Source organism: Momordica charantia, assembly GCF_013281855.1.
Source record: "Momordica charantia cultivar OHB3-1 chromosome 7 unlocalized genomic scaffold, Mcharantia_2.0 BLBB01000007.1, whole genome shotgun sequence".
In the NCBI taxonomy this organism is placed as follows: domain Eukaryota; kingdom Viridiplantae; phylum Streptophyta; class Magnoliopsida; order Cucurbitales; family Cucurbitaceae; genus Momordica; species Momordica charantia.
The window spans coordinates 8709292-8853470 of NW_028275165.1; the positions used below are offsets into that span (position 1 = coordinate 8709292).

The following is a 144179-nucleotide window of genomic DNA, read 5'->3' on the forward strand; positions in this document are numbered from 1 at the left end:
AAAAACCGACACCGACTGACTCATCTCATAAACTGACCGACCGACGTCGATTCGGTCAGTTTTAGTCGGTCGAATCGGTTTTTTGGCTTGGTTTGATCACTCCTAGATTAAAGGCATGAAACAAACAGGAACATTAATAGAATAATCAAATGAATTCAATGAAGAAAATCAAACAATCAATCCATAAACGTCAATGACTACATAAATCCCTAAGACAAGGGAGTTTAGCTACTCATGTTCATGATTAAACTAGCAAAATAAAGAAAAGAGATAGAAAGTGAATCTGTCGTGTTGATTGATCGTCCTCGACTCAATCTCCACTGTTGTTGAATTCATTGCATTGCATTGTCTAAATCCAATAAACTAAACATCCAAGGTTATTATCATGTAACCAGGATAGTATATATACTGGGTATATATTTGATATACTATCGATATACAAGTGGATAATGTCTCGAGAATAACCTAAAGGGTCTATAGTATATAGATAAGGCTGGGTACCTTATCCTGGTAACACTATGGATATGGCCCACTTTGTAAATGTTACATACGACCCGATCCAAGTCGTTTGTGTGGAGACATACGAGTGGGGGTATCATATACAATGAGTTTGTATAAGACCGAACCGCGAAATAGTCGATCGTTAGATGTAACGTCATTGACTAACTGATTGCTATTTCATATGATGACCAGACAACTCATTTTCAATCCTGAGTGAGTTATGGACTCCTGCCCGTGAGGGCTCGTCCTTTGATCTTTATGGGTGAGAGTAGCCCGAGTTGCAGACTCAATATTCCTACCATTTTGGGGACGAGACCGAGTGGGGAACTAGGAACATAACTTCACGAGATGGAATTCACTCCTCCCGACTCTTGGGGAGTAGATGAGTGTTCTATTAAATGCTGCCTCTAGGACTTGAACAAGGGGCCTCACCATCTCACTGGCCCGAGAGGGACTTTCGATTATTGGTTGAACCATAACCGGGTTGTTCATTAGAGGAGCAGTGGTATTTAAGGGGTAAGATGTAACTCAGGGGTAAAATGGTAATTTGACCTAACTTGAGTTACGAGCACTCGTGAATGATTGACTTGCCATTAATGGTCTTATATCCGTGGACACGAAAACATTCTGTAGTGAGAAGAGTGCAGTTGCGGGTCTTTAGTGGAGTGACCCGTAGTTAACGAATGTTGATTAACTCGATTAATGAGTTTAACCGATTAATCTCGTATCGTTGGAGCTTCTGATCTGTAAGTCCATTAGGTCCCCTTGCTAGCTCACATCGGGTAAAACGAGGATCAAGTTTTTTGAAAAAATTTGAAATTTTCAAATTGCTCAAGAGATTATATATGTATGTTGATACATTATAATATATATAGTTAATTCTAATTAAAACTATATATTATAAGAGAAATTATTTGAATGAGATTCAAATAAAATTATTATGAATATGATTCATATTAAAACTATAGGTTAAAAATAATGTACATAAGATGTGCATTACAACTATAGATTGTACGAGAGAAATGCTTTTAGAATATGATTCTATTTTGATAATAAATAATTGAGTGTTAATTATTAATTTAGTTTATATATATATATATATATATTAAACACTCCCTTGCAATTTTGCAGGGGAGTGGGGAAGTTTAATGACGTGGGGTAACACCCCACGTCATGTTGGTTAGTTTTGTGTTGCAGAAGGGCTCTGCAAGGAGAAAAAAAAAACAGAACTAGAAAACTCCCAGGATTCTCTCAAGTGCTTGCTCTCAATTCCGTTTTTCCAAATCAAATCTCCCACAAGTGAGATCGTCGTTCCCAAAGGATAGTGGGAAGATTAGTGGTGGTGTTCGTTGGTGATTCTTTGAAGAACGATTTTTCAAAGGTAAAGGAAAAATTTCCCCCGTATTTTTCCTCTTTTCCATTTGTTGGTTTTGTTCCTCAAAATTCAAGAACAAGGTCCCTTTTTCCGCTGCGGGATTTACGTCCTTTCATCAACGTTGTACCCTAAATGCTAACAATAAACGGATTCTAGCATTGTAATGTCGAGACGCTATGGCTGGCGTTGAGATGCTACGACGTGAAGCATAAACTATCTCACTTTTCATCGTAGCGTTGAAACGCTCTAATGTAGCGTCTCAACGCTTCCCTTACTGGTCGATTATCTGGGCTTCTTCTTAGAGTGTTAAGACGCTTTGGTAGCATTCCCTTCGGGTCTTCTAGACCTAACTTATGTAGTGAGACTTTCTCAACTTGCTCAGGTATGATTTTTCATTATATTTGATCAATTTGATGTCCCGATTCTTCATGATATTTTATTTCTACAAAATAACAATTATGCGCGTAAATTTATCATAAAGAAACGGAAACTAACAATTAATTTCATTATAATTATTATAAAATATTGTAACGCCCCAGGTCTAGGATTCGGAATCTGGATTCGGCACCTCCTTGCCTCAGTATTCCCCTGAGATACTTCCTAGTAAAGCAACTAGGAGGTCACTCAACTCAAGATTGCTCCAAGTCAAACACGCTTAACTTTGGAGTTTTTACGATTGAGCTACTGAAAAGGAAGATGCACCTTGTTATTATAGGTAGTGACTATCAATTCTTTTAAGAGGTTACCCAACCCAAGATTGTTCAAAGTCAAGCACGCTTAACTTTGGAGTTCTTACGATTAAGCCACCGAAAAGTAAGGTGCACCTTGTTGTTATAGGTAGTGACTAGGAAGCATGTGAGTGAGGACAAAACATGCTGGAAGGACACGTGTTGGGCTGTAGGGATAGTCTACGCTCTTCTAAAGTAGCTCAGAAGTCAGAACTTGACGGTGAAGGGATAGGATCCCACGGCGGAAGCGCGTGAACGTGTGTGCTTCGATCTTGTTTTAGAATTACAACGAAAAAAAGACATAAGCATGAATAAAAAAAGGTTGGTGAAACATCTTTGAAGACACCTCTTCAAATTAGACACCAACGCCACCAAAAAGTCTTCATCACTATCCTCTTGATCTTAAGAACTCGGTTTGTGGGAACCGTCTTATAATTGAAAGGGAAATCGAGAGATCTAGAGAGAGATTTTCTCGTTGGAGTTTCGGGAACTCAACAACCGAGGATCGGGGACCCAAAAAGAAGGAGAGAACCTTCTTTTTTATAAGGGAGGAAGAGTAGTGGGGAAGTCTCACCACTTTCCCACTTCCCACCATGGGAGGTTTTCCTCCCATTTCTTTCCTTTTTTTTTCTCTTTTTTTTCTTTTATTTTAATTAAAATAATAATTAATTACAACAAAGAATTATTAATTAAATTAAATTAAATCTAATTTAATTTAATCAAATTAATATATCACATTAATTTAATTAAATCATATTTAATTAAATTAAACTTAAATTAATCAACCATATTAGAATCAAATTCTAATATCCATCTCTCTCATATTTTTATATTATAATGTATCAACATACATTATACTAATTGTATCTCATACAATTAACCTTAATTTCCTTTAAAGAATTTGAACAATTCAAATTCTTTTCCAGACTAAATGTTCTTAACTATCCTTTACGAGCTAGCAAGGGGACCTAATGAACCTACAGATCGTGAGCTCTAACGATACGAGATTAATTGATTAAACTCATTAACCATATTAATCAACATTCGTTAACTGTCGGTCAATCCACTAAAGACCCACAACTGCACTCTTCTCACTGTAGAATATTATGCGTCCATGGATTTTGATCATTAATGACAAGTCAATAGTTCACGCGTATTCGTAACCACAACTGGGTCAAATTACCGTTTTACCCATGTGTTACATCTTGGACCTTAAGTACCGCTGATCCTGTAATGAACAACCTGGTTATGGTTCGACCATTAACCGGAACTCCCTCTCGGTCCAGTGAGAGGGTGGGGCCCCTTGTTCAAGTCTTGGAGTCAGCACTTAAGAGAACACTCGTCTACTTACCCTAAAATCGGTAAGGAGTGAATTCCATCTTGTGTAGTTATGTTTCCAGCTCCTCATTCGGTCTCGTCCCCAAAATGGTAGGAATATTGAGTCTGCGACTCGTGCCACTCTCACCCATACAAATCAAAGAACGAGCCCTAATAGGCAGGAGTCCATAACTCACTCAGGATTAGATTGAGTTACCTGGTCATCCTCTTGAAATATTAATCTATTAGCTAACAGTGTTACAGCTAAAGATTAATTATTTCGCGGTCCGGTCTTATACAAACTCATTGTATGGGATACCCCTACTCGCATGTCTTCACACGAACGACCTGGATCAAGTCATTTGTAACTATTAGAAAGTGGGTCGTATCCATAGTGTTATCAGGATAAGGTACCACATAGTGTTATCAGGATAAGGTACCACACCTTATTCATATACTATAGACCCTTTAGGTTACTACTGGAACATTATCCACCTGTATATCGAATATATACTCTGTATATCAAATATATACTGTATATTTGTTATATATTGTTCTAGTTACATGACACAACCTCGGATGTTAGTTTATTGCATTTGGGTTAATGCAATTCTAAGAGAATTATCAATAACAACTTTATTGAATGAATATTTGTTTTATGTTTACGAACCACGATTTTAGGGCATAAAAACCAACAGACGGTGGTGCAGCCAGGTTATAGGGGATGCAGGAGAATGTTGGGGCAAAGAGGTTTCGAATCTAGATTTCGGATCCTGGGCCTGAGGCGTTACAGATTGTATCAAAGTGGGACCTATCTCAATAGGATGTGGTTCAGGGACGAACCAAGGCAGAAGCTGGTGGGCATGTGACGTCCGACTAGAGAGGAGGGGTACATGAATGAACTGATACCACATCCGAATGAAAGAGATCCTGAGACCATGAAATAATGGTTAAGAAAAATGCTTAAAAGAATTGATGGTCACTACCTATACAACAAGGTGCACCTTCCTTTTCGGTAACTTAATCGTAAGAACTTTAAAGTTAAGCGTGCTTGACTTGGAGTTTTACTAGGAAGAATGCCGACTCTTTCGTCTATTTAAAGACTTGTAATCACCTTGTTATGGCAGATTCATTCATATTGAAATCAAGAACTTTTGTTCTTGAACACATTTGGTGTTGTCTCTTTCAAATCTTGTTATAGGTTTGATGTTAAACCGATTCATTGGATTAGTCCTGATCAAGCTAATTCCATTCGGCAGGTTAGCTATTTTTGCGTGAGGAAACTTGGCACGTATCACCTCCTCTTCTTAGTGTTTGTTTTCTTCCGTTTCCGTTACCGTTAGCCACCGCCGGACTTCTTACAAGACACCCACAACAACTGCCCACAGCCACCATCACCACCTGTTTCGACGCCCATTTAGTCATTCGAAGGTTAGATTTTAATATTCCAGCATTTTGCTCCTGATTTCATTTTTTGTTTCAATTATTTGTTTATTTGATGTTTATTTCGACGTTTGGTTAAATTGTAGCACACATTTATATCAGTTTTAGTCATTTGGGGGATGATTTCCGAGGTGTTTTGTGAGTGATTTTGGGGTATTTATCATATTATAATTAGAGGAATTGTCACTGTCGTTTTAAAAACTAGTTTCCACAAATGGGTTGATTAATCTATGTTCAACTACCGTGATTATCGAGCCATACATGTTGGCTTGTTTAATGATATTCTAGTATATAATTTCATTGATATATATACGCATATATATCCAATTTGCTAATTTGAATCTTGATTTTGGTGAATCGATTCTTCATACTGCACTCAACATTTATAGTTTATAGTCGGATATAGTTTATATTTCCATATAAGTGTATATTATAATGGTTGCTATTGGGATATAGTCGTATATAGTTTATCATTGTCATTTTCTTTTCGATGATGCAGGAAATGTATTGAAATTGAGCCAACAAATGAAATGAAATGAAGTAAAATCCGACGACCAATTCCGACGAATATTAGTGAGATGGAAAAAATATTTTGTAATAAAATGAATTATTTAGTAGAATATTTTAAGGAGTAAATTAGGGGATTAAGGGAATAATTGATTTGGGGCCCACAATAATTTAATGATTGGAACATTAAATTTAGAAAATTAAATAAAAATAATTTGTAATAAATATAAATATCGTAAATGAGGGCGAAATTGGTATTTAGGAAAAATTTAAAATCAAGAAATCTAAAACGGTAAAATATATAAACATTGGACATTTGTGAAAATAAGTTTCCAAAATATCCGTCCAAGAAATTAATGATTTTGGGCTTAATTCTTGGACTTGTGCCTCATTTGGGCCGTAGACTAAATTCCCTGTAGTAAATTTCGACTTATGCAGAAATTAGGGTTTTTGACCCAATTTTATTATGCATTCAGATTTTTTACCCATTCTTAAAAAAATCTTATTTGTGACCCCTTCTTTTTTTTTTTATCTATTTTCATTTTTTGCTCTTGTAAATTACTAAAATATCCTCCCACCCAACTCTCCCCTTAAACCTAAAAATTCTAACTTCTTCAAATTGACAACCTAACATATAATCCACAAAAAATAAAAAAATAAAAAAAATCTCCCACCAATCTCTCCCCGTAGGCCTAAAAAATCTAACTTCTTCAAATTGACAACCAACATAGAATCCACAAAAAAATCTTCTTATAACTAAACCAATCGCAACATAATCCACCAAATGATTACGCACCCTAACCCAAAAAAGACGCGTGAATTTTTCGATTGAAAAAAAGAAGTTGAGGAGGTTATCATCGTAGAAGAATAATACGCAATTTTCAGTAGGGAGTAAGAAGAATACATTTTTAGATAGAAAATCTCCAACTTAAAAAAAAATCGAAATTGCACAAGTCTTGGCCCAGGATAGCACAATCCCGAACCAGGATTATGCAAATCCGAACCGAGATTGCATAATCCCAAATCGAGATGGACTGGGATTATGCAAACCCGGACCGAGATTGCATAATCTCAGACCGGGATGGACCGAGATTATGTAAACTCGGACCGGGATTGCATAATCCCAGATCGGGATGGACCCGGATGGAATATTTATTCTATCCTGGTCCGGGATTATGCAACCTCGATCTGGGTTTCCATAATTCTAGTCCGGGATTGTGCTATCCTAGGTTCGAGATTAATGCAATTTTGAGGGGTTTTTTTTAATCACCATAAAATCATGAGCCTCTTTTTAAATTAAATCCTGAACATTCATGCATCCTTGACCCAAAATTTAAGGAATATTGACCTTTTTTTATAATTAAATCGGATTCATGCAGTCTTGGACCAAGATTATGCAAATTCAGTTTTCAGTTTCTTGCTTATTTATTATTGTTGTTATTATTTTGGTAGAAAATTATCATGGTAAAAAACTTCTTGTTTCTACGAATCCAAATTGATTCTCTAAATTGAAATGGTGTGAGTTTTAAGGTGAGAGATTGAGGGAGAAAACCAAGATTTTCGAGGATTGTGGAGAATTTTGCTTTTTTTTTAAAAAAAAAAGGGATTTTTTTAGTAATTTTACAAGGACAAGGAGTGAAAATGAGTCAAAACTAAGTTATTGAGGAGATAAATGTTTTTAGAAAATGGGTCAAAGATCCAAATAGAATTATGAGAGGGTCAAAATTCCGAATTTCCCAATGCAGATTTGATCCTATGTCCACTATTAATTCACTACCATGGTCTTAGATTAATTTAAGCTTTGAGCCAAATTACCATTCATTGGGTTTGAGCTTATTTGATTCTAGACACTATTTTCATATGACTCAATTTGATCAAGCTAGCTTGTGTGGTTAAACAAGCATAACAAGCATAAATAAGACACGTGGCAATTCATGATTGGTCGAAATTGGTTGAAATTTACCAATGGTTTTGAACGAGGATTTTCAATCTCTTTATTATCTTGTTTCAGAAATTAATAATAATGTTAGTGAAAGAATGATAATAAGGTACAAACATGCTCAAATATAGTACGTAAATAAATACAAGCATAAATTTACCAATTACTATATTACCAGGGAGTAAATGAATTTATTCATTTTTCTTTTTGTTCTCTTTAAAGGTTGACTATTTAAATAGAATAATTAATGTCAAAAATAATTTTAAGGCACCCATACCTTCTAGGTTAGACTTTTAAATCATCACCCACATTTTGTTGTACTAAAAAAAATGGGGAAAACTTGAGTAATGACCGCACTCTCTAATAAAAAATGGCCATAAGTTTTATACAGGTCAATAATGACCCATACTTCTTTTTAAAAAATTATGGAATGAGTCAATTTTCGTATTTACCTCCTAACCACATCCACCTACCCTTGTTTTATGGAGACTGATAGTTTTATGGAGACTGTCAAAATATCAATTGTCTATTTTAGCCTCCCACATTACACAACTCACACGTTTCAAACTCAAAACTAAATCTCTAAAATCTCCACCTTACTAAATTACAAAATAAAATTAATTAATTCCTTACACTTACGATTCTTCCATGTTTCTTCTCCTCTTTTCTTACTTTTTAAGATTTGTAATTTGGTTCCACCGAGGTTGGATTGTAGTTATCTATGGAAAATTGATATCTCGAGACATGCAAACGCATGATCACAAGCTCAATCGAGACTCTGTAATGGGGAAAAGATACTCATGCTAGACGCGCATCACAAACTTTATGCTTTGGAGAGGATAGACCTGACATGGTATGATTATTTTGTCTAGCTCGCAATATAAGTACCTCTATATTTCAAAAACCATAAAATTTCATTTTTCGATTTTCAGTCCATTTTTTTATATTAAATCTTAATATTTTAACACTAAATTACATCTATTTTTATTTTTATTTGATTTTTTCACTGCAACTTAAATTATTATTTTATGGTTTATTATGATATTTGTAGCAACGTCATCGTGACGCGGAGCGGCTGACGTCATCCCTTAAAGGGTCTCTTCGAGATAAGGGTTTGGAGTCGGTCACCTATTTTAAAATACTTGGTCTGCGAAAAACATATTGTTGGTTCGGGAGTCGACTGAACGTAGGGAAGGTGTTAGCACCCTACGACACCCGTTCGAAAACGGTACCACATTTTGTCAAAAATTATCCTATTATATTATTTGGTCCAAAAGAAAATATTTTTCTATTTTTATTTAAATGTACCACGTTATATTAATTCACACTTTGTTATAAAATATGAATTAATAGGTATGAGTGGCACAAAGGCTATTAGAAAAATTTTATCACCTCGAGAATATTGGAAAGTTCCAATTCCCGTCATTGGAGTTTTTGAAATAGTTATTTAGTAAAAAAAATAATAAATAAAAAATAATTTTTATTTGAAGGCACCATTGAGACCAAAGCAAGCATTAGCACTCAAAATTCTTACCACTATGCCAATATTCGTAGACTTTAATTTTCTTTTTAAACACCATAACTTTATTTTTAAACTTTGTTTCTAAACGAAATTTTTTATTTAAAATAATTATTTAGTAAAAACAATGATAAAAATAAAATAAAATAATTTTATTTTGGGACAAGCAAAGACTGGAACTTAAGTTATGCAAATTAAAACCCAAACATCTTTTACAAAAACAAAACTTTTAATGTATTTTTTAAAACTAAAAAAACTTACAAATTTTGTTGAATTAAAATGAAAAAAAAAGACAACTCTGTATTTATTTCAAAATTAAAGAGATCCTTCCCAAGAAAAACTTTATTTCTTAATTAAAAAAAAAGTTTTCTTTAAAACATATTTTATTTGTTGAGATTCTTTCCAAAAAAAAAATAATTAACAAACTTGTTTAAAAAGATTTTATTCGTTTATTTAAAAACTTATCTTTTTATTTTATTTGAAACATTCATTTTAAAATTAAAAAAATAGATTTGAAAATTTCCAAGACCTTAATTAATCAAAATTGCACTTTAAAAAACAAATAAAAAAAACAAAACTCTTCTTTATCTAATTTAAAATAAACTTTTATTTATTTTGCAATAAAAAAAAATAAGAAGGGAAACTCATTTGATTTTTAAAACAAAATTATTTCTAAAATCTTTTATTTTCTTTTAAAAATATATTTCAAACATATTTTAAACGGGATTTTTTCTTATATTTAAAACAAATCTTTTTTAAAAAAACATTTTTTTTTTTAAAAAAGGAAGTATCCTGCAGTATACTTAAAAAAACACACCTTTTTTTTAAGGAAGTATCCGGCTATAGTTTTTCCACCGGAACGTGAAGTTAGTCGATACTTCTTGGAGTTTTGCTAGGTTGTGGAGGTCACTGAGGCTTCACGTGGGTTGATCATGTGTGCTCGCAGATCTTGTAGAGTTGCCCTTGGGATGGGTCGTTGGAGTTTATTGTAGACAGAGAAAGATGGATTGGTGAGAGGTAAAAGATGAAGAAGAAGGTGATCCTTTTTAAGAGGGAGGAATAAAACTGTTCTTAAAAATCATTCATTTAAATAAAAATACTAATTTATAAAATAAAAGTAAAAAAATCAAATCAAATCCAATTCTTTAAAAAAAAAAATTGTTAAATTTAATTTAATTTAAACTTTACATTAAAACTTATAATGAAGTAAATTATGTTATTTTAAACTAAAACAATTAAGGGTAAAATACATTTTTAGTCCATGAGTTTGAGTATAGGTTTCAATTCGGTCATTGAATTTCAAAAAGTGACAGTTTAATCCCCGACCTTTAGAAAATAGTTCTAAATGGTCCCTGGGGTTAAACTTCCGTTAGTGAGAATGCTGACGTGTGGGTGACACTACAAGAAAATTAAGTATTTTCAAAGGCCAAAACCTTTGAAAAAGTATCAAATAAACCTTTGATAAATCCTTTTTCGAAAGTTCACTCAACCTTCAAAATGTGTCGAAATAGGTCCCGTCGAAAAAGCTTTTTCAAAAGATTTGTTAAGCTTCAAAAATTCGTATTTTTCTAACGTTCAATTAACCTTCAAAAATTCATATTTTCCAAAAGTAATAAGCCTTTGATAATTCTTAAATTAGTTGTCAATAATTAGTTAGTTTCAATTACTTTTTTTCGAAGGTTTTTATTATTTTCTAAGGATCATAATCTTATCTTCAACCATTTTTAAATCTTCAAAAAAAGTTCTTTATTGACATTTGTAAATCCTTCGAAAAAAATCAAATAGAATGATACCGTTTGAAATTAATATTAATTTAATATTATTTGTTTGAAAAAATTAAATTACTTTTCCTAGTTAAAATTTATAATTTCAAAACTATATTCAACATAAGCAAAATATTACTTACTATAACTAATAGTTACTGCAAAAACAATCAACAAGTAGTCACGGTATTTCTAAAACTAATTCAAATAATACAAATACTTCAAATACCTAAAACAAACAAATTTTCTAACCCCTACATTAGGATTTCTTTCGCATCATCTCAGCCATCATTGCTTGAAATCGATGCTCAAAACGATTTTCTAATTCAATAAATTGATCTTTGAGTCCTTGTACCTCAATTTTTCTTTGAGTCCTTGTACCTCAATTTTTCTTTGCCGTTCAGATTCTTAAAGACGTTGTTCTGACTCGTTAAGGCGTCGCTCAAGATCACGGACTTTGGAAGATGATCCAAACAACTCAGAAGGAGTAACACTGGCTCCATAACCTCGAACACGCCCATGTTTCTCTGGTCCAAAGACTTGCACAAAAATCTCGTCGTTGTTCATGTCAAGTGTACCATCAATCACTTGAGAGGCATATGATTTGAGTTCCGACTAAAGACATAAATAAAAAGTTTAAAGACAAAAAAAGATATTTTCTAGTAATATGAAAGTAATATCGAGTAAAAATTGCAAAACAAATATCAAATAAGATCATCTCTATTGCTCAAGAAATATCAAATTGCAACAAATTTTAAATTCTAAATTCAGTTAACATCTCTTTTCTATATAAAATTTTAGATTCTTGAGCAAAAATGTATTATTTCTTCGTTAGCTCCACACTTCTAAAAAGAAAAAACAACGAATATATAATTTAGACACCGCCAAAACCAATCTTGTGTAAGGAGGAGTGATGCAAACAATTGTCAAAACTTAAATTGCACCACGTTATGCAAATTCTGTGATTCCTATTTGAGAAACTCATATTCCAACAAATAGCTTAGCAGCAAATCCCGAAGAAAAACCAAAAGAAATGGAGAGATTTCAATTTGGTTTTAAACATTTAAGAGATATAAAGACAGAAATCATTTTAACGAAATATAAATCCATATAGTGTACTTACCAATTTCTCTTGTGTAGTTTCATTCACCGTCGTTCCATCATTTCTTAAGTGAGTTATCTCCCAAATTCTTATGCGACTAGGTTCATTATTAGTATCACGAACCTATTTAAATGAAAAATATATATTAGATGATTGGACTAGATTAAAAGAAGTTTATGTGATTGTTCATTTACCTCTTTCTCAACCCTTTGTTGTATACTCTGTGAACCGCATGTGTGATATACATTCAATTTAGAACGGTTCACTTTGTTCCTTTCACACATCTCCTACATTTCAAAAATAGAAAATGAGAATGATTACCATTTAAAGAGATAAACATATTCTTGCTATAGGTACTGGAAGACAAGTTTTAGAATATAACCTGATATTCAGTTGACTTCCACAAGTTTGCAAGATATTCTGCATCTTCTTTTGTAATTTCTGGTGGAATATTAGCCAAAGCTTCTGCAACTGTATCATATTTGTACAACCATTTTTTCTTCAAGCTATCTCTCCAATTATTATAAGATCGATTAAGTTGACGTAAAACAGAAGCCTCGTGACCTTCAACTTTAAATCGCTCCTACATGTCAAAAAACAATAGCAATTAAAGCCAGTAATAAGTAAATAAAATAACTATTAAGTTTTTATATCACATACTAATGCAAGCTCAAATAGTTTTCTTTTTGTTGCTATGTCAATATCTTTCCAACTTTTCACTTGTAGAGGTGTAAAGTTGACTTGTCGAGCTAAAATAGTGCATTGGCTTTTGAAAATATCAGCATTATCTCCAACAGGTCTTTTGTTCCTCCATGATACTTCAAATCTAATCCCATGAGGTAATTTAACTAGTTTAAGATTGCATGTGGGACCACGCACTTTTCTTGGTCCTACAAAAGAAGATTCTGAAATAAAAAGAAAAAAGAAAGGGTGAGCTAGAAACAAATCAAATAAAATTAAGTTAACTAAAAAAAAATATTACCTCCATTAAGAGTCCTTTCATAACTAGTAGTTCATCCAATTTCTTCTGTAAACGATGACGAAGCTTCTAGACCAACTTGTGTTTTAGATTTTGTTGAAGATATAGTTGTAGTCGCCCATACAGTACTATTCTCATGACTATTTATACTATTTCTATCTTGAAATTTGAACTTTGCTCTATGAGATGAGAAGTTTTTCATCTTTTTCCCTATCATATATTGCACTTAAGAGTAGAAATTGCACTTTCAACCTGCAAATTATAACTTTCTCAAGTACAGATAATTCTACAATTCAGTCTCTAACAAATAAGCAATACATAATATTCAATTCAAATAATTTTCTAAACATATTAATAAAGTCATATAATTGGGCAGTCGCTTAGAAAAATCATTAATACAAGGTTCATAATACCAAATAACAAGAAGTAATTCAAAAAGAAATGACCATCACCAAACAATTATCAACATTAAATTCCTTCATCACCATCTTCTTCTGGACAATCTGCATCTTTGATTACAGAGATCTTGTAATAATCTCTTGGATCAACCTTCAACACAAAATACCAAGTTGGATTTCTTCTATCTTCAAGGTAAACAACTTGTTCAGATTGACATGCCAATACAAATGGCTCATTTGTAGCAAATGTGTAGGTCATATTCACACTAGTCAGTCCATGATCATCAACTCTAATTCCTTTACCACGACTATTGATATCCCACCATTTACATTTAAACAAAACAACATTATTTCCTCCCATATACTGCAATTCAATAATTTCATGCAGCACACCAAAGTACTCTCGATTGTCAGTTCCTCTCACTACTACTCCACTATTTTGTGTTTTTCTTAAATCATCAACATCCTTTATACGAAACCTAAAACCATTAACAATATATCATTTGTAGTATATTACTTCTTGTGATGGACCTCGAGCTAAATCTAATAGTATAATTAATTACTTCATGACAATCATCGGCCTTCCGTTTCTGGAAATATTTCTACTAAAATGCACATCGATTTTATCAATCAACCAAAAACAAACTCCAGATCTCCATTCGCTCGTATCAATTTAAGCACAATACTAATAATAAACTAAGTTCCGTACACGAGGAAGAGAGAATTAAAGTATTCAACGAACCTGTTGAATCAAATTCCACAAAGCAATATTGTCCAATCCGAGAACGAGCGAGTTGGGCGAGAGCTTAAACCTCTAGTTCTCAGTCCACTTTATTCCTTTCACGCATCTCCTACATTTCAAAAATAGAAAATGAGAATGATTACCATTAAAAGAGATAAACATATTCTTGTTACATGCACATCGATTTTACAACAATCAATCAATAATCATACAAGTCCTCAACAACATTAGAATGTCTTTTTACATTCAAACTAACATCATATTATCCCAAACCAAAACACACAAACTCGCATTAGAATCAAGAATCATCTCAACCATAACCCATATTATAATCATCAATAGATAACAAAGTTATATAAAAGAAAACAAACATACAGTAAATAATCTCCCCAAGTAAGAGCTTACCAAGGGTGCTGATACTCCTAAGATCTATTTTTCAATATCCTGAAACAACAAAGATAGTTTTCAAGAGTTCATAACCAATCAAAAGAATTTAAATCAAATTAAAGGGTGTTTAGGCGAGCCAATTACCAACTGACCTTTACCAATATTTGTTGGAACCACAAATTAAGGATCACTAACACATGGGTTCTAGTTGGGTTGATGCCGGAATGGTTTGACGCCACATATCTGATGTTAAAATGGGGCAGGCAGAAGTAACTCCCCCCACTCTACAACTTTTTTTTGTATCAAAATACTGTCTTCAAATGAAATACCAAAATAGTCCCATTGTGTAGATATAAAAACTACACTGCCAACTAGATATCACCACAAAATCTACCAATCCGAAAGAAGAATTAGAATCTCTAGAGATTAACCCAAAAACTTGCCTTTCATTTGACACTTTCTCATGAGATGATAAGTATGAAAGACCAATTAACATAATGATATTTTACATAGAATGCAATGAAGTTGGCAATTGATATCCAATAAGAAATCGGCATGATAAGATTAAAAGTTAAGAGAAAGTTGATAGCAAAATGAGAAAATTCGGATTTGGAATATTTACATGCCTCTAATCAAACATGATATTAGTCATCACTCCTAAATAGATTCATATCAAAGTTGATATGAGTTCCAACAAAGTGTTTCGCCCCAAAAGTTATAGAAGTATTTTTAGTTCTGGGTTGTCTGATATACAAATGGAATGGAATCAATTCCATAAAACAAAGAAGTAAAGCACACATAGTTAAAAGGAAGGAAAATAAAGAGAGAATAAAAACCCAAATATTTATTGTTTTATATATTTATGTAACTGACACTCTACGTCTATCATCATGACTCTCAATTGCATGAAATATTCGAATATATCAAATTAAGCGAAACCTGTATCATTAGTAAGGAAATTGACAATGTTCTTCTAAGCAAATCACAATTTAAAACGAAGGAGATAGAATATTAGGAGTAGCTGGAACTGGACGTTGTTGATTTCGAATAGAGATATATAATTAGTCCTGGAAGAAAGTGATGGTAAATAGCAATAGACCTGTGTGTTCAAGTAAGCAGTGAAATCAAAGAACGGAAGCCAGAGAATCGGGTCGCCGCTGAGATTGTGTCTAAATTGTAGGTCGCCACTGTTGCTTGAAGAAATGGACGTTGCCGTCGATTGAAGCCGTGGAGCTCGCAGTCGAAGTCCTCCTTTGTTGCGTCACCGTCGTAACTCACTCGTCCCTCTGCCTATTTCACGTGATCGACAATGGAGGTGGAAGAGGCAAAAGGTTTAGGGTGAAAGATAAATTAGGTTAAAATTGAAGTTTAGGCCACTTTTAATGTTGGCCCAAATGCTGATTTACAATGTCGGGCAAGGCCGACATTGAAACTTAATTTTTCTTTTCATTAGTTTTTCAAAGGTTTTTTCAAAATCTTCAATAAAAAATAATATATATTTTTTTAATGCTTCACATATTTGTTGACAAATGTGTTGTTTTTCTGAAGTTTTCAATAACCTTCGATAAAAGATAACACAATTTTCAAAAGTTTATGAAATTTGTATCTTTTTCGAAGGTTTTTTATAACCTTTGAGGAAAAATACATAATTTTTAAAGATTTTCTAAAAACCTTCGATAAAATATCATATATTTTTCAAAGGTTTAAAGTATTTGTTGATAAATGTATTATTTTTCAAAGGTTTTCAATAACCTTTGATAAAATACTGAATAATTTTTTAAAGTCTTCAAAATACCTTCAATAAAAGATTAGCTTTTTCGAAGGATTTTAGTAACATTCAATAAAAAATGTATAAATTTTCTAGGCTTTTCAAAACACCTTCGATAAAAGATCATCTTTTTCGACGGTCTTTTATAACCTTTGATAAAAATGTATAATTTTCGAAGATTTTCTAAAAACCTTCGATAAAATATCATATATTTTTCAAAGGTTTAAAATATTTGTTGATAAATATATTGTTTTTCAAAGGTTTTTAATTACCTTTATAAAATAGTTAATAGTCTCCGAAGGTCTTTAAAAAAACCTTCGATAAAGGTTAATCTTTTTCGAAGGTTTTTAATAACCTTTGAAAAAAATGTGTTTTCTATCAACCTTCGATAAAATATCATATATTTTTCAAAGGCTTAAAGTATTTGTTGATAAATATACTGTTTTTCAAAGGTGTTCAATAACCTTCAATAAAAGATGGTCGAAACAGCATCATCTTCTTGTAGTGTGAGTTGAATATTTGTTAATTTAATATAATTTTTAACACTTTCTCTCATTTATCTCTTCTCTCTCTCTTCTCTCCTCCTTCTCCCGTTCTCTCCCCCCTCTTTCTACAAAATCTATCCAAGTTCAGACTTGATAAATTGGAAGCAAAAATCATTGTAATTTAGGTGTGGTTTCGTGAACTTGTGCTTCCAAGGAGTTTTGGATTTTTGCGTCGAGATTGCAAGCTTCATACTGCTTGATTCAGAGAGCGTCGAATAAGGCGATGAAGTTTGAGAAGTTTTCGTCCATGAAGAATATGGAGATTTCACAACTTCTAGATCGAAATTGTAAACTCTCCCGCTACCGCTTATACATGAAGAAGATATTATTATTTCAATTTCGATAGTGAGAAAAAAAAATCTCAATAATTCAGAGAAAATTCAAACCAGAGGATTTTCTCTCTGACCCCACGAATATTAGAGGATTCTCGACCTTCCACTTAAGCAAAGGATCCCATGAAAGTGGAAAATATTTGAGGAAAAAAAACTTAGTTACCCAATAAAGAAAACAAAGACGGGATCTGAGTTTCTTAAAAATCAGTGGAGAGAGAAAATAGTTAAGAAAAAGAGAGATACAAGGGAAAAATCAGTTGGGTGTACTTTGATAATGGGTCCGCTTCTCGAGTCTAAATTGTTTATAGAGTATAAAGTTTTAATTGAATGCAATTTGCAATCACTGTAATTTGAAGGGCAAGGAAGAAGAGAGATATAACAGTTTGTTTGAAAAAAAAATAAAGTTTAAATTTCATTTTCTGTCTTTCCATTATCAAATATGTGTTTTTTATACTAGTGGAGGCGAAAGAAAAATTTGAGATTTTTGCTTCCAATTTATGAAAGTCTGAACTCTATCTTGATGGATTTTGTAGGTGGAGGACGAGAGAGCAGGAGGAAAGAAGAGAAGAGATAAATGAGAGAAAGTGTTAAAAATAATATTAAATTAACAAATATCCAACTCACCTGCGACACGTCAGCATTCCGTTAATGTCACTAACGGAAGTTTAACCCCAAGGACCATTTAGAACTATTTTCTAAAGGTCGGGGACTAAACTGTCACTTTTTGAAACTTGAGGATCAAATTGAAACCTATACTCAAACTCAGGGACTAAAAATGTATTTTACCTAACAATTAAAATACAACTTAATAAAGTAATAATAAAAAAATAAAAATAAAAAGATAAATAACAACAACAAAAAAAGCCGAACCAAATATGGTGTCTACAATATTTTTCCTAAATTTAGAAGTTAAAAAAAATGTAATCCTTCATATTTTTCCTAAATCTACCATTTCAAATAATTAAATTGGCTAGTTTTTAAAATAATTAATCTCGTTAGAACTAATAATTTTCCTAAAATCAAGCTATTTTTGTGTCAAGGGAATATTTGTAAATGGAGAATTATAAGTTGGTTAGAGAATTTCCTAAAATCCAGATGTTTTTGTACAAGGGTATATCAGTCATAAAAAAAATGTAGAATTATAAAATACTTTTGGCCATTTGGTTTAAGGGGCATATTTGTCCTAAATAAAGTTGAAAATTAAATCATAATGGAAAGTTAGCCACTATCACAATATCAAATATTTTTTGCCATTTTTCAAAACACATTATTTCTTATGGTCATTCCTCTTGTTACCCCTGAATGAATGTTTGTTTCGTAGGAATCCAAGATTCCCGTGAGACGGACATTTGGATTCCCACGTTTATTTTGCGGTAATGTAAGATACTCGGGTATCTCGGGATGCCCGGGTATCCTAGGATACCCATACAGAAGGCATCCGAGTCGATTTGGATGCCCTTTTGAAACATGGATTTCCATGATTCCTATGTCTAGGACATCCTATTTTTACATTTTTGCCCCTTCATTATTTTTCATATATTTTCCTTGATCAAATTTCTTTAGTTTTATTTGTAATTTTATAATTTAAATAAATTAATGTACTATTTTTTTTTTACCAAAATAATAAAAAACTTCATTAAACGAAATCACATGCCACAGGGGTAACAAAAGCTGTCAAATAACCAGCCATTAAAACAGAGAGCCACGCCGGAAACGAGCTCATCCACAACAGATAGTCTCGAAGAAGATGCCTCCTTTGCTAGACCATCAACAACACCATTGAATTTTCGATTCACATGACTGAACCTCAGCCGCCTGAAATCTCTCATCAAATATGAGATTTCTAAGTTCCAAACCTCAACTTCAGATCTATATCTCATCCTTCCTTGAAGGAGATGAATTGCCTCCGGACAGTCCGATTCAACCATCATATCACAGAAATTGAGTCTCTTTGCCAGCTTTAACCCTTCTCGAATCGCCAGTAACTCTGAATACAAACGGGGATATTCTGTCTCAAAACAATGAGTCATCGCGGCAATAAAAATTGAAGAGCCCTGGCGATGGTTACACCAATTCCTGTACAACCAGACCCCAAACGATAGGATACATCACAATTTATCACTCAAGGTAATTGAAGATGCCTCCATGCCTGACCGAGATGCTGGAGTCCCCAGATGATCGCATCTTTTGGTTACTGCGCATTCCTAAATCTCTCAAGGTAATTGCAAATCCACTCAGCCTTCGCTTGCACATCAGACACTTGTCTCCGTTTATGATGTTGTTTCTGTCATTCCATAGTGCCCACATGACCACAACTGCTACCTCTCATTGTTCAATCTCAAACTCTTCTATCTCCGACTCCCAACGGCTGAGCAAATCAGTGTCGGCCCTAATCTTCCTGTCCAACGAGGCCACACACGCCTGCCAGATTTGATGCCCTCTACTGTAATCCAGTAATGCATGAACCTTCGTCTCCGCCTTCTTTGAGTACACTGGACATAAAGGTACAACATCCATGCCCCTCTGAATTAGATTAGCTTTTGTTAGGATACAATTCTAAAAGGCTTTGCATAGAAATAGCCTTATTTTCGGGGGAATTTTCAACTGCCATAATCTCTTCCAAACTTTGCTTTGTCTGTTATCACTGGGAGAGGCGCCACAGAATGATAGGTTCATATATAACTTATACCCACTTTTCACACTATAGTTTCCCTCTTTATCATAGTGCCAAATCCAAACATCTTGCATGTTTACCTTACTGAGAGGAATTTTCATAATCACCTCAACATCTTCAAGGCACATATTAGATCCGAGTTTTGCTGCATCCCACTCACCGCTTCTAGTAATAAAATCAGCAACAAGAGCACCACGATTAGAAATAGAAGGAGACATGGTTCTGAAAGTAGATTCTCTAGGAATCCACTTATCTTCAAAAACTTTTATCGAGCACCCATCACCCATCCGCTTCCTCAACCCTTCCTTTAAGAGTTCACGCCCACAGAGAAGGCTTCTCCAGAAGAATGACCCCTTGCTATCCTGAATAGCCTTTAACAAGTTTGAAAGGGGTAAATACCTGCTAGCCAGCACTCTTGACACTAGCAAATTGGGATTACACAAAACCCTCCGAGCTTGTTTAGCCAACAAAGCTTTATTGAACCCCTCCAAATCCCGAAAATTAACGCCTCCACGTTCCTTTGGCAGACACATCTTCTCCCACCGCATCCAATGGATCTTCCTACTCACGTCATTTGATCTCCACCAGAAACGGGCAAAATAGGAAGTAATTTCCAAACAGAAGCTTTTTGGCAGCTTGAAAACACTCATGGTATATGTGGGAACTGCCTGACCTACACTTTTAATAAGAGTTTCTTTACCTGCCATTGAGAATAATTGACGCTTCCAACCTTGCAGCGCCTTCCAAACATTCTCTTTAATGAAGCGGAAATCGTTGGAATTCTTCCTATACACCACTGAAGGTAACCCCAGATATGTCTCAACGACTCCACACACCTAACCTTCAATATGGACTGAAGGTACTTCCTACGATCAGAGATTATGTTTGGGGAAAAACAAACCATGGATTTCTCCAGGTTAACACACTGTCTAGAAGCCTTCTCATACACCTGTAAGATCTTCGATAAGAAAAAACACTCCACCGGATCAGCCCTAATGAATAAAAGGATGTCCTATGAGAGATTCTAGGACACTTTTCTGCAATAGCCACACCCATATTCTGACCTTTCGTGGAGGCCCCCTACAACAAGCTAGATAAACCTTGAGCGCAAATAATAAAGAGGTAGGGAGAGATAGGACCACCTTGCCTCAAACCTCTGCTAGAGATAATCAAACCTCGAGCTTCCCAGTTCAGAACAACAGAAAATTGCACGGTCGAAATACAATGCATAATGAGCTCCACAAAATCTTTGTCAAAACCGAGCCTGAGCATTATCTGTTTGAGAAAGCATCATTCCAATCGATCTTAGGCTTTGCTCATGCCTAATTTCAAAGCCGCAACCCTTTCTCTACCATTTTTGATAAATTAATGTATTATTGATTAATAAGCAATTAAGTATATTTATGTATTACATATAAAATAAACTTCAATTAAATTATATAATATCTTCATTTACTTTTAATATTTGGAATGAATTATTATAAATAATAACTATTATATCCTAAATACATCATTTTAAACAACATTTTTTTTAACAATAAGCCTACCTTTGATATTATTCTTCTTGAAAGAATATAATTTGATAATATAATAAATAAATTTCACCAAATATAATATTAATTATATAATTTTATTTTTTAAAAAATATTAAAGTTGAAAATGAAATTTATATTCAATATTAATTACTTTTTAAAAAAAGTCTTATGTTAATATGAATTCCACTAACATACAAACATTAATACATATACACAATTAATATTAAAAAAACCTAAAATATTAAATCAATTTTAAGAAAATCTATTATATAAATGCAAATTATATTAGAGTGATGTATAAATTATATAAATATTCGTAAGGGCATTTTTTGAACATTATATAAATTTAGAACATTCCCATGGATAAATCCTGCAAAACAAACGTGGTTATCCAGATATCCCCAAACATATAAATTTTCCTACGAAATAAACCTGATCATCTGAAGATGTTGGACATCTATAATTCCGAACATCAGAAATTCCAAGCATTTAAAGATGTCGGACATCTAAATTCCAAAAAAAACAAACGGCCCCTACAAGAAAAGGAAAAAGACTAATTAGTGGTCCAACTTGAACATAATTTTGTCGTTAACTATGTTTACATTGACAACTAATTAGTTAAAAGGGGCAACTACAAGAATGACCAAAATTAATAACACGTTTTAAAAAATGGCCAAACATATCAGATATTGCAATTATGACTAAGTGATTGTTTTTTAATATTGTCTAAATTTTTTAGACAAATATACCATTGTAACCAATTATGTATATATGCATAATCATAAGGATTTAAAATTTTTAACGAATAGCAAAAACAACGGATCTTAATTTTAGGGAATCAAGTCTATCAAATCAAATAATTAACTTAAATCTAATTTAAAATTGATAATCAGAATTTGAAAGCTGATTTAAGAAAAAAATTATTAAAAATGTGTTGAGGTAGATTTTGAAATTTATCCACCTTCGAAAGTAAAATTCTAAAATAAAAGGGTAATAAGATTATTACTAGGTAAATTGTAAAATTTACTTCCCACCTCTGTCTTGAGTTAGAGAAGTTAGAGTTTTAGGAGTCTCCACCTTCTCCCCGCCGTTTGGTCTCACACAACTTCACGCGCCCCACAACTACCATCTTCCTCCGTCTGGTGCCCTTTCTGCCGCCCTCATTAGCCCTCTTGTCGATGATCGCTTGTTGCCGCCCCATTTAGATCGGTCGTTCCACCGCTCACCTTCACGCCGCCATCCACAAACCAAAACTACTGCCGCCCCACCGTCCCTATTCGTCCAGACACACTCTCGCTGCTACCCTCCCACTACAGTTCCGCCGCACCATGTACCAGATCTGCCTGATCCACCCCGCCCCAAACCAGATCCATCGTCCCGTCGCCTGACCAGATCTACCCGATGTCGATACGATACAATCCGTCCGCCGCCCCAGACCAGATGCACTCGTTGCCGCTCCGATCTATTTCCGATCCGCCACTTAGCTACCATCTTCCAGCAAAGGAATGTAAGACTCTTTATTTCGATGTTGTGTACAAAAATTACTTTAAAAATATATTTTTGGTCTTCCTGTATTTTAAGGGTATTTTAAAAAAATACAAGTGGGGGATCGACATGAGTGTTTTGTTTATAACTAAATCTGAGGAGTATATTTACAACTCCAATAGACTTACTATATTTATTATAGCTTAAAATCTAAATAGAATGTGTAGATATGGAAAAAGTTAGAGGAGGAACATATTGACGATCAAGTGAAAGATTAAAAGCTACTAGTAACAAGGTGTGTTTAAGGGAATCGTGCAAAATCACCTAAGTGAAGAAGAGGTATATAGATGCAGTAGTTTATATATTTCTGGTTTGTTTTTTAAAAAATCCCAATATAAATGTATTATCTTTATATACAGATAGAATCATCAAGCACCCAAGGAGAGGTTGCAATAAATACTTGAGAATGTGACGATATTCATGGAAGGAAAAGTAAGAAATTGAAGGACACCAGCAATAAGAGGGGCGACGGAGACTTAGTCGGAGGTGAGACAAAACAGACTAAAGTTGAGGAAGAACGTGTTGTTAGTGAGGTAATTATTAGTGTATACATGTATTGACATTCTACTTATGATATTTGAGTTGTATAGGTGTATATATATATTGACTTTCGTATTTTGATAATTCTTGAATTGGTATAGACATGTATTGACCTTTTAACTTTGATAATTGAGTTGCATAGTGATATATATGTGTATTGAATTCTAATTTTGATTTTTTTTAATTGGTATATATTTATTGACCTTTTAATTTTAAGGAGAGGGAACTTAGAAGAAGAAGATACAATATATAACAATGATAGAACGATGAGATGGGAGACAAATCGTTGTACAATCCCTTGAATGTAGGAAAAGCAATTTGAACTCAAAACAAAGTTTGTTAAGTGGTTGAATATAAGAAAAACCAAAAAACATGGAAATGAGTTGTATTGAAAACCACCCTATTTTGTAAAACTCTTAAAATACCTTTTAGTCATTTGTGCAAAATTTAAAACTAATGGCCATTTTTTAAGATGGATGGCAAAATTTAGCCACCCACCTAAACTATCCTGGTTAAAATTATTAAAAAAAGATAAACAAGCCCAAAATATTTCCAATTTTAAATTGTATAATCAAAATTATTAATACCTACCAGCCGATTTCATTACCCACGTAATGTCTATTAACATTATAGAAACTTCAAAATAATTAAGGCTTCATTGGATAATCGCTTTTATCTTTTGTTTTTTATTTTTGAAATTTTAATTTAAACACAATTCTACCTATGTGTTTATTTGCCTGTTTTATCCATTTTTATTATATATTTTTTTTAGCAATTTATTTTCAAATAAGTATAGATTTTCATTTAATGTGTTTGCTTTCGGTTTCACCCAAAAGGTCTCATACCAATGGAGATAATTGTCCTCCATTATATACCATGGATCACCCATTTCCCTAACCAATGTTGGACTTTGTTTGCACTCTTTACAAACCCAACAATCCTCCCTTCGAACAAAGTGCCACTTGTATCTTGCCTTGAATAGTCATGCACTCTACTCCTGGTTGGGAATGGGAGCCCCCCCTTTTATCCAACGTTTAGATAGAGCACTTGCTACACGGACCACACTACCTTGTGGGAACACCTACGGCCACCCCAATCACTCTTGTTCAACCCCGAGGATTCCTCCCCCACACAGCTAGGTTTCCATGGCTTTGATACTACTTGTTAAGGACAACGGTACCCTTCGTACCAGAGTACCTCCACAATAGTATGATATTGTCCACTTTGGGCATGGCCCGCACGACTTTGCTTTTGGTTTCACCCAAAAGGCCTCATATCAATGGAGATAATTGTCCTCCATTATATACCATGGATCACCATTTTCCCTAACCAATGTGGAACTTTGTTTGCACTCTTTACAAACCCAACAATCTTTTCGATGGCTTTTCATCTTTCCGGTGATATTAATTCACTATTCCGAGAACAATCTTTAAATTTGCTTACGACTCATCCCTTTTCCAATGACATATTTATATTTTCCAGCGACTCATTAATATTTTCGACATATTAATTACTTTCCGATGATATTGATTCACTATTCCGAGAACCCTTTAAATTTGCTTACGACTCATCCCTTTTCCAATGGCATATTTAATTTTCCAACGACTCATTAATATTTTCGACATATTAATTAGGTTATATATATATATATATACTGTATTGTAAAATGGTTATATAATATATACCTCTTTAAATGTCAGATAGGTAGTACTTCTTTCCAACGAATAATTATCTTTTCCAACTAACATTATATAATATATACCTTTTAATATGATAAACATATACTCATCCAATACCTTTTATTGCTATATACTAAAATATTAGGTTATACAATATATACCATGAAGTACATGAGCATATACCCAAAATATACTACTTCATATCAGTAACTTTATATCATTCATAACACACTATAAGCTCTCCACCAAACTGTTGGGTGTGTTGTCCTAAACTCGTAGTTTGTATTTTGTAAAAACAAATATCTATTTAATAAAGTTTTATTCAATAAATTTGTTGTTGAATCATAGCTCTGCATTGTCCAAAATCCAATAAACTAAACATCCAAGGTTATTTTTGTTGTACTCGGGACAGTATATATACTGGGTATATATATTTGATATACCCCTGATATATGAATGGATAATATCCCGTGAATAACCTAAAGGGTCTATAGTATATGGATGAGGCTGGGTACCTTATCCTGGCAACACTATGGATACGGCTCACTCTGTAAAGGTTACAGACGACTCGATCCAAGTCGTTCGTGTGGAGACATGCGAGTGGGGGTATCCTGTACAATGAGTTTGTATAAGACCGGACCGCGAAATAGGCAATCTTTAGGTGTAACACCGTTAACTAATAGATTGCTATTTCTTAGGATGACCAGGCAACTCATTCTCAATCCTGAGTGAGTTATGGACTCCTGCCCATGAAGGCTCGTCCTTTGATCTGTATAGGTGAGAGTGGCCCGAGTCGCCGACTCAATATTCCTACCATTTTGGGGACGAGACCGAGTGGGGAGCTGGGAACATAACTTCACAAGATGAAATTCACTCCTCCCGACTTTAGAGGAGTAGATGAGTGTTCCCTTAAATGCTGACTCCGGGACTTGAACAAGGGGCCCCACCCTCTCATCGGCTTAGAGGGACTTCCGGTTATTGGTTGGACCATAACCGGGTTGTTCATTAGAGGAACAGTGGTGTTTAAGGAGTAAGATGTAACTCAGGGGTAAAACGGTAATTTGACCCAACTTGAGTAACGAACACTCGTGAAAGATTGACTCGTCATTAATGGTCGTATATCCATGGACACGAAAACATTCTGCAGTGAGAAGAGTGCAACTGCGGGTCTTTAGTGGAATGACCCGTAGTTAACGAATCTAGATTAACTCGGTCAATGAGTTTGATCGATTAATCTTGCATCGTTGGAGCTTCGGATCTGTAGGTCCATTAGGTCCCCTTGCTAGCTCATAACGGGTAAAACGAGGATCAAATTTTTTGGAAGAATTTGAATTGTTCAAATTACTTAAGGGATTATATGTATATTGATACATTATAATATATAGTTAATTGTAAATTAAAACTATATATTATGAGAGATATTATTTGAATGAGATTCAAATAAAATTAATATGAATGAGATTCATATTAAAACTATATGTTAAAAATAATGTGCATAAGATGTACATTAAAACTATAGGTTATACGAGAGAAATGTTTTAGAATATGATTCTAATTTTATAATAAATAATTAAGTGTTAATTATTTATGTATATATATATTTATTAATTATTAATTGGATTAATAATTAATTATATTAATTAATTTGATTAATTAATTTTACATATATATTAATTATTATATATATATTATATATTATATATATTAATATTAATATTAATATTATTATTATTATTATTAATATTAAACTCCCCTGAAAAATTGCAGGGGAGTGGGAGGTTTTGTGACGTGGGGAGTTACCCCACGTCACCCTTCTTCTTCTTCAAGAGTTGGGGAATGAAAAAAGAGAAGGTTACATAACAGAAAAAACTCCCAGAATTGCTCTCAAAACTCTCTCAACCTCTCCCTCTCTTCCATCAAGGTGCTACCACAAGCACGATCCCGAGACCCAAGAGGATAGCGAGGAAGATCCGGTGGTGGTGTTCGAGGGGAATTCACTGAAAAAACGATCTTCAAAGGTTTGAATTTCCTCTGTATTTTCCCTCTGTAAAATTCGATTTTGTATCCTGAAAATCAGCAACGAAAGTCCGCTTCCGCTCCGGGATTAACGTCCCTTCACAAACAATACTATTGAAGCAGCATATATCCAAAATATACTAACTTCATATAAAACAATACCAATGTATTAGTGAACGGTGTTACATCTAAAGATTGACTCTTTCGCTATCCGATCTTATACAAACTCATTGTTTAGGATACCCCAACTCGCATGTCTCCACACGAATGACCTGGATCGGGTCGTTTGTAACATTTACAAAGTGAGCTGTATCTGTAGTGCTACCAGGATAAGGTACCCAAACTTATCCATATACTATAAACCCTTTAGGTTATTTTCGGGACATTATCCACATGTATATCGAAGGTATATCAAATATATACTCAGTATATATACTTTCTCGGTCACATGATAATAACCTTGGATGTTTAGTTTATTGGATTTGGACAATGTAAGGTTGTAAATTCAAAAACAATTTGATTGAATAAGAAAACAAAACTTTATTGAATATAAATTTATTTTTACATAATTACAAACTATGAGTTTAGGGCAACAAACCCAACATTTTGCAGCGTCACTGTGGCCTCACTTTTTTTACTATTATTATTATTATTTTAACTTGGACTGAATTTAAATTTCTCTTTAAGTTGTCTACATACCCTTTCAAAGAAAGAGATCAAGTCATAACGTAGTTCAGATGCAATAAATTTTTTTTATTTTGGGCCCCGTTCACCTTTTTAACTCATGCGGGCTAGGAGTAACGTGCAGTTTAGACTCGTACGATAAAAAGTGTTATATTTCAAATGCTCTCATTTTCATCACAACTTCCATCACATCCTCTATTTTTAGGATTAATTGAGATAAAGAACTTTTGCTTTACTTTTAAGAAACCTTCTGTATTTATGAGAATGGAGAATTTTCTCTTCATAGAGGAAGTAACAATGCTCTGAATTTTCTTGTCATCAGTCACATCACCAAATGATTTCTCCTCAACGGTCTTCATCATTCTTTCATATTGATCGATTGTCGCGTCTGAACGATCAAAAATAGATTTTGAAGATTTAGTTTTCTTTTACGTGGAGATACTTAGCCTTTGAAAGACTGATCAAGGCCGAGTGGAGATGGAAGTAAAACGTTGATTTCTTCTTTTTTGTTGTGGTCCTACTCATCATTTGAAAGACCGAAGGTCAAGTAGTTGAAGGCTTGATGCGATTGAAGACAGAATTCCTCTTCTCAGTTACTTTGGAGTCGTCAACTTCTTCCACATTTATGTAATGTGAACTTGCAAGATTTTCTTTCTCCTTTTGTACAAGGAAAAAATTTGTCGGAAAAAACTCTTTTAAGGTCACCGATATCTGGGTCGAGACGAGTCTTTATTGTCTTTCTCCTTTGGTTTAGGCTTCTTTAAATTTTTCTTTCCTTCATGTCCATGCTTTCTTTCTCCTCTGGAAAAACTTTGTTTTTATTTCTTCCAATGAGTCACAATAACCTAGTCTTCCTCTCCATAATTGATGGATGTTACATCTTTAAAGACATTTCTTAGAGTCTTATGTGGAGAGTGAATAAACATAGACTTCAAAGTTCCAAATTCGATCAAGCTTATCTCTTTATTATAAAATAAACTTTGACGTGTTTGGCTGCTTATATTTGTTGTTACTGCAACGTGATTTGATTGAGCTATTTCATTGAAATTCAGCTCAATCTTTCTTTCTCGAGCTAAATTTAGGATATGCTCTTTTAGGACAAAACACTTCTCCACAGGATCACTGATAACTCGGTGATACTTGCAATATTTGGGATCATCGACTTTACCCATTTCTTCCAGCTGTATACACTCTTGAAGTACAAGCAATTGTGTTTCCAGTAGTTGTTCCAACAGATAAGGGATGTCGAATCATGAAAATGATAGACTTTTTCTTACCTTTCTTTCAAGCTTAGCCGTCCTTTCTCATTTCCTTGTTGCTTCTCAATTCTCTTTTCTTTTATTTTTGAAGACAACTTGGGAGAGATTGTGTTTATACCAAAAGATTATCTGAAGCTTTCTTGACACTTTTGCTTTCTTTCTCTAAGTTCGGTACTAAAAAATTCTTACTTCCTTGACTAGCAATGCTTAGCTCCATATCACGAGCACAAGTTGCTAGCTCTTTAAAAGTGCGAGGTTTTATACCTTGAAGAATGTAAAGAAGTCCCCAATGCATACCTTGAGTGCATAATTCGACATCGGAAAGTTCAGTATGACTATCTTTGTAATCAAGACTTAGAGCTCTCCATCGGTTGATATACTCGACAACCGATTCACCTTTGCTTTGTTTGCAGTTGGTGAGCTCCATGATGTTGACAGTTCGCCTCATACTATAGAAGCGATTTAGGAACTCTCCTTCAAGTTGTTTCCAACTCTCGATCGTTTCAGGCTCTAGATCAGTATACCAGTCAAAGGTGTTTCCCTTCAATGTCCGAACAAACTGCTTGACCAATTGATTGCCTCTCGTATCGGCATTCTTCTAACAAGTTTCAATGAAGTGAGCAATATGTTGTTTGGGATTGCCTTTCCCGTCAAAATGTTGGAACTTAAGTGGCTGATATCCAATGGGAATTCTCAAGTTGTCAATTCTCTTGGAATATGGTTTTGAATGCAAGAGAGTATTTTGAGAAGGTCTACCGTATGGAGCCGTGATTGAGTTTGTTATAATGTCTTGGAGTTATTGAACAAAGAGTGAAGCGATCGAAGTGGAATGTTGCGAGTGATTTTTTTGAGTGATGGTCTTTCCTTTGTTGTTATCTTTGACAATTAGGGTCTGACTTGACTCAGCATCATCAACATCTTGACTCTCAATCATGTTATTCATAGAGGCGATTTGAGAATCTTTTTCTTCAATTGTCGTCGTCAAATTTATGATTTTTCTTAATATTTCTGCCATTTTTTCATCCATAGTGCTTGCATCAGTCATCATAATAGAGACTGTGTTAGAATTAGGATCAAATAAGAGGTTATGATTAACAAGAAACTCATGTTCAATAGATATTTCTTGCAGCATCATTACTTTGTTCGCGACAATAGGAGGAGTTTAATGTTCCATAGTTGGAATTCATCAGAGCAACCGTAGGTGATATGACCCATATAAAGGTTACTCATGTTAGAAGTTGTTGTAGAAGCTCTTTTAAATTCTATTGATTTTAGTTAAAAACTTTTTAAGTCTTGAGAAAGAGATGAAAGGTATAGATTATCCCACTTGGCGTCCTAATTTATTCACACGAGATTTCCGGAGAAATTATATTTCGTGGAGTTGAACTTTTATGTTGTATGTGTTGTATAGTAGATTCAATCTCTAGTCTTTATCCTATGATTAATTCTTTCTCTGAAATTTGATGGGAAAATTGAGGTGTTTATTCTTGAATTTAGATCAAAATTCTATGTTCTTCGAAAATCTTCAAGTCTTTAAAGTCTTCATGTTGGTCTTCGAATCTTCAATTCTTCAAAAAGTTTTCAATTTGGTGTAAATTCTCTCAATTTTGAAATTCTCAACCTTTGAAAATGGAGAAGACCCCCTCTATTTATAAAGGTTTGGGCTTAGTGGATTTTAGGGCTTGAGTGATTTTTGACTCGACCCATGGATTTGGGCTAAGGTGATTTGGACTCAGTCCAATTCTTTAAATGGAATTAAACTTATTTAAATATCAATCCATCTAGTCTTATCGTAATTTGGATTTTGGGTCAAAATACAATGTAATGGATTTGCGAACTAAATTGATTCCGGGCCCAATTCTCATATGAACAAATTAAACCAATTAAATTCAATCAAGGGGTCCAATGAAAGACATGTGACATTATTTCAAATCGTTAATTTGTCTTTAGTTTTGAATCTAGGATTAATTATAATTAATCCCTAAATAAAATATACAGTAGTTACATGACCGTTTATGATTCACCCAAAATTTATGGAAATATACTAATAACAGACAATATAAAATTGTTTGATTTGAGTTTTGACGATATCGACCGGTAGAAGCAGTAAACGACAGTGATAGCAAAAGAGCCAGCGATGGCCGAGACTAAAGTCGGTCCTCCTTGCTTCACAAGCAATTTCGCCAACCCAAAATCTCTGCAGCATAATATCTATGGCAGTAGTGAAGAATCACAAAAAAAAAAAAAAAAAAAAAAAAAGCTAACTAAAAACATAGAGCTTCTTCACCTATGGCGGCGGTGAAGAATCATTGGGAAGTACCTACAAATTGAATAGTTGTCGGCAGTGGTGAATATTGGCCGGAAATAGACAGATTCTTCGACCTTCTCGCTGGAAAATGCCAATAATAGCCGTAAATAAACCGATTCCTCGAGCTCCTCGTCGGCGAAGGTGCAAAATCGTCGAAAATAGACCGCTTCCTCTATTTTCACGTCGACGAAGCTGAATAAACGCTGAAAATAGACAGATTCCTCGACCTACTCGAACAATGGTGATTTCGCAAAATAGAATTGGGTAATTATTAAGCAAGAAATCGAAGGATCTTTTGTTTGACGATGGGTCGTTTTTCAATGGATGGAAACCAAGATCTGCGTTAGATTTTTGCATGCTATTTGAATGAGTTTTTTTATTTGTTTATAAAAAAAATATAGGAAAAAATACATTTTTATCTCGAATTTAGTGTTTGGTCCCTGTGGTTTCAAAACAAACACTTCTAGTTTCTTCTCTTTCGAGAATCCCCTTCTAGATCTGAACGAGGAACGAGTCCTCATTCAACTGGAATGCAGCCTTATTAGGATTGCTTTATATATTTGCATCACCCCCACTCCCTCCTTCTATCTTCCCCACTCCCCCCCACTCCCCGTTCTCCCTTCTCTCTCTACCTTCATCACCAAACCCCAAAACTCTCCCTCTCTCTCTTTAATTCGTGTGTTTGTTGCTAGACTTCTTGGATTCTAAATTTTAGTTGTTTTAAGATTTTAACCTTTAAATTCTAAAATTAGGAAAATTTTACAGAAAATTTTACAGAGATTACAGGGTTTTAGATGCAAAATTTTCAGATTTAACCGAACTCATCCACACATTCCTCACTTCAATATTTTCAAAATCTCTGCATTTGGGTTTATCATGTTTATGTGGCAGTTGTTGTCTAGGTTTTGGTTATGAACGAGTCCTCCTGTCTACAATTAACAGTCAAAGAGGGTGAACGACCGAAACGTTTTCTCAAACCCAAAGGACTAAAAGTTGAAACCAAACCAAATTGGCACTAACCTGAAACCTCTTATTTTGCCGCCTTATAATATATGCATAAGTAATTTAGTAATTTAAATATAGACTTTTACAACAAACCAATTATTTACACAATTGCAAATTTTATAGATTTTGGTATGTAATTAAAACGTAAGAAAAGTTCTTTTTTCAAAGAATAGAGACACAGGATATTTGGAAATGGAGGGGACATTCACAGAATGAAGATACTTGTAGAGAAAACAGAATCATTCTCCAAATATGCAATTTTTTCGGATCAAATTGTTCATAATTTTTTTTAAAGTTCTTCAACATTAATTTACCTTAATATATTAAAAATTTTTAATTAAAAAATATGTTAGAACTTAGGGATAGAAAGTTGATATAATTAAGGGTAAAATACATTTTTAGTCCTCAGTTTTAAAATAGGTTTCAGTTTGGTTAAAAATAGTTTTAAAATGAGAGTCCAATTTCCGTTAGTTACACTAACGGAATGTTGACATGGCATGGTAAATTATGTATTTATTATTTTAAAACTATATGATAATTTTTTTCTTTTTTATCTCATTTTTTATTTTTTATTTTTCTATTTTTATCTCATTTTCTCTCTCTTCCTCTTCTGTCCCCTCTCTCTTCTCTCTCCTTTTTCCAACGGTGACCCTTCTTTACCCCTCTCTTCCTCTCTCTCTTCCCTCTACGGCAGTGGTGGTGGTTGCAATGACGGCACGACGGTCTATTCGAGGTGGACAGGAAGACCCTCGGCGGCAATGTGCCATGGTGAGAGTGCAGTTGGAGTGTGAACTACCTGTCGGTGAGATCAATGGGCGTGTTCCAAGATCTGGAGTTTCACATCCGCAATGCCAACATTACGAATGTTAATGATTCTATACTTCGAGATCTTCTGATCGAACTGTTGGAGGAATGACCACAGAGAAAACTGTCTTTTCTAGATTGAAGTAGCGGAAAAACAAAAATCAACCCACTTTGATTTACTATTATCTTCTCACCCCACAATAAACAAGGTTTCTCCCCAAATAGAGGGAGAGGGGGAAAGAAAAAGGAAGAGAGGGAGAGAAAGAGAGGGGAAAGAAACGATCACCTTCTGGAAAATAAGAGGGAAGGGAGGGGGAAAGAAGAGGAAGAGAAAGAAAAATGAGATAAAAATAGAAAAGAATTATCCTATAATTTTAAAATAATAAATATATAATTTACCTTGTCATATCAACATTCCGTTAGTTAATTTAAGGAAAATTGGGGTTTTTGACCCCACCAATAGTTCAAATTGGATAAATGAACCCCTTTTGAAAAAACCTAATTTTTGACCCCACCTCTACTTAATTTTGAACCCACCTTTAGTGAAAAGACAAATATACCCTTATTTATGATACATTAACTTCCCCATTAACTTCCACCCAACCATTTCACCAAACTTTTAACCTCATATTTTACTTATGTTTTGAGTTTGAAACAATCCAAAATTTTCACACCATCCAAACTCTTCACAGATCACGTTTTTTAAAATTCAGGAAAGAAACATTGCGACATGTTTGATCATTATACCTACACTATCTAAAATCGTTGTCCCCACATTTTCACATTTGAAGAGTTAGAGGTACGTTAACATAAAAATTTCTGAAATGATTTGAAATATTTTCCATTCATACATTTTCACTTGGCTTCTTGGAAAAAGAAAAAAAATGCAGTCGGTATCCCGGACCAAGTATTGTTCCGAGATTGAAGCTTCGAGATCCGGGGTTGAATGTTCAATCCCGGATTGAAAGATGGTTCGGGGTTGAATGTTCAATCTCGGACAAATCATGTTCAATCCCGGACCAATCTCGAAGCACTGTGGTTTGGGATATGTCTCGGACCAAGACTGGTCCGGGACGGTCCGGGATAACATGTATTTTGTTATTTTTTTACCACTTTTTTTGGACGATATTCTTATCTCACTTGATTTTATCTATTTGCAGGATGCCTCGTGTTTTCATAACATTTGGTGGAGAATGGAACGATAGTGAAAAAGATTACGTTGGTGGTCGCACGAGAGGATTGACAGTGGATAGTACAACCACGTACAGAGAATTTCTAGGTCACGTGTATAGATTGAGTAATATAAACCCCCTTCAGTTCGATATTATAATTAGACGCGTATATCATTTTAAAACTAAAGTTTGTATAATGGAGATAACTGATGACGATGACCTGAATTTTTTTTTAACTCGTGAAGATGTTTCTGAATTGCCTATATAAATATCTACTACGCCAAAGCAGGTACATGAGAATGAAACGTACATGCCTTCTTTCCCATATCATGTAGGCCAAAACGTATCCTCGAGTTGTATGCTCACAGCTTGTATTCCCCAATTCCAAAGACCCACAGATTCGATACATTCATTTCCTTCCTCATCATCGAACCCTTCTTCTTCCCAACAACCACACCCCTTTTACGGGCATTTAGGTCATGATATAGCAGATTTAACACCATTGGAATCAGATGTTGTTCCATGTAACCTAGGAGATGACAGGGTATGTGATTGGAATGTGTCGGGATTATGGAATGATAATCAAGATGAAAGTGATGAATCATATGACCTGTTGGGAGAGTCAGAAGAAGGAGACTATGAAGCAGAATTTGTGAATGATGACTATGACGATGCACTTGATGAAGAGTCTGAGCCCGATGTGGAACAGGTACATGCTGAGATTCGTAGGGATGAAGCAGCGGTCCAACAAATGGGGTGTGATGGTCTCACTGGACAGCCTAATGATGAGAAGTTGCAACTCATAGTACAGTCTTCTGGAACAAATAATGTTAAGGAGGGCGAAGTATTTGATACGAAGAAGAAGTTGAGTTTGAGAATGCATTTAGTTGCAATGCGGCTGAATTTTCAGTTTAAAGTAAAAAAGTCGACACCGGAACTATATATACTACGCTGTGTTGATACTAGTTGCACCTGGAGACTTCGAGCTACAAAGCTGAGGGACTGCAATCTGTTCAAGATAAAAAAATACTATAGCATCCATACATGCAACGGTGGAGTTTTGAAACAGGATCATAGGCAAGCCAAGAGTTGGGTGGTCGGACATCTTGTCCAAGCGAAGTTTACAGACGTCTCCCGCACGTATAGACCGAAAGACATAATACAAGACATGAGGAAGGAGTATGGTGTGAATTTAAGTTATGACAAAGCTTGGCGGTCCAGTGAAGAAGCACTTCGACTTATTAGAGGGGATCCAGCATCGTCATACGGTCTACTACCAGCTTATGGTGAAGCATTAAAAATCATGAACCCAGGTATTATTTTCGAATTGGAACTCAAAGATGGAAAATATTTCAAATATGTCTTCATGGCTTTGGGTCAATCGATTAGAGGGTTTCTGGCTTGTATTCGACTAGTGTTGGTTGTCGACGGGGCCCACCTAAAAGGGAAGTTTAGAGGTATTATTAACAGCTTCTGGTGCGGATGCGAATAACCAGATTTACCCTGTTGCATTTGCTATTGTCGACGGTGAGACGGTAGCATCATGAGTATGGTTTATGACTCAATTAAAAGGTGCGCTCGGCGTAGTGAACAATTTGGTTTTCGTTTCCGATAGACATCACACCATTTGTAAGGCAATTGTTGATTTCAACTCTAAGACATGTAGTTGTCGGGAGTTTGATTATTTTAAAATTCCATGCTCTCATGCTATTGCCGGGGCGATGATGCGAAACATAAATCCGTACACTCTGTGTGATGAGGCATACACGACGAACTCCTGGGTAATGGCTTATGCAGAACCAATATTTCCAATTGGCCACGTCTCAACGTGGAACAGTTCTCAAGATTTTGTCGATACACCGGTAGAAGCACCAGATGTGGTTCCTAGAGTTGGCAGGAGGCGGACAGTTAGGTTTCCTTCCACGGGCGAGGTGCGCCAAACACGTAAGTGCGGTCGGTGTGGTACATTGGGGCACAATTGCAAAACATGTAATGAACCCCTTAACACAGCGTGAATGTATGATGTATTGGTAACTTGTTTTTTCATAAATTTATATGGTAACTTGTATCCCAAGCAACCAACCATGCATGCATGCATTGATAACCCTATGTGTTATATTATTATTATCATTATTAATTGGGAGATTGTATTTGAATGTGTCATTCATGTATGATGCTAGAATAATGAACCATGACATAGAAACAATATCGAAAATGCATACTATTCAAAAAATGGGACAACGCGCCCACATCTGTACAGCGTACTGACGCCTAAAATATACAATATTATCTTGGGTTAAAGTGTCCATATTTGACCCGGTGGCATCGTACTCGAAATACCGAACACAGAAAATCCTGCAATCAATCGTGCTGCTCTACTGTGGTACGCGAACCCGACGCACCCTCCACGGCACCACTGGCAAGTCGGGGCGAACTGAAAATATCCCGCCATGATGCAGCAGCGCAGGTAGGATTGTACACATGGGCTTCAACTCCTTCTCAAGTTCATCAAGTGGAGTGACCGTTTGGAGTGAATCCCATACGGTTATGTCGCCCTGTACAAGGTCGATGCCGAGCATCACCCAATGGTTCCCGCCTACGTTCATGGGGGTGTACACGATGTCTGCATCACTCTAGGGCACGTTGTGGTCCGACTGCCTACCATGGACATATCGCCAGATTGTATTCTCCTCGCGCCAGGGGTAGTTGATCCTAGTGGACAATACACCAGGCTTCATGGCCGCATATGGATCGTTTGTCCGATTCAGCAGAGTCTATATAGCAGTTAAAAAGTAATTCATTAGTTAAAGAATTGTTCAAAACAGCATTTATTAGTTCGAACCGGAAGAAGTAAAAAGTAATTACCGAAAAAAGTACGTCGCCTATCGCAAACTTCTTGCGACATAGATGGAGACACTTCTCCAACTTTTTCGCTGTAAACAGGACGAGACCATCAAGTACCTGTTACATTTAACCAATCCACATTGATGTAATCAAACATATTGACGAATATAGTACTACGAATATAGTAACATGTACTTACTTCGTCCTTCAATTCAACACTAGGGTCCAATAGATCGCGATACCATTCCTTCTTTTGGAAACCAGTTGCAGTGGACCGCAATCTCCTGTCCGTCTTCGGGTCATCCATCCATCTCTGGAACTTATCGTCCAACTGCGGCAGAATGGGACATACTAGGTCGTATCTATCCACGATGATCCCACGCTGACCGGTTGGTGTGTATATATCCTTAAGCTTCCACGAGTAATGCCTCTTGCGTAGCCCACGCCCAGTTGGGGCCTGCTGAAGGTCATATTCGTCCGGGTCAAGGTAAGGTTCAACCTAAAACACAATACACACGTGAGTTCGTGTAATGACAGCTGACAGCTAATATGTATATGTAATGACAGTCTACCTTAATGACTGCGTCTGGTGCCCAGTCCTTATAGGGACGCCTAACGCGTCGGCTGACGGGTCGCGTATCTGATGCAACGTCCGGCTCTTGCATTCCAACAGTGGCATCCTAATATACAACCAATGTTAATCATATTGGTATATGGAAGCACAAACGTATAATAGCGTTATAGAAATAGGACTTACCTGAAACAAACCGACAGGACGATCGGGGTAAGCAGTCGATGCATTGTCCCGCTCCGTTGTCGTACCCTGGTCTTCAACCATAAACATCGGATCGTCGTCCATATTCTTCGGATCCTCGTCCATACTCTTCGGATTATCGTCCATGGTCTGATACTCGTCAGTCTTAGGGACCTCTTCCGGCCTCCGGTCCTCGTCCATACTCTTCGGACCTCGTGTTGGGCCTCATCAGGCCTTTGATCCGATGAATCATCATCATCGGGCCCACCCCCACGTCCAAAATATTTGGTCGGATCAGGGAATTTACCCTACACGAAAAGTACGGACCAATGAGCGTTATCTCGGACCCAACTAATCATAATTAATAACTAAACATACCTAATGTTATATACATATAAAATGCGTACCTTCGACATTTTCTTAAGGTATCTCTGGATACCTTTCAGGGCGACCCCGAAGCCAGTCAGTGTGGCCTCGAAGCCAGTCAGTGTGGCCTCGATAGCACCAACTCGGTCATCGAGCCTCTTCAACCGTCTACTGATCTTATTTTTTAATTTTTTCCGTTTCGACCTCTTCTGTAGGGCTTCGCTATCATTTCCACTAGGTCCAGCATCGTCTAATGCAAGACCCTGTAATGCATCATCGTCCAATGTCTCGGCCTCTTCTATCGGATCCTCTATGATGTTCTTTCCTTTGTCCTTCACCCTTCTTTCCTCAGTACCCCTTTCCAAATCTGCAGGCGAGTTACGTACTGCAGTCGGGGCAGGTACAACAGCCGGGTCAGGTACTGCAGGCGGGTCAGGTACAGCCGGCGGGGCAGGTATAGCGCGGGCTTCCGGTGGACGCATGATACGGACCATGTGTTCTGCCTCAGCATTCGTCGAAACCAAGTATTCCTTAACCTTGGACTGCAAAAAACTTATGATTAGACCCAAATGAAAAAATAAATTTGAATCGCACGGGGTCAAGATAATTACTTACCATCGTGTTATCGAACATGTCTCTCTGTAGAGTAAGAAACCCACGAGAATAAGTGCACGACCACCTAAGGAGTCGAGGAATGGAGTCGTCGCTCAGCCTCGTGGCTACGCGCAGACTCAACGTCGATATCGTCTCGTAAGCCCATACCTAGAATCCAGTGAAGTCAAATCAATAATGCATTTAAATAATATATACGATTATATAGTTGACTTAAAGCTCGCTAACCTGAAATGCGTACGGAAACCCGTAGAGACTATAAGTCTCTTGGTGTGTGGGGTCATTTCTGGCCTTCTGTTGGTACGCCGGTAGTTTATCCTTCAGGGCATTCTTCAGGCTCCAAAGTGTTCTTTCGAAAATCAACGAACTCCAGTCGTGATTGCCGAACAGCTCCCACCTATCCACAACCCCTAAAAGGGTCGTATCTATAAACTGCTTCCTCTCCTTCCCCATCATGGCAAGCTCGACGAAGTAAACTATGCCAACCTTGATAGCATCGTCATCATCGTCGAAAACTGCCTCCATAAAAATCTTCTCTAACTCAATACACTTAACCCTGACACTATCCTTAAAGTAACGTGCTCGAAGTCGTCGGCCAGGAATATCGTTATCTACCCTAATCATCCTATGACTGAGGCCGGTGATTAGGTCAAACTCCCGCTTACCAAAGGAGACCCTTTTCCCAAACAGGTCGAAACTAATGATGTCCTACCTAGGCTCTTCAACCTCTCTCAATAATAGATGATGTATTAATGGACCGTTAAAAACTACGTCCATGTCCAAAACAGAACCGAAACACGTTTGCCTAAACATGTCTAACTGGGTTGGGGTTAACCTACCCTTCAGCCTAGAACTGGTTTTATCTACATGGGCAAGGTTGGTCAACGTGGCCGGAAACCAGTCATCACGGTTTAAAATTAGTCTCAAATCCATTATATGTCCTATACAAAGGTAAAAAAAAAATAGATAAAGACTAATGCAAGGAAATTAAAAACAACGTTCAGTGCAGACCAACTTAAAAAAAAATTTCGAAGTGTTTGCATTCTGCCTTCCATCCCAGACCTTATCCCGGACCATTTCGCCTCCGGGATGAAAGGCAGAAAATGAAACCATATTCTCTGCCTTTCATCCCGGAACGAAACGGTCCGGGATGAGGTCTGGGATGGAAGGCAGAATGCATTAGGCATGGAAAGCCTTCCATCCCAGACCTTATCCCGGACCATTTCGCCTTCGGGATGAAAGGCAGAAAATGATTTTATGCCTTTCATCCCGGAGGCGAAATGGTCCGGGATAAGGTCTGGGATGGAAGGCTTATGCAGCCACTTCGAATTCGATCCCGGATTCAATCCCGTACTCTATCCCGGACCAAAATCATCCGGGATTGAATCAGAGATTGATTTTTTCCCCAAATTTCTCAGTCCTGCAAGCAAAACATGAAAATGACCCTAGATCTACATGGCTGCTTCAGATAGCGCCGATAATGATATCAGAACAACAAACGTTTCTAAAAATTTTGTTATAATCTACCCGACCACTAACCTTGCGATCGATGACTTCGTAGGGCGAAACAATGGAAGAGAAACGTCCGAGATAACTTCGTAAGGTCCGGGATGGATGAATCGTCCAACGTCCGAGATAACGTTAAATCCGGGATGAGTTTTAGGGTTTTAGGACAAATGAAACGTTCGAGAAAGGGTGAAAATTTTCGTTGGGCCAGGAAACGTCCGAGATGGGGTTTAGGATTTTACTATGTTGTATCATAAATAATGGTATATTTGTCTTTTCACTAAAGTGGGTTCAAAATTAAGTAGAGGTGGGATCAAAAATTAGATTTTTTCAAAAGGGGTTCATTTATCCAATTTGAACTATTAGTGCGGTCAAAAACCCCAATTTCCCTTAATTTAACTCCAGGAATCTTTTAAAAACTATTTCTCAAGGATTAATATAGTAACCAAACTGTCACTTTTTGAAACACAGGAACCAAATAAAAACCTACCTTAAAACTCAAAGACTAAAAGTATATTTTACCAAGTATATTTTACCTAATTAAATAGTTATTTCGTTGGAGTTAAACTAATGTTGTGTCAGCTTTTTATTCACAAAGTTTAATTAGTTTTTAGAAAATAATCTAATTGAGAGTTTTTGAAACCATTAAGAAAATTTAAGCATCTTAAAAGAGACCAAATTGAGTTTTATTTCTTTTCTCTTTGTGGAAAAGACAACTTTGATTCCGAACAAATAAGAACAAAGGACCAAACCGTATTCTTAAAACGTCGAGGATCAAAGGACTATTTGGTATAATTCAATTCTTCAAAGCATAATATGCAGTGATCTAAACCATAAGATTAATGATTCAAAATAGAAAATATCTCACAAATCTATAAACGCAAAGATAAATTAAACTTCAGCAATTTACCAATATCAATACTCTTAATCCTTAATCCTTAATCAAGTATTGGATGAATTTACGTCGCAAGGAAAACAAAGCAAAACATTGACAACCATGTCCGTAAAAACTTGGGAAAGAACAAAAAAAAACCAAACAAAACTCATCTTCTTCCCTCCAATCATCCTTAACGATTGGCCTTTGCAACTCTCTCAATCTCATCCTTTTTCTTGATGGCATAACTGCAAGAACAGACAAAAAAAGAACTCAGTGCCATGCTGTTCAAGGATGGATGAGACATCATCAGTTCAGTAAGAGAGATAATATTTACCTATTTGAAGAGCCCTTTGCAGCATTGATGAGTTCGTCAGCCAAACATTCTGCTATCGTCTTGATGTTTCTAAAGGCAGCCTCACGAGCACCGGTTGTGAGAAGGTATATTGCCTGGTTTACACGTCGCAGCGGGGATATATCCACAGCTTGACGCCTAACGACACCAGCTGAACCAATTCGAGTAGCATCTTCTCGGGGTCCACTGCCAAATTGTAACGGGCATGATTAACCAATCATGGTATAACGTGAATAGAACACTTCATAGATGGAACTCAGTGGATCATATAAATTATACCTGTTAACAACAGCATCGACGATAACTTGAATTGGATTAAGATCAGTTAGTAGATGAATAATCTCCATTGCATGCTTGATGATCCTCACAGCCATTAGTTTCTTCCCGTTGTTCCTACCATGCATCATAAGCGAGTTTGTAAGTCTCTCCACAATTGGGCATTGGGCCTTCCTGAAACGCTTCACAGAGTAACGACCTGCAGTGTGTGGAACATAAGTTGCATGCTTGGCAGGTGCAACTCCAACATAATCCACCAGAGAGATGTCGTTAACCTGAATCATCACACAAGGGACAGTAAGAAAATGTACTTGGTATTACAAGCCAAGTTTAAGCCAAATAGTACAGACCAACCACCATTCTACCACACAAAATTAGCAAATACAAATTATTAAAAAAAGAAAAAGAAAAGAAAAGCTTCTCACTGTGACACTATCTGATCATAACTCGCAAGTAAAATGAAAAGTGTAGACAATGGATTCAAACCCTTAATTGTTTTCTCCCATTACAAGAAACAAAACATCAACACTAAAAAAAGAGGGGGAATCAGAAACAAATACCAAAATAAAAAGACATATCTTATCATTCCCATCAAGGGACACTACAAAAGTTTGAACTGCAAAACTCAGGCATTTAGGGCCAGTTTTGTAACTTTCCTGTTTCTTGTTTTTACTTCTTCGTTTCTAACAAAGAAAAAATTAATTAGAGGACCCTAACATCCACAAGTATGATAAAAATATTTTTTATTATGTTTTAGAACCAATTGAAAATGGGAATAAGAAAGAAGAAACTTGTTTGGATGGTTTCCAAAATTTCTATGCAATTTTGATAATGTTTAAAAAAAAAAAAGAAACAAGAAACATAATTAGTTTAAAATAATTGAAAAGGAGAAACGGAAAGGTTACCATAATGATTATGATTAATCACACAAACAAGTTGCAAAGTCTTACAAAGTACAAGGTTGGATGACTAAAACTTGGAGGAACAATTTGAATCTCGGTACAGGAAGAAATATGCCAAATGACACACTATATAACAAGCCTACCATACTGAATGAACATTGAAATCCAAAAACGAAGCTATGATGGGAAGACCACGGAACAAACATCAGAGAAAAGCCCAATAATTGAAAAGCAGAATAGCATCAGAAGTTGCATAGAAATCAACATGGCATCCAAACAAAGCAGTTAAAAAAACAAAATGTAACCTGGACATCATCAAAGGTCCAGCGGTTGAAAAGCTTCACATCGTGGTGAGATTCGGTGAGTTCCTGAGCCGCTTCGACCGCAACTTCCATGTCTGAAACAATCACAACTCAGATGCAAGTACTATAGAGAGAAGATAACAACAACAAAAGTAGTCGTAAAAATAAGGTGTAATCTCATGTGGAACTGAACTGATTCCTTCTGAAACAAACAAGTACCTCGTCTGACGGCGGCGACCGGTGACCGGCGACGGGCGACGGCGAGAAAGATGGAATTAGACTGTGAGAGTGAGAGAGAGAGAGGGACGAGCGGCGGCAAAGACTGAAACCCTAAGTTCTAAACTACTAAAACATAATATATATATATGTATGTATATTTATGTATTTGGTTTAGTTCAGTCCGGTTCGGTCTGATTTGAACCGGTTTTATTTTAATTAATCTGTTCTTAAAATCTTAGCCCAACCCAGACCGCACAGTTACCTAACTAACTCAACTTAATGGAAAATTTTGAATATTGGGATTAGTACACAACTAGCCTTATTCAAATTAGCTTAACTTTTTAACCATTTATATCATTGTCTAAATATTGATACACGTGGAATTCATTAGGAAAATTGTCTGTAGGTCCTTTCTAATATATTTTAAATAAAGATAAAAAAATCAAATCAAATATGGAATAAATTTAGAATTTGGAGGATTACCTTATTTTTGTTTTGAATCATGCAGCCATGTTTCATGAAATTCATATATTTCTTTTCAAATCCTTGAAATCTTTAAAATCTCTAATTTGAAAATCAAAATCTCCCAAACATCACCACACCCACATAGAAGACTACAGTTTTTCATAAAAAAATTTTTTCTAAATCATAAAAATTGTGTTAGGGAGTTGATTGGATTTTGAATATATGACACAATATAGATTATATAAAACCTACTATTTGAATCTATGCCACCAAAAGCTATATATTATATAACCTAAAATATCATACCACTAAGAACTACTTTTGAAGTAGTATATGTTTATCATACCATTACGAGATAAAAATATATTATATAATGGTAGTTGGAATATATTCTTTTAACATAAAAGTATATAACAATAAAAAATATATATATATAGTAGAAGAGTATATGTTTATTTTGATTTCAATTTTTAGAAGTTTTTAAAAATTAGTAATTTTCCTCTATATTTTTGGCACTTCTCCCACCACCCAACACATCTTAAGGGCTTTTTTTTGGAAGGTAGATACCTGACATTTTTAGATGCTTGGAATCTCATATGCCCTAAATTTTAGATGTTCGGAATTTCAGATAGTCACGTTTGGTTTGTAAGAAAATTTATAAGAATATCTGGGAATATTTTGATAGCAATGTTTGTTTTGCAGGATTTATTCGTGGGAATATTGTAAAAATTTATGTAACGTTTCAAAAATGTCTTTACCGGTCGTCATATAATTTATATGTTAAATTTAATATTATTTGAATTCATATAAACATTTTTACTTTTATTAATTTAATATTATATTTTTTTGGTCAATAGTTTGTGTTTGGTGACTATTGGAAGAGTAAAATAAACGAAAGATTGCACGCTAGATTTGAATTGAAAATAAATTAAGATATTATACCATCGACTAATATTTATTTTATATCTAAAGAGTCATTGGTCGAGATCGAAGAAGGAAGCATCAGATGGATTAGTTCAAGTGGGAGCTCGTGGTTGTATCTTTTACATGAGACAAAACCACTTATGATTGCGTAGTCTTAGGATAATCATATATAGAAACTTGGTTGGTGCCAAGAAGAAAGTAGAGGTTGTCGATGGAGTAGGGATTGAGTTTTGGTGGGTGCCAAGAGGATGTTGATTAGTTGAAAGTTGTTGGTGCAGTCAAAACTGAGTTAATGAGAGACACTGTTATTGCAGTGGGAGACAGAATAGGTGTTTTGTCTCCAAGTAGGAGATTATTGGAAAATAGTGGAGCCAAAACCCAAGATAATGTAGCATGATTGTTCGGCTAAGCAAACAAATAAGACCCAACTCTAATTTTTCCTTCTTCATTAAGTTTGGAGTTAATCTCTAGTTTTTTTAGAAATTTATTTTCACAGATGCTTAAAGTTTTCCAATTTTACATATTTAGATTTCTGCAGGTAGGATTTTATTATAATATTGATTTTACCCTTATTTATTGCATTTATATTTATTATTGTTAATTTTTTTTGAAATCTAAAAGATTTAAATCCATAAATTGTAAACATAATCCTTTAATTATTGTTGGCCTCGTACCAATTTTTTCCATAATCCCTTAATTCACTAATTCATATATTAATTACAAAAAGATTATCATGATCAAATTCAAAATTAATTAATATGTAGATTTATCCATGATTTCAAATTGAAAATATACCAACAATTTTCTGCAAGTTTCATTACCCACGATTTTCTGCACGTTTCATTTCTTCCCACGATCTTCCAACATCAATTTCTTCCCACTGTTTTTTGCATGGAGTAGATATTCTTCTGTTCAACATCAATTTCTTTCCACGATTTAATGCTGCATTGCACTAATACTAAGGTTAAGTATGTTTGTTGCTCACGATTTACTACTACTCACGGTTTGCTGCTGCTCACAATTTTAAGAATATGGTTGTTGCTTTAATTTTTTTGGTGAGAAGAAGATTCTTCCACATGCTTTCTTTTGGTTGGTGATCGTAGAATATAGAAGCATTGCTTTAGTTTTTTTTGTGAGAAGTTTATGGCTGCTGATCTATGTATTTAATTTTTTTTAGTGATAAATCCTTTAACAGAAGATAAGTAACGAGAAGCATGAATTGATTGACGTCAATATTGAAAGGAGAAGAAAATACAATTTATCTATACATCAAAAGAAACACACACACACACACATATATATATAATATATATATATTTCTTATTATGCATTCAATTATGTTCATGTTTTTTCGTTATTCCATTTTTATGTTTACGTTTTATATAAGTTATAACATATATGTTACTTGTACTTTTGAAATCAACTATTATTAGCGATGTAATTAACATTATGTATGTACGTCTTTAAAAAGTATGATAACTTGCATATCATGTATTACTATAGAATTTTAACAATTAATTATTAATATATATATTTTAGGATATAACATATACACCGTGAGGATTTTTGAAATCAAATATTATTATGGATACGATGAATATAATATATATACCTATTAATCCTGTTTTATAACTTTCATACTATGTATTATTCGAACTTATAGAGAATAATTTGTTATAAATGTCAATGATTTGTATTTTTATAAATATTATGTAAATAAATGTACTTTTATAAATGTCATGTAGGTAGCACTTCTATGCCCGTGCGCAAGCTTCATAGTGGATTTTGGAACGACAAAGATAATTACGTGGAATATTAGATATAATATACACCCTATTAACTACAAATTTGGTACTTAATTATAGATATAAAATACATCCGGATATGATATTTAAATATTAAAGCCTCAATCTCATATAAACTTATACAGTGTTACATCAAATTACAATTAACAAACAAAGCTCAAAAAACCTATTCTATCAAGTTAGACACCCTAACATATGCTTAATTATTATGAATTACTCCTTATAACATTAACCAAGCGAATGCAATCAAATATAATTACAAGATAAACCTATATGATAAATATAAAATATATCCTACTATTGAGTTCCTATAATTACCCAATTGGTATTTAGTTGTAGATATATATTATATCCGCATATATACAAGAATTCACACCTAAATTTTGCACCACTCAAATCATATTTGAATCTTTGACAATATGAACTAAGGAAAAATCGAAGTGCAGTCTACAGAGTGTATTTCTTCACCTAAATTTTGCACCACACAAACAAAAGACTCTAATACTTCTTCATCTAAAGGTAGCAATTTTAAACTAGTTAAACTAGATATGAACTATATCCGCATATAAAAAAAAACAAATGTGTTTGGGGAAGAGAATACACTGGACACATGGAGGACCCCTATTGGTACTCCAAGATGACTCATGAGTCTTGCCCAGCTCGGACCGCCGAGATCACCACCACTAGCGTTGACAGATGCTAAGTATGAGGGCCGAGGTGAACCTGGTCGAGGTCCGACCTATCGGGAAGCTCGGTAGGGGCCGATGTGAGCTACTGTCAGCGGCGTGATTATCGGGTGTAACCGTCGGTCCCGAGATTATCGAGTGTAACCGACGGTCCCGAGATTACCGGGTGTAACCGTCGCGAGATTAGCGGGACTACCACCCATAAGTAGAGGACCTCACTCCACGATCAGGTACGATGATTTCTGACCTCGAACTAAACTGGGAATCCGACCTATACTGACTTGATCGTCGAAGTGCTCACCTTTTTTGCAGGTCCGCCCAAGTATTCAGATCGGTCCGGAGGCCGAGTTCGAGCTGCAATCTGAAATACACTGTTGTGCATATCCTTGCATAAACATTTGGCGCCGTCTGTGGGGACGACAATCTAAGTCATCCCAATCCTTTTAAACCAATACGCGAGCGAAAATGGTTCAACCAGCAAACTCGACCAATATGGCAGATCGAAGGACTCTAGCTGCCAGCGATGCCCACCAGAGGGAGGTCGGAGCAGCAGTGGTAGAGGGGCAAGGTCACGACGGCCTAGCAACAGAACCCCTCCGCAGGTCGGCACGAATCACCGCGCCTGTCCTACCACCTGCGCACCCAAGGACATCCAAGGCCACTCGTGGCCGAGGTGGGACCTCCAAGAGGGGCGCCCAGGGTCCAGCCCCGGCTCCACCAAGTGAGAACTTTGACGCACTCCAGAGAGAAATGGAGGCAATGCGCACACAAATGCGGTCCATGGAGGAAATGTATAACGAGATGATACTAGCTGCAGGCGTAGGGTCCCGATCTGAAAATCGAATGACGCGCATTGACATACGCGAGCAAAGGGGTTCCCACCTCGGCCCAGTTGAGGAGGAACATCCCGAAGACAACGAGAGCGAGGGACACACTCGCCAGAGAGGAGACCTCCGTGAACACCTCAACAGAAAGAGAGGCTCATCTCTCCGAAAAGGACAGTCACCATCCCGCTCACACAGGAGCTCCAACCAGCAGGCTGAATCCTCTCGCAACCCAGTAACTCCTGCAGGAGTGATTACAAGGGAGGAGTTCGACCAGCTGAGGGGCCAGCTCGACGCTCAGGTGGAGGCCTTAAAGGCCAAATGTGAGCAGAAAGAAGGTCCACTGAACGATGGCGACTTGGGAGAATCGCCCTTCACCTCGGACGTTTTGGAAGCACCGATCCCTCCGAAGTTCAAAGCTCCTACCGTGAAACCTTATGATGGGTCGAAAGACCCCAAGGATTATGTTGAGTTCTTTGAAGGCCTCATGGATTTCCAAGCGGCATCAGACGCAATCAAATGCCGCGCCTTTCAGATCGCGCTTACTGGCAGCGCGCGATTGTGGTATCAGAGACTGCCAGCCAGGTCGATCTCGACCTACTCTCAGCTGAGAAGGGAGTTCCTCGCCCAGTTCTTTTCTCGGCATTATGACAAAAAGACAGCGACCCATCTCGCCACCATCAGACAGAAGGAGGGTGAGACGCTGCGAGAATATGTCACCAGATTCCAGGAGGAGCAGTTGAAGGTCGCACACTGCTCCGATGACTCGGCCATGTGCTATTTTCTCACCGGTCTAGCCGACGAGGCCCTCACCGTGAAACTTGGAGAGGAGGCCCCGGCCACCTTCGCCGAGGTGCTTCAGAAGGCGAAGAAAGTCATCGATGGACATGAGCTCCTCCGAACCAAAACCGGCCGACCAGAACGAAAGATCGACCGGGGCAGAAGTGGAAAAGATATAGAAAAGACAGATCCCAAGTCCAAGGACAAGGGATCCTTTTCCAGCGGCCGAGCTGAGTATCGGAGGGCGGAGAACGGACCTACCAGAAGCCGACCTTACGAGTGCTTCACCCCGACCACGATTCCAATTTCCGAGATCCTAACGAACGTCGAGGAGTCTGGAATGGAAAAACTGCTCAAACGTCCTGAGAAGCTTCGGGGAGCCCCGGAGAGGCGCAGCAAGGACAAGTATTGCCGCTTCCATCGGGAGCACGGCCATAACACGTCGGACTTCTAGGAGTTGAAGCGCCAAATTGAGGATCTAATTCAAGATGGCTACTTCAAGAAATTTGTGGGAAAGCCCAGGACCAGCTCGGCAGAGAAAAAGGAAGAGCGGAAGCGTTCGAGGACGCCGCCCCGGCGCACTGACCGACCTGCGGTCATCAATACCATTTTCGGAGGGCCAAGCGGGGGTCAGTCCGGACATAAAAGAAAGGAGCTAGCTCGTGCAGCCAGGCGCGAGGTGTGCATCATCAGGGAGCCGAGGCCGACCTGCCCCATCACCTTCGGCAGTACAAACTTAGAGGAGGTCCACCTGCCCCACAATGACGCACTTGTGATCGCTCCCTTGATTGATCATGTGGTGGTCAGGAGGGTGCTGGTAGATGGAGGCGCATCTGCTAACATCCTGTCCTTACCGACCTACCTCGCCCTGGGATGGACGAGGTCGCAATTGAAGAAAAGCCTGACACCGCTGGTTGGGTTCTCTGGAGAATCGGTCATCCCAGAGGGTTGCATCGACTTGCCGGTCACGCTTGGGCAGGACTAAACTCGGGTCACCCAAATGGCCGAGTTCGTGGTGATTGACGGTAGATCGGCCTATAACGCCATCTTTGGGAGACCCATCATCCACTCATTTCGGGCCATTCCCTCGACACTTCATCAAGTTTTGAAGTATTCCACCCCCAATGGCGTGGGCACGGTCTGAGGAGAACAGACCGCTTCAAGGGAGTGCTATGCCTCCGCACTCAAAGGCTCATCGGTCTGCGCCCTTGAAACTCTCCCCAGTAGGGATGGGACGCTCGAGTTCAAGGCCGACCTGCCGAGGAGGGAGTTTGCCGCACCCACTGAGGAGCTCGAGCTTGTTCCTCTGCTTAGTCCCGAGAAGCAAGTAAGCATAGGAACTAAGCTGGGGGCCACCAACAGAGAGGAGCTAATCCACTTCCTCAGATCCAACTCGGTTGTCTTTGCGTGGCCCCATGAGGACATGCCAGGCATTGACCCGAAAATTATGACGCATCGCCTCAGCATAGATCCATCATTTCGACCTGTAAAGCAAAAAAGAAGACCTATAAACAAGGAGCGGAGTGATGTAATTGTTGAAGAAGTTAGCAAACTTTTGAAAGCTGAATACATAAGAGAAATTTCGTATCCCGAATGGCTCTCCAATGTTGTATTAGTTAAAAAATCTAACGGAAAGTGGAGAATGTGCGTAGATTTTACGAGCTTAAATAAGGCATGCCCGAAAGATTACTTCCCACTGTCGAGGATTGATCAGCTCATGGACGCCACAGCCGGGCACAAACTGCTCACCTTCATGGACGCCTACTCTGGGTACAACCAAATCAAGATGCATGTCCCACATCAAGGTCATACCGCATTCATAACAGACCAAGGTCTGTACTGTTACAAGGTCATGCCCTTCGGGTTAAAGAACGCAGGAGCGACCTACCAGAGAATGGTGAACAAAATGTTCGCCAAGCAGATCGGCCGGAATATGGAAATGTATGTGGACGACATGCTTGTCAAGAGCAAGCAGTCTAAGTCGCATCTCTCCAATCTGACCGAAGCCTTCGAGGTTCTGAGGACATATCAAATGAAGCTCAACCCAGCTAAATGTGCCTTTGGAGTCTCTTCGGGAAAATTCCTTTGCTTCATGGTGAACAACCGGGGAATCGAGGCCAACCCCGAAAAGATTAAAGTCGTGCTCGAGATGGAGGCACCTAAGACGCTGAAGTAGCTTCAGTGCCTCAATGGCAGGATTGCGGCCCTGAATCGGTTTGTTTCAAGATCGACAGATAAGTGCCTTCCTTTCTTCACAGTCCTACGGAGGAAAGGGCCGTTTGAATGGACAGCGGAGTGCGAGCAAGCATTTCAGCAGTTGAAAAGCTACCTCTGTTCGGCACCTTTGCTCGCCAAACCCATGCCAGGGGACAAGCTCCAATTGTACTTAGCAGTGTCTGACAGCACCGTCAGCTCGGCCCTAATCAAGCAAGAGGAAGCGCGGCAAAACCCGGTCTACTACACAAGCAAGGCTATGACCGAAGCCGAGACCAGATACCCTCAAATGGAAAAGTTGGCTCTTGCTTTAGTCACCTCGGCCCGACGGCTTAGACCATACTTCCAAGCCCATACTGTGGTGGTGCTCACTAACTTGCCCCTAAAAAACATCTTCCATAAGCCAGAAGCTTCTGGACGCCTGATGAAGTGGGCAATGAAGCTAAGTGAGTACGACATCCAGTTCGAACCCAGAACTGCGTTGAAAGGACAAGCAGCGGCAGATTTCATAGCCGAGCTCACACCACCTTTCGAGCTGAGCGAGTCCGACCTACCGTGGACAATCTATGTCGACGGATCCTCCAATGAGAAGGGGTGCGGGGTCGGGGTCCTCTTGCTCGGACCAGGAGGCGAGCGATTCGAGTATGCCTTGCGGTTCGGCTTCCGGACTTCTAACAACGAGGCTGAGTATGAAGCATTTATTGCCGGCCTGCGAATCGCTAGAGCATTGGGGGCCTCTTGTGTTAAGGTCTTCAGCGACTCCCAGCTGGTTGTGAGCCAGATCAAGGAAGAGTACCAAGCCAAAGACTCCCGAATGGAGAAGTATTTGGGCAAGGTCAGATCGTACCTCGCCCAGTTTCGAACTTACGAAGTAAGCCGGGTTCCCCGAGCAGAAAATTCTAATGCTGACGCCTTGGCCAAGTTAGCATCGGCGTACGAGACCGACCTGGCCAGGTCGGTCCCCGTCGAGATCTTAGATAATCCCTCGATCTCAGAGCCAGATCTGATGGAGATCGGCGCTCCAGAGTCCTCATGGATGGACCCGATTGCGGACTTCATTAGGGGCAACTCACCACAAGACCCCAAGGAGCGCAGAAAGTTGGCAAGGCGAGCAGCTCGGTTCGTGGTCCGAGGTGGAGCATTGTACCGACGCGGCTTTTCCCTGCCTCTATTGAGATGCCTAACCCCTGAAGAGGGCCTGTACGTCCTCAGAGAAATCCATGAAGGAGCGTGCGGCAATCACTCAGGCGCCCGGTCGCTGTCAGCCAAAGTGATCCGACAAGGATACTATTGGCCGACCCTCAGCCAGGACGCCAAGAAGTTCGTTAGAACTTGCGACAATTGCCAACGCTACGGAACCATAATCCACCAACCTCCCGAGCTGCTCACCCTCATCTCGGCCTAGTGGCCATTCGCGCAGTGGGGGGTAGATATCATTGGTCCTTTCCCTTTGGGCAAGGGCCAGACCAAGTTCGCTGTGGTTGCTGTGGATTACTTCACAAAGTGGGCCGAGGCCGAGGCGCTCTCCCACATAACGGAATCCAGAGTCACGTCCTTCGTATGGACAAATATCATATGTCGCTTTGGTATACCGCAGGCCATTGTGACAGACAATGGGAAGCAGTTTGACAATGCCAAGTTCAAAGACTTTTGCAGCAAGCTTGGCATAAATCACCTTAGCTCGTCCCACGCACATTCGCAAGCAAATGGGCAGGTGGAGGTAGTCAACAAGATCATCAAGCGAGGCATCAAACTTAGACTGGACTCTAAGAAAGGCAGGTGGGCCGAGGAGCTACCAGAGGTTCTATGGTCGTACCGGACCACCCAAAGAGAATCGACGGGTGAGACCTCGTTCTCCCTGGCCTTCGGCTCCGAAGCTGTAGTCCCGGTTGAGATCGGCATGCCATCTGACAGAGTAGAGCATTACGAGCCTACGGCAAATGAGGAAGAGCTGCTCCTCAACCTCGACTTGTTGGAAGAAAGAAGAGAAATGGCCCAGCTACGCCTGGCGGAATATCAGGGCAGAATGGCCAGACATTACAACGTCCGCGTTCGACCTCGGACCTTTCAGGTCGGACATCTGGTCTTAAGGAGGGTCCAAACCCATGTGGGTGCCCTTGATCCGACCTGGGAGGGCCCGTTTGAGATCAAGTGCATAGTCCGACCTGGGACGTACGTATTGGCCGATCTGAAAGGAGACGTCCTCGCGCACCCGTGGAACGCGGAGCACCTGAAGCGTTATTATCCTTGAAATGCCAAAAGGATTTTCAATGGATCTGCAAAAACTGTTTCAAAAGAATTATGATCGGAATAAATGTGATGTTTTAATTTCATGATTCCGAGTTCGACCAGAAATTAAATGGGGGCCACGGACTCCCACGCGATCACTTTCCAGCAGTCGGTTAAAATTCAATCCTCCAAAACCTAAGGGTACGAGGTGCGATGCCAAAACCACTGATGAACTTAAAATTCAAACCTTCAGGGTAAAGGGAAGATGTGAAAAGTTCAAAATGATCAAGCCTCTGAACCTGAGGGTACGATGTACGATATGAAGAACAGCTACGGACTTAGGATTTTAGCCTTTTAACGTTTTTAAGTTAAGGGTGCGATGTTAAAAAATCCAGAGTTGGTGCAATGCATTGAATTCTAGACAGAGATTCAAATTCAAACTTTCAAATTATTTTAAGGCGCGACCTCAAAAGTAAGAGGTGCGAGGTGACATTGGCTGCAGTTCAAAGAAAAAGCAAAGAAATGAAAGATGTTGCCAACAACAAAGTAAAAACAAATGGGAGCTTCTTTATTGAATGGAGAGCAGAGCCAAGGCTTATAGACCTTGCAGCTCTGCCCTGACACTTACAAACAAAAAACAAAAGAGAAGAGAAGAAAGACAGCGAAAAGCCTCTTGAAGGGTGGTCGCCTAAGAGCCTGCTTGAGGAGCGCCCTCTTGAGTGGTGCCGACCTGATCCTCTTCGAGGTCGGAGTAGTCAGAGTCCAGATCTCTGACGTACTTATCCACCAACGCTTGGGGGCCAGGGGTGCCGCTAGGCCCAGACGCCCACTGCTCAGCATACCTCTTCTTCAGACCACCGAGATCGATCTGAAGGTCAGGCATGTCGGAAGCAATGTCCTTCATGAGAAACTTGAAGCCCGCGTCAGAGAAGTCTTTGGCAAATCCATCGAAGTCAGGATGTTGCCTAAACGATTCCTCCAATAGAGCTTCATTGCTGAGACGCTCCTTCACCGTCTCCAGCTCGGCAGTCGCATGCTTCAGCTCCTCCTCCTTCGCTTCAAGCGCCTGGAGCATGTCGTCCTTCTCCTTGAGGAGTTGGAACTTCTCCTTCTCCAAGCCCTTGGTGATAGCATGGGCAGCTCGGAGCTGGGCCTTGCGTTTGTCTTCTTCCTTCTTCAGCAGCTCGGCCTTGGTCTCCACCTCGGCCTTCAAAATTTCCACCTCAGAGTGAGCCTTCAGCAGCTCATCCTTCATGGTGGAGGAAGCAGCCTCCAAGGCAGCAGAGAACTCCTCTTTCTCCCTCGCTGCCAGAACTTCCCTCCCATCCAGCTCGGCCTTCACGGCCAGAGCCGATTGAATGGAAGCAACGAACGCCTGAGAAAAGGTACAAATAAGAAGTTAGACCGAGCTACCTATTAGGTAAATTGAGCAAAAACACCAATCTTACCTCAGCGGCGTAGTCAATGGTCCTCTGCAGAACGGACCCTGGGTCACTTACAAATTTGGACGCCTTCCTTAGGCAGCGGTCCAAACTTGCGGCCGAGATGCGGGACACCTGGTCCCTCACCCCAGAACTTGACGGCTCAACTCTGAACCGTGTCGTCACATCGGACGTCCCGCCCATCCTGGCCTCATGATCGTCCACCCGATCTGCGAAGCTCGCAGGCAAGGCCCCACGAGCTCCGACCTCCAAGGGGGAGGTGGTCTTCTTCTTCTTCCTCCTTCGCTTCAGAGGGACTTCCTCCCTCACCTCCTCGCCCAAGGGCGAGACGTCCACTGCCTCGGTCTGATCCCTGGGGCGCTTCTCCCTCGAAGGACCCCCAGAAGACTCCAGCTCAATCACTGGGGCTGGATCTTCCGAGGCTGGCCCTACCACAGTAGGGGTGACAGGTTTCGAACTCTGGGCGGCCTCAAGAGCATGGGCTCGGCCCTTGGACTTGCGCTTCACGTTGCTTGCAAATCCGCAAACCATGGCTGCAAAATAAAAACAGGGGTCAACACAAGGTTAGAGGAAAAAGGGGGGAAGCAAGCTCGGCATACCAAGTTCGGAGTTCGGCCTTGAGGATTCAATGGGACGAACTGCGGGGTTGTAATCTAGCAGCCCGGACTCAAGCAGCAGCTTGTCGGTCACCAAGGTTCCGACCTTCCTACCCCTCGGAAAACGCTCCTTGTAATATTTCAGCGTGTCGAAGGAGGCTTGCGTAAGCTCGGGGACTGGTCGGATTGAAACTACACAAAGACAAAATTTGAGTCAGACCTGAATAACAAGAAATAAAGTTATCACAAGAAGTAAGGACTACTCCGTACCTAGGTTCCCAAACCTAGTGGGAACGTCAAAGAAGGAACGACCTGACTCGTCCTTTGCAAGCCATTCCCCAGAAGCGTAGAACCACTTCCTCACCCATCCCTTGATGGAGGTCGGCCCCTTAACTATACCGCCTGCGCCTTTTCTTGCGCACATATAGAACCGACCAGGCTTCTTAGCTATCCTTTTCGCTTCGAAGCACGCGAGGAGCTGGTCTACATCTAACAGCTCGGCCTCTTCACTATCCCGAGCTCGTAGCCAAAAAAGGATGGCCAAAGCGAAAATGACACCCCACCCATTGGGGGCCACTTGAGCCGGAGCCAGCCCAGTTCGGAAAAGAAACTCTTGGACGAAAGGGTGAAGGGGAAGTCTGAGGCCGTACTCAAACATTTTGAAGTAGAGAGTGACCCATCCCTCTGGAGGATTGTCAACTCTCTCCCCCTCCTCCGGAATCCTAAGGAGGATGTTCTCAGGGATAGCGAACCCCCTACGAAGGGATCCGAGGTAGTGCTCAGGTATCCTAGAAGGGTATTCCAAACCCTGACCCGAGGTGGAGGCATCACTATCCTCCCCGTCATCGGAGAACCTAAAGTTTTCTATCTCCTCGAGCTCGGACTCTAACCTACGAGCTAAATCCTCATCGGATCCTAAGTTGCTGCTAAAAGAAGACGACATGGCAACTACGTTCGAAAGAGAAAGTGAGGGAAAAGACCGACCTACCAAGGGTTCGAGCTACCTTCAGATCAAACTCCAAGAATTCAGGGAACGTAAGGTATGACCTGAAGGATTGGGGGTATTTATAGCTCGTCGGAAAAATTTCCCCACCGTACACGTGTAATCAACGAGCGGCTAGGATCCTCCCTAAGATCCGAAGCGTCGGAATATTTGAATATTCCGACGATAAATCTACTGCAACGGTTATATTTTCCCACGAATAGGAAGTCACCACGCGTCCAAAGCAAGTCGAATGAACTTCTCTGCCAGGTCGAGATCGGACCAGACAGAGAGGGGGCCAATGTTTGGGGAAGAGAATACCCTAGACACGTGGAGTACCCCTATTGGAGCTCCAAGATGACTCATGAGTCATGCCCAGCTCGGACCGCCGAGATCACCACCACTAGCGTTGACAGATGCTAAGTATGAGGGCCGAGGTCCGACCTACCGGGAAGCTCGGTAGGGGCCGATGTGAGCTACTGTCAGCGGCGTGATTATCGGGTGTAACCGTCGGTCCCGAGATTACCGGGTGTAACCGACGGTCCCGAGATTACCGGGTGTAACCGTCGCGAGATTAGCGGGACTACCACCAATAAGTAGAGGACCTCACTCCACGATCAGGTACGATGATTTCTGACCTCGAACTAAACTGGGAATCCGACCTATACTGACTTGATCGTCGGAGTGCTCACCTTTTTGTGCAGGTCCGCCCAAGTATTCAGATCGGTCCGGAGGCCGAGTTTGAGCTGCAATCTGAAATACACTGTTGTGCATATCCTTGCATAAACAAAATGAATGGGTGACATTTTAAAGTGTGTTTTGAAAGGGTTAAACAGTAGAAAAAAATCAAGGGAAAAAAAATATTGTTCAAGATAACAAACAAAATCAGAAATCGATTTATGAGTATGGAAAATATACCATTGTGAAATCAACTGTTATTTATGAACAGGGTAACCGAAATCGAAGACTAACAAACCTCCACTTCGACGGGCGGCCGACGAAGAGAACGAAGTCACCGGTCTTCTATGAACTGCTATGGACTGCACGGTCTGTTGCGGGATAGATGAAGTTAACGGCCGACAACAAGAACAGAGAAGCTTCACGCGACGGCCTGCTACGGACTGCTATTGGCGAGTGAATAGAGTAAACGATCGAAAAAAACGGTGTTTGGGGAAGGAGGAGAAACCGGCGGAAGAAAGAGAAACGAAAGGATGTTTTTTTTAAACTTCCAGCAGAGAAGAAGAAAAGATTTTTGGGGATTTGGGTATGATTACTTGGGTATTTTTATTTATGAAAAGTGTAAATGAGCATAAAATAAGGGATTTAAAATCTAACCTATCAAATAAACCGTTTTGAATTTCAGAAAATTATTATTATTTAGTTGTAAATAAAAAATGATATAAAAGTAAATTCTTGATGGGTACCATCTTAAAGGGGATTATCTTATGACAAACATGTAAATTTTGTACATTGAATCCTTTTATGTAATTAATCTCTAAATAGGCTATCCATGTACCAATCCCTTAAGTTTGTCTTATTATATATATATATATATATATATATATATATATATATATGAGCTTTGTCGTGAGATTAAAAGAGAGGCAGAAGAAAAACAAAAAGGTGGCGATGGTACTTGGCAGAGAAGAGAAGAAAAGAAGAACTTGGTCTATAGAGGGTCGACGACAGTCCGTTCTTGTGATTCTTGTGATGATTTTCATTCTATATTCTTAAGTAAATATTGTTGTAGTGCATAGAAGCTAGGTGGTCATTGTTGTGGCATTTAAAGAGAGCTTTGTAGAGCGTTTTGTAAGACCTATTATATTTATCCCATAATCAAAGTAGAACCCGCATGTAGCGGAAAACTGGACGTAGCCCACAGTTGAGTTAACAAGTATAAATCTTTTGTGTCGTTTCTGTGTTTTTTTTATTCCTTATTGCATAGTTTACTAGGATTCACTATACTTTGTTTAATTACTGATATATCTACACGATTTCAATGTCAATAACCATTGATATACTTGATATGAATATTGATATGTCAATAACCATATCTACATCATTCCCAAGCAAAACTCATTAATGGAGATTGATATCTTGAAACTATTTCTTAGGTTGTTAACTTCCCAATTCTCAAAATCATTATCCTCGTTCTTGGAATCACTTTTTACTCAAAATATCAGAATAGACAAGGATTAAGCTTGAAGAACAAGACGTAATAGATTTGAGAAGAAATTAAAATTTTAGATATGAATAAAAGACAGTCAAAATAAGGAAATGTTTGTGCAACTATACAAGTACCAATTCATGAAACAGTAAATCATAAGAGCCCAATGTTATTCCATTTCCTTCAAAGATTATATCTGATTGAGGACCTTGAAGGCATTCACAATTTTTTTCATTTTCTATTTCTTTTTTCACAACTCTTTTTTTTAGTTTTTTGTTTCCTCCAAATGACTTACTATAATTGGTTTATGATTCTTGCTAAACTCTCAACTAACAAGAATGATAAGAGTATATCACATTAAATTATTATTGAAAAAATCTCAAAACATGTAATTTTCTTTTTTATCGAAAATATTTTCAAAGAAAACATTTTTTGTTTTTTTTAACCAATGATATGATATGATTAATGTAGGGATGAATGAATGTATGACTTTAACTTTTTCTTTTTATAAAAATAGCTCAATTTCCACATACTCACATTATTTTTTAAACAAGTACTTGGTTAAATCATGGATGAATAAAACTTCATTGCCGTTTTAACATTAGCCAACTATGAGTCGTTCGCTATCTTTTAATCTTAGCAATCTCAAATATGACTTTAAAGAAGAAATATACTTTATTGATAATGCAAAGCAATAGGTCAACATTGATTTTCATAATCTTGTACACTCATGATTCTAGTGCTTCAAGTGTGGATCATCTTCCTTTGAAAACCTAAGCCACTTTGCCTTCATTAGAACTTGCACTTTATGCTTCAGTGAAGTACAGTTCTCAGTTGAATGACCTATAGCTCCTGCATGGTAATCACAACGAACATGCGGGTCGTACCACTTGGATAAGGTGGTTGTAATAACTATACGGGTATTGGAGCTAATAGATTACCTTGAAATAATTGGGATAACAACTCGGTATAGGATATTGTGATTGGATGAAAGCTCTCTCGCTTTAGTTGTCTCCAATTACTATGATTGTCTGGTAATGTTGGAGATCTTAATTATGGGTCATACTGTAGAGCCAATGAGTTTATGGATACTGTAGAAGGATTGTATATCGCAGATCTTTGTTGGTGTCTCCACTTGCGCTTCAAGATTACTGTTCGGACTTTATTTTTCCTTTAGTAGAGCTTCTATTCGTTTCAGGATGTGACTATTTATTAATTAAATGCACTGGTAGTTGTTCTGTTGCTTTTCCCCATCTTTGAGCATATTCTTTCCTTGTTGTTTCTTTTCCTATTCTTTGCTGAGCATGGGTCATACCTATGTCATGCTTGTATTAATTTAGAAATGAAATTTTCCCAGTTTCTTCAGCATTTCCATTGGTAACATTTTATTTTTCTTTACCTTTTAAATTATTTGAGTAATTGGCCTTTGATGTTTGTCCATCTTGGATGTAAATTTAGCCTGACAAGTTGTAGGAACTCGTTGGTCTTTCTTAGAAAGTTGAGAATCATGTGATAAATTATGTTGGGAGAAGCCCTCTATTGGTTGACAAAGAGATAGGTCCACCCTAGGTGATGAATTATTATGAGGTTCGACTAAATTGTTAGGTTAGGAAATGTCCCAAAGTGTAACAATATTCTTTGAGACATTAAAAATTTCTATGACTTGCCCCTGAATCTTATCTATGTCTTGTCTCATCTTCTTTAGCTCTACATTCTGTACCTCAATGACCTGTTCTTGAATCTCGTCTCTTATTTTTTTTGTTCAGCAATTCATGACCTGTTCGTGGATTTCGTCTATAATTTTCTTTAGCTCAGCATTAAATTCTTCCATGTTATACTACTTTATGTACCCTGTATATAAAGAATAGTAAATATGTGGTTCTTGAGCTATTTTTTCTAAGAGTTCGTGTTAATTATGATGTAATCGAGAATGCACATATTTTGATTTTTTTAAGATAGAAATTGATATGCATGAGACGATGTGATGCAAATGTTGGATCACAAATTAGGGGAACTTTAAATGATTATGTGAAACAATGCCTACGAAAATATTGCTTCTTTTTTTAAAAAAAATATATATACTTATACATATGAAATGATGCACGAGAACGATAATTTTTTTAGTTTATGACATAGACATGTAAAATGATGCACACAAAAAGATAGATATTTTTTCTAATTTATGCTATGGACATGCATAATGATGCATGAGAAAGATAGTTTTTTTTTTTTTTTGTTAATTATGTTATGGACTTGTAAAATGATGCATGGGAAGAATAGTTTTTCTTTTTTTAAAATTTATTTACTTTGAGGAGGAAAAAAAATTATCTAAATATGCTACAAATTGTCCCACGATAAATTAGTACATTCTAAATGCATGCAAATGTAATGGTAGACTCTAATTCACCCTAAGAGAGACAAAACGTGAATATTTACATAAAATTAAACTCTATGGTTATAGAGCCGAACTCCTAAGTTTTTGATAGAAGTGGATAAATTTGAAAGTTTTTTGGTGCCTACAATAGGGACATTTATAACCCCTTTGAAAGGCAACACTTCTATCCAAAACTTAAACAAATAGCTAGGAAGAAATAAGGTAAATGATTTTTCATTCTTTTTTTATTTTAAAAAAAATAGTGGTTCATTTAAAGCCTTACGATTAAAACTCGAAATCAACCATAAATTTTTCGGTACCACATTTTATCCTATTATTTTATTTGGTCCAAGAAAGAAATATTTTTGTGTTTTGACACACTTTTGTTATAAGATATGAATTAATAGGTATGAGTGGCACAAAAGCCATTAGAAAAATTTTATCACTTCGAAAATATTGGAAGGTTCCAATTTCCGTCATTACTTGTGACATGAAAATGTACTCAAACCTCTTACCAATGTGCCAACACCTTAGAATACAAACTTTATTTTGTTTTTAAACAACAAAACTTCATTTTTAAGCTTTGTTTAAAAAAAAACTTTATCTTAAACGAAATCCTTTACTTAAAAAGAAAATAATAATAAAAACTTTTTTTTATTTATTTTGAAATTCGTTTTATTTCTTTAGTTATTTAAAAAAAATCTCTTATTCATTTTTTTAACTTATTTAACAAATCTTTTATTTTAAAACAATTTTTTTTATTTTGAATTAGAAAAGTTTAAAACTTTAAACAAATCTATCATTTTAAAATTCATATGGATTTACTAATAAAAGAAAATTCTTTTTGTTTTAAAACTTATTTATCAAAATCTTTTATATTTTCAAAAAAAACTTATTTAAATTTAATTTAAATGATTTCAATTATCTTTTAAATAAACTTGTTTCTCATTAAAAACACTTTCTTTTGAGCATTTTCACTAACAATATCAAGGTTGGAGTACAACCATCATTATTGACAACTAAAACAAAGACACTTCTTCCAGAAAATATGAGATGGCCATCTTTCTGCAAACTAGTGTATTTACCAGGTTCCTCCTCATTTTCACGAGATGTGACGCACTCATCTAATATCTTTATAAAAAACGTTGTTTCCAAGGAAAAGAAAATCATTTTTTATGAAAACAAAAATAATATGTTTCAAATTAAAACATGTTTTCCAAAACTAATTTTCCAAAAAAAAAAAATGTTTTTCCAAAACGTATTTTTTCTTTACTCACTTAAAGCACCCTACCGGGAGGGAGGTAGCCAGAGTACCACTGCTGCATAGAGGAGACTGCATCGCCAGCGGATCCGTTACTGCAGTGGAGGAGGTACAACGCTGCCGGAGTCCGTTGCATCGGAAGCTCGCCGACCGTTTAGAACATCGCCGGAATTTGGGTCTTGCCGCCGCCCGAGTTCGTGAGGAAGCCAAGGAGAGAAGGCGGTGGTGGTGAGATAAGAAAGGAGAAGAGATAGAAGTGGTGGTTATGGAGGAAAAAAGTGAGATTTTGAGAGAGAAAGAAGAAAATGTGTGGTTATGAAAGAAGAACGGTGGGTTCTTAGAGAGGGAAAGAAAAATAAAATAAAATGGTGGAAATATATAGGGTTTTAGAGAGAAAGAAGAAGAAAAGAAAATGGTGGAAAAATGTGGGTTTTAGAGTGAGAAATAAAAAGAAAAGGTGAGGGATTCATGGTGGGTTATGAGAGGGAGGTGATTTCTTTTAGAGGAAAAAAAAAAACCAAAACACTCTCTTTACTTTCTACTCTTTGTACTGCTGATGAAACCTCTTTAAATATGAGAAAGTGGTAACGGTAGCATAGAATAGTCAAATAAATAAAAAAGAAAAAGAGGGAGAAGAAAGCCACGCGTTGGATTTTGAAGAAGGAAAAACGAGAAAACAGAATTAATATTCTTTATTTAAAAAACAAATCATTTATTTAAAACAAAATTACTTTTCAAGATCAAATCTTTTTATTTCTTTTATTTTAATAATAAATCAAATTCTTTTAAAATAAAATTTATTTTTTAATTTAATTAATACTTTATCTTAAAACTAATAATAAAGTAAACTTATGATATTTTAAACCAAAACAACTAAAATACAACTTAATAAAGTAATAATAAATAAATATATAAATAAATAGATAAATAACAAAAAATAAATCGGATCAAATACGATTTCTACAAATATCCTAATTATGAAGCTAAGGAAGATGTTTGACAACGAAAGGAAAACCTTGAATGTTTTAAGTATAAAGAATGCGACAACACTTAACATGGAAAAGTTAGATTTGTGGCTTTGTTTTCTTCTTGGTTTGCAGCTTTTGACAGCGGTGAGTGGTGTATGTAGTGAAACTTAACCAAAGAGAAACGGAAAAGCTAAAGGAAAAAAGTTACATAGCATGAACAAACTCATCAACTCATACAAAAAATAAGATTAATAAACATATCAAATTTCTTAAATTTAGATGCTCATTATCAGTTGTTGGAGGTGGACTGCCGGAGGTCGATCTATCTCCGATCAAAAGAAAACACCCCAAGCTAACAGGTTGGATGGCAACCCTTGAGCTACAAAAGTAAACTACGACACCGATCTCTTAGGGGTGTTCGATCCAGTCACCAGGTACGACCACCTTACTTGGTAGGTCACCTAACTCTGAAACAATGAACTAAGATTGATGAGACGTAAAACAACCCATTAGTCCACTATAAATACACCTACATTTCGCCCAATTAGATTGAGAATCTGTCTAAAGCTAATATGTCCAAGCTCGGATTCCAAACTAATTTGAGCGTCATAGTGTCTTACCTGTTTTTGCAGGTACCTAAGAGAAGCTCGCTCCGAACAGTTCGTGTCGACTTAACAAGTCACTCCATAGAACTTAGGTAGATTTTGGCATCAACGACAATGTAGTTTTGTAGTGAGAAATTCATAGAAAAATAGAAATAGAGGTGAAGTTGCATGCAACAAAAATGGAGAAAGAAAGAATTGTTTACATGTCACGGATGTTTTGTTTTCGTCTTTTTTTGTTTGTTGTTTTTTTTTTTAAGTTGGATGATAAAATTTAGTAACAATAGTAGAAGGTTAAATTGAAGTAAAAAAAAATAGAGAAAACAATTTAAATTTTAACTCAAACAACTTACAAATTTACGAGTGTATAGGCCAAATTGGTGAGGGGACAATCATCTAGAGTTTAAAAGTCTTGAATCCCTTGATCCTAAACTACGATAAACACTAATTTAAAATTTAGGTAGATAACGGATTCGTTTGGTAACGTTCCTGTTTTTCAAGTCTCTGTTTCTTTATTTTTTATAAAGAAAAATGAATTATATGTTCCCAACATCCATGAATTCAAGTATGATCAAACAATATTTTTATTTATTATTTTGGAACAAATGAGAAATGAGAATAAGAAAAAAGAAACTTGTTTTGGTTATTTCCAAAATTTATATATAATTTTGAAAATGTTCCTAAAAAATGAGAAACAAGAAGCATAGTTAGTTGCAAAATGTTTCGATGTCTTAAGAAAATTGGAAACGAGAAACAAGAAATAAGAACGTTACTAAACATGCCCAAAGTAGCTTATTCATGTGTCCTAGTAAAAAGCAATAGCTCACCCCTCGCTGTGTTGAAATTTATGGATTTGCTTCAGTAGAGTCGGTCATTCTTTTTTATATATCTTGGTTGATTCTTGTACTTTTCTTGGAACTGAGTATTTGTCGTTAGACTCACAGCTCTGATACCATACCAATGTGGAAAAATAAAGATTGATGTTGTAAAGTACTGTTTTTAAAATTATAAATGTAGTAGTTGAAGATTAATACCATATTAGGATCCATTATGGAAGAGAAGACAACTCAAATGACTCCTTCCCACTTTTGCCTTTTAACTCCTCATTCCCACACTTGCCCTAACTCTTCCTTCCTAAAATCAAATAAAATTTGATTCAATTAAGTCTCAAGCCCATGAAGCCTCGTGCGCCTCAAGCTTTCCGCGTCCCTCTTCGGCGTACACAATCTTTGGCATCCCTCTTCCCACTCTTGCTTATCCAACAAGGGTATTCATCAATCGATTTTGAATGTTGTTTAAATAAATGAGGTTTAAATAATTGACCGTTTGTTAGGAACCTCTAATATTCAAGGGATTTTGTTGGACACAACCTGTTTTTAGGACACCTTGTAGATATGGTCAGTTGGGGAGATTATATTGAAAATATAGTTTAGATTAAATAATAAATAATAAAAATATTGTTAAAATTAGATTGTACGGTAGTTTAATTTGCAAAAAAAAAAATTTAAATAAATTTGCAATCTAAAATCTCATCTTAAATTTCAAATTTCAATAAATTTAAACACAGACCTCAATTATGATGTTTCAATAAATATCATTAGTACCTGGAACTTGTCTATTCCGATGTTTTTTAGCTCAATGTAACCATTTTATTGTTAAATATCTAAAATTTATTGTAAAAAAATCAAGAACATCCAATTAGATTCCCGTAGAACTAATTGATACTTATGTGGTACTGGTTGATACTCATTAGGAACTAATTAATTTTAACAATATTAGGAATACGCATTCGTATTTGTTGGTTCTACAGGACGAATTGTTTTTGAGGCTTGATTCAATGGTTGAATCTTGTGGAGTTTTCTTTTTTCGTTAATAATATAATTTTCTAAGAACTGGGTTTGCTGCAATAGGAAGATTCTTTCGAGTAATGTTTCAGTAACTCATGACTAATTCTCATATATCAAGAATTAAAATGCAACTTCTTAGAATGTAATAATCGTGGCATATTAGTCATGAATGTTGATGGACAAAGGATAACCCAGTCAAAATGGCCATCTACTCTATAGAATCTTATATCTACCCCGTCGTATCAACGTCTCTGGCTTATTTTGTGACATAACCTCTAGTAGCCATATATTGACACATCCATCGTATCTCTCCTTAGGTAAATATTAATATATGTTTTCTTGATTGCTAATATGCATTTTTTATTTTGTTGGTTTTGGTTACCTTTTTGTCATATTTTATGCATTGATCTTTGTTCCGATTTAGTGATAAAGAAAGATTATGTGATGCAAAATATGACTATTTTCTGCATATAGTTTTCAATCTATTTTCGGCGTCTGAACTTTCACTACCCCCGTAGATGGTGTTATATACGAGGTCAGTATCTACAACTATGTCGTAGTCGCTGCACCTGACATCTGCCAACAGGGATATGACCCACGCCACGTCCCTATCTACTAACAGCCTCATAATTATCGACTTCCCAGTACCATATCTGAAAAGTGAAAGACGTGTAATTTTTTTTCTACTAACAGCCTCATAATTATCGACTTGCCAGTACCATATCTGAAAAGTGAAAGACGTGTAATTTTTTTTCCTTCTAGAAAATGAAGATCTCTAGAGATACATTCACAGAGTTGTTGTAGGGTGAAATCGAATGGAATTGAAATGTGCCCGCTAATTAATCCTTGATAATTGTTGTGCTCCTCCCAACTAAAATCGTGGCTAACAATGATCGCATAATGTTCCCCCCTTGATTGATTTAATTCTTGAAAAAATGTAAAAATAAAATGGGTGGGGATTAATGATACGTTGTGTAAGAATGTTAAAGAAACACTGTATTTAAGGTTGTTGATGATAGTGGAATGTTCAAACCAATTAGTTAGGTTTGTTTAAAAAAATTAAACACATTTTAAACTTGTTTTAATCATATATGTAAAGGTGGTTTCAATATTACCTATGATATAGGTAGATTTTGTGGTTTAAATTTTGTGGAAAGATTTTAGGAATTATGTAGATTTTGTAGTTAAGGTGGTTTCAATATTAACTTTGCTAGAGGAGAGATTTAAGGGAATGTAGGAGGCATAAAACGTGGATGGGTAAAATGGAGAAAGACTGCAAGGGCAATATAGGCATGAAATGTGTAGAGGGATAAATAAAGAATTATACACCTCCCCTAAAATCTAGAAAACCAAAGCTATGTCATGTAATTTAAAAAAACTTTGACCTAACGATAACCTGAGTAGCCATTCCTAAAGATTTCCCTTTTTAAGAGGAGAGATAATAGCCCATTCACCTCTAAAATATTATTAAAGAACTCCATAAAATCCAATCAGCAAATTAACTTCCACATCATCCTACTGTTAGTCAATTAACAGTTGAAGGACAATTTAAAGCATTTTCTCAAACTTCTGGATTGCCCTATAATATCTGCATAGATAGGCTAAAATTTGACTTCTCATTAGTAAAGAATAATTTTGTCTTATCACCATTAAATATTGACAACTCATTATTTTTTAAATTAAATCTTGGAAAAAATACACTTTTGGTCCCCAAGGTTTGGAATAGTTGTCTATTTAGTCCCTACAGTTTCAAAATGAACATTTTTATTTGGTTCCTCAAGTTTCAAATAGATGCTTTTAGTCCTTGAAATTTAATAAATTGTTCTTAAAGTTGACTAATGTTAAAATGAGGTGGCACTTAAATCGCTACCGGATAAAATATATTAATTTAGTAATATATTTTTGGATGATTCCACTCTCCCCTTTCTTTTATCTTTTTATCTTTTTTTCCAAATTATCTTCCCCTTCACCTTCTCATTGTCGTTGTGAGCGCCGCGAACGACGGCCGTGAACTACCAGCACTTCTAAGCAGTTCGCGATGGTCAGAATCTGGTAGCAAAAGGAATGGGAGCCTAGCCAAGTGTCTATGCAGCTAAGCAGGATCGTCTTGGTGCACCGAGGCACCGCTATTAGCCATACCATACAAATTAGGGCACACAGCAGCGCCGCCAAAATCACCACGAAGTCCGATTCAAAGGCCACGACCTCAGGTTGGAGGCGCCAATGCCTGAGACGTATTCGCAGCCAGAGCTTTGATATAGCGAGTGCAGAAATTACAGAGAAGAAGAAGCGAAGATAGTGAGAAGAGGAGAGGAGAAGGTTACGAAAAGGGAATGGACGATTTGGAGTATTAGAAAGAGGAATTAGAGAGAGTTACAGTAGCAAAAAATGGGAGTTTTCATGGAATAGTTCATAATCAGAGTGGCAGATCTTGGTTTGACTGGGTTGTTTTATCGTCTGTGTGTAGTGGGGGAGGATGGGATTGGAGTTTTCACTGTTTCTCACTCTCACACTTTTGTTAGGTGTAAAGAATCAGAAAATGGCGGGGTGGCGAGTTCACCGGAGAAGGAGAGGAAGAAGAATGTGAAAAAGGTGACAAAATATTAATATATTTTGTCCAATCAGCAATTTAAGTACCACCTCATTTCATTAGTCAGAACAACTGAAACAGGACAAAAAAATGTTCATTGTGAAGTTGGACTAAATCGACCAAAAATATATTTTTTCCTTAAATCTTTGAAATGGTGGGTAAGGACAACTAAATATAGGCTTTTACAGTAGACTAGTTATTGACACAATTACAAATTTTATAGATTTCGGTCATTTATGTAAATCAAAGGAGAAATGTTTTTTGTTTTCTTGTGTTTTTGGTTTTTGTTTTTTAGAGAATAGAGACATGGGATGTTTGGAAATGGAGAGGACATTCAGAGAATGAAGATATTTGTAGAGAAAAAAATAATCAGTCTCCAAATATGCAACTCGTTCATAATTTTTTCAAGTTTTTTCACAAGTTACCTCAATGTATTAAAAAATTTTAATTGCAAAATATGTTAGAACTTGGGGATAGAAAGTTGATGTAGTAATTAAATTAATGTTGTGTCAGCTTTTTATTAACAAAGTTTAACCAAAACAACCTAATTGAGAGTTTTTAAAACCATTAAGAAAATTTAGGATATGTTTAGTTGGAAACTTAGATTATGTTCGACTTTTTTATGTTCTCAGTATTTTCAGATTCATAATTTAAAATTTTTAAGATGTAAAATTACATTAAAAAATACAAACTTTGATAATATATTACTTCATATTAAATATGAATTCATTTTATGTTTGTTAAAATTAAAACATGTAAAATAGAATGTATTCTAAATTAATGAAAGGACAACTTTCATTCCAAACATATAAGAAGAACAAAGGACCATACCGGATTCTTAAAATGTTCGAGGATCAAAGGACTATTTGGTATAATTAAATTCTTCAAAGAGAGTACAATATTCAGTGTTCTAAAACATAAGATTAAGGATTCAAAATAGAAAATACCACACAAGTCTATAAACGCAAATAAACTTCAGCAATTTACTCAAAATTGAATATAAACTAATATCAATATCAATGCTCTTAATTCTTAATCCTTAATCAAGTATTGGATGAAAGTTTCGTCGCTAGGAAAACGAAGCAAAACATTGACGACAACCATGTCTGTAAAACTTGGGAAAGAGCAAAAAAAAAAAAAACATAACTCATCTTTTTCCCTCCAATTATCCTTAACGATTGGCCTTTGCAACTCTCTCAATCTCATCTTTTTTCTTGATGGCATAACTGCAAGAACAGACAAAAAAAGAACTCACTGATATGCTGTTCAAGGATGGATGAGAGATCATCAGTTCAGTAAGTGATATAATATTTACCTATTTGAAGAGCCCTTTGCAGCATTGATTAGTTCATCAGCCAAACATTCTGCAATCGTCTTGATGTTTCTGAAGGCAGCCTCACGAGCGCCGGTTGTGAGAAGATATATTGCCTGGTTTACTCGTCGCAGCGGGGATATATCTACAGCTTGACGCCTGACGACACCAGCTGAACCAATTCTAGTAGCATCTTCTCGGGGTCCACTGCCAAATTGTAACGAGCATGATTAACCAACCATGGTATAACGTAAATAGAACATTTCATTGATTGAACTCAGTGGATCATATAAGTATACCTGTTAACAACAGCATCGATGATAACTTGAATTGGATTAAGATCAGTTAGTAGATGAATAATCTCCATTGCATGCTTGATGATCCTCACAGCCATTAATTTCTTCCCGTTGTTCCTACCGTGCATCATAAGCGAGTTTGTAAGTCTCTCCACAATTGGGCATTGGGCCTTCCTGAAACGCTTCACAGAGTAACGACCTGCAGTGTGTGGAACATAAGTTGCATGCTTGGCAGGTGCAACTCCAACATAATCCACCAGAGAGATGTCGTTAACCTGAATCGTCACACACAAGGCGTAAAAAAATGTACATGGTATTACAAGCCAAGTTTAAGCCAAATAGTACAAACCAACCACCATTGTACCACACAAAATTAGCAAATACAAATTATTAAAAAAAGAAAAAGAAAAGAAAAGCTTCTCACTGTGACACTATCTGATCATAACTCGCAAGTAAAATGAAAAGTGTAGACAATGGATTCAAACCCTTAATTGTTTTCTCCCATTACAAGAAACAAAACATCAACACTAAAAAAAGAGGGGGAAACATAAACAAATACCAAAAAAAAGACATATCTTATTGTTCCCATCAAGGGACAGTACAAAAGTTTGAACTGCAAAACTCAGGCATTTAGAGCCAGTTTGGTGACGTTACTGTTTCTTGTTTTTACTTCTTCATTTTTAATAAAGAAAAAATGAATTGGAGGACCCTAACATCCATGATTCAAATATGATAAAAATATCTTTTTATTTATGTTTTAGAGTAAGAAAAAAACTTATTTTGATTGTCTCCATACAATTTTGATAATGTCCCAAAAAAAAATGGAGAAACAAGAAACATAGTTGATTGCAAAAATTGAAAACGAGAAACAAGAAACGGGAACATTACCAAACGAACCCATAATAATTAATCACACAAACAAGTTGCAAAGTCTTACAAAGTACAAGGTAGGATGACTAAAACTTGGAGGAACGATTTGAATCTCAGTACAAACAATTAGCAAGTAATTCACCAAAGAAATATGTCAATGGACACACTATATAACAAGCCTACCATACTGAATGAACATTGAAATCCAAAAACGAAGCTATGATGGGAAGAACACGGAACAAACATCAGAGAAAAGCCCAATAATTGAAAAGCAGAATAGCATCAGAAATTGCATAGAAATCAACATGGCATCCAAACAAAGCAGTTAAAAGAACAAAATGTAACCTGGACATCATCAAAGGTCCAGCGGTTGAAAAGCTTCACATCGTGGTGAGACTCGGTGAGTTCCTGAGCCGCTTCGACCGCAACTTCCATGTCTGAAACAATCACAACTCAGATGCAAGAACTACAGAGAGAAGAGAACAACAACAAAAGTAGTCGTAAAAATAAGGTGTAATCTCGTGTGGAATTGAGTTGATTTCTTCTGAAACAAACAAGTACCTCGTGTGACTGAATGAGGCGAAGAAAGAGAGCTGACGGCGGCGACCGGCGACCGGTGACCGATGACCGGTGACGGGTGACGGGCGACGGCGAGAAAGATGGAATTGGACTATGAGATTGAGAGAGAGGGATGAGCGGCGGCAAAGACTGAAACCCTAAGTTCTAAAATACCAAAACATAATATATATATATTTATATATTTATATATTTGGTTTAGTTCAGTCCGGTTCGGTTCTGATTTGAACCGATTTTTTTGGAATTAATCTGTTCTTCAAATTGTAGCGTAACCCAGACGCACACTTACCTCACCAATTCAATTCAATGAGAAACTCTTAACAATATGCCTTGGCAGATCCAGAATTTTATGACATGCAACTTGGGTTTATATATATATATATAGTTTATATAAATTACAAGTTTATCTATTAATTTTAAAATATTAAATAAATTTATGTTTAATACGTTTCTAAATTTTAAAATGTGCAAAATAGGTTTATGAACTTTAATTTTATGTTTATTGGATAATTTCTAATAGAATATAGATAAATTAAACAAATATTGAAAATTCAAACTCCTATTATATATTAAATTGAAAGTTTGAAGATCTAAATGACATTTTTTAAAGTTCCGGAATCTATAAGACAATTTTTAAAGATTTAAATTATCTATTTAAAAATATGACCAACAATTAAAATTCATAAGATATACATGTCTAAATTATTTTTTTCAATGAAAATAAAAAATTATATAAAATTATAATTTATATGAAAAAATAGTTTTATAAAAAACTTTGTACGACTTGTATAGACTACACAAATTTTAATTAAAAATTATAAAAATAATAACAATCAAATCTATAAATTTTAATGATTTATAGTGAAGAAAAAAATATATCATGTACAATAAATTATTTTTTCAATTTTAAAGATTGACATATTTATATGAAAAAAATATTTCAATTTTTTCTATAAAAATAGTGTAGAATAATAAACTCTATTATTTTTTCAAATTTAGAATATTTACATAAAGAAAATTTCCAACTTTAGGAGTTAGGACTGGATTAAATAGGAATCGCGAATTTTATTATTTTTCCTTTTTAAAAAACTGGAATACTTATATAAATAAACTAAAATAAAAATGAATTATTAAAATTAATGGAAGCTACGTGTCACAATCGCACCTTTTCAAAGCAGCTCGAGCGATTGTGCGGCACTTGCTCTAGCTTAAACGAGCAAGTCAGCCGGGAAAAACTGTAAGTTGCGGACAATCTCGGTCGTGGGTCTAACCTCCACTCACGTTTTAAGAGAAAATTGGTTTTAGAAAACATGAGAGAGAAAAGCAGTTGAAAACATCTTTAAAACAAGCATTGTAGACATTGGATGCAAGAAAGCTTTGATTGCAAGAAAGTATACAACACTTGGTCGGGGGGAGGTTTGATGACTACTTGGCCCCCCCTAAGGTACATTATAAGGCATTTTTGGTGTGGCAGGTGTAGACGTCCTAAGTGGCGAGGAGTCACTCGGTGGCCTACAGGGCCCGTGTGAACTCCGATTGGCTTGAAATTTGGCGTGCTTACATATCTTACTAATACACACCTAGTTCCAAAGCCGCTCGGCCAACTTCCACCTACAACCCCAAAAACCCGATACAAGAAAATTACACTAGAAAGCTTTAAAGACATGAAAGGAAAGCGAGTGGTGAGGATGGTTTGGACATGCGGCCATGGGTAACACACCCTGGACAAGCATGCCCACAACATTCTCCCCCACTTAAACGGTTGACGTCCCTGTCAACTGCTGCAGCTTGAAGTCCTCGATCTTCGTCTTCCAGGCTTCAAGGTCTTCTTCTCGTTCCCAACTGGTCTCTGCATCAGGTAGGTCCTTCCATTTGACGAGGAATTCTCGAACTGTTCGAACGAGTCTCCCCACCTTTCTGGTTCTCTCTGCAAGGATCTCTTCTGCTTCTTTGTCTTCCTTCCATTTGAAGTCGATGGCAGGCCGCACAACAGCATTACGTTTGTCATCCTCGAGGTCGGGGTGGTAAGGTTTTAAATTGCTCACATGGATCACCGGGTGAATCTTCATCCAAGCTGGTAACACCACCTTATACGAGACACTCCCCACCTTCTTAACGACTTCCACGGGTCCCTCGTACTTTCTCACGAGTCTCTGGTCTTTGCGTCCTCGGAAACGAATCTGTTCTGGCCTCAGCTTGATAAGAACTTTGTCGCCTACTCGAAATTCGAGAGGGCGTTTCTTGCGGTCGGCCCATTTCTTCATATGCTTGGAAGCTTTCTCCAAATATGCTCGAGCAATTTCTGTCCTCAGCTTCCATTCCTTTGTGAAGTTGTGGGCTTTAGGACTTTTCCCCGCATACGGGTGGTCAAGAATATGTGGCATAGACGGCTGTCTTCCGCACACAATCTCAAAGGGGCTCTTTCCTGTTGAAGAACTTGTCTGGCCGTTAAAACAGAATTGAGCCACATCTAACAGCTGGACCCAGTTCTTTTGTCTGGCATCGATGAAGTGACGCAGGTATTCCTCAAGCATGCTGTTGAATCTCTCTGTCTGACCATCAGTCTGTGGGTGATAACTCGAGGAAATGTTCAAGCTTGAACCTAGAATAGAAAAAAGTTCCGTCCAGAAGGTTCCTGTAAATCGGCCATCCCTGTCGCTAACGATGCTCGTCGGAACTCCCCATAGCTTTACTATATGTTTAAAGAACAGCTGCGCCGTCAGCTCGGCGGAACACGTCTTGGGAGTCGGAATGAAAGTTGCATATTTGGAAAATCGATCAATAACGACAAGAATGGCTTCATGTTCTCCTACCTTGGGCAAGTGAGAGATGAAGTCGAGCGACACACTCTCCCATGGTCTCGTAGGAGTTGGTAGGGGTTCAAGCAACCCTGCTATTTTAGTCCTTCATACCTTATCTTGCTGACAGATAAGACAGGTCTTCGTGTATTGCATCACATCTTCCCGCATATTTGGCCAAAAGTACCCCTTTTTCAGCAAGGCGCAAGTCCGTTACCACCCCGGGTGACCAGCCCATAGAGTATCGTGACACTCATGTAGGAGTTTCTTTCTCAGGTCTCCCTTTCTTGGCACGTACAGTCTGTTTCCTCTTGTAAATAATAGGTCCCCTTCAACCCAGAACTGGCGGGTCTTCCCGGTCTTAGCCAGCTCGACCACAGATTGGGTGGAGGGGTCTTTTGAAGATACTCTCTAATGAGGTCACGGATCGACCCGTCCACTTTGCTGGCGTGAATGTGGGCTAACATGCATAGGGCCGCATGTTCTCCTTTACGGCTAAGAGCGTCGGCAGCTTGGTTGGACTTTCCTACCTTGTGTTCGAACTTAAAATCAAACTCGGCTAACAATTCCTGCCACCTGGCCTGTTTGGATGTTAGCTTAGGCTGATTGAAGAAGTGGCAGATTGCACTGTTGTCCGTCTTTACCACAAAATATGAGCCCAACAAGTACTGCCTCCAAGACCTGAGGCAGTGAACGACTGCTAGCATTTCTTTCTCTGATACGGTATAACGTCGTTCCGCATTATTCAGCTTGCGACTTTCGTAAGCGATCGGGTGACCGTCTTGGAGAAGGACACCACCTAAAGCGTAGTCTGAAGCGTCTGTTTCTACTTCAAACGGCTTCGTCACGTGGGCTAGCCCAAGTACTGGGCCTTTCATCATGGCCGCCTTTAGATCTTCGAAGGCGTCCTGACTTTCCTTCGACCACATCCAGGTCATTCCTTTCTTCAGTAACTCTGTCATTGGGGTGGCTCTCCTTGAGAATCCTTCGATAAATCGTCGGTAGTAGTTGGCCAACCCTAAGAAGGAGCGCAACTCGGTCACAGAGGTAGGGACTCTCCATTCTTGGATCGCCTTTACCTTATCTGTGTCCATACCGATCTGCCCTTGTTCGATCACGTGGCCAAGGAACGTGATCCGCTTTTGTGCGAACACACACTTTTCCTTCTTTACGTATAGCTGATTCTGCCTTAGTTTGTCGAAGACCAACCTGAGATGGATCTGGTGTTCTTTCAGCGTCGGACTGTATACCACTATATCGTCTAGATAGACTACCACAAACTGGTCGAGATATTCGTGAAAGACCTGATTCATCATAGTACAGAACGTGGCAGGGGCATTCGTTAATCCAAAATGCATCACGAGGAATTCAAAAGCCCCATACCTCGTCACACAAGTAGTTTTAGGCTCGTCACCCTCTGCAATACGCACTTGGTAGTAGCCCGACCTGAGATCCAATTTCGTGAAGTATTTAGCTCCGTGTAATTGATCAAACAGGTCGGTTATGATTGAGAGGGGATACTTGTTGTGAACCGTGACTTTGTTGAGGGCTCTATAGTCAATGCACAGACGCAACGTCCCATCCTTCTTTTTTTGAAACAGCACAGGGGCTCCGAAGGGAGCTTTAGCTGGGCGGATGAACCCAGCGTTTAACAACTCATCTAGCTGCTTTCGGAGTTCGGCTAACTCTGGTGGAGCCATCCGGTAAGCATTCTTTGCTGGAGGTTTAGTTCCTGGAATGAGCTCGATTTCGTGGTCAATCCCTCGTCGAGGAGGTAAGGTCTTCGGTAAACTATCTGGCATTATGTCAACATACTCTCTCATGACAACTTGAATTTCAGGTGGGACATCTCTTGTCTCCACCGGCTGTTCGACCATCGAAATGGCCATAAAGGTAGGTTCCTCCCGGTTGAGGCCCTTCTTCAACTGTAACGCGGATATCATCCTTATGCCACCAGGTTGTTTGATGCTAGCTGTGACCACAGTGGGATTATTACTAGTGACAATCATACACTTGGCCAGGGGCATCGGTATGACTTTATGTTCGATGAGGAACTCCATCCCCAGTACAACGTCGAAGTCGTCCATGCGAACTACTACGAAATCGACACTGCCTGTCCACGTCCCTAATTTCAGCGTCACTCTTTTAGAAACTCCCACAATGGGTAGAGCTTCGGAGTTGACGGCCTTCATCTTACCCGTATCCTTCTCAATAGTCAATTTCAGTCGGCAGGCTTCCTGTTCTGATATGAAGTTGTGGGTTGCACCCGAATCCACCATGGTGCTCTTTGCAGGGTTACAATTGATCGTAGCATCTACGAACATAAGCCCCTTTTCAGACGTTCCTTTGGGTCCATTGACCCTCTTTTGAATGGCAGATAGGAATTTTAACGCCCCCATTCTAGGTGTTTCTTCGTCTTCTTCCTTCTCACAATCCGTTCCAACTTCAGGTTCATTGCACGACTGAACGGATGCTTGAAGGGCAGTAAGGGCAGCTCGGTGTGGGCATTCAGCTACCCGGTGGGGACCTTTGCACAAGAAGCATGATATCGGCCTTTGAACGTTTTGACTTTGTGGATAGGGTCCTCGGGAAGGACCAGGATTCGGGCCTTGAGGTCTCTTGTCAGCTCCCCCACTCTTTGGGGTAAAGGGTTTGAACGTCTTGTTTCCCCCAGTGGGGTTTGTAGCATTCTTTTTTGGGTGGGATGGTTCACTGCTATAGTCTAGCAATCTTTCGGCAGAGGCCATGGCGGTGGCAAGGTCTTGTACCCTTTGTTCATAAAGCTTGGTTCGGGCCCACGATTTCAATCCTTCGATAAAGACGAACACCTTGTCTTTCTCTGACATGTCGCGAATATCCAGCATCACGGCAGAGAATTGTTTCACGTAGTCCCGGATTGTTCCAGTGTGTCGGAGTTCACGTAGCTTCCTTCTAGCCATGAACTCGACATTGTCGGGGAAGAACTGACCCCTCAATTCTTTCTTTAGATCATCCCAGCTATTGATCGTGCATCGACCATTCTGAATGTCGTTGACTTTAGATCTCCACCACAACTTTGCATCATCAGTAAGATGCATGGTGGCCAAAGTCACTTTCATCTCTTCTGACGTTGTCCCCGTAGCCTTGAAGTATTGTTCTACGTCGAACAGGAAGTTCTCGAGATCTTTTGCGTCTCTATTGCCATTGAATGGTTTGGGCTCTGGGACCTTCAACTTGTTGAACCCCATGTTCGCTTGGTTGGGAGCCTAATTTCCCACGACTCGCATGGTTAGGTTCAATCTAGTGCTTATTTCAGTCATCTCAGCTCGAAGGGTGTCGATGGTTACTTTGAGGTCTTCTGTCATTTCGTTAAACAATTGCATCATTGCCGAATGCGAGTTGTTTAACTCTCCCATACGTACTTCTATCTGTGTGTTTGGGTTCGTGGAACTATCTCCACGTTCAAAGCTACCAGGACGCATAGCTTTGCTTTCTAGGGTCTCAACCCTCATGGCTATATCTTGTATCGGCAACCCGTCTACACGGGCATTCACTGCGTCTATTTCTCCAAACTTCTCGGAGAATTCATCAACTCGCGCCTCCAGCAGACGGAGGGAGTCTGAGACTTCTCTTAGGTAGAGAAGTTGTTCTTCTATCTCCACCAGTCGGTCGACGTGCGACTTGCTCAGTTGTTTTGTCGCCGCCATGGTTCCGGACTTTTTCGGGTCGAGGAGCTAACCTGGCTCTGATACCACTTGTCACAATCGCACCTTTTCAAAGCAGCTCGAGCGATTGTGCGACACTTGCTCTAGCTTAAACGAGCAAGTCAGCCGGGAAAAACTGTAAGTTGCGGACAATCTCGGTCGTGGGTCTAGCCTCCGCTCACGTTTTAAGAGAAAATTGGTTTTAGAAAACGTGAGAGAGAAAAGCAGTTGAAAACATCTTTAAAACAAGCATTGTAGACATTGGATGCAAGAAAGCTTTGATTGCAAGAAAGTATACAACACTTGGTCGGGGGGAGGTTTGATGACTACTTGGTCCCCCCTAAGGTACATTATAAGGCATTTTTGGTGTGGCAGGTGTAGACGTCTTAAGTGGCGAGGAGTCACTCGGTGGCCTACAGGGCCCGTGTGAACTCCGATTGGCTTGAAATTTGGCGTGCTTACATATCTTACTAATACACACCTAGTTCCAAAGCCGCTCGGCCAACTTCCACCTACAACCCCAAAAACCCGATACAAGAAAATTACACTAGAAAGCTTTAAAGACATGAAAGGAAAGCGAGTGGTGAGGATGGTTTGGACATGCGGCCATGGGTAACACACCCTGGACAAGCATGCCCACAACACTACGCAAACAGGGGCTCAAAACTTGGATTTTCAAAAAAAAAAAAAGGGCTCAAAGCTTCGAACTCGGGCTGCGCCACCATAACACATAAAAATTATTAATAATTTATACACAATTTAATATATATTATTAGTTCTGGCGCTCTGGAAGTATATGAGCTTAAGACGAGAGAAGTAAAGAGTGGCTTGAGAGAGAATGACGTACTTTGAAACGTTAGAGGCCCTTTCTATTTATAGCTTTTGGTTGCAGTATGAACGGGTCCTTGAAAAGTCAAGGGAGGCAGTCAAAGTCAACTTCCACACTATATTCCGCTCTATAATGGGACCAATGTATGTGAAAAAATGGTAAGTGAGTCCTCCATGACTGAAATCCGTACTATGGTGAGGCCTAAAGTGGTACCATATTGATGGTGGCTCAATATGGTGGTGTCTATAGATGGGTTGGCGACCCAATGGGCCGCACAAAAATCAGGACCCACATCCTTGAGATGGTGGGCCGCACATGACCTCCCCCAACCTCTTATTGTGCGGCAGGGGAGCTGATGCTGCACAATGCGCAACATTGAGCCACGCAATAAATGGCCAGTGCACTTGGCTTTGTGCGCTGTCATTGAGTAATGTTTTGGCCCAACCTTCCTTTATTTTTCTATGCTTTAGTCGGCTCAATTTGATACCTAATATCTATATTTTCATGTTCGTAATGAAAAGAGGAATTTAAGAGGGTGGCTAAATTTTGGGACCCACTTTAAAAAATAGCCATTAGTTTTAAAATTTACACAAATGGCTAAAGGGTATTTTAGGAATTTTACAAAATATGGTGATTTTCCAACAATATCCTTTTCCATATTTTTTTTGGGTTTTTCTTATTTAAGTTATTTATTTTAATTATTTTATTTTGAATTTCAGTTAATTTAAATGATTTGTCATTGTTCTATTGTCTCTCATCTCATCCTTCTGCCATTGTTCTACTGTATCTTCTTCTAAGCTCCCTCTACTTAACTTATTTGAGCGCATATCATTATCAAATTAAGTTTCTAAATATTCTTTCGACGTCGATTTATTTATCTTCTCTTCATCTATAGGCTCACCATTCATCCTTTCATTCCATTCATCAAACTTTATATCATCATTTTTAAACATTTGATGAATTATTAAAAATCGAATGTCAATAAATGTATATACCAATTGAAGAATTATTAAACTAAGAAGGCAATATATTATGCAACTCAATTATCAAAATTAGAAGGTCGATAAATGCATATACCAATGGAAAAATTATTAAATTTATAAATACATGTATATATCACTATGCGACTGAATTACTAAAATTAGAAGGTCCATGTAAATACCAGTGATGTCAATACATGTATATATCACAATGCAACTCAATTATCAAAACTAAGAGGTCAGCATATGTATATATCAAAATTTAATTCAATTATAAAAATTAGGAGGTCAATGCATGTATATACTAAATGTACTAATTGTACTAATTGAAAGAATATCAAAATTATGAGGTCAATAAATGTATATACTAATTGAAGAAATATCAAAATTAGAAAGTCACCAATAACATGTATATATATACTATATAAAGTAGTTGGATTTAAGTAGATATACTTCTCAAATTTGATTTTAAACGATACATTTATGTGATTGGTCAGCCATTCTTCTCCCATTAGACTTGTAAATTCTTTGCTATTTTTACTTCTCTCTTCCAGTTCTCTCCCTAGACTTTCTTTTACAGGGGTGGGGCACTGAATGAATGAAATGAGTGGAGATCTTCCTCCCCCTTGTTAATTACCAAGAACTTCGTTGCCACTAGTGGCGAAGAAAAAAATCCTCCCTAAATTACAACAAAACAAAAAACAAATTTTATTTTTAAATTCTCCCTAAATTATGGGGAGACAAATAACAAGCTTTTAAACCTTTACTTTCTTCGTTTTCCATTGTTCAAAGTCCTAAATTACGGGAAGACAAAGAACAAAATACTGCTGGACTTACCTCCTTCGAAAAGCTGTTGAAGAGGCAGCTGGACGACAGTGGACTGCCGGTCGACGTGGGGTAGATCTCGTTGTGACGACACGCGGAATGTTGGGCGGCAGAGCGTGGACCAAAATTGGGTGACGAGTCATACACTGATGACCTGAGTGCTGAATGGAACGAGGAGAAACTGACCTGAAATGGGTCGAAACTTATCGGTATCGGACGGAAGTAACTGACTGGAATATGATTGATCGACTGCGTGAGTGGGATGGTGGAGGACTGTAGGTGGAGATGAAAGTTGGAGGAGGGATGGAGATGTGGGGCAAAAAGGAGAGATTGCTACAATACAAATCCTAAATCCAACTTCTTCAAACAAAAGGTTAGGATTCATAATTTTTCCTAGAAATATTCATATTTACCCTTCTTATTTAAGAATTTTAGATTTTAAATCTATAAATTTCAAAATCTACCTTAACAATTTTTTTTATAATTTTTAAATATATTTTCAAAATCTCCTTTCAAAATATAGAGTATCAATGTTGAGTGGTTTAAATTTGATTTGTCAGATTGTTTTATTATATACAGTTGATTCCCTACTATTAAGATTTGTTGATTTTGTTATTCGTTCTATCAAATAAATCCTTAAAATTAAGCATGTATACCTAATTTGTTACAGAGGTATATTGGTCTAAAATATTTATTCATGATTTAAAAAAATTGTGAGTTAGCTATTTATGCAATATCTTATATGTTTGGCTATTTTTAAAACGCGTTATTTATTTTAGCCATTCCTATAGTTGCCCCTAATGAAAAATGGCCAAAAGTCTCGTATACTTAAAATTGAAAAAAATAAAATCAAAATGAAAGCCAATTGATTTAATTAAAAACGATTTTAAGAAATAGACGGTTTTAGTTTAGTAGGTGAAAGTTAAGTAGGTTGTAGGTGTCAAGATTTTAACTGGATTAGTTATTTTGGGTAAAGTTTGGCACTAAAACAAAATAATAGAAAATTAATTAACTCAAACAAAATAATATTCGAAAGTTTTAAACAAAATTTGAAGTAATTTTTATAAGCTTAATATTTAAAAACGAGAAACAAAAAATCAAATAGATATCGAACATAGCATAAATTTTTAGTTTTTAAATCTTGGCTTATATTTTGATAACGTTTTTTTTAGTATAAACAAAACCAATGAACACATAGTAGAAATAATGTTTATATGTTTTTTTTTCTTCAAAAACATGAAACTAAAAAACAGAATGGACTTTACATGGAGTGACGAACACGATCGAGGCAAAATTGGATGGATCGTTCGAGATTGGAAAGGTGCTCTAATCAATACTGGTTGCCGAGTAGTTGACAAGAAGTAGCCAATCAAGTTAACTTTTTTTTTTAAAGAAATAGTTGTATTAAATTAAGCCACAAGGGCTATTTTGAAGGGAAATCACTCTTTACAACATCCAAAATGTTGGGTGTGTTGCCCTAAATTCGTAGTTTGTATTTATGTTAAAATCAAATGTATATTCAATGAAGTTTTATTCAATAAATTTGTTGTTGAATTCATAGCATTGCATTGTCCAAAATCCAATAAACTAAACATCCAAGGTTATTTTAATGTAACCAGGAAAGTATATATATTGGGTATATATTTGATATACTAGGTATATATTTGATATACCCCTGATATACGAGTGGATAATGTCCCGTGAATAACCTAAATGGTTTATAGTATATGGATAAGGCTGGGTACCTTATCCTGACAACACTATGGATACGACCCACTTGTAAATATTACAGACGACTCGATCCAGGTCGTTCGTGTGGAGACATGCGAGTGGAGGTATCTTATACAATGAGTTTGTATAAGACCGGACTGCGAAATAGACAATCTTTAGATGTAACGTCGTTGACTAACAGATTGTTATTTCATAGGATGACCAAACAACTCATTCTCAATCCTGAGTGAGTTATGGACTCCTGCTCGTGAGGGCTTGTCCTTTAATCTGTATGGGTGAGAGTGGCCTGAGTTGCCGACTCAATACTTCTACCATTTTGGGGACGAGACCGAGTGGGGAGCTGGGAACATAACTTCACAAGATGAAATTCACTCCTCCCCGACGTTAGGGGAGTAGATGAGTGTTCTTTTAAATGCTGACTCCGGGACTTGAACAAGGGGCCCCACCCTCTTATTGGCCCTTGAGGGACTTCCGGTTATTGGTTGGACCATAACCGAGTTGTTCATTAGAGGAGTAGTGGTATTAAAGGAGTAAGATGTAACTGAAGGGTAAAATGGTAATTTGACCCAACTTGAGTTACGAGCACTCGTGAAGGATTGACTTGTCATTAATGATCTTATATCCATGGACATGAAAACATTCTGCAGTGAGAAGAGTGCAACTGCGGGTCTTTAGTGGAGTGACCCGTAGTTAACGAATGTTGATTACCTCGGTCAATGAGTTTGACCGATTAATCTCGCATCGTTGGAGCTTCTAATCTGTAGGTCCATTAGGTCCCCTTGCTAGCTCATAACGGGTAAAACGAGGATCAAGTTTTTGGAAGAATTTGAACTGTTCAAATTGCTCAAGGGAATATATGTATATTGATACATTATGATATATAGTTAATTCTAAATTAAAAGTATATATTATGAGAGAAATTATTTGAATGAGATTCAAATAAAATTAATATGAATAAGATTCATATTAAAACTATAGGTTAAAAATAATGTGCATAAGATGTACATTAGAACTATAGGTTATACGAGAGAAATGCTATACAATATGATTCTATTTATGTGATAACATAAATAATTAAGTGTTAATTATTTGATATATATATATATATATATTAATTAGATTAATAATTAATTAACATTTATTAATTAATATGATTAAATAATTAATTAATTAATTATATATTAATTATATATATATATATATAATAATAATAATAATAATAATAATAATATTATTATTATTATTATTATTATTATTATTATTATTAATATTAACACTCCCCTGCTTAATTGTAGGGGAGTGGGGGCAGTTATGACGAAGAACTCCCCCACGTCATAGGTGGTTATTTGCAGAATTGTTCTGCATTTAGAAACGACGAAGAACTCCCAGTAATTCTCTCGATCAAACTTAATCTCTCTCAATTCTCCCAATTATTCCAAACGAATTGCTCCCACAAGCCCGATCTCGGTACTCAGAGGATAGCACGGAAGACCATTTGGTGTTGTTCTGGAGATTGAATCATTGAAGAAAAGTTCTTCAAAGGTAAGGGAAAAATTATTCCCCTGTATTTTCATCTTTGCACATTTGTTTTGCTTTCTAAAAAAATCATGAACGAAGATCCGCTTCCGCTCCGAGATTCACATCCTATCACAAAAGCCATTGAGGGAAATTTGTTTGCCAAACACACATGGCTACAGGAGAAAAAGCCTTTAATTTGCCAACATATGAGCATATTTACTGCAACTACGAGGGACATGGGAGAAGGAGACAAACTCAAAAGATAAGGCAAGAGCTTCCACCTCCATCAATCAGTTCAGTTCATCACCTAAAGTTTGCAATGCTCCCTAGATCAAACGAATAGCCACAAGAGAGTTAGATTCAACTGTTGGGAGAACTAAAACCCAAAACTTAAAAGCTTTTATAGATCGAGTTCTCATTTTAATTCAAGAGAATTAATACCAAATAAGCGAAAGCGTACCTTGATCCATAATTAAACGTTGTTGAGTGGTAGGGGATCTTCCAAGTCTAAACGAATCACAAATAAACCTGCTGAATTTCAACAATACCAAGAAAAAGGCATTTTCACTTTTCTCTCTTTGAAGGGATGAGAGAATAACAGACGTGATCTTTCTAACTTGGGGACCATAACCCCTCTGTAACCGACCAAATAATTACTAGTCGTTACAAGGTTTAAATATTTCCAATTTAACCCCTCAACAATTTGGAAATTATTTTGTGGTATCTATACATTTTAACCATGATCGTTTTATAATTACTCAATTGAACCAGAACTTACACATAATTATATCACTTCTCCTAGTATAATTAAATAGCAAAACACATTAAATTAAAATATGTGTGGCACCATATTGTTGAAAATTCCAACAATCTCCCACTGGACCACATATGTAACCTAACAAATGCGTTTGACTTTATGCGCTTCAAATTTTCTATCGTAAAAAGGAGTAAATTTAAACAAGCTACATTATTAAGGATCAAAGAGGCATTCGTTGCAATAAAACACAACTAAACCCATCATTGGTCACAAATACAAATATAACTAAATGACATAGATCAAACCATTGATGTATAGCATGGAAATTACATGAAATGTGATCTATACATGTCTATTTCCAACTGGTTCTTTCTTACTTAAGCGATATCAAAATCTTTAACCTAATGAGGCAAAGTATAATGAACTTAATTTGCATATTTATGATCAGAATCCAAAATACATAATACGTATGTCCAAATCAATCTTAGAGCAATACAATCTCCTACTGAAACATAATTTTTTCATATCCAATAACACCCATATGAGCCACATGCTCATGAAAGATGAAAGACTTTGGGTGGTAATGTTTTTGCAAGCATATCTGCTGTTATGGAGCATGTCCCAATGTGCTCTGTAGATTTGTGTCTACTATGCACTCTTTCCTTCACAATTAGAAATTTATGAATTCCTAATGTTAATCAAATATAGCTTATTTACCGTCACATCAAGTAGTCTTTCAACACCCTCTAAAATTTGCAGCCATGTGACAAAAAAACTTGTAGCTAGATTCCATAATTGGATAATGTTAAATATAGCTTGAGGTGGATCTACCACTATTTTGGCATCCAACAAATAAGAGTCAGAATAGCCAATGATCTCAAACTGATCTGATCTCTTATATGTGAGCATATAATCTTTGTTCTTAACAAATACCTTACTACCTCATTTGACTGCTTACCAAAATTATCTATATATGGGTTACTTAAGTATCTGCATAACATCTCAATCAAACAGGTACATATACTTGAGCTTACATTAGATTCCTTATTGTCGATGAATAAGTAACCTTTCTCCATTTTCTCAACTCCAATATTGTTTTGGGCATTAATTGAGACTAAATTTGCTTTCTTAGTGACAAGGATGTCAATAAATTATTTTAATCTCCTTTATACTTACTCCCACTGAACTTGCGATACGCACGATTATCAACAATTTTTATCTCAAAACCTAACGAGATAATAACTTGATGACATTTATATAGTATCCAAAGAAATAATTTAATTTTTGAAGGAACAGAAAGATTCCATATAGATTTCCATTGATCACCTTAATTAACATTGTTAGTGACACATCACTGCACTTAATTAAATGCATAAAAAGCTTGTACCCACTCTTTACACTATAAATCCCTCTTTTAGCATAGTGTCATAACCAATAGTCGTGAAGGCTACAAGGACTTATAGGAATAGGTAGGATAAGATCTATATCTGCAATACAAAAGAAATTAGAGACTAGCTAGATTAATGTCTAGTTCTCCTCGTTGATTAATGAAACCAGCCACTCGAACATCATCATTCCCATTAATAGTAGTAATAGGAAGGAAAGCAAGGGGCCTTGGAATCCATGGATCTGAGAAAACTCTTATAGAAGAGTCATTGGCAACACGAAGCCGCATACCTTTTACAAGAAGATCTCTCCCCTATAAGAAACCTCTCCAAAAGTAAGAAGAGTTTTTGGAGTTCAGAGCATGGATAACATATGTGCCTTGGAAGTACTTGATATTCAAGACTTTGGAGACTAGAAGGTTTGCATTCTGAAGCACAAGCTAAACCTGTTTAGCCACCAAGCTTGATTAAAACCTTCTAAATCCCTGAAATTTAGACCACTGAGTTCTTTAGGAAAACACATCCTTTCCCACTTCATCCAGTGAAGTTTTCGAGTGTCATTGATTGAACCTCACCAGAAGTGAGCGAAAATTTGAGAGATATCAGTGCAAAAACCTTTAAAAAGGCAAAAGACACTCGTAGCATAAGATGAAATTGCCTGGCCAATAATCTTAATGAGAACTTCTTTACATCAAACTAAAAAGAAGGAAGGCTTCCATCCTTACACAGCTTTCTAGATTTTGTTTTTGAGGAAATTCCAGTCCAAACCTTTCCATCTAGTGAAGTCAGAAGACAACCTAAGATATTGCCAAAATCATTCACCAAGTTGACATGAATGGTTTGAAGATATTTATGCCTCTCAGGGTGAACATTAGGAGAGAAAAGAAGGGCTGATTTTGAGAAATTAATGCACTGCCTTGAGGCCTTTCCATAAAATTCGATAAGTCCTTTAAGAGTTAGGCATTCGAACTTCGAGGATTCCAGAAAAATGAGGCTGTCATCTACAAAAAGGAGATGAGAGATACAAGGACTATGAACTTCAAACTGAATATCTGTAAGATGACCCAAGCTGTTAGCATTATTTATCAATGTAGACAGGCCTTCTGCGCGTAGAAACAGGTAGAGGGAGAGGGTCACCCTACCTGGTTTCCCTAGAAGGGGAGAACGAATCCCTTGGGGGGCCATTTATAAGGATGGAAATTGACTGTAGAAATATAACATATAATTTGCATAATTCATCTATCACTGAAACCCATCTTTCTCATTAAACATTCAAGATAAGCCCATTCAACTCGGTCAAGGCTTTGCTAAGGTCCAACTTGAGGGCTGTCATACCATTCAAATCGAATTTATAGCCTTTTATAAAATGAAGACACTCATGGCCAATATTGACATTATCCGAAATAGCTCTGAAGGGAATAAAAGTCGACTGTGCACGAGAGATTACTAAACCAATCACATTCTTTCGACGATTTGTAATTGATTTAGGGATAATCTTATAGGAGATGTTGCACAGACTTATAGGTCTATAATTACAAACTGACCTTTACTGTTTGACCTTCGAAATAAGACACTCATACTTTTTTCCCCTTTTGGAATCAATCAAACATGATAAATAAATATCTTCGTATCATTTTAATACCAATTGTAACAAGCACAAATCATAAAAACATATAAACATAAAATTTCACTTTCCATAAAAATGCAATAAACATAAATCAATAAAATATATCATTACAAAATAATAAAACATGAGACCCCTAAATAAATGAATCATATAATAAAATTGCACAATGTGAATATAATAAATTGTCAAACAATTTAGCACCAAAATTTCTATAGAAAGCTTCAAATTTCATTCCAAAAAAAAAAAAATTGAAGGAGACTAACAATCAAACCTTCATATTTTTCAAGAGACATAACTCCCCCTAAAATTAAGCATACTAATATATATATATATATATCTATGTATCTATCAAGATGTTTCAAGATTTTCATACTAATACTAAAATGTAAATATTATTCAATAACTAAAACAATCATAATAAATATGATATAGCAGAAAGATGCCAATTTCAAGAGATGAAATATCTAAGGTCATAACAAATGTTAGAAACTCAAATTGACTTTAAACAAGATATAATATTTTGTTTCAAACAAAAATATATCAATTTCATTCCAATTATACCAACTGTTAAATAATATATATTACTTATTCTAGAGAATAAACCAATTTGTTCAAATAATAAAGACATCAATTTTAAGCAATGAAAACAAACAATTCTATTAATCAACCAATAGGGATTCAACAAACTATTAGAACGCCCCCTATAAAAAGAAATTTAACCATTAATTCCAAGTATCAAATAGTATTAAACATAGAGGTTTTTTTTATCAAAAAATTCAAACAAAGCAAGTAATTTATTCAATCTCATATAACATAACAAAATTCAAAAAAAGTTAATGAAGAAAATTAACACTCCAAGCATCACTGTCAAACAAACTCCTCCAATAACAAAACAATTTTATTTTCAAATTTTAATTTAAGCTCCAATAATAACTAAAAAAAAATATTCAATGGATAAAAAAAAATCACAATGATATTTCTAATATCACAATATATATAAAAAAAAATTCTTCAATACTCATTTTGGAATAAATAAAATTACCAAATGAGATCATTATCCATTTGAAGCACCAAAAGTATAGAGGTTTGTGTAACAAAATTAGTTTTGATACTGAGTTGTTAGTATAAATAGATTGTTAATTTTGTATGTAAATTAGTTTTGATACTGAGTTGTTAGTATAAACATATTGGTAGTTATAAGTCACGTTATATTTGTACTATTCCTGGGTTTTTTAGTATTCAAGGGAGAGCTGCAGATACTTTTTTTTTAATGAGAAATAGTACTCATTCATTCCTCCATATTTTGTTTCTAATATGGTATCAGATGTCAACATGACTTTTGTTTTCTAAATTTCCCACGCTCTGCCACCTCTTTGTTGGGTGTGTTGCCCTAAACTCGTAGTTTGTATTTTCTAAAAACAAATGTCTATTTAATAAAGTTTTATTCAATAAATTTATTGTTGAATCATAGCTTTGCATTGTCCAAAATCCAATAAACTAAACATCCAAGGTTATTTTTGATGTAATCGGGACAGTATATATACTGGGTATATAGTTGATATACGGGGTATATAGTTGATATACGGGGTATATATTTGATATACCCTTGATATATGAATGGATAATGTCCCGTGAATAACCTAAAGGGTCTATAGTATATGGATAAGGCTGGGTACCTTATCCTGGCAACACTATGGATACGACTCGCTCTGTAAAGGTTACAGACGACTCGATCCAAGTTGTTCGTGTGGAGACATGCGAGTGGGGGTATCCTATACAATGAGTTTGTATAAGACTGCGAAATAGACAATCTTTAGATGTAACACCGTTAACTAATAGATTGTCATTTCTTAGGATGACCAGGCAACTCATTCTCAATCCTGAGTGAGTTATGGACTCCTGCCCGTGAGGGCTCGTTCTTTGATCTGTATGGGTGAGAGTGGCCTGAGTCGCCGACTCAACATTCCTACCATTTTGGGGACGAGACCGAGTGGGGAGCTGGGAACATAACTTCACAAGATGGAATTCACTCCTCCCCGACTTTAGGGGAGTAGGTGACTGTTCCCTTAAATGCTGACTCCGGGACTTGAACAAGGGGCCCCACCCTCTCATTGGCCGAGAGGGACTTCCGGTTATTAGTTGGACCATAACCGGGTTGTTCATTAGAGGAGCAGTGGTCTTTGAGGAGTAAGATGTAACTCATGGGTAAAACGGTAATTTGACCCAACTTGAGTTACGAACACTCGTGAAGGATTGACTCGTCATTAATGGTCGTATATCCATGGACACGAAAACATTCTGCAGTGAGAAGAGTGCAACTGCGAGTCTTTAGTGGAATGACCCGTAGTTAACAAATCTAGATTAACTCGGTCAATGAGTTTGACCGATTAAACTTGCATCGTTGGAGCTTCAGATCTGTAGGTCCATTAGGTCCCCTTGCTAGCTCATAACGGGTAAAACCGGGATCAAATTTTTGGAAGAATTTGAATTGTTCAAATTACTTAAGGGATTATATGTATATTGATACATTATAATATATATAGTTAATTGTAAATTAAAACTATATATTATGAGAGATATTATTTGAATGAGATTCAAATAAAATTAATATGAATGAGATTCATATTAAAACTATAGGTTAAAAATAATATGCATAAGATGTACATTAAAACTATAGGTTATACGAGAGAAATGTTTTAGAATATGATTCTAATTTTATAATAAATAATTAAGTGTTAATTATTTATGTATATATATATTTATTAATTATTAATTGGATTAATAATTAATTATATTAATTAATTTGATTAATTAATTATATATATATTAATTAATATTATATATATTTTAATTATTATTATATATTATATATATATAATAATAATATTAATATTAATATTATTATTAATATTAACTCCCCTACAAAATTGCAGGGGAGTGGGAGGTGTTGTGACGTGGGGAGTTACCCCACGTCACCCTTCTTCTTCTCCAAGTGTTGGAGAAGGTGAAGAAGAGGAGTTACAGAACAGAAGGAAAAAAAACCTCCCAGGATTTCTCTCAAATTCTCTCAATCTTTCCCTCTCTTCAATCAAGGTGCTACCACAAGCGCGATCCCGAGACCCAAGAGGATAGCGAGGAAGATCCAGTGGTGGTGTTCGAGGGGAACTTACTGAAGAAACGTTCTTCAAAGGTTCGAATTTCCCCTGTATTTTTCTTGTTTAAATTTCGGTTCTGTGTCCCAAAAATCAGCAACGAAAATCCGCTTCCACTCCAGGATTCACATCCCTTCACTCTTTATTGCTCTGCTTTTCTTTTTTTGGCGTGTATTGATCATCTTCGTCATCATTTGCCATGGACCCTTATTCTTATCTACCAGTAGATTCATCGACTGATTCACCTGATATATCTTCTTCCTCAATTCACATTGGGGAATTGCTACCAATAATTCGTATTATCTTCACCACACTGATAATACTGGACTAGTTCTTGTCACACAAGTCTTAACAGAAGAGAATTCTTCTTGAAGTTGCTTGATGCTGATTGCACTCTCTATCAAGAGCAAATTAGGATTCATCGACGACACAATTACTCATCCATCTGGAGATCTCCTTCTTGCTTGGATACGAAATAATCATGTGATTATTGCTTGGATACTTAACTCTGTGTCCAAAGAACTTTATGCCAGTATTCTGTTCTCTGAATCTACTTGGGATATATGGTTAGATCTCAAAGAACGCTTCCAAAAGAGCAATGGTCCCTGAATATTCCAATTAAAGCATGATTTGTCTACTCTCCATCAGGAACAACAATATGTGAGTCTTTATTTTACCAAATTGAAGACTACTTGGGATTAATTGAATCAATACCATCTTGTTTGCACCTGCTGTGTACTTGCAGTGCTACTAAATTAGCCTCTGAATTTCTTAAATTTGAGTATATGATGATTCTTTTAATGGATCTATAACCTCCAGTAAACAAGGCATTCTATCTTGTTCACTAGAAGGAACAACAACGTTCTATTGATGTTATTTCTTCTTCATCCACTACATCGCCTACTTTTGCCCTTGCTCTCACAGTTTTGGTTCTTCGACAAAGTCTTCTCCTAAGACTCCTTCTTCTTTTAAACCTAAGACCAGACCTATGTGCACTCATTGTGGTATCTTAGGCCATACTATTGAGAAATGTTATAAACTTCATGGATGTCCTCCAGGATATAAAAATCAAGGCCAACGTAATTATACCCCAAATTCTCAACCTAAACCAATTAATTCTGTTTCTTCACAGATGACTTCACCACAAATGACTTCTCCAGCAGCAGTTTAAACTACCCATCCTAATGTGCTTCATCAATGGCAGCAGCTCCTTACTATGTTGCAATCACAATAATCTAATTAACTTGCTACTGGTGCCGATGATCCATCCACTACTCATATGGCAAGTACATCAAATTCTTGGATCCTAGACTTTGGTGCCTCAATACACATATGCTGTTCACGATCTATGTTTGATACATTTTCAAGCATATCTCCAGTTTATGTTAATCTACCAAATAAATCTAGTTTTCTAGTGCAATTCTCTGGTTCAGTCAAGCTTGCTGATGATCTTTTTCTTCATAGAGTTCTTTACAAACCACAATTCCATTTCAATCTCATATCGGTCATCATGTTGTTGCGGGATTTTCCAACTGTTTTAGTTGTTTTTTCGAATAATTCTTGTATCATCCAGGATAGGTTCACTTAGAGGAGGATGGAAAGGGTAACTTGAAGAACAGATTGTTCCTGTTTAATGCTTTGCCTAACCAAATGTCTCATGTTGTTTGTGCATCTTCCCATGTTGTTTCTACAGATATTTGGTACCGTCGGTTTAGACATCCTTCCTCTAGTCGTCTTAATGCTTTGAAGAATGTTCTATCGCTTGGTTCTTGTTCTGATTACCATTTTGATAGTTGCACTATTTGTCCTTTAGCAAAATAGCGATGTTTATCATTTCATTCTAATAATTACATGTCTATAAACTCGTTTGATCTAGTGCATGCTGATGTTTGGGGTCCATTTGCTTATTCTATGCATAATGGTTATCAATATTTCTTAACTATTGTTGATGACTGCACCCGTTATACTTGGATTTTTTTGTTGAAGAATAAGTTTAATGTTTTTACTACTGTTCCTCGCTTTTTTACTTATGTTGAGACACAATCTAGTGCATGTATTAAATGCTTTCGCTCGGACAATGTTGATGAGTTATTATTCAAAGAATTCTTTCTTTCAAAAGGAGCGATTCATTAGTGTTCCTGTGTTGAGCATGAAGGGATTAGATCCTGCAACAGAAGCACATGAACGCTTATGCTTTGATTTTGTTTTAGAAAACAATAAAGAAAAGGCAAAAACAACACAAAGAACAAGAACTTACCTTTGAAGATCGTTCTGCAACGTATACACCAACACCACGAAATGATCTTCCCCACTATTCTCTAGGCAAGGAACGATTTGTGGGAACAGTCTTTTGAAAGAGAGGGAATTTGAGAGAGAGCTTTTGAAAGAGTTTTTGTTCTTGTGCCAAAAACACTAAAACACCACTAAATCTTCTAAAAATGCAACTCCTTGCATTTTAAAGAGAGGGAGAGGAGTGGGGAGGAAGCAACCTCCCCACCCACCAAATTCCCACTTCCTTGCAAAATGCAAAGGAAGTGGGTTGTTAATTAATTAGCAATACTTAATTAAATTAAGTATCGTTAATTAATTAATTATAAAATAAATAAATAATAAATAATAATAATAATTAAATATCATATATTTAATTAAAGTTTTATTTGAATCCTATTTAAATGTATATCTCTTTCATAACATATAGTTTAATGTGAATCTCATTAACATCAATTTTAACCTATAGTTTAATGTGATTCCAATTCATATTAATTATTATTTGAATCTTATTCAAATATAACTCTCATAATATATAGTTTAATGATGAATGTCATTCATAATTAATTTTATATTACAATGTATCTATATACATTATGTTAATTATATCTTATACAATTAGTCTACAATCCCTCATCTAAATTGAACAACTCAAATTCTTTCAGAAAACTTTGATACTTGTTTTACCAGTTGTGAGCTAAATGAACCTATAGACCCGAAGCTCCAACGTTACGAGATTAATCGGTTAAACTCATTAACCACCTTAATCAACATACGTTAACTGCGGGTTACTCCATTAAAAACCCGCAGCTGTACTCTTCTCACTATAGAATATTTATGTGTCCACAGATATTGACCATGAACGATAAGTCAATTCTTCACAAGTGCTCGTAACTCTAGTGGGTCAAATTACCGTTTTACCCATGAGTTACATCTTCCTCCTTAAATACCACTGCTACTCTAATGAACAACCCGGTTATGGTCCGACCAATAACCGGAAATCCCTCTTGGGCCAGTGAGAGGGTGGGGTCCCTTGTTCAAGTCCTAGAGTCAGCACTTAAGGGAACACTCATCTACTACCTTAAAGTCGAGAAAGAGTGAATTCCATCTTGTGTAGTTACGTTTCTAGCTCCCCACTCGTTCTCGTCCCCAAAATGGTAGGAATATTGAGTCGGTGACTCGAGCTATTCTCACCCATACATATCAAAGGACGAGCCCTCACGGGCAGGAGTCCATAACTCACTTAGGATTGAGAATGAGTTGTCTAGTCATCCTATGAAATAACAATTTATTAGTCAACGACGTTACATCTAAAGATTGACTATTTTGAGGCACGTTCTTATACAAACTCATTGTATAGGATACCCCCACTCGCATGTCTCCACACGAGTGACTTGGATCTGGTCGTTTGTAACATTTACAAAGTGGGCAGTATCCGTAGTGTTACCAGGATAAGGTACCTAACTTTATTCATATACTACAGACCCTTTAGGTTATTCCCGGGACATTATCCACTTGTATATCGAGGATATGTCAAATATATACCCATTATATATACTGTCCCGACCACATGAAAATAACATTTGATGTTTAGTTTATTGGATTTTGACAATGCAAAGTTGTAAACTCAACAAAAATTTGATTGAATAAGAAACATAACTTTATTGAATAAAAATTTGTTTTTACAATAATACAAACTACGAGTTTAGGGCAGCACACTCAATAGAGCGACCTTAACAATATTCAGTAGTTGAAAGAAAGCATCAACATACTCTTAATGTTGCTCGCGCCCTTTATTTCCAGTCTTGGGTTCCTATTACATTTTGAGGGGAATGTATTTTGACTGTTGTTTTTCTTGTCAATGAACTTCATCCCCTATTCTTGCATGGAAGTCTTCTTATTCATGCCTTTATCAAACTGAACCTGACTATGGTTCCTTGAGAGCAATTGGATCATTGTGCTATACTTCTATACTGACTGCACATAGGACTAAGTTTGAGCCTAGAGCACGAACAACTTTTTTTATTGGATATCCTCCATTTATTTGGTATACAACAACATTTTTTTCTCTCGTTATATCGTTTTTCGTGAGGAGGTATTTTCTTTTATTGACAAATTATCTACTGGTGTTTTGCCTGATCCATTTCCATATTTTGTGTTGCCTAAAGCTTTTGATTTTCAAGGAGATCTTATGCCTAGTAAGCCCTATGTTATTCTTTCTAATATGTCTCATGTTTCTTCTCCTGCCGTTTTATCTCATAACACTGATATTTCTGCTGCGATATCAACACTACATAATCCTACTGCTATGAGTGAACATAATGCTACATCTTTGCCTACTTCTGCATCTGTTGAACATAATGCTGATGTTTCTCACCATTTTGATGTTAGTCCTATTATTGAGAATATCTATGATTCTTCTCATAATGCTACTGTTCGGTGTTCAACCCGTATTTCTAGACCTCCATCTTATTTACAAGACTATCATTATGGTCTTTTATCCAATTCTTCATTTATGCCAGTTTCTACTAAACATCATATTCAGCAGTGTATTGACTATTCAGAGTTGTATCCTTCTCATCGCTTATTTACTTTGAATGTTTCTACTGCTCATGAGCCACATTTTTATCATGAGGCCGTTGTCCATTCGCATTGGCGAGCTGTAATGGCTGATGAACTTCGTGCTATGGAGGTAAATAATACATGGACTGTTATGCCCTTACCGCCTTCTCATCATTCTATTGGTTGTCGTTGGATTTATAAAATCAAATATCATTCTAATGGTACTATTGAATGCTACAATGCTCGTCTAGTAGCTAAAGGATATACTCAACAAGAAGGGTTTGACTTTATTGAAACTTTTTCTACTGTTGCAAAAATGGCCAATGTGAAGGTTCTTTTTACTGTGTATCAACGTCTTGTTGGTCGCTTATTATACTTTACTATTTCAAGGCCGAACATTACTTTTGTAGTCCACAAATTGACCCAATTTGTCTCCAAGCCTAGTACAACTCATTTGAAAGCGACCCATTATCTTCTTTGATATCGCAAGGGCTCTCCTGGACATGGTATTTTTATCTCTGTTTCTGATTCTTTTCAACTTTGAGAATTTGTTAATGCTGATTAGGGGTCTTGTCTTGATACCTGACATTCTACAACTGGTTTTTGTATTTCTCTTGGCTCTTCTCTTATTTCATGGAAGACCAAGAAGCAAACTACTATTTCTCGATCATCCGCTGATGCTGAATATTGAGCCGTGGCAGCAGCTACATGTTAGCTTATTTGGTTGCATGAGTTGGTTGGATCAAGAGAAGGTGCGTGCAAGCCGTGGTGGATTGGGAGACGACGGCTTGCACTGGGAGACGCATAAGCAAAGTCGAATATTTGTTACAAATTTAGATCCTGCACTCTCATCTTTAGTCAATTACTCGGTGAATTACAGATTCATTTTCTCCTCCTACTTTTTTGTTTTGTGATGATCAAACTGCTATACATATTTCTTCTAATCCAATTTTTCATGAATGAATTAAGCCATCGAACTTGATTGTCGTTTTGTTTGAGATCGTGTTCAAGCTGGCTTTTTTCACTTGCTTCCTATTCGTTCCTCATCTCAGTTAGTTGATGCCTCTACAAAGTCGCTTGTTGCTTCTGTTTTGCAATTGTTGATGTCCAAGATGGGATTATAATTGACATTCATCATTCATCTTGATGTTCTGCTTTGTTGTTTTATGATAATCAAACTGCTATACATATTGCTTCTAATCAAAATTTTCATGAACGAACAAAGCAATCGAACTTGACTGTCATTTTGTTTGAAATTGTGTTCAAGTTGGCTTTTTTCACTTGCTTCCTGTTCGTTCCTTAGTTAGCTGATGCCTTTACAAAGCCGCTTGTTGCTTCTGTTTTGCAATTGTTGATGTCCAAGATGGGATTATAATTGACATTCATCATTCATCTTGAGGGGGAGTATTAGAGGTTTGTGTAACAAAATTAGTTTTGATACTAAGTTATTAGTATAAATAGATTGTTAGTTATAAGTCACGTTGTATTTGTGACTTGTTTATGCAAGAGTTTGCACAACGGTTTTTTTCACGAATCGAGCTCGAACCCGGTCTCCGGTTCCGACCTGAACACGAGAGTGGACCTGCACAAGAGGGTAAGCGCTCCGACGCTCAAGTCAGTATAGATCAGATTCTGTATTTAGTTCGAGGTGAGATTCGATACCTGAGCGTGAAATGGAGCCCTCTATTTATAGGTGATGGATCCGACAGTACACACGACCGGCGGTTATATGTCTTTTCTTATGTCGAACCTATCGGGTTCCAAGCAGGTCGGACCCCAACCAGGTCGAACCTTGACGCCCATACTTAGTCTTTTATAATGGGCGAACCCGGTCTCCACGGCAGGGCCGAGGTGGACCTAGGCAATCCCTCTTATCCAGTTTCTTCAAACACCAGTAAGGGTCCTCCACGTGTTCTGGGTATGTTTACCCCCAAACATGACTATTCATGGGTTTTTTTAGTACTTAAAGGAGAGCTGTAGATACTTTTTTTTTAATGAGAAATATTACTCATTCATTCCTCCCTATTTTGTTTCTAATAAAAAAAAGTTGTAGAATTGCCTTTGTGATCATGTTCTTTTTGAACCAAGCAACCATTCAAAATTTGAATTGTGGAGCAAACCTACAAAAAATTTTGGTTAAAAAACACCTTTAGTCCTTGGACTTTCATTAAAGTAACAATTTAGTCCTTAAACTTTCAAAAGTAACGATTTAGTCCCTGAACTTTTAACTTAGTAACAATTTAGTCCCTACCATTAAATCTTTGTTAGTATTTAACAGAAAAACTGATGTGGGATACCAACTAGATCTATTTCTACATGCTAAAATGCCACCTTTGCATCTTAAAGAAAACAAAGAAAAAAAGAACAACCTACAGGGTTAGGGAAAAAAAAAGGAAGAAAGAACAAGCCTTGCATTATCTCCCACATGGATCCACGGGATCGACGACATCCAAATCCAGCAAATTACCGAACAAATCAACGCCCTCCACTCCAACCAGCCGTGGCTACTCTGACCACCACAGAAGGTGTCGGCCTCGAGCTCTCTCTAGTCACCGTCGACCCCCATTGCCTTTCTCTTCAAGACTCCAATATTCTCCAACAAGCTAATAATTATACCCATGGCAATGGCTTGAAGAAGCTCAGCATCAGAGCTTTTCTCCGATGACGGCTGGATTTGTACTGGATTTCTGTAAATGTCGAAATCGAGCCCAATGGATTTGGAGAATGAACCAAAAACTCTCTGGAGGAAGCCATTTTCCCTATTTACCAAAACAACCAAAGAACTTACGCCTTTGCCGGCGAGCTCTCAACGTTAGATTACTTGTCGGAGAGTGAGTATCAAATGTTTCTCGACGAGGAAATCGAATCCTCCGCCTTTGTTATTTCCCCTGGATTAGTTCTATTGGGCAAAAAACTAACCAACATCGAATGTTTCCCAAAGCCGGAAGGTTGGGATATCCCAATCAACACGCAGACGATTTTCGGCTAGTGAATATGCATTTCTCTGACTTGCGTTTTTTCTCTCTTTTCTTTTTTTTTCCCTTTTTTAAGATGCAGAGTTGGCATTTCAATAGCTAAAAATAGATCTAGTTGGCATCCCACATCAGATTTTCTGTTAAATACTCACAGAGATTTAACGGTAAGGATTAAATTGTTACTAAGTTGAAAGTTCAGGACTAAATCGTTACTTTTGAAAGTTCATGGACTAAATTGTTACTTTAATGAAAGTCCAGGGACCAAATGTGTATTTTAACCAAAGATTTTCAAGGAGATTTTGGTATCCATACTTTCTTTGGTCCATGTAGGTTAGTACAATTAAGTTTTGGAACCCATTTCTTTCCAGTTTCATTTTCCATAACATTCAATTTGGACAAATAACAAACATAAGATTTATGTCCAAATTTCAAGAAAAACACAAGATATTATGCATGAATTTTTCTCTTACAAGAAATTTATGCTCATTATTTTTCACATAAGAATTCTTTCTATAAGCATGAAGAGATTTTGGTCTATATGATAAATTTCTTGTTTCATAATAATTGTGAGCATTTTTCAATTTATAGCAATTTGGTCTAATATGACCTTTAACTCCACAATAATGAGATATAGGTACAAATTTAGATTTAGCATGAAAATGATTAAGCACAATTTTAGGTACATTGTTGTTTATGCACATCACATTTTGGCACAACATTAGGCAAAATTTTATTATGCACAATAGAGGAGGCTTTAACAAAAATTGTTATTGAAGTAGATGGAGTAGAGCTCTCATCAACATAACCTAATCCTCTTGTATCATTACAAGATTTGCCAATGTCAATAATTTTATCTAATTTTTGGCAAATATTGTCAATTTCTTAATACTTTCTTTAGCGCATTCAAACTCATTTACAAGATTTGACTCTTTTTCTCTAACAGCTCTAACAAGTTCATCTCTATAAAAAGTATCAAGCTCGAGCAAATTTAATTTTATTAAATAAAGCAAGGTTTTCCTCATCACATGAATTTCCAATAACATCATGCTTTACAACATTATTGACATCACTTTTCAAGCATGCATTTTCTTCAACCAAAGAATTATTTTCAATATCCAAAGCATATATTTCATCTTTTAATGTTTTAATCTCGTTAGACATGCTAGAATATTTCTTTTTGAGAGATAAGTATTTTGAGCACACTTTTTCAAATTCAACTCTAATTTCGTCATATGCATTCATAAGCTCATCATAAGGGGGGTTCTTCAAAATTTACCTCATTGTCGTCCTCTTATTCATTTCCAAAAGCCATGAAACACATATTTGCAATTTCTTCATAATCTCCGTTACTACTCTCATCGGAGTTATCCCAAGTAGCCTTAAACGCCTTCCTTTTGGATTTCGTTGAAGAAGATTTTAGTTGAGGACAATCGTACTTCATGTACCTCGCTTTCTTACACTCATAGCAAATAATACATTCATGATGATCATTGCTCTTTTCTCCTTTTGACTCTTGATGGGAATTTCTTCTTGAGAAATGCTTATTCTTAAAATGATTTTTGAATTACCTTATGAGATAAGCAAGTTCTTCTTCGTTGAGCTCAAATTCATCATTGGACTCCTCTTGGGTGGATGTGGACTTTAAAGCAATAATTTTCTTCTTTTTACACTCATCATCCAAGTGCTCCTTCATGGTAATCTCATGAGTCATGAGTGAGCCAATAAGTTCCTCCAAAGTAAGTTTGGTGAGATCACTCGCTTCTTGGATTGCCGTCACCTTTGCTTCCCAATTCTTAGGAAGAGACCTATCAATTTTCCTAACATTTTCTGATGTTGTATACTCTTTACCGAGACCCTTCAAGGCATTTATAATGTTAGTAAATTGAGTAAACATATCAGTAATTTACTCATTAGATAAATCAAAATTATGAACAAGCATGCTAATTTTAGACTCTTTAACTTAGTTCGTTCTCTCAAGAGTAACTTCAAGAACATACCAAATTTCTTTAGCGGAAGTACACATGGATATTCTATTGAATTCATCCTTACATAAAGTACAATATAAACAATTAATAGCTTTAGCATTAAAAGAGCACTTTTCATTCCATTTCCACCATACTCCTCTTCTAATTTAGGCACATCTTTACCATCTACTTTCTTCATGAGAATAAAAGACCTTTAGCAATATTTAACCATAAATTAAAGTCAATAGATTGCAAATAGATTTTCGTTATAGCTTTTCAATATGCATAATTTGAGCCACCAGAGAAATGAGGTCTAGAGGGGGATTGACTTTCAACAATTCCATTTACCACAAAGTTTGCCATAATGCTCTAACAATTAAGTTTTTCAAAATTTTCAAAAAAATATTTTCAAAGATAATTTCAAAAATTTCACAAGTAATTAAATATTTTACGAAATAAAATTTTCAAAGAAGAGCAATCTTGCTACAATATCACTTGTTGGAGAGAAACTCAAACACTAGATATTAAACAAAATATATTTTGAAATATATTTTTGATTCGAAAAAGAGCAACCCGCTCTGATACCAATTGTTGGATCGATATGGCAACACTAGGGGGAGGGGGGTGAATAGTGTTGAAGATCAATTTACTAAACTTTTTCGATTTTAAGCACAAATCAAATAGTCAGGTAAACTTTTTAATAAAAAACAATTAATGCACAATTTAAACTAACTTAAAATATCACAAAACAAATATTCAAGATGTACAACATATATTTGCAATAGGAGATGCTTGAAAATTAAATTGCAATAAATAAAAAGTATAGGAATAGAGAGAACGTTCCGTAAGAGATTGATAGTGGTTCGGCCAACCTCGACTTACTCCACTCCCCGAGCACCTCTCAAGATGATCCACTAAACACGATCCTTTTTTGGGTTCAAGATCGTAAACCTAGTCTTTTTACGGGATCAAGACCAAACCTTACACACCGCTCTTTTTACGAGATCTAGACCTAAACCCAACATTTTTACCGGGACAAATATCAAAACCCACACTTCGTTCTTTTTATCGGACTCAAGAACGAAACCTAAATAAGTGTGGAATAAGGATTTTTCACACACTTAAACTCTCAAATATGGTAGATTTACAAGTTTGAGCTCACAAATAACTAAATCCCCACAACGAAGAAAATCTCTCTCAAGAATAAAAATGGAAGTAAAATTGAAAGCTTGGAGAGAGCAACAATGAATAATTATGGAGGATTTGAAAAATTGGTGTATTTAATTTGGGAGAGGAACAGTGTTTCAAATTTCGAGCGATACGTCGACATGTTGCTCGACATGTTGATGTGTCGAGCACCTCGACATCGACATGGGGGGAGAATGTTGTTTTTCCCCAATGTTGACGACATGTCGACATGTCGAGGAAATGTCGACATAGGGGAGAGTGTCGTTTTTTCCCCGTGTCAGAGGAGAGATGTTTAAATAGGGAAGGAAATGATTTAAAAAATGATTTGAAACTAAAAACAAAATGGGTCATTAGATCTTAATGATGAAGAATGAAAGGTGGCGATTTAATTTTAAAAAGTAATGATTACACTATATTATATTATTATAATATAATATAATATAATATAATATAATACAATAAAACAATAGACACTTCCAACGAATATATCACCTTTTTTCTTTTACTTTTTTTAATTAATTTTTTTAATGTTACGTAAGTTAACTTTCATTTTGTTTTTGTTTTTTTTTTAATTTTCATTTTCTTTATTCTATCTCTCTCTCTCTTTTGAATAAATCAACTCGCCATGTGTGCAGCATATGATACGTCCACGTTATCTTCTTGGGTATTTTTCTTTCAGCTTCTTTTGATCATAACTTCTCCATTTGAACTCCGATTTGAGCAACTCAAATTTCGTTGGATTCAACTTTTCAAGCTCTACGCTATGAATATTTTGAAACACTAAAATCATCAATATATTAAGTCTGTTATCATCAAAACAATATGGTATGATTGAAGCTCAAAAATGCAACACATAATATCTCTCATCCTGCCAAGCTCTCTCACTCGCAAAAATGGATTATGTACTAAGCACATTTCAATACGATGTTACTTGGGACCAAAACAATATCTACAATGATTTCAAAATCACTCAGATTTCAGTTTATATCAATTTCAATATGATTTCTGTAATATATGATTTGTTGAGAGTGATTGTTGCATCATTGTGGATACTGGCTTTGTAGATACTAACATTGACCCAGATTTACCTTTGATTGTTTGCACATATTTTCAGAAATGCGTGTATATTCCTAACTATCACCCTCATATTTACACTTAGATTTCCATCACTATCAAATATTAAATAATTTAGTTTAAATATTTGCACCAATGAGTATATATACCTAATCACTCAGAAATGTGACATCAGTGCAGACCACTGTAGATACCGATATTGACCCTAAGTTTACCAATGATTATTTACACATTTTCACCAATGTATATATATGCCTAATTACCACACCAATATTTGCATTTAGATTTCCATCAAATAATATATAGTTTAGTTTAAATATTTGCATCAATTGGTATATATAACTAACCCCTTAAAAATATTTGCACCCATCGATATTTGTCTTGACCCATCAATGGATATTGACCCATGTGGCCACATGTTGTTTTTGTATTCTTGTTTTCTATTTGTTATCATCTAATAACTCATATAAAAAATAAGAAAACAAAAAAATTGATAACTAACAAACCAACAAATATGAATGAATCTAGAAATAGAAGGTAAATATATGATTCAATTTTTAAGTAATTTTCTCTAATGAGTTGTAAATAAAATTCTAAAATTATTTTTAACATAGCAACCATAAAACACTAAATTTTAGGCCTACAATAATTCTAATTAGGGTGTATTTTATAACAAAAATTTATAAAAGCTAAATCATATAAAACATCGATATTTTGATGCAGTCAATGTTCGAAATGCCAATGCCGATGGAAATGTCGAGGTCCCGATTTTATTGATAAGTCGATGGACATGTCGATGTAGATGGATATTTCGGGAAAAAACATGGAAATTGTAGATATTGATGCAAATTTTTTGAATTAGTAAATAAGACTTTAATTGTAGCTTAATTAGCTCATAATTGTTCAAGTTTTACCATCATATTAAAATATATCAATAATATACTTATGAAAATGTTGTTGTGATGATAACGTCAAAACAAAATCATTTATATACTTATATGTAAATTATTTGAATTAGTAAATTAAAGTTATTGTTGATTGATTATCGTTTTACCGATAATTTCTAATCAAATCTACTCTTTAGTTATATAATTAAACAAGACATATGAAATAGGTATAAAATTTGAAAAGTAAAATTTAGGGGTGATATAATTTAACTAATACCAAAAATGATCTTTTATTTTAATTTAGATAATTAAACATATAATCTAGCTATCAAAAAATAAAAATAAAAGTAAAATAAAGGTATAATCTTGAGCCAAATTTTGAATGGGTAAACCTCAATTTGTTTTAGAAAATATTTGATTCTCTTTCGTTAGATTTACTTATTTGCTAGGAGGTTTGCTTTTTATTTTATTTTTATTTTTATAAGAGATAAAGAGATGGAAACAAACTCTAGTAAAAGAAAAAGTCGATTTCAAATTATTTAGGAAAAGAAATCAATTCCCATGTTATCTCACCCAAACAAACAAAATATCCATCAACACCACTAGCGAGCACATCTTTTCAAATTATTAAAAAAAAATATAGATTATAAGTAAAAAAAAACAACATTTCCTTGACGTTTCCTTGACATGTCGACATTAGGGAAAAACGACAGTCTCCCCCTGTATAGATGTCGAGGTGCTCGACACGTCGACATGTCGAGCAATATGTCGACGTGTCTCTCGAAATTGGAAACATTGGATGCAATGAGTCTTAGATATTTCTATAGCATATAGAGACATCTCTAACAAAATTCACAAAACATAAGGGAAAGTGGTTAGGATATTAAAAAAAAAAAGTTTTATTATAAATAAACTATCATCTAAATATATTTTTAAACCAAGAACTGATGGCTTGTTCTACGGATAGAAAACAAACACCATCATGTTCTAAGAAGGTTGCCTTCGTGATGGAAACATCTTCCTCCTTACGTACAAAACATTTTTCAAGTACCGACGTCTTCTTTCCACAAACTCATTTTTAGTGATTTTCTTATCCCTCAAATTTAATTTTTTTTATGAAATAACAAATGTCAGGCCTAGTGCACAGCATAGCGTACATCAGGCTGCCCACTGCTGAAGCATAGGGTATACGTCTCATATTCTCAACTTCTTGAGGTGTCTTAGGACACTGTTCCTTAGACAGATGAATTCCATGCCTGAAGGGTAATAAACCTTTCTTGGAATTCTGCATCGAATATCAAGCAAGCATCTTGTCGATATAAGTTGCTTGAGACAGGGCTAACGTTCTGTTCTTGCGATCCCTTAGAATTTAGATGCCAAGAACATACCGAGCTTCTCCCAAATCCTTCATTTGGAACTCAGTCGCTAGCCACCTCTTTATGTCAGTAAGGTATCCTACATCATTCCCAATGAGTAGAATATCATCCACATACAACACTGAGAAGGCTACGGTGTTGTTCACGATCTTCTTGTATACACAAGGCTCATCAACGTTTTGGTCAAAACCATAAGATTTGATCGCAGTATCGAACCTTATGTTCCAAGATCGAGATGCTTGTTTTAGTCCATATATGGACCGTTTAAGCTTGCAAACCTTTTGCTCTTGACCTTGTTCTATGAACCCTTCGGGTTGAGACATATAAATACTTTCTTCAAGATTGCCATTCAGAAAAGCAGTCTTGACGTCCATTTGCCATATCTCATAGTCATAATATGTGGCAATGGACAAAAGTATTCTAATAGACTTAAGCATAGCTACAGGGGAGAAGGTTTCTTCATAGTCCACCTCTTCCCTTTGTGTGTAGCCTTTTGCCACAAGTCTCGTCTTATAGGTCTATACCTTTCCTTCGGCGTCTCGTTTTCGCTTGTAGATCTATTTGCACCCTATGGGTTTTACCCCGTCAGGTTGATCTACAAGTTCCCAAATGGAATTGAAGTACATCGACTCCATTTCTAGGTCCATTGCTTTGACCCATTTGTCCTTGTCAGTATCTTCCATTGCCTTCTTATAGGTCAATAGATCCTCGATGCCGTCATCAGGTATGACAACTTGAGTTTCAGTTAAACCCACATAGCGGTCAGGTTGTGACACAATCCTCCCACTACGTCGAGGCACCCTCAACACTTGAGGTGGATGTGACTGACGCGATGTGCTGGCTTCATCAACAACTCTTGTTATAGTGCCAGTTTGATCAACAACTCTTGTTGACGTGTTTGTAGCCTCTTCGGAAATCTCATTAATTACTACCTTACTCCGTGGTTTATGAAATCGAACATGGCCTTCTTCTAAGAAAGTAGCATTTGTCGATACAAACACTCTATTTTCTTTATGATCGAAGAAGAGACCACCTCTCGTCTCTTTAGGGTAACCTACGAATAGGCATACTTTTGAACGAGATTCTAGTTTCTTCGGGTTAGTCATAAGCACGTGTGCCAGGCATCCCCAAATGCGAAAGTGACGTAAACTAGGTTTAAGATCCTTCCATAGCTCAAAGGGTGTTTCAGAAACACTCTTTGATGGAACTACGTTCAAAATATAAACTGCAGTATCCACTGCATAAACCCAAAACGAGTTAGGCAACTGAGCATAGCTCATCATTGATCGAACCATGTCCAACAGGGTTCTGTTTCTCCTTTCTGATACACCGTTTTGTTGAGGTGTACCAGGGGCTGAGAGTTGGGACGTGATTCCATGTTCTATCATATAGTCCTGGAATCTCAAGTCCATATACTCTACACCCCGATCTGATCGAAGTGTTTTAATGATTTTATCTAATTGATTTTCAACTTCAGTCTTGTATTCCTTGAACTTTTCAAGGGCTTCAGACTTATGTTGCATTAGGTATAAATAACCGTACCTTGAATAATCATCGATAAAAGAGATGAAGTATTCATACCCTCCTCGAGTTCTAACATTCATCGGACCACAAAGGTCTGAATGTATAAGTTCTAAGGACTCTTTGGTTCTATAACCTTTTTCCAGTAAAAGGTCTTTTAGTCATCTTGCCTTCAAGACAAGACTCACATGGTGGTAAAGAATCGTCTTCTAACTCACTTAGAATGTCATTCTTAACCAACCTCCCAATCTTATTGAGATTAATGTGACCTAATCTTAAGTGCCAAAGATAGGTATCTTCCTTTTGAGAAACTTTTTGCCTTTTATTTTGAGTTCTAGCATTTTTAAACAACTCGGTATTTAAAACTGCTTTAGTTTTGGTTGGTCTTAGCACATACAAGTTGTTTTCAAGTAAAGCTGAACAAATATTAACACCATTTCTCGAAATGAACGCTTCATTTAAATGAAATGAAATTGAATACATCTGTTCTAACAAACAAGAAATTGAAATTAAGTTCCTTTTAATTTTAGGAACCACGTACATATTATCTAATAATATATACATATTCTTGTTTGTAAACAACTTGAGCTCCCCCACCGCCACAGCTGAGACGACCTCTCCTGTTCCGACTTTGAGAGTCATTTCTCCGGCGTCAAGCTGCCTCCAGGAACTAATTCCCTGAAATGAAGAACAAACGTGATTAGTGGCTCCTGAATCCAGTATCCAGGCGGAGTCATCATTCTCCACTAAACATGTTTCCAATACAAGTAAATTATATTTACCTTCGTTGGCTTTCTTCTATTCGGCCAAGTACTTTGGGCAGTTACGCTTCCAATGCCCGTCCATATTGCAGTGGAAACACTTTCCTTTCTCTGCAACCTTGACCTTGCTTGAGTCAGGTTTAGACCCCTTACCAGTAGCCTTCTTCTTCTTAAAAGTCTTACTTCCACAAGAAGAGGGCGCAGATATGGTTCCAGAGGACGATCCTCCGTTGAACCTCTTTGAGGTGGCAACATTTGCCTCCCCTTCTTGTCCCTTACATTTCATAAGAGATTGGTAGGTCTGCAACTTGTTTAGGAGCGTGGTAAGAGTGTACTTCAGCTTATTCATAACCGCATTGCTGCGGAATGGTAGGAAACTCTTCGGAAGAGATTCCAGAATGAAGTTGACCTGACTCTGCTCGTCTATGACGGCCCCGTTCGACTCAGCCACGTTGAAGTGGACCATCAGGTTGAGAACGTGTTCTCGCACTGAGGAGCCCTCCTTCATGCGGGAGTTGTAAACGAACTTAAGGGCTTCATGTCGAGCCTGTGAGGACGATTGTCCAAACATGCTCTGCAGCGAGTCCATGATCTCCTTAGCGGTGACCGTGTCCTCGTGCTTCTTAGCAAGCACATCAGATATGCTCGCCAAGATGTAGACTTTGACCTTGTCATTGGCCTTGATCTACCTGTCATAGACGTTGCGCACCGCCACAGTGACGTTAGGCGCAGGAGCTTGAGGACAATCCTCTTGCAAGACGAACCTAAGATTATCTATCACGAGAATAGTGTTTAGGTTTGACTTCCATTGTTTGTATTTTTCGCCATTAAGTCTTTGCGCGAGTGCAATAATAGAAGGAAACATGCTGAAAGTAAAAACAAATCTATATTAGTTTCATGCATTAGCCTTTTAAACCCAATCAAAATTTTAGCAAAAGTAATTAAGCACCCTAACAAAATTGTTTTGCAACGACGCTTCAGTGATTTAGAGCAACAGCCACCGTAGGGCGGACAGCTACTCCTTCACTGAATTAAGACATTCTCAACTAAATTTTACACCAGAATAACTCTTATTCCTATAAATTTTAGTCATCGTTTATTTGGTCAGGAAATTGTTAACTAACTTAACAACTTCTCGTAAGTGTGACACAACATTTTCGGACCTCAGAGGTCCACCCCAATAATCCTGCCGTAGGGAAGGAAAATATTGGAGCAAAACCTAAGAGACTCATATCCATTTCTGGAGTTTGCCTTGGTTTTGGTTTCCATACAATGAACCCTCCGTAGGGATGGTCGCTCCAAGACGACACGCAGGTCATGTATGAAACCTCACGGTGCAAACCAATGGTGGAGACCGCAGGATGTGTTGTCACACGTCTTTCTCCCACTTAATATAAACACTATCTCCATTCACCTCGATATTGAACCATGCAAACACCTTCCGTAGGGAGGCCGCGCCCAGGGCGACACGAGGCCGAGCATGGAACTCAGAGCGTGAATTTAAAAGAGAACGTGAGAGAGAGAGTAAAGTATTTTATATATACTTTGTATATCAAATATATACTCTGCATATTACATATTCTCTTTTGCTCCCACTTAATATTCTAAGACTAGGGTAAATTACTTAGATAAATCCCGGCTAAGTGAAATTAACTAAGTGAATTTTTAGTCGGCCCAATATAACTATTATATCGGAAGTTGTACAATAATGTTTTAGTTCGTTAAACACTTTAATAAACCAACGACATTATTGCTTGTATATAAAATATTGACTAATTCAACCCCCAGGTCGGTTCCCAGGTAGAGGTGTTCCCTTACGGTCAGCTTAAATACCTCAACCTAGACAGAACCTTCCTTAGACAGGGTTCCCTTATAGACGACATTTTATATTTAGTCTTTTATTATTTCATTTTAAACCTAGTTAAAACAAAATAAAATACTACCCCCTAATCACATTAGAAGATATAACCTAAGGTCTAATTAATTTTAAACCCCTTTAAAATTAATTAACTTAGACCTTATGTTTGCATGCAACTCTTTATTATAGATTTTAATTTCTATCTACCACATTTTATAACTCTTATAAAATTTAAGAAATTAAAACTATAAATATGCATTGAAAGCATACATTAATATAACAATTATATTATCCAAAATAATGTCATGCTCAATGCAACTTTATTTTCATCTAATTACACTTATATTAATTATGAAAATAAAACATGCATTCATACATTATAACATTTATAACTATATGATGCATGACCATACATACATACTATATATCAAACATACATATTATGCATGTAACCTATGGTGGGATTTTAAAACTATATGGCATACAATATGCTATATGATTTTAATTAAAATATACATTCATAATGCATAAACACTAACGACCTAGTTTCTAGGTCAGTCTACAGGAACAACTCCGCTCTGATACCAACTGTAACGCCCCAAGATTTTCAACATTCAAACAGGGAACGTTACTAAAAGCCACTTAAAAAGTATCACTCATACTAGAGAGTTAAACCACTAGAAATACAAACTTTGACAAATTCTCACCACGCTTCCGCTGCGCTACTCTGATTAATAACACTTACAAAAGCTTGCACTAAACAAAACAAACACCACTAAAGTTCTAACGAAACTCAAATTCTTCTCGGTTGATAATTTAGTAACAATCCAACCTTATAAAAATTTTGTACCAAAATCTTCACTAACCATAAACTATCCACTACACAAAATTAACTTTCTCGAATAACAGCGACGCAAAGGCTAATTCAAGTTCAGCTTGAACAAATGTATTATACTGATAAATAACCTCAATAGATCACATCATCAAAGTTCAAGTAGCTAAACAAAATTAATTTTCTTAAACGAATCGTGAATCGTCAGCCCTAAAACATCCTTTAAAAAAAGAACTTAACAACCCAATTTAATAATCTAACAACAGACTCAGTTACAAATAAACAACTATAACTATCATATCCTAATTGAAACTTAACAATGCAACGTTAAATGGTCTCTCTAGTCAAGTCTCCTCCTCGCCATCACCATCTCAAGAGCTAGCTCGATACCTACAAAACTGGAGGGGGAAAAAGAGGGATGAGTACAACCACAGTACTCAGCAAGCAGCCCTTATCTGAAGGGTCACGCACAAACAGTATGCTTATCAAGGATACAACGTGTCATGCTTATCAAAGAATCAACACATCATGCGTATCATTAATCTCGAGCCTTAAATGAAAGAAACATATTTCAAGAAGCAGTTTATGTATAAGTTTAACTAAAAATATACCATACATGTCAAACTCAGCCTCACATTTTAACTCACTAGTGCTCTTTCTTGATTCCTCCAAGACTTACTCCTTCGAGTCGTACCGACCCCTGACCTCGCGTAGCTAAAGCATCGACACTTCTCTACGGTGCTCAGTGTTGGACCTTGACATTTATCCCCAAGGCCTCAACTACTACTCAACGTATTGGTCCTTGGCCTCTAAGCAACTCCTAACCTATCACACTATATTAGTCCTCCAAGTCTAACTCCTCGAATCGTATCGGCCCTTGCCATTTATCCCTAAGGCCCGACACTCATCTACAGAGGCTTGGCGTTCGACCTTGCCATTTATCCCCAAGGCTTCAAACTGTGCATCATAGTATATTAGTCCTCCAAGTCTAACTCCTCGAATCATATCAGCCCTTGCCATTTATCCCCAAGGCTCGACACTCATCTACAGAAGCTTGGCGTTCGACCTTGCCATTTATCCCCAAAGCCTTGAACTGTGCATCGACCCTTGACATTTATCCCCAAGGTATCGACGGCTAGTCAACGTATTGGTCCTTGACCGCCACCACATCAAGACCCAATACTAATTCAACAAAATAGAATCACCGTGCCGACCCCCGACCCTTTGTACCCGGAGCCTCGACACTCATCTCTACCATGTTGGGGTATCGATCCCCGACCTTTGCACCTGGAGCCTCGATACCCAACTAGTGACGTGCCAGCCTTTTTGTCCCTGTTAGTTCTCCATTTACTTTATTACATCCCGGAACTCTCACCAGAGTCCTACTACATACTTTCTAGGCCATGACCCATGCAGAAATTATCTCACAACAATGGAACATACGTTATGCACAACACCTATGTCACTGTCATCCAGACATGGCCATCCAACATCACGAGGACACTCTTCTCTCAACACTCAGCATGCTTTACACACGATAGCGCAGATAATTCACAAAAGAGACGTAGCTGACATATATCCATATACTCATCCAACACTCTAAAAATTTCATAGTAACTAGAACACAACCTAACTCATTCACTTCATTAAGGACCAAACTCCCACCAGAGTCCTACTACATACTTTCTAGGCCATGACCCATGCAGCACTCAACTCACAATAAAACCAGCATGCTTCCGGAACAAAAAACAGTAAGCTAAAAAAAATGAAATGACAGGTTCCCATGCATGCGCAACACAACAGATTTCTCCCACATTATTTCAGTATGCTTTTATGAACACAACCATACAACGATAAAATCATTCATAATCCATAATGCTTCAGAAATACCAGTAAGCATCAAATCCAACAATGAAAAGCAAATCAATTATAAACAACCAGAACCAACATGATTTCATTCAAACTACTTATAATCATTAGCCAATATTCAGAAAGACACAATCAACTTACATATTATTAAATAATAAACATGCCGAAAGCACCAAACAATTTATACATATTCATACAACAAACATCCCCCAAGTAAGAACTACTTACACACTCTCAATGTTCCTAATTCTTCGGTTGATTCGACACCTAGGCACTCAAATAAAAAAAACAGCATGTCAAGAAGACAGTTTCAGTCATAAAAATCAGTTATAAGGAGGGTTCGAAGGTCCTTACCACAAAAATGATTTCGTTTGAGTGTGGGTAACTCATATCTAACTCGAGCAAGGGTCAGTAACATAGATCGGGTTTCAAACGGGTGTGGGTAAACGCCAAACACCACGAAACTGCTGCTGTCCACGTTTTGCAGCAGAGGAACGCGTCGAAACAACTTTCAACGACTTCGTTTTGCTATCTGTTACTACAAAACGACTTCGCTTAGGTGTGGGTAACTCTTATCTAACTTGAGCAAGGGTGGGTAACGTGAATCGGGCTTCGAACGAGTGTGGATAAGCACCAAACACCACGAAACTGCTGCTTTCCACGTTTTGCAGTAGAGGAACGCGCCGAAACGACTTCCAACAACTTTGTTTTGCTGTCAGTTACCACAAAACAACTTCGTTATGTGTGGGTAACTTAGATCTAGCTTGAAAAGGTGTGGGTAGTGTAAATCGAGCTTCGAACGGGCGTGGGTAAGCGCCGAACACCACGAAACTGCTGCTGTCCATGTTTTGCAGCAGATGAACGTGTCGAAACATCTTCCAACGACTTCGTTTTGCTGTCCGTTACCACAAAACAACTTCACTTAGGTGTGGGTAACTTAGATCTAGCTTGAAAAGGTGTGGGTAGTGTAACTCGGACTTCGAACGGGCATGGGTAATTGCTGAACACCAAGAACTAAGTTGTTTTTTGCGTTTTTACAACAGCAAAACACACCGAAAACACCCCAACCGACACAAATCACTGCTGCACACCACTGAAACACCCAAATTGATGCGCCGCCATTGCTACAAGTCGTCTTGAGTCGTTGTCGTCGTTGATGACGGCGGTGCTGCACGGGTCGCCGACGGTGAGGGATGGCTGGGGGTGGGGGCGGCTGCAATGGTGAGGAGGAAGAAGAAGAGATCGGGGGGGGGGGGGGGGGCTACAAGGAAGAGGGAGGAGGAATATGGTTTGTTTTATTTAAAAACATTTTCCTTTAATTTCTTTTCTTTTATTCCAACTTCTTAATTTTGATTTTAAACTAAAAAGCCCAAATTCTCAATTTTACAAGAAGGCCCAAAACAAAACCCCAAAGAAAACACTTTAGTAATTAAGAATAAAATCCACCACAACCCAACACAAAATAATTAACTTAACTCTAAGACCCAAGAATAAAATCCAAAACTTAAAGATTTAAATTTCCCAAAACCTTGGATTTAAGATTTAATTAAAACTCTCCTCCAAAGTTCGAAAACTTAAATTATCTTAAATCAAAGAAATTAAACTTAATTCTAATTTACCCAAAATTAGAACTCCCAATTAAAAATCAAATAATTTAATTTAACAGCTTAAAGGAAAAAAATCCAAACGTTCAATTTAAAACTTAAAATAAAAATAACCTAAAAACTCGGGGCGTTACATACCCCCTTAAAGTCGGGGAGGAGTGAATTCCATCTTGTGAAGTTATGTTCCCAGCTCCCCACTCGGTCTCGTCCCTAAAATGGTAGGAATGTTGAGTCGGCGACTTAGGCCACTCTCACCCATACAGATCAAAGGACGAGCCCTCACGGGCAGGAGTCCATAACTCACTCAGGATTAAGAATGAGTTGCCTGGTCATCCTAAGAAATAACAATCTACTAGTTAACGGTGTTACATCTAAAAATTGTCTATTTCGCGGTCCGGTCTTATACAAACTGATTGTATAGGATACCCCCACTCGCATGTCTCCACACGAACGACCTGGATCGAGTCGTCTGTAACCTTTACAGAGTGAGCCGTATCCATAGTGTTGTCAGGATAAGGTACCCAGCCTTATCCATATACTATAGACCCTTTAGGTTATTCACGAGACATTATCCATTCATATATCAGGGGTATATCAAATATATACCCCGTATATCAAATATATACCTAGTATATATACTGTCCCGATTACATTAAAATAACCTTGGATGTTTAGTTTATTGGATTTGGACAATGCAATGCTATGTTTCAACAAAAAATTTATTGAATAAAACTTTATTGAATATACATTTGTTTTTACATAATACAAACTACGAGTTTAGGACAATACACCCAACAAAATTATCATAAATAAATAAACTAGTAAATGTATATCCCAATAAATTAAAACGTCTATATATGTATGTACTAATAATTCAGCAATTAACAAAATATGAAAGTAAATAGATGTATATATCAATTCATAAACCAAATTAAAACGTCAATATATCTATTGACTTCTGTATAGCTATAGTAAATACATGTATATCCCAATAACTATCTACCAACGTGCTCTTCTTCAACTATCTTGATACCTTTTCCTTTTCCCTGAAACATAAAATTAGAATTAACTTAGTGAATCTACTTTTAAAATATTACTATTCAACAACAACATCTCTTGAGTTCTTACCTTCTTTGTGGATTCCTTACAACCCAAATTCCTTTTAGGGTCAACTTTAATCTATTTTATTTTACCTCGGGCCAAGTTTTCTCCACCCCTCTTTTTGCTGGTCTCATTCAATTTCTTACCTTTCTTTCCCTGGACATCATCACATTCTACAGTATTTATTGGAGTCTCTACCTGGGTCGTTGATGATTCAATCTGTATATATAAAGATAAAGATATCTATGGAAGGATTTTTAAAACAACAAATAACTCATATATAAACTGTTGCATTTATACCTCTTCTTCACTGTCTAAGGTGATTGTGCAGGTTTTTCTTCGACGCCCTGCTATTCCACTAGCCTTTAATCGTTCACTTGATCGTCGAGTTATTCCACCTCTAACTTTAACCATATCAATAGATTTTATTTAGATTTTAATTTACTTAAATATAGAATGTTTGTTGGAGTTAAACACATATACTCCTCAATTTTGGTTATTAACAACACGCTCATGTGTAGGCCCCACATTTATATATTTAAAAAATACACCTGAAATTTAGGAAGACAAAATATATCTTTTTAAAGTAAGTTTTATACGGAAAATAAAAACAAAGATTTTACCTTCCTCACACAGTAGAGGAACAGTCTTGGCGACGGTGTAATGGGAGCGCCATTGGGTAGGAACGACGGCGGGGGGATGGGAGCAGCAGCGTGATGGAAATTCTCGGCATCGTCGGCGGCTATCTTCTGCGGCTGTTTTCTGTGGCGTCGTGGGTTTAAGGATTTCGCCTAGACTGTTCTATGGCTGTCTTCTATGGCTGTGGTTGTCTTCTGGGCGTGAAAAAAATTAGGTAAGGTGTGTTTCTTTTTTTTTCTTTTCTTTTTGAGTTCTCTCATGTGATTTTTTTAAAAATCCTAATTTTTGAAAAAACCAATTAAAATATTCCTCCCTAATAATATTTAAACTCTTATTTTGTAATTCTTATATTAGAGATGGGTAAATTTCAAAATCTACCCCAACCCAATCTTATTAATTTTACTGATATTTACTCTCATGTGTTTTTTTTTTTTTTTAGGATTCTTCAAGGTAATGTTGATTTTTTTAAAAACCCTAATTTTTTTTTAAAACAAATAAACTTATTCCTCCCTAAAAATATTTACTTTCTTATTTTGTAAATCTTATATTAAAGATGGGTAAATTTCAAGATCTACCCAACACAATCTTATCAATTCTTTTTAAATTTACTTTATAAGCAATTTAAAATTAGAATTAAGATAATTATTTTAATCTAATTTATTTTTTATTAGATACGGTTGATTCCCTAATATTAAGGTCGATTGTTTTTGTTATTCGTAAAAATTTTAAATCCCTAAAATTATTCATATATACCTAATATCATACAAGGATATATTTGTCTAAACATTTTTTCAGTACTTAAAAAAAATCATTTAGCCATTATTGCAATATTTGATAGGTTTGGACATTTTTTAAAACGAATTATTAAATTTGGCCGTTCGTGCAGTTGACTCTTTTTTAATACGGCTAATTTATTTTAGTCATTCTTGTAGTTGTCACAAAAATTTACTTACAATCCGGCCCACAAAAATGAGGTCCAGCCCAACATATAAGTAATTGTCCAGGGAAGAGGAGTGATTGATGAGAGAGGATGAGAGAAAGGAGAACTTTTATAGGAGGCGCTCCGATGTGGGATTTGGATTTGGGGGGAAATGTTGTGCAGCACTGAAACTTTTTTTTTTAATGTTTTTTCTTTTAAATATATCTTCATATTTTCAAAAATTATTATTATTCGAATAACTTTCAAATTTGTAACTCCATATTTTCTCCAAATTAACTTTCTAGACATCCCTTTTTTGATATTTGCAACAATGCATAGGGATGCAAGCCAAAACCGCCAAAATCGACTGAAACCAAAGCCGATTCGGTTTCAGTTTGGGTCGGCTTAACGAGTTTGGTCTACTTTATTATGAAATTGAAGCTGGTTGGTTCAGTCACTGGGTTGGTGATACAAAACCGCCCAAACCCAAATCGAACTGCCTATAGTAATTTTTTTTTAAAAAAAAATCTCTGAATTTGTACTGCAGTCACGCGTCCTTCCTTTCGTATCCAATCCCATATCCATTCGACCGCGTTTCGTTTAACTTCAATATCGTTTTCGACTCTCCCGTGGGAATAATTGAAAATTCATTTTCTTTTGAATTCAATTTGAAAGGAAAATCTGATCTGATGTTAACAATCTAAATTAAATAGAAAATATGAAGACTTTAGATTTGATTTCTCTTTTATTTTCTGATAACTGATAACATAACGAAAAGAAATTAATTCATTGAATGATCAAAGATTATATTTCCAAATTTAGACATTGACTTTCCGTATTTTATTCGACTTCGGCTTCGGCATTCTCTGCAATTAAATCTCAGATTCTCAATCATTGATATTGATAGTCGACGTCGGCAGTCCCTGACTCTCTGCGTGCAATTGGTTGGTAGTCGACGACTCGACGATTTTTGCAATTAGTATTTCTGTAACGCCCCAGAACGTTTTACACGCTTCTAGGTAACGATAACTAAACCACCTGTCTAATCTTATCTCTAAACACGAGATAACTAACTCTCTGTGAAATAATTATATAAAGTAAAGCTTTAACTCCCATCAATTCACCATGTTGGAGGCGAATCCTAGCCTGCCACGTGCCATGATTGAAAAGGTGGATTGGATGAACGCGCAGACGAAACATGGAAATTGACTCCGAGTACTCAGGTCGGAGGATAGGGTAGGACCTATAGTGTCGAGCTGAGGTGAAATGGAGTCCGTAACAATGTCTCTTCCGTACCCGACAACACGCTGCGATTTTAGGGTGTGTCAGAATCCCTGTCGGGCCCGGTTTCTATAAATAGAAACCCTTGCCTTAAATGCAAGGTACGCAATCTTAAGTAGACTCGGCAAGTTAGCTCGGACTAGAACTAACTTGCTCGTCGGAGTGCTAACTTTGTTTTGCAGGTCTCAAGAACTGTTCAAGGGAGGTGCGGGACTATTGGCTATAGCTCGTCCTGAGCATACCGATCTAAATCGTGTCCGAGCTCAATCAATTTCGGGCTCAAACATCTGGCGCCGTCTGTGGGGAACGACATATCTAGAAGTCAGCCTCACCTTTTGCAATCTGAGCCAATGGCCCAAACCCGCTCCCAGCAGTCACGATCTCAACTTTCGCCCATCCGCTCTCCGATGAGGGATGCGGTCACTTCCCGAGCCCATCCTCGACTCACGTATTCTCAGGTGGCAGGAACTCCCGTTGTCAAACAACGACCCCACGCGGGGGCGGTCAAGGGAATGAAGGTCGACCGGCCACATCCGATCCAGTAGCAGTCCGGGATTTCCACCTCGCCTCAGATCAGTTCCAGCCACTGCAACCTCAGAGAAACGGGTTGCCACCCCGCGCACCTCGCCTCCGCGGTTGGGGAAACACAGGTGCACGTTCCGGGGCAAGTGCTGATGCGAGCGTGGACCCCGTCATGGTAGCCGACGTGATCGCCGAGCTCAAGGAAGTCAAAGCAAGGCTTGAGGCGGTCGAGAGAGGCAGCGAGGTGTCCGACTCTTCCATCTCCAGGGATCCCATTCGAGGAAGGGGACCGATGCATCCTACCCAAAGAACGGAGTATCAGTTCCGACCCCGCAGGGAGGCCCGAGCTGTAGCACCCTCGCGAAAGCCACAACGAGTGAGGACAGGCAGTGCCCTGGAAGCACAGATTCACGACTACCCTCGGCAGGACGATCGGGTCGAGGGCCGGCGCCCGAGGATCCGACCAATTCGGACTCCCTTGGCATCTTTCGATAACTCCAACGCCCATCAGGGTCGAGGTGCCGAGACGCCGAGGCGACGAGTAGTGGCACCCAGAGATCGGGAGTATTCGGTTGACGATGAGGAGGAAAGCCCAGTGGTCGACGTTCAAGAGAGGTCCTTCCACGCTGACCATTCGTTCTGGTCTGAAGTGGACCTCCTTCGGGATCAGTTTCAGAGGGAGATAGAAGATCTCAAGCGACAGTGTAGGCCTGTGGATCCGCATCGCGTGGCCGAGCAAGAGGAACTGCCTTTCTCCCAAGCGATCCTAGATGCGCCTATCCCACCGAGGTTCAAGGCTCCAGTCATGAATTCTTACGACGGATCTGGAGATTCGATCTCCTACGTAGAGGTGTTCGAGGGGAAGATGGATTTCCTGGCCGCAACCGATGCTATGAAGTGCCGAGCATTTCAAATAGCCTTGGAAGGCTCGGCAAGATTGTGGTACCGACAGTTGAAGCCCCGGTCCATCGACAGTTACCAACAGCTGAGGAGGTTGTTCATCAACCAGTTCTCAGCTCGACAGTTGTTGAAATTGCCACCCTCTCACCTCGGAACAGTAAAGCAACGGGACAGCAAGTCCCTGACAGAGTACATCGCTCGATTCATGGACGAGCATGTCAAAGTGGTAAGTTGCACCGATGACATCGCCATAATGTACTTCACCACGGGCTTAAACGACAGGAACCTGACGATAGAGTTGGGAAGCCGACCACCGGCCTCCCTGAACGAGATGCTCGCTAGAGCTCGCCAGTACATCGACGACTTGGAGTTGTGGAAAGCCAATGGAGCTCGGCGGAGCAACCGTGGTAAAGATCGGGACCAAAAGTCTCCTTCTCCCAAGAAGCAGCGCAGCGACAGCTGGAGCTCGTCTCGACGGGCCGACGACAGTAAGAGTAGAGGTCGTCGGGACGAGAAAGCCCCTTCAGATCGTCGGGGGCCAAAGTTCGACAAGTTCACTCCGTTGAATGCCTCAATCGCGGAGATCTACGCGGCAGCCGAAGACACCGACCTGAAGGCACTTTTCGCAGCCCCGGAAAAGCTCCGCCGACCTCCAGGGAAACGAGACAAGCGGCTCTACTGCCGATTCCACAAGGATCATGGCCACGACACTTCACGCTGTTTCCACTTGAAGGAGCAGGTTAGGGCGGAGCCAGGGGGGTCGGCTATCTGAAAAAATACGTCGGCAGGCGTGAAAGGGCGGAGCCGGGGGGTCGGCTCAGGACGACAAGCAAGAGAAATTGCCCCCGCCAAGACGGAAGGAAGATCGACCCGCCGTTATAAATACCATCCATGGGGGCCCAAGTGGGGGACAGTCGGGGCAGAAGAGAAAAGCCCTGGCTCGGGAAGCAGCACACGAGGTCTGTACCTCGTACCCCAAGGAGCCTGGGATGCCGATCTTATTCGACGACCAAGACTGCGAAGGAGTGCACATGCCCCATAACGACGCCCTAGTAATCACCCCACTCATAGATCACGTAAAGGTGAGAAGAGTTCTCATCGACGGTGGAGCATCGGCCAACATCTTATCGTTCTCGACCTACACGGCCTTAGGGTGGGAGAAGAAGCACTTGAAGCTCAGCCCGATGCCATTGGTCGGCTTTGCAGGGGAGTCGGTGAGCGCGGAAGGATGTGTCTCGCTCCCTGTTACCATCAGCGAGGGAGATCAACAAACAACTAAAGTCGCAGAATTTGTTGTGATAGATCGGAGCTCCGTGTACAACGCCATAATTGGTCGGCCCTTGATTCATGATCTCAGGGCAGTCCCGTCTACTTACCACCAGGTCTTGAAGTATCCCACCTCGGGTGGAGTTGCGACAGTCCGGGGTGAGCAGAAGACGTCTAGAGAATGCTACGCCGCTGCGATGAAGGGAACAACCACTTGTGCGGTGGTCACGAGCGCGCCCAAGCCGTGTGCCAACGAACCAGAGCCGAGCCGTGGCACCCCAGCTGAAGAACTAGAACTTGTTCCCCTGCTAGGGCTGGAAAGGCAGGTCAGCATCGGCAGCAGACTGGGGGCCGAGGTGAGAGAGGAGCTTGTCTGTTTTCTAAAAGCAAACGCTGATGTGTTCGCATGGTCTCATGACGACATGCCGGGCATAGACCCAAGTATAATAGTGCATAGACTTAATGTAAATCCTAGCTATAGGCCTGTGAGGCAAAAGCGTTGGCCTGTCGACGCCGAGCGAAGCAATGTAATTTGTAAAGAAGTCGAGCAGTTGCTACGAGCTAAATTCATAAGAGAAGTTCATTACCCCGTGTGGCTATCTAATGTAGTTTTAGTTAAAAAGTCCAACGGCAAGTGGCGTGTCTGTATTGACTTCACGAGCCTCAACAAGGCGTGTCCGAAAGACAGTTTTCCCCTGCCTCGGATAGATCAGCTCGTCGACGCAACGGCAGGGCATGAACTCCTCTCCTTCATGGATGCCTACTCCGGGTACAATCAGATTCGGATGCATGTGCCTGACCAAGGGTTGTATTGCTACAATGTCATGCCGTTCGGTCTGAAGAATGCCGGGGCGACCTACCAGCGGATGGTCAACATGATGTTCGCCAAGTAGATCAGACGCAACATGGAGGTTTATGTAGACGACATGTTGGTGAAAAGCAAGCAGACAAGCTCCCATTTAGCCGACCTACTAGAGGCCTTCAGCGTGCTTCGAAAGTATCAGATGAAGCTTAACCCGAGCAAGTGTGCCTTTGGGGTCTCGTCGGGGAAGTTCCTCGGGTTCATGGTCTACGAACGCGGAATTGAAGCAAATTCGGACAAGATAAGGGCTGTCCTTGAGATGGAAGCGCCGAGGAATGTTAAACAGCTGCAGAGGTTGAACGGCCGACTTGAAGCCTTGAATCGCTTTGTGTCTCGCTCCACGGACAAGTGCCACCCTTTCTTCCAAATACTAAGGAAAAAGGGTCGGTTTGAATGGACCAACGATTGCGAAGTTGCACTAAGGCAGTTGAAGTAATACCTCAGCTCGGCTCCCTTGTTGTCAAAGCCACTGCCTGGTGATGTACTCTACCTGTACCTAGCAGTGTCGGAGAATGCAGTGAGCTCAGTACTTATCAGGGAGGCGGAAGGGCGGCAGAGCCCTGTTTACTACACGAGCAAATCATTGACCGAGGTCGAGGCTCGTTACCCCTGTGTTGAGAAGCTGGCCCTAGCCTTGGTAACCTCGGCGCGACGCCTACGACCATACTTCCAGGCACACAAAATAATCGTCCCGACAAACTTCCCTTTGAGGCAGATTTTCTACAAGCCCGAAACGTCGGGTCCCCTGATGAAGTGGGCACTAGAGCTCAGTGAGCACGACATCGCCTTCGAACCGAGAACGACGTTGAAAGGTCAGGCAGCCGCAGACTTTGTCGCCGAGCTGACCCCACCCAGGCCAGGGGGCGATGTCCGCGACCAGTGGACACTCTATGTGGATGGTTCGTCCAATGAGAAAGGTTGTGGGGCAGGTATGCTGCTCCTCGGCCCCGGCAGTCTTCGGTTTGAGTACGCACTCCGGTTTGGTTTCCGAGCTTCCAACAACAAAGCCGAGTATGAGGCGCTGATAAATGGACTAAAGGTCGCCAGAGGGATGGGCGTGAGGCGACTTTTCATTCTCAGCGACTCCCAGTTGATTGTCAATCAGGTTTCCGAGAAATACCAAGTAAAGGAAGCTCGTATAGAGACGTATCTGGCCAAAACCCGAGGGCTCCTCGCCCAGTTTGAGGACTATGTGATTCGACAGGTGCCGAGGTCCGAAAACTCCAACGCCGACGACTGGCTCGCCTCGCCTCGGCATACGAGACCGATCTACCAAGAACGGTTCCAGTTGAAATACTTGCTGAGTCGTCCATCGACCAGCCTGAGGTAATGGAGATCGAGTCAGCTCAGCCTACATGGATGGACCCAATTAAGGACTTCCTGGTCAATGGCTCTGTCCCCGCCGACCCGAGCCAGGCCAGGAAGCTCCAACGCCAAGCTGCTCAGTACTTGATGCAAGAAGGCAAGCTCTTCAAGAGGGGATATTCCCTACCATTACTGCGTGCCTCGACCCGGAAGAGGCGAGGTATGTCATGCGCGAGATTCATGAAGGGGTTTGAGGAAACCATGGAGGAGCTCGGTCCATGGCCGCGAAGGTCGTCCGCCAGGGTTACTACTGGCCGACGATTAAGCGCGACACCAAGGAGTTCGCCAAAACATGTGACAAATGTCAACGCTTCGTGAGCATTTTGAGACAACCCCCGGAGATGCTGACGCCGATCTCAAGCCCTTGGCCTTTCGCTCAATGGGGGATAGATCTGATCGGCCCACTACCGATGGGGAAGGGGCAGTTGAAGTTCGCCATAGTAGCTGTAGATTACTTCACCAAATGGGTAGAAGCGGAACCTCTGGCGTCTATTACCGAGGCAAAGGTCGTCAGCTTTGTATGGAAGACCGTAATATGTCGGTTCGGTATACCGAACGCTATCATTACTGACAATGGAAAGCAGTTTGACGGTGCCCGGTTTAATCAATTCTGTCAACAGCTCGGCATACGTCACCTCAGCTCGTCGCCTGCCCATCCGCAGTCTAATGGCCAAGTTGAAGCCATTAACAAGATCATCAAGCGTGGTTTGAAGACAAGACTGAAGTCTCTGAAAGGTCGGTGGGCAGAAGAGTTACCAGAGGTATTGTGATCTTACCGAACTACAGCCTGCCGATCTACTGGTGAGACGCCATACGGCCTAGCCTTCGGGTCGGAGGCTGTTGTCCCTGCGGAAGTCGGCATGCCAACGCCCCGAGTTGAGAATTTCGACGAGCAAGCCAACGATGAAGTCCTACTCGTGAATCTTGACCTCCTCGAGGAGAAAAGATCTCACTCCCAGCTTCGGCTAGCAGAATATCAGAACCGTATGGCTCGGTACTACAACGCCAGAGTAAAGGTCAGAACGTTCAAGCCTGGCGACCTCATCCTCAAGAAGGTAATGCAACATGTCGGAGCACTCGAGCCGAACTGGGAAGGCCCGTACAGAGTCTTAAAAATACTCCGACCTGGAGCGTATTTGCTGTCCGACCTAAACGGGAGACAACTCCCTCACCCATGGAATGCCGAGCATTTGCGAGTTTATTATCAGTAAAATGTGTGTAATCCGACGTGTAAAATTTCATTCATTAATGAAAGCTGATCTCCAATGACTTGTGCAAAATTTGACTTTATCCGTTCGCGTCGCCCACTACTACTGAGCTACATCAAATGGGGGCCAAGGAAGACTACGTGGTATGACCTATGCTAAACGACCCACCATAATATAAATGCACAAAGCAATGGTCAGCTCGTAAGAACCAGGCTATCCCAAATACGCACCGCCGAGCTGAAATGTTCAGCTCGTAAGCCGTTGTGTAAGTAAGAAATTACTAAGACTTGATAAACTCAAACAACGAAACCAAAAACCAAATTGAAAATTTAATTAAATTTCTCCAAGTATGGGGACCTCGGAGAGAATAACTCGAGTTTGGACGATGTTTGTTTTCATTGAGTTTAAAGTTTGACGAAGAGCCGAAGTGTAATTAAGGTTTAATTAAATTTCTTTAAGTATAGGGACCTCGGAGAGAACGACTCAAGTCTGAGCTAAGTTCGTTTTTCATTAAAATTGAGGGTTCGATAAAGAGCCGAGGTATATATGCCCCGGCTCGGTACAGTAGTTTGATTCTAAAAGTAAAGACGAAATGGAAAGAAGTAACGGGAGGCTGAGATGTCCTACTCCTAAGGAGGATCGGCAGGCTTGCTGGGCCCTGCTTCAGCGCCAGCAGCCTCGGCCTCTTTGCTGGCCTCAGCAGGGCGGTCCACCCAGATGGACTCGTACTCTTGCTCGACAGCGGCGATGGCATCCTCCGAGCAAGCGAGGTCGAGCCTGTTGACGGCGTAGTAGAAGCCCTTGTCTGCCATGTCGCGAGCTAGGCCGTCGAACTCGGGGAATTCTTTGATTTTCTTCTCCAAGTAGGCCCAGTTCGCCAAATTCTGCCGAGCCTCGTTCCATCCCTTCTCCGCAGTCTCGGCTCGACCCCGAGCGTTCTTCAGGTCAGTGCGAGCTTCGACTATTAGGGCCTGCGACCTATCAGCCTCAGCTTCCTTCTCAGCTCGAGCTTGGACAACCTCGGCCTCAAGCTCGGCAATCCGTCGCTCGTAGGAGGCGTTCGTCTCCTCCCCCTTCAGGTCCCATCCTCCGAGCTCTAGGCTCATCATCGACGCCGAGAGGCAGGCGTGGTAGTGCAGCTGTTTAGGTCCGAGGTTAGATCAAAAGGAAATAAATAAAGATAAAGGAAAAAGAAGGAAGGGTAGGCACGAGTTTACCTCTGCGGCGAGAGTTATGGTCTTTCTCACCGCCTCCACAAGGTCCTCGGGCGCCTGAACGACTCGCTCCACACGGTGGGAGCTGGAGGATCTCACCTTTGTTGCCGCCTCGTGGATGCTCAGGCGAGAGATGGCGAGCTTGAATGGCAGAGGAAGCTCGTCGCATTGCCGCCGACCCAGTAGCGACCCGTCCTTCGAGTCCACCACGATGGGGGGAGGCGGAGATCTGGAATTAACCTCTTCGGAGGGAAGTGTCTCCCTCACTCTCTTCCTTCGCTGCAGTGGAGTAGCTGACTCCTCGCCACCGACGACGGTCTGCAGAGGTTGAGCCTGCAGGGCCTGAAGTCTGGCGAAGTTCGCCATCTCGGGGGCCGGGACGTCGACACTGCTCGTACGATGACGAGCCTGAGGGGGCGCTGGCGGAGTGGACGAGGCCGAAGCTCGCTGTCGCTTCGTGATGTTGAGCGCGAGGAATTTAGAGGCCATCCCTGCAGAAAAGACGAGGTTAGTTGGGGGGTTCCCGGTGAATGAGCTAAGGTGCCGAGAAGAAGTTACCTTCAGGAGCTTTCCTCTTTTGCGAGCTGTGCTGGCGAGGTTTGGGAAGTTTTTTGAGCTCATCTGGATGGTCGTGAAGACTGAGACCGCAAGAGAAGAGGTGGGAGTTGGAAACTAGCGCTTCACCCCACAGCGCGTACTTCAATCTCCGACCTTGGGCTCGCCTGATGATCTCCCAAGACTTGTTGCTGATCCTCGGAACGGGGGACGGCAGAGCTGCAAAACAGAACCACGTCAGAAACGAAGGCGTGAAAGTTAAGACAAAAAAAACCGACCCCAGCTCGCACCTAAGACACTCACTTATGTCTCCGAACTCGACTGGGACTTGGCAGGTCGGCTCACCCTCTCCGTCCCTCATAAGCCACTCGCCAAAGACGAGGAACCAACACTCCTTCCAGTTCTTGTTGGAGGAGGGGTTCCTAATCAGCTGACCTACGTTCCGCCGAGCTGAGAGGTAATACCGACCCTCTCCCTCGTTGGAGGCTTTGACGGTGTGGGTCGCTAAGAGCTGGTCCACCGTGAACCTGTTCACATCCTCGTCTCGGAGGACCCACCACAGGACGTAGGCCCCGAGCACGGTAGACCATCCATTAGGGGAGAGCTGAGCTGGGGCGAGGTTGACTGCGCTAAGGAACCTTTGTATAAAAGGGTGGAGTGGAAGTCTGACCCCCTGTGGAACATCTGGGGGTAGAAACTGACGAAGCCCGGAGGAGGGTCGTCGAGGTGTTCCCCGATGTTGGGCACCCTAAGCTCTATGGAATTGGGGATCGAGTAAGTTTTGCGGAGCTCGGCCAACCTACCTACCGAGCAAGATGAAGGAGGAAGTTCAACTACAGGACTGAGGTCAGGGTTTCCCGAGGTCGAGGCTATATTGGGGTTTGCCGAGCTATCCTCGACATAAGGGTTCCTTAAGGTAGAAGCTAAGGTCGGATCTCCTAAAACGTCGTCTGAACTAGAAGAACTAGACGACCCAGACGACGAATCCCTAGACGAGCTACTCATCGCCAGACCTGACTAGGAAGACTTAAAAGAACTATCTAAAGAAAGAGGGAGAGAGTACCTGACTTGGAAACGGCCGAGGTACACGAAAACTCAAAAGTGAAAAGTAAAAAGTGAAAAGTGAAAGACTTTCCCCTTTTATAGGACAGCTCGGAGGCACGAGAGCCGTTCGATCAAGAAAGGATCAACGGACAAGATTCACCCACGCCAGGCTGTCCCCCGTGACGACGCTTGGGTTCTCGAAGCAGAAGCTAGGGCTGACGACATCCATGACGTCACACATGCACGCGTGGATTCGACCCGTCCCCAGTTAGCTCGGAGGACTTCGCCGGGCCGACCTCCTAGCCTGCCACGTGTCATGATTGAAAAGGTGGATTAGATGAACGCGCAGACGAAACATGGAAATTGACTCCGAAGTACTCAGGTCGGAGGATAGGGTAGGACCTATAGTGTCGAGCCAAGGTGAGATGGAGTCCGTAACAATGTCTCTTCCGTACCCGACAACACGTCGCGATTTTAGGGTGTGTCAGAATCCCTGTCGGGCCCGGTTTCTATAAATAGAAACCCTTGCCTTAAATGCAAGGTACGCAATCTTAAGTAGACTCGGTAAGTTAGCTCGGACTAGAACTAACTTGCTCGTCGGAGTGCTAACTTTGTTTTACAGGTCTTAAGAACTGTTCAAGGGAGGTGCGGGATTATTTGCTATAGCTCGTCCTGAGCACACCGATCTAAATCGTGTTCGAGCTCAATTAATTTCGGTCTCAAACACACCAAAAATCAATCCTATAGATTATCAATCAATCGTCATCCGTGGACAACTCCATAAAGCAATTCCATTATTCCAACTAAGCAAACTCAATGAATGGAAGAAACTAAAATAATTACGCAGCCTATGGTCCTCTCTCATCATGTCTCATCCACGTCATCGCCATGGTCTTCAACAAAATCTCCGCCTGAAACAATAATTGCAGAGGGGGGGTGAGTATATAAATATATACTCCGTAAGTAGCCCTCACCAACTACACACAAACATCATGCTAAAAAATCATGAAACATTCATAGTCATGCTCTTCATCACATTATACGATCAAACATAGACACGCTCTATAAGATCCGGCGATAACCACAACCATGTACGATTCAACTACCAACCTCGAGGCTTCCTAACATCTCAAGCACCTCTATGCTCATCACTGCTATCCTAGCTTTCCAAGGCTAACTCTTTCGAGTAGTGTCGGCCTCTAACCAACCTAGAGCCCCGACACTGCTGCTTCGACCCTCGACCATTTTTACCCAAGGCCTCGATGACTTTACAATCTATTGGCCCTTGACCATTTTTACCCAAGGCCCCAATAGTTTTCCTTTCAAAAAACTCCTCGCATCGACCCCTAACCATTTATACCCGAGGCCTCGACACTCATCTTTATCCAATATTGGCGTATCGACCCTCGACCATTTTTACCCGAGGCCTCGATACCCAATTAGTGACGTATCAGCCCCCGACCATTTATACCCAAGGCCCTGACACTCACCCATTCACTTTCCACAAGAATCCAACGTTCCTTATCATAACCAACTCCACAACAACCTCTATCCTGCGAACAGGGTCCGAAAACATGCTTCTATTACACCCACATCTCGTAAGAAAATAATATGACTCGGACCAGCACGCTCGCATAATAAAGAAACGTTTATATATACTCAACCAGCACGCTCACATGATAAAGAAACATTTATATAAACTGTACTAGCACGCTCACATCATAAGAAAGCATAATCGCAATAACTCCATTTTAACGAGCATCCTTTGTAAACACACATCATTCCACAACAATTCTCAACAGCTTAACAATACAAAATTCCACCATTATCACCGACGAATATTCAACACTACACCGAGCATACAGATTAATATAAACGAGAGTTACCTAGCACAATAGCGTATCAAAATCAATATTAAACATCACAAAACAGCACAATAGAAACCAACTAATATACATTAACGCACGCACACGCCCTTGTCTACTTACCCACGCCTAACGCTCCTAGTTCTCGAGTCGAAAGCAACCAAAATCAATTGGGTCTTTGCCGAAAACGTTGAAACGGCTTAAACGAGGGGTGGGTTACGCGTAACGGGTTAGATCAGATGTGGGTTTATGCCAAAAGTGCCTGAACGCTACTTTCGACAAGAAAATCGCGCCCAATCTCGAACAACAGCCACCACCAAAGCTTCCTGCTGCTGGCCGGCCGCTGGAGACGCGCTTCACGCAGTCGAAATCGAAGAAACCGCCGGTAATACCCGGAATCTGTCGAAGTTGAAACGCCGCGAACACTGCCTGGGTTTCACACCGCTGCACCGAGCTCACCGTCGCCGCGAACAATTTCGATTTCCTTTCGTATTTTGTAATCAGCGCCGATGATCATTGTCATTCTCTCACTCTACATCCTAATTTCTGGCTTTCTGCAATTAAGCCAAGGTTACCATCACAAACCCAATTGTTTTATTTTGGTTCCATTCCATTCCAATTTCCATCGCCAAACACAAACCAAACCAATTTTTTATTTTGCATCCTTATTTCTGGCTTTCTGTCGATCAGGGTGGTTATATGTTAGTGTTGATTAATTGAACATTGAGTATTGAGTAAATAATGGTCTTTGTTTAATTTTTTAATTTTTGTGTTTTAATTTTTGCCAATTTTTTTTTTATTTTTAGTTTGATTCTTTTTATTTGCTCTATATTGTTTAAAAAAAAAGGAAGAAAGAAAAGTAATATTAGTGAATGCTAACTATTTAAATTTTAAACTTTTGAACTTTGTTGGATTGAAACTTTAAAAAATTGAAACTTACTTGATACTTTTCTCCATAATTGTTTATTGTCATAGGTGATATCATGTACAATTCAATGTGTAATGAAGAAAGTGAACATGGTCGTGAGGATGAGAATAACGATATGGATGAAATTCATGAGATGCCACCACCACCACTAGTCGGACCCAAAAAAAGGAGGAAAAGGACTTCAATGGTATGGGATCACTTTACTAAATTGCCTTATTATACTAAAGATAAACCACAAGTCAAGTATAATTATTGTGATACTATATATGCATGTCATACAAAAAGGAATTGGATGAGAAGGCATTTGAACGATTAGAAGACCATGACATAGCCTATTTTAGTATGAAAGATGATTAGAATCCAAAAAGTACTGATTAAGAGATTGATTGTACATTTACTAAATTTTTGTCAGTATTTTATGAAGTGACCCTTAGAATTTCTGGTTCTCTTTATAGTACTTCCAATAGGTCTTCCATGATATTCATACTATCCAAAATTGTATAAGAAACTATTATTGTGATAGTAGTAATTTCATTCTTACTGCCGTAGCGAACAAAATGTAGTTGAAATCTGATAAGTATTAGGGGAGTAGTGAAAAAGGCGAATTACTATAGTGAAAAAGGCGAATTACTTATTATATGTTGCATTTGTTCTTGACCCTCATTATAAGATGGACTTTCTTATGTTTTATTTCAATCAACTATTTGAGGATAATGTTGCAAAGGAAATGGGAAAGAAAGTGAAATATATTTTGAGACAATTATTTAATGAGCATAATTTGTCTATGCCTAAGAATGTTGCTTCAAATTGAAAAAGTTCGATGAGACAATTTACTGCTGCTTCTACCGGTGATAGTATTGTAAATCCTTTTTGCTTTCAAGTCACTAGTACGGTAAATTATAAAAATAATGTGGATGTGGATTTAGAGGTAGAAAGTTATTGTCAAAGCATAGTACACAAGATGATGAGAATTTTAATACCTTAGATTGGTGGAAAGTAAACTCTTCTAAATATAGGGTTCTTAGCAAGGTTGCACGAGATGTTTTACCAATTCAAGTGTCTATTGTTGCATCTGAGTCTGCATTCAGTACTAATGGGAGACTAATTGATCCTTTTTGCTCCACATTGGCTCCAGCTACAGTTGAGGCACTTATTTGTGCACAAAATTGGCTACGTTCTAAGGATATTAGTGTTGACCTTGGATCATATTTGGAGGAAGTATCTCTCGTTGAAGAAGGTTTGCAACTTCATTGCAAAATTACATATATTTTGTAACGCCCAAAATTTCACAAAACTCAATTGGGGCACATTTTTAAAACCTCTTATTTCAGCTGAACATCAACAAAATAAAATAACTACATTTTGCTCAACATTTCCATAAACGAAACTTTATTAATGTAATGGGTATAGTGTATGCCCTAGTTTATTGTATTTTCCCTTTGCTTTATGATAATCTACACCCCACTCGAGTTTAGTTCAAGTGGGAGTTTGTTGGGTGTGTTTCCCTAAACTCGTAGTTTGTATTTATGTAAAATCAAATGTATATTCAATAAAGTTTTATTCAATAAATTTGTTGTTGAATTCATAACATTGCATTGTCCAAAATCCAATAAACTAAAATCCAAGGTTATTATCATGTAACCGGGATAGTATATATATTGGGTATATATTTGATATACCCCTGATATACTAGGTATATATTTGATATACCCGTGATATACGAGTGGATAGTGTCTTGTGAATAACCTAAACAGTCTATAGTATATGGATAAGGCTGGGTACCTTATCCTGGCAACATTATGGATACAGACCATTTTGTAAATGTTACAGACGACTAGATAAAGGTCGTTCGTGTGGAGACATGCAAGTAGGAGTATCATGAGTTTGTATAAGACTGGACCGAGAAATAGTCAATCTTTAGATGTAACGTCGTTGACTAACAGATCGTTGTTTCATAGGATGACCAGACAACTCATTCTCACTCCTGAGTGAGTTATAGACTCCTGCCTGTAAGGACTCGTCCTTTGATCTGTATGGGTGAGAGTGGCCTGAGTCGCCGACTCAATATTCCTACCATTTTAGGGACGAGACCGAGTGGGAAACTAGGAACATAACTTCACAAGATGAAATTCATTCCTCCCTGACTTTAGGGAGTAGATGAGTGTTCTCTTAAATGCTAATTCCGGGACTTGAACAAGGGGCCCCACCCTCTCATTAGCCAGATAGAAACTTCCGGTTACTGGTCGGACCATAGCCGGGTTGTTCATTAGAGAAGCAATGACATTTAAGGAATAAGATGTAACTCAGGGGTAAAACGGTAATTTGACCCAACTTGAGTTACTTGCACTCGTGAAGGATTACCTTGTCATTAATGGTCGTATATTCATGGACACGAAAACATTCTGTAGTGAGAAGAGTGCAATTGTGGGTCTTTAGTGGAGTGACCCATAGCTAACGAATGTTGATTAACTAGATCAATGAGTTTGACCGATTAATCTCGCATCGTTGGTACTTCTGATTTGTAGGTCCATTAGGTCCCTTTCCTAGCTCATAACGGGTAAAACGAGGATCAATTCTTTGGAAAATTTTGAAATGTTCAAATTGCTGGGATTATATGTATATTGATACATTATAATATATAGTTAATTCTAATTGAAACTATATATTATGAGAGATTATTTGAATAAGATTCAAATAAAAATTAATATGAATAGGATTCATATTAAAACTATAAGTTAAAAATAATTTGCATAAGATGTACATTATGACTATAGGTTATATGAGAGAAATGCTATAAAACATGATTCTATTTTTGTAATAAATAATTAAGTGTTAATTATTTATTTGATTTATATATATATATATTAATTAATTGTTAATTAGATTAATAATTAATTATTTATATATATATATATATTAATTATTATTAATATTAATATCAATTTAATTAAATTAAATAAAAAAAGGAAAAACCAAAAAATAAAACTACCTCTACCCCCAAATAGGTAGGGGAGTGGTGATGTGGTGATGTGGGTAATTATCCCACATCACCTTGTTTTTTTCTTAAGCTTCTGCTTGTTTTTTTTTATGAAGTCCTCCTGCATCTCTCTCAATGAGTGTGCTCTCTCAATCTCCCTTGCAACTTAGTTCCAAAATTGAACACTCCCACAAGCAGGATCTCGAGACCTAAGAGAATAACACGGAAGACTCTTTTGGTGGTGTTCGGGTGGTGATTAACTCGAAGAACGGTTCTTCAAAGGTAAAGAAACAACCTTTCCCCTATATTTTCATCTTTGCACTTATTTGATTTTGTTTCTAAAAAATTCATGAACGATGATCCGTTTCCGCTCCGGGATTCACATCCATTCAATTTGTATCAGAGCCAGGTTGATGTTCTGATTTTTTGGGAGCAAAATCAGTGTTCTTGGTGGGTGTTTTCATATTTTCGAAATATGGGTTTGCAGGTTGGAAGATTTCCGGTTTTTGGCATGTAGATTGCAATTTAAGTCTTGATTTGATCATGTAAGGGCCCGGTGTTTTGGGCATTGAGTTTCTGTATTGAGTCTGTAAGTCCGGGTCGCTCGAAAGTTGTTCGTGGCGTCGAATTTGGCGAGAAGTTGCAGAAAACAACGAAGAAGACGAAGCAGAACGCGCAGATAACGTCATGGCGCTATGCAGCAATGCCATGGCGCTGCGGGGACAGCACACAGCGCCATGGCACCGTGTCTTAGTGCCACGGCGCTACTGCTGCGGCTTTTTTGATGCAGCAGCGCCGTGGCGCTGCCCTTAGGCGCCGAGGTGCTGTCCCGGGTGTTTTTCAACGTGTTTCCGTGGCTTCGGTTCGCGGTTCGAGGATGGTTGCGGTCGTTTTCTTAATTTTTTGTATTATTTTGCTTTCTTAGGGTGCCAAAAACCGATCCAACTTTGCTATTTAATCATTTTATGCATTATGAATGTGTATTTTAATTAAAAGCATATTGCATATTGTATGCCATATAGTTTCAAAATCCGATTATAGGTTACATGCATAATATTTATGTTTGATATATAGTATGTATGTATGATCATGCATCATATAGTTATAATGTTATAATGTATGAATACATGTTTATTTTCATGATTAATATAAGTGTTGTATTAATTAGATGAAAATAAAGTTGCATTGAACATGACATTACTTTAGTTAATATAATTGTTATATTAATGTATGCTTACAATGCATGATTATAGTCTTAATTTCTTAAATTTTATAAGAATTATAAAATTTGGTAGATAGAAATTAAAATCTATAATAAACCTTTAAAGTTAATAAGACCTTAGGTTATATCTTCTAATATGATTAGGGATAGTCTTTTATTTTGTTTTAACTAGGTTTAAAATGAAATGATAAAAGACTAAATATAAAATATTGCCTATAAGGGAACCTTGTCTAAGGAAGGTTCTGTCTAGGTTAAGGTATTTAAGTTGACCGTAAGGGAACACCTCTACCTGGGAACCGACTGGGGATTGAATTAGTCAATATTTTATATTCATGCAATAATGTCCTTAGTTTATTAAATCATTTAATAAACTAAAACATTAATGTACAACTACCAATATAATAGTTATATTGGGCCGACTAAAAATTCACTTAGTTAATTTCACTTAGCCAAAATTTATCAAAGTAATATATCCTAGCTTTAGAATACTAAGTGGGAGCAAAAAAGAATATGTAATGTACTGCGTATATATTTGATATACAAAGTATATATAACATACTTTTCTCTCTCTCTCACGTTCTCCTTTATAGTCACACTGTGAGTCTCATGCTTGTCCTCGTGTCACCCTGGGCGCGGTCTCCCTACGAAAGGTGTTTGCATGGTTCAATATTGAGGTGAATGGAGATAGTATTCATAGTAAGTGGGAGAAGGACGTATGACAACACATCATGCGGTCTCAGCGATTGGTTTGCACCGTGAGGTTTCATACATGACCTGCGTGTCATCCTGGAGCGACCATCCCTACGGAGGGTTCATTGTATGGAATCAAAACCAAAGCAAACTCCAGGCAAAGGCCCCCCGAGCCCTAAGGGATCTTAGAGGGGCACCCAATCAAGGCCGCCACCCTCGCCCTTTAGAGATAGGGGCGCAACAAAAAGTCTTCAAAAAAAGGCGCCGGAGGCCTCAAACTCATCCGGAGTTAGAGAATGAAAAAAAAAAGCTTTCTCAACAAGAATGCATCAACAAAACGGCCCTTCCATATAGATCGTCAGAAATGGATAAGGGTCTCTTAGGTTTTACTCCAATATTTTCCTTCCCTATGACGGGATTATTGGGGTGGACCTCTGAGGTTTGAAAATGTAGGCACACTTACGGGGAGTTGTTAAGTTAGTTAGCAATTCCCTGAGCAAATGAACGATGACTAAAGATTATAAGAATAAGAGTTATTCTAGTATAAAATTTAGTTGAGAACGTCTCAATTCAGTGAAGGAGTAACTGTCTGCCCTACGGTGGCTCTTACTCTAAATCACTGAAGCGTCGTTGCAAAACAATTTTGTTAAGGTGCTTAATTACTTTTGCTAAAATTTGATTGGGTTTAAAGGCTAATGCATGAAACTAATATATGTTTGTTTTTACTTTCAACATGTCTACTTCTATTATTGCACTAATAGCCACGAAAAAACTTAACGGCGAGAATTACAAACAATAGAAATCGAATCTAAACAATATACTCGTGATATATGATCTTAGGTTCGTCTTGCAAAAGGATTGTCCTCAAGCTTCTACGCCTAATGCCACTGTGGCTGTGCGCAACGTCTATGACAGATGGATCAAGGTCAATGACAAGGCTAAGGTCTACATCTTGGTAAGCATATCTGATGTGCTTGCTAAGAAGCACAAGGACACGGTCAATGCTAAGGAGATCATGGACTCGCTGCAGAGCATGTTTGGACAACCATCCTCACAGGCTCGACATGAAGCCTTTAAGTTCATTTACAACTCCTGCATGAAGGAGGGCTCCTCAATGCGACAACATGTTCTCAACCTGATGGTCCACTTCAACGTGGCAGAGTCGAACGGAGCTGTCATAGACGAGCAGAGTAAGGTCAGCTTCAATCTGGAATCTCTTCCGAAGAGTTTCCTGCCATTCCGCAGCAATGCGGTTATGAATAAGCTGTAATACACTCTTACCACGCTCTTAAACGAGCTGCAGACCTACCAATCTCTTATGAAAAGTAAGGGACAAGAAGGGGAGGCAAATGTTGCCACCTCAAAGAGGTTCCACCGAGGTTCGTCCTCTAGAACCAAGTTTGCGCCCTCTTCTTCTGGAAGTAAGACTTTCAAGAAGAAGAAAGCTGCTGGTAAGGGGTTTAAACCTGACTCTGTTGCTGCCGTTGCCAAGAAAGGCAAGGTCAAGGCTGCAGACAAAGGAAAATGTTTCCACAGCAACCTGGACAGGCATTGGAAGCGCAACTGCCAGAAGTACCCGGCCGAAAAGAAGAAAGCCAACGAAGGTAAATATGATTTACTTGTTTTGGAAACATGTTTAGTGGAGAATGATGACTCCGCCTAGATACTGGATTCAGGAGCCACTAATCACGTTTGTTCTTCATTTCAGGGAATTAGTTCTTGGAGGTAGTTTGACGCTGGAAAGATGACTCTCAAGGTCGGAACGGGAGAGGTCGTCTCAGTTTTGGCGGTAGGGGAGCTTAAGTTGTTTACAAACAAGAATATATATATATATTATTAGATAATGTGTATGTAATTCCTAAAATTAAAAGGAACGTAATTTCAGTTTCTTGTTTGTTAGAACATTTATATTCCATTTCTTTTAATTTGAATGAAGCGTTCATTTCAAGAAATGGTGTCAATATTTGTTCTGCTTTGCTTGAAAACAACTTGTATGTGCTAAGACCAACCATAACTAAAGCAGTTTTAAATACCGAGTTGTTTAAAAATGCTAAAACTCTAAATAAAAGGCAAAAAGTTTCTCACAAAGAAAATACCTATCTTTGGCACTTAAGATTAGGTCAAATTAATCTCAATAGGATTGGGAGGTTGGTTAAGAATGACATTCTGAGTGAGTTAGAAGACGATTCTTTACCACCATGTGAGTCTTGTCTTGAAGGCAAGATGAATAAAAGATCTTTTACTGAAAAAGGTTATAGAGCCAAATAACCCTTAGAACTTATACATTCAGACCTTTGTGGTCCGATGAATGTTAAAACTCGAGGAGGGTATGAATACTGCATCTCTTTTATAGATGATTATTCAAGGTATGATTATTTATACCTAATGCAACATAAGTCTGAAGCCCTTGAAAAGTTCAAGGAGCACAAGACTGAAGTTGAAAATAAATTAGGTAAAATCATTAAAACACTTCAATCCGATCGGGGTGGAGAGTATATGGACTTGAGATTTCAGGACAATATGATAGAACATGGAAACACGTCCCAACTCTCAGACCCTGGTACACCTCAACAAAACAGTGTATCAGAAAGGAGAAACAGAACCCTGTTGGACATGGTTCGATCAATGATGAGCTATGCTTAGTTACCTAACTCGTTTTGGGGTCATGCAGTGGAGACTACGGTTTACATTTTGAACGTAGTTCCATCAAATAGTGTTTCTAAAACACCCTTTGAGCTATGGAAGGGTAATAAAGCTAGTTTACGTCACTCCTGTATTTGGGGATGCCCGACACATGTGCTCATGACTAACCTAAAGAAACTGGAACCTCGTTCAAAAGTATGCCTATTCGTAGGTTACCCTAAAGAGACGAGATGTGGTCTCTTCTTCGATCATCAAGAAAACATAGTGGTTGTATCGACAAATGCCACTTTCTTGGAAGAAGACCACGTTCGAGATCATAAACCATGGAGTAAGATGGTGATTAACGAGATTTTCGAAGAGGCTACAAACACGTCAACAAGAGTTGTTGATCAAACTAGCACTACAAAAAGAGTTGTTGATAAAGCCAGTACATCACGTCAGTCACATCCACCTTAAGAATGAGGGTGCCTCGACGTAGTGGGAGGATTGTGTCACAACCTGACCGTTTTGTGGGTTTAACGGAAACCCAAGTTGTCATACTTGATGACAGCGTCGAGGATCCATTGACCTACAAAAAGGCAATGGAAGATACTGACAAGGACAAATGGGTCAACGACATGGACCTGGAAATGAAGTCGATGTACTCCAATTCCGTTAGGGAACTTGTAGATCAACCTGACGATGTAACACCCATAGGGTGCAAATGGATCTATAAGTGAAAATGAGACGTCAAAGGAAAGGTACAGACCTATAAGGCGAGACTTATGGCAAAATGCTACAACAAAGGGAATGGGTGGGCTATGAAGAAACCTTCTCCCATGTAGCTATGCTTAAGTCCATCAGAATACTTTTGTCCATTGCCACATATTATTACTATGAGATATGGCAAATGGACGTCAAGACTGCCTTTCTGAATGACAATCTTGAAGAAAGTATTTATATCTCTCAACCCGAAGGGTTCACAGCACAAGGTCAAGAGCAAAAGGTTTGCAAGCTTAAACGGTTAATATATGGACTGAAACAAGCATCTCGATCTTGGAACATAAGGTTGGATACTGCGATCAAATCTTATGGTTTTGACCAAAACGTTGATGAGCCTTGTGTATACAAGAAGATCGTCAACATCACTATACACTTCTTAGTGTTGTATGTAGATGATATCCTACTCATTGGGAAGCTCAGTATGTTCTTAGAATCCAAATTCTAAGGGATCACAAGAACAAAACGTTAGCCCTGTCTCAAGCAACTTATATTGAAAAGATGCTTGTTCGATATTCGATGCAAAATTCCAAGAAAAGCTTATTGCCCTTTAGGCATGGAATTCATCTGTCAAGGAACAATGTCCTAAGACACCTCAAGAAGTTGAGGATATGAGACGTATACCCTATGCTGCAGCAGTGGGCAGTCTGATGTACGCTATGTTGTGCACTAGGTCTGACATTTGCTATGCGGTAGGGATGGTCAGTAGGTATCAATCCAACCCAGGATATGATCATTGGACTGCTGTTAAGGGAATCCTCAAGTATCTTATGAGAACGAGGGACTACAAGCTCGTGTATGGCTCTAAGGATTTTATCGTTACAGGATACATTGACTCTGACTTCCAAACAGACAAGGATTCAAGGAAATCTATGACGGGTCAGTATTCACTCTTAATAGAGGAGCGGTAGTTTGGCGAAGCATCAAACAAGGATGCATCGCAGACTCCACCATGGAGGCTGAGTATGTTGCAACTTGTGAAGCAGCAAAACAGACGGTTTGGCTTAAAAAGTTCTTAACAGATTTGGAAGTCGTTCCAAACATGAACTTGCTCATCACACTTTATTGTGATAACAGTGGTGCTGTGGCAAATTCTAAAGAACCTCACAGCCACAAGAGAGGCAAACACATCTACAGGAAGTGCCACCTTATACGAGAGATAGTGCAACGAGGAGATGTGATCGTCAAAAAGATCGCTTAGGAGCACAACATTGCTAATCCTTTTACAAAGGCACTCACGGCTAAAGTGTTTGAGGGTCATCTAGAAAGTCTAGGTTTACGAGCTTTGTACAATTAGTCTAGGGCAAGTGGGAGAAATGAAATGGGTATAGTGTATACCCTAGTTTATTGTATTTTCCCTTTGCTTTATGATAATGTACACCTCACTCAAGTTTAGTTCAAGTGAGAGTTTGTTGGGTGTGTTGCCCTAAACTCGTAGTTTGTATTTATGTAAAAACAAATGTATATTCAATAAAGTTTTATTAAATAAATTTGTTGTTGAATTCATAGCATTTCATTGTCAAAAATCCAATAAACTAAACATCCAAGGTTATTATCATGTAACCGGGATAGTATATATATTGGGTATATATTTGATATACCCCTGATATACTAGGTATATATTTTATATACCCCTGATATACGAGTGGATAATGTCCCGTGAATAACCTAATGGGTCTATAGTATATGGATAAGGTTGAGTACCTTATCTTGGAAACACTATGGATACGACCCACTTTGTAAATGTTACAGACGACTCGATCCAGGTCGTTCGTGTAGAGACATGCGAGTGAGGGTATCCTATACAATGAGTTTGTATAAGATCGGACTGCAAAATAGTCAATCTTTAGATGTAATGTTGTTGACTAACAGATTGCTGTTTCATAGGATGACCAGACAACTCATTCTCAATCCTGAGTGAGTTATGGACTCCTACCTGTGAGGGCTCGTCCTTTGATCCATATGGGTGAGAGTGGCCCGAGTCGCCGACTCAATATTCCTACCATTTTGGGGACGAGACCAAGTGGGGAGTTGGGAACATAACTTCACAAGATGGAATTCACTCTTCCCCGACTTTAGGGAGTAGATGAGTGTTCTCTTAAATGCTGACTCTGGGACTTGAACAAGGGTCCCCACCCTCTCACTGGCCCAAAAAGGACTTCCGGTTACTGGTCAGACCATAACTGGGTTGTTCATTAGAGGAGCAATGGTATTTAAGGAGTAAGATGTAATTCAGGGGTAAAACGGTAATTTGACCCAGCTTGAGTTACGAGCACTCGTGAAAGATTGACTTGTCATTAATGGTCGTATATTCATGGACACAAAAACATTCTGCAGTGAGAAGAGTGCAGCTACAGGTCTTTAGTGGAGTGACCCGCAGTTAATGAATGTTGATTAACTCGGTTAATGAGTTTGATCGATTAGTCTCGTATCGTTGGAGCTTCTGATCTGTTGGTCCATTAGGTCCCCTTGCTAGCTCATAACAGGTAAAACGAGGATAAAGTTTTTTTGGAAAATTTTGAAATGTTCAAATTGCTCAAGGGATTATATGTATATTGATACATTATAATATATAATTAATGCTAATTGAAACTGTATATTATGTGAGAAATTATTTGAATGAGATTCAAATAAAATTAATATGAATATGATTCATATTAAAACTATAGGTTAAAAAATAATGTGCATAAGATGTACATTACGACTATAAGTTATACGAGAGAAATGCTATAGAATATGATTCTGTTTTTCTAATAAATAATTAAATGTTAATATTTATTTGATTTATATATATGTATATATATACTAATTAATTATTAATTAGATTGATAATTAATTATTATTTATTAATTAATATGATTAATTATATATATATTGATGTATATATTAATTATTATTATTAATTAATAATATTAATATATAAATTAAATATATAATTAATATTTTACTCCCCGCAAGTGACGTGGGGTAACTCCGCATGTCACTGTTTTTGTTATTTGGTTTTGCAGTTTTGCAAAACAGAGAAGTGAGTAACACATGACTCCCAAACATTTCTCTCAATCTCAATCTCTTACAAGTCTCCCTCTCGTTCCAAACAAACGCTCCCACAAGCGTGTTCTCGAGACCCAAGAGGATAGCACGGAAGATTTGGTGGTGGTGTTCGGGTGGAAATTAACTTGAAGAAGAGTTCTTCAAAGGTAATAACATTTTTCCCTTGTGTTTTCATTTTTGCACTTGTTTGATTTTGTTTCTCAAAAAGTCATGAACGATGATCCGCTTCCGCTCCGGGATTCACATCCCATCAGATGCTTCATTCAGCTCATAAATACAATTCAACATGCTTCCACAATATAAATAACATTCTAACAACGAAACAATATGCCAATCATGCATTCACAACATATCAATTTTCACAACAACTCAGTATGCTTTATGGACACGACATTACAGTAATACGACTATCAATAATCCGGAAATACATCCAACTCGCCAAAAGTGAGTCAATAATGCCAAGAAGTTATCTCAACATAATAATTCTTAACAGCAGCTACACAGTGAGTTTAGTCATAACAGAGCATAGTCAAACAAATTTTAAACAATTAGAGGCTAGCACAGTTCATCCAGAGCACTTAATATCCAACATTCGTAGAAAAACATCCCGCATCAATATTCAATAAGCATTGCTAAATATAACAAAACGCATAAAACACGTCAAGCAATTCATGCATATTCAAACAACAAACATCCTCATAAGTAAGAACTACTTACAACAAGTGCCCTAACACGTTACTAAGCTCGCCGAAGGACTCCCTAAACCAAAGGCAACCAAACTTAAGTTAGAAACTAACTAAAACCACTTTAATTAAATCAAAATCCATTATAAGTGAGTTGTTACCTACTAACTCACACTAAAACCCCTTGGGTTAGGAGTGAGTCGATGTCAAGGGGGTTCGGACACCCAAATCCGAGTTCAAAAGGCCTTAAGCTTGCTGTTCCGATGTCAAAAAGCAATGGGCAACTCAGTTTTGTTTGGGTGTGGGTAAGTGCTGAGTATCGCCGGAATGAAGGAAACACCACAAATCTGCTACTGTCCACATGCTAACTGTGGGAGCGTCGCCGCTGCTGTTGGGTTTAAGGTCCTTGGGGTTTGCTGCACGTAGAGAGGGTAATGCCGCCGCTAAATAACCACCGGAGTCACCGCCTCAGTGCTGAAATTCGCCGCTACCAGTTGGGGACACGGCCGGCCGCGGTGGGTCTGGGCTCGAGCCACCGTGGGGCGCTGCTGCTGAGCAAAACGACGCCGGAATGCTGCCGCTACTGACACAACTCAAACGCTGCCACTACTGACACTAGTCGAACGCTGCCGCTACTGACACAACTCGAACACTGCCGCTGCTTCGTGTAGCTTCATCGGTGCAGAACAGAACGTGCAGCCGATGGAGAGTTGGGTCGCCGAAGGGTCGCGCCGCTGCTGGTCGCGCGGGTCTGCTGTCGCCACTGCTAGTTCGAGGAGACGCTGCCGCTACAGTTGCCGTCGTGAGGTGCGGTCGCCGGAGAAGAAAATCCTAGGGGGGCGTGGCGGCTTAAGGGTGGTAGAAGAGAAAAAGATGAAACCCTAGGTTTGTTTTCCTTTTTCCTTATCTCTGTTTTGTTTTTTTTTTTTTTTTACCACAACTAAATATGATGTCAGAAAGGTTTTATGACCCAATATATAGGATTATCTTTTCCTAATCCTTAAACTCTCTTTAAAAAGGTTTGGGAAATTTAATTGAGAGATTTACTAAATTTAAAACCCAATATCCTAAATTCAGAAGGGAATTAAATTTTCGAAACTTGAAAAATCTCTCTTCCAAAATTTGAAAACTTAATTTATCTTAATACTGGGATTTAAACTTTAAATTCTAATTTACCTAAAACTAGAACTCCAAAATTAGAAAATCCAATAATTTAAATTAACCTCTTGAGAAAAAAATCCAAAGGCTCGATTTAAATTTTAAAATGAAAATAACCTGAAAACTCGAGGCATTACATATTTTATGACTTATGTTTTCAAGTATTTAGAAATTAACTCAAACTTCTTTTTTATTCGTTTAGGTTTTGAAAAATGCATAGAGGAAGCAGGCTACATGGACAAGAAGAAAGGGATGGATGATTCTTCATGAAGTTTACTTTTACAATTTTACTATTATTATTTTGGACTTGGTGCAATTTGTTATTCTTAATGAGTCTTGATACTTTTCGTAGTTGTTTACTTTCATTGTATTTTTGTCAACAATATATTTTGTGTTTGATTGAAAAATTGAGTAATTGACTATTGATGATATTGAAAGATGAAAGTATAATATTTATTTTTTATTTTAAGAAAATCAACAAGTGATAGTGAAGTGATTAAATTTTTTATGATTATAATTCAATTAATTTTGATTAAATTTATTATTATTTTATAACAAAAGAAATGATTTTTTTTTTCACTTAAAAAAGGGTAAAGGAAAATAATCGATAACAATAATACTCTCTCACCTAAACACTAGACACCTATGACGCAACTTATTACCGTAGTTGATTGGAGAGAACAAAACAAAAGTTTAATCCAGAGCAAGAGGCATATGTAGCCAGATGGCCCATATCCGCAGGCCCACAGAATTGCTACACAGCGTCATAGCCTACACTAACAACACTTTTACTGACTACGCCCCACCACCCGACCCGAACTCGTACGCAAGGCCTGCGTGCTCACATGCAGTTTACCTGCAATGCCGAACTGAAGAAGCCATCGGTTGTTGATTCGGCGCTGTTTTAGCGTATATGTTCGGTCGACTCAGTTATGTTGATTTCTTAGTTATTTTTGTCAGTCCGGTTCCGGTTCTGCCATTAAATCGAGCCGCCTGAGCCGTTTACACCCCTAACAATGCCACAGTCCCGCCGAGGTTATTTTTGCAACAATAGTATTGACTCATCAATAGGATAGCGTATATGTTCGGTCGACTCAGTTATGTTGATTTCTTAGTTATTTTTTTCAGTCCGATTCCAGTTCTGCCACTAAATCAAGCCGCCCGAGCCGTTTACACCCCTAACAATTCCACCGTCCCGCCGAGGTTATTTTTGCAACAATAATATTGACTCATCAATAGGAATCTAAGACTTATGATCTGAGTCAGTTAGTAAATATCTCGTAGAACGACCATCGTATTTTTTATTCGTGCTAAAGTTTACTTTTGAATTATTTATTTGTTTTTTATTTTGACCTAACTTCACTACTTTTGTTTTCAAATTTAATTACAAAATTTCCAAACCTATCCTCAAATATCTAATAGCTCAATTTCACCATATCCTCCGACTCATCTTTTGTGTATTAACTTACTTGTTCTATTTCATGAATCACCAACACTTCTATCTAATAAAATTTTATATTTCAAATTTTAAATTTTCCACCAAAAAACAACATTAATGGAAGGCTTACACTCAATAAGTGTCTCAACTCTATATACAAGGTTAGAAACAAGGCAAATGAACGTTGGGGCCAAGGGGGCACGTGCCCTCCTGGAAAGATTAAGTATATTATTCCGAGTCCAATATATAAATACTTGCAATAGTCTGGTGGCAAATCTTGAATACAAGTTGTCCTCCTCATCACTGGGGTCCTTGGTTTGATTCTTAATAATGCACACTTTTTATATATACTAGTTAACATCACGTTGACAATGCACGTGGTTTTAAATATTTTAATATAATGTCTCTAACAATTTAACATATAGAATAACAACTAAACACAATTTTTAAATGGTACTAATATTTAGTTTTTCAAATAA

The 144179-nt window shown here is 38.0% G+C and overlaps 4 protein-coding genes and 1 pseudogene across 6 annotated transcripts; 1 reads left to right on the plus strand and 4 right to left on the minus strand.

Moving 5' to 3' along the window:
* Nucleotides 1-11351: 11351 nt before the first annotated feature.
* Nucleotides 11352-12478, minus strand: LOC148210265 (uncharacterized; annotated as a pseudogene). Its single transcript, XR_015792125.1, has 3 exons — nt 12389-12478; nt 12216-12317; nt 11352-11707 (listed from the first exon to the last, which is right to left on the minus strand). The product of XR_015792125.1 is annotated as an uncharacterized LOC148210265 (transcript).
* A 24310-nt stretch (nt 12479-36788) lies between these two features.
* Nucleotides 36789-39067, minus strand: LOC148210266 (uncharacterized). Its single transcript, XM_088126718.1, has 6 exons — nt 38572-39067; nt 38168-38472; nt 37983-38090; nt 37610-37909; nt 37432-37527; nt 36789-37340 (listed from the first exon to the last, which is right to left on the minus strand). Exons 2-6 carry the CDS (start codon nt 38363-38365, stop codon nt 37200-37202), a joined length of 843 nt encoding a protein of 280 aa, XP_087982844.1. The 5' UTR covers nt 38366-38472; nt 38572-39067; the 3' UTR covers nt 36789-37199.
* A 2468-nt stretch (nt 39068-41535) lies between these two features.
* LOC111020760 (small ribosomal subunit protein uS7) lies at nt 41536-43721 on the minus strand. The gene is made up of 5 exons (XM_022297510.2): nt 43577-43721; nt 43361-43452; nt 42157-42428; nt 41860-42063; nt 41536-41770 (listed from the first exon to the last, which is right to left on the minus strand). Exons 2-5 carry the CDS (start codon nt 43448-43450, stop codon nt 41716-41718), a joined length of 621 nt encoding a protein of 206 aa, XP_022153202.1. The 5' UTR covers nt 43451-43452; nt 43577-43721; the 3' UTR covers nt 41536-41715.
* A 25570-nt stretch (nt 43722-69291) lies between these two features.
* On the minus strand, nt 69292-71541 carry LOC111024000 (small ribosomal subunit protein uS7). Of its 2 annotated transcripts, none has more exons than XM_022301550.2 (5): nt 71372-71541; nt 71156-71247; nt 69944-70215; nt 69648-69851; nt 69292-69558 (listed from the first exon to the last, which is right to left on the minus strand). In XM_022301550.2, the coding sequence occupies exons 2-5, from the start codon at nt 71243-71245 to the stop codon at nt 69504-69506; spliced, it is 621 nt and encodes a 206-aa protein (XP_022157242.1). In that variant the 5' UTR covers nt 71246-71247; nt 71372-71541; the 3' UTR covers nt 69292-69503. The 2 variants fall into 2 exon arrangements, with proteins under 2 accessions (XP_022157242.1, XP_022157243.1); XM_022301551.2 differs by having other exon boundaries at nt 71156-71276.
* Nucleotides 71542-119761: 48220 nt separating this feature from the next.
* Nucleotides 119762-120931, plus strand: LOC148210267 (uncharacterized). Its single transcript, XM_088126254.1, has one exon. It carries the CDS (start codon nt 119762-119764, stop codon nt 120929-120931), a length of 1170 nt encoding a protein of 389 aa, XP_087982380.1.
* The last annotated feature ends 23248 nt before the right edge of the window (nt 120932-144179 follow it).

Coding starts and splice junctions, on each gene's coding strand:
- LOC111020760 (XM_022297510.2), bottom strand. CDS start 43,450: ATGGAAGTTGCGGTCGAAGCGGCTCAGGAACTCACCGAATCTCACCAC. Junction 42,429..43,360: donor GGACCTTTGATGATGTCCAG/GTTACATTTTGT, acceptor GTGATGATTCAG/GTTAACGACATCTCTCTGGT. Junction 41,771..41,859: donor GCAAAGGGCTCTTCAAATAG/GTAAATATTATC, acceptor CTGTTCTTGCAG/TTATGCCATCAAGAAAAAGG.
- LOC148210267 (XM_088126254.1), top strand. CDS start 119,762: ATGCCGATCTTATTCGACGACCAAGACTGCGAAGGAGTGCACATGCCC.
- LOC148210266 (XM_088126718.1), bottom strand. CDS start 38,365: ATGGACGAGGACCGGAGGCCGGAAGAGGTCCCTAAGACTGACGAGTAT. Junction 38,091..38,167: donor GTCCTGTCGGTTTGTTTCAG/GTAAGTCCTATT, acceptor GTTGTATATTAG/GATGCCACTGTTGGAATGCA. Junction 37,341..37,431: donor TAGGCGACGTACTTTTTTCG/GTAATTACTTTT, acceptor ACTGCTATATAG/ACTCTGCTGAATCGGACAAA.
- LOC111024000 (XM_022301550.2), bottom strand. CDS start 71,245: ATGGAAGTTGCGGTCGAAGCGGCTCAGGAACTCACCGAGTCTCACCAC. Junction 69,852..69,943: donor ATCGATGCTGTTGTTAACAG/GTATACTTATAT, acceptor ACAATTTGGCAG/TGGACCCCGAGAAGATGCTA. Junction 69,559..69,647: donor GCAAAGGGCTCTTCAAATAG/GTAAATATTATA, acceptor CTGTTCTTGCAG/TTATGCCATCAAGAAAAAAG.